The sequence below is a fragment of the Epargyreus clarus genome, unplaced genomic scaffold, assembly GCF_041222505.1.
Source record: "Epargyreus clarus isolate Ecla_fem2 unplaced genomic scaffold, WU_Ecla_fem_2.2 ptg000017l, whole genome shotgun sequence".
Taxonomy (NCBI): domain Eukaryota; kingdom Metazoa; phylum Arthropoda; class Insecta; order Lepidoptera; family Hesperiidae; genus Epargyreus; species Epargyreus clarus.
Window position 1 is genome coordinate 13774731 of NW_027332225.1, and position 144179 is coordinate 13918909.

The 144179-nt window shown below is 35.7% G+C and overlaps 7 protein-coding genes across 19 annotated transcripts in view; 3 read left to right on the forward strand and 4 right to left on the reverse strand.

The window, feature by feature from the left end:
• The first annotated feature begins 14253 nt into the window (after positions 1-14253).
• Positions 14254-24665, forward strand: CPG20 (cuticular protein glycine-rich 20). Its single transcript, XM_073082049.1, has 2 exons — positions 14254-14372; positions 23806-24665. Exons 1-2 carry the CDS (start codon positions 14355-14357, stop codon positions 24283-24285), a joined length of 498 nt encoding a protein of 165 aa, XP_072938150.1. The 5' UTR covers positions 14254-14354; the 3' UTR covers positions 24286-24665.
• A 3976-nt stretch (positions 24666-28641) lies between these two features.
• Chsy (Chondroitin sulfate synthase) lies at positions 28642-107450 on the reverse strand. Its single transcript, XM_073082332.1, has 6 exons — positions 106322-107450; positions 40298-40438; positions 35976-36156; positions 35044-35201; positions 34180-34381; positions 28642-33413 (listed from the first exon to the last, which is right to left on the reverse strand). The coding sequence occupies exons 1-6, from the start codon at positions 107084-107086 to the stop codon at positions 32257-32259; spliced, it is 2604 nt and encodes an 867-aa protein (XP_072938433.1). The 5' UTR covers positions 107087-107450; the 3' UTR covers positions 28642-32256.
• Positions 107121-109450, reverse strand: LOC140749264 (chondroitin sulfate synthase 1-like). Its single transcript, XM_073082307.1, has 3 exons — positions 108698-109450; positions 107400-107561; positions 107121-107210 (listed from the first exon to the last, which is right to left on the reverse strand). The coding sequence occupies exons 1-3, from the start codon at positions 109448-109450 to the stop codon at positions 107121-107123; spliced, it is 1005 nt and encodes a 334-aa protein (XP_072938408.1).
• A 7299-nt stretch (positions 109451-116749) lies between these two features.
• Positions 116750-123636, reverse strand: LOC140749056 (uncharacterized). The gene is made up of 2 exons (XM_073082075.1): positions 121873-123636; positions 116750-119719 (listed from the first exon to the last, which is right to left on the reverse strand). Exons 1-2 carry the CDS (start codon positions 123370-123372, stop codon positions 119594-119596), a joined length of 1626 nt encoding a protein of 541 aa, XP_072938176.1. The 5' UTR covers positions 123373-123636; the 3' UTR covers positions 116750-119593.
• A 287-nt stretch (positions 123637-123923) lies between these two features.
• On the forward strand, positions 123924-137793 carry LOC140749057 (poly(A) RNA polymerase gld-2 homolog A). Its single transcript, XM_073082076.1, has 10 exons — positions 123924-124275; positions 124352-124666; positions 126992-127144; positions 127673-127791; positions 128074-128251; positions 128666-128797; positions 129140-129268; positions 129707-129830; positions 132109-132200; positions 132900-137793. The coding sequence occupies exons 2-10, from the start codon at positions 124366-124368 to the stop codon at positions 133040-133042; spliced, it is 1371 nt and encodes a 456-aa protein (XP_072938177.1). The 5' UTR covers positions 123924-124275; positions 124352-124365; the 3' UTR covers positions 133043-137793.
• Positions 137794-138682: 889 nt separating this feature from the next.
• LOC140749141 (immediate early response 3-interacting protein 1) lies at positions 138683-139747 on the forward strand. The gene is made up of 3 exons (XM_073082181.1): positions 138683-138896; positions 139296-139397; positions 139576-139747. Exons 1-3 carry the CDS (start codon positions 138809-138811, stop codon positions 139629-139631), a joined length of 246 nt encoding a protein of 81 aa, XP_072938282.1. The 5' UTR covers positions 138683-138808; the 3' UTR covers positions 139632-139747.
• A 2968-nt stretch (positions 139748-142715) lies between these two features.
• Positions 142716-144179, reverse strand: part of Zn72D (Zinc-finger protein 72D) — a 20849-nt gene continuing 19385 nt past the window's right edge. For all 13 annotated transcript variants that reach the window (XM_073082169.1, XM_073082177.1, XM_073082174.1 and 10 more), the window contains exon 20: positions 142716-144104. In XM_073082169.1, coding sequence (XP_072938270.1) covers positions 144034-144104 — 71 coding nt within the window. In that variant the 3' untranslated portion in view covers positions 142716-144033. The remainder of the gene's footprint in view (positions 144105-144179) is intronic.

The window sequence follows — 144179 nt, forward strand, 5'->3', positions numbered from 1 at the left end:
GTGGAGCCTGATGGGGCAACATGTTCAAAGGACTACAGTTGCGTTCCGTTGGAGATCCCGGAGTCCTCTTTGCAGTGCTGAGGACGGCCACCGGGGGCGTTTTAGTGCGGTAAAAATCCCACATAACTCCATGTCACCCCCACGACACTGGGTACCTTTGGAAGGTTTCCCCCACACTAGCAATAAAAAGGTGCCATGGTCATAAAGGTGTAACAAAAACCACATTCAGAACGGAAATCTAAGTCAGTCTCATTTACCGGCTTGTCTCGCCAGTAATTGAACCTGATACCCTTTGTGTGTCAGACCGGTACATGACCGTTCCGCCTGTTGAGAATTTAACCAACACTAAACTTTCTTCAAGCTAATAATTTGATTATGTGAAAGGTTTGCTCATTTTTATCATAAACACACTTGCTTCATTCCACGAAAAAAAAATGTAAAATAATTATATTCTTTATTAATTTTATAAAGTAACATAATCTTTACAATATAAAAATTATAAAGTGACTTCAAGATTTATTGATTGTAGGTAGAACTCGAATGAATCGAATAGAATGCGAATGTGTATATAATATACATAATTGATTGTCATTAAATTTTATATACACGTTGTCAGGAGTTCAGAAAAGGACATAGAATACCTTTTATCCCGAAAAAAAAAATAATGAATGTGAGCGAAGCGGCAAGTAAAAGCTAGTAAATAATAATTATAATTTAACATGATAACATCCTATCTTACTTTTGTATCTATCCAAACACAAAAAATAGTGAAATGTAATAAAAATATACCACATATACAATGAATGCATTTTGACAAATAAATTTGAATTTCAATAATTTTCTCCTACTGAATATTCATTATGAGTAAATTAATAGAATAATTTAAACATTCATAAAAATAAAATTATGATATAATCTTGCATAATCAGTTATTGAATAACAAATGAAACTATTTATGCTACGTTCGATTTAAAATTTTGCAAATTTAAGCACCCGTACGATGAGTTCCTACTTATTCCTCAGAGGGGAAAAAGTATTTATTGCCGACCCCATGTCGACATCTCACCCTATCTGAGGTTGTTCAGTGTTTGTAGGTGGTAGAACCCTTTGTGATTCGACTCCGGCAGCACCACCGCCACACCTATTTCTGCCTTATAACAGTAGTGTTGAGCGCTGCTGTGTTCTGGTTTGAAGGGCGTTCCAACTTAGTCCTCAGGGGTAGCGGCGCATATGTGGTCGACCTCAGGAAGGAATATCTAATCCTATCTGGGTTAATTACAGATGGCCATGGGCGGCAGTAGCCACTTACCACCAGGTGGACTGCATGCTCGTCTGCTACTCCTATATTATTAAAAAAAAGTTGTATAACTAAAACCGCGACCCCCTGCACTCTATGGCGGTTTAGTCTTCAATCTACACCGACTAAGTGTGCATCTCACACTTTGAAAAACACTGTTTTTGACTCCTATCAAGCCCTTAACAACAGACATAGATGAGTTTGCATAGCATTTGAGCAGCTCTACAGACGTAAAAATGTTTATTTAAAATCCTTACAATGTCCATTTCATCACCGACCTTGAGCTCGTGTTTATGATCGGCGTGATCAAGGCTTGTAGCTTAGAAGTATGCGAGTACTGTCCGTAGCTGTTGCAACTGGAGAACTTCTGAATTCCTAATGATTGCGCTTAGGTACTGGCTCTACCACGAAAATAGCTAATGTTACGTGGTTTGGGTTAAAAGAAATTAAATTTAAAGTGTTTTTTGTACACGCTTGGTACAATATAACGGAACAGGATACAGACGGACGGATAAAGGTTCTATTCCTAAAAAGAGACAAACCCGGTCGACCCCCCCCCCCCCCTCTATGTCGGCTTAGTGTCCCTTAGGGGGTCGCGTCACACTTTGAAAAACACTGCTTTAGACTTTTATTAAGCACTTAACAACAGAGATAGATGGTGACCGCAGATCGATCACCATACCGGGTCCCAGGTTCTACCACGAAAATAACTAATAACATAGAAAATAAAGAAATTAAATTAAAAGTGTTTTTGTACAGATCGGAGGGGGGCTTAATTTCTTTAATATAGAGCATGCTGTCCACGTGATTATAAGTAGACGCTTTTACCCATACTACCTGAGCTAAACTCAGATACATTGCTGCCCCTGAGAATAGGTAAATTGGATAAGTATACCCCACACCCTTCAAACTGGAACACAGCAGCACTTAATACTGCTGTCATCAGGTAGGAATAAGTGTGGCGACCTTAGGTGTTGAACCTGGAGTTATATTTGAACTCGATCACTGACGCGTTACTGAGAATTTGTTGGACGGCCTCATACCCTCACAGTAGGTAGATCTAGAGCATCACAATCATCAAAGCAGTGACATAAATACCTTTTTTTTTTGGTAACGAGGGGGAAACCTTCAAAAGGTACCTGACGACGTGGGAGCGACGCCGGGTTATATGGGATTCTTACCGCACTAAAACACCCCCGGTGGCCGTCCTCAACGCTTGTTGGAGAACTCCAGGATCTCCGACGGAACGCAACCGGAGTCCTCCAAGCGCTATGCCTGCTCCTTCCGCACCATCTAGTGTTCACGGCGGTATGCGAACTCACATACTACCATCCTTCAAGGGATCGCTTAGTGGATGGCTCGAGCTCCCACTCTTGCCGCCGGCAACCCCGGAAGCCCCCTTTTAGTCGCCTCTTACGACAGGCAGGTGTTACCGTAGCCCTACAGCCCCGGAACTACAGGGACAGTGACATAAATGCCTATACATTTTTATAACGTAGGTAACAATTTTATTAACACCAAAAACCTGTTTCTCTATATCACGTTTTTCTATTATCATCCCACGATATCAGAAATGCATTAGGAATTCATTATGGATTGCAAAAACATGTGATAGCGCGTGTGTGGAATGCATATTTTTGAAAATGACCACTGACCGTGATCGCTCGTAACCCAAGGTTATATTTGTATTTCCACACTACATTGAAACAATTTGAATTCACAACGCGAGGTTAAAAAAATAACAGTTAAGTTTGAATAAATATTCGAAAAACGTTTGAACTGTATGTGTTGTAAGATTGAAATCTTTGGTCAGGCGGATGTTGAATCACGCCTGCTATCTGAAAATCAACCCAAAACAGATTTTCGAAGCTCGAAAACAGTATAACAGTAGCCAATTTAACATTTGACGAATTGAATATTCGTTGACTGTTTTTAAAACATATTTTTTAACAAAAAATACAATCGACTTCTATGTCACTACAAAGTAAAAAAAAAATAAGAATTGTTATTTTAGTACATAGTTCTGAAGTCTGCGCTCATATTCGATAGACTGATTACATCGTGCTCCAGCGAATAAATATATTGAGCGCCGACTTCTAATAAATAATTTAAATAAATGTTCCACAATGTAAAACCATTAAGGGCTCTACCACCTTCAAAGGTGAATGACATGTATGATGTATGACTGTTAATAAGGGTCGAATTGAATGCAGGCTGGCTACTTATTCATTTCACTGACTACATCATCACCAACCTATTATTGTCCCACTGTTGGGCACGGCTCTCCTCTCAGAATGAGAAGGTTTAGACGATAGTCCACCGCGCTGGCCAAGTGCGTATTCGTATACCTTTTAAAACTTTTTTTATTAAGATTTCTCCGGTATGCAGATTTCCTCAAGATGTTTTTCATTCACCATATAAGCAAATTTAATTAATTTGTAATATGCACATAACTTTAAAAATTAGAGGTGGCCTGAGATTTGAACCTCGGACCCCTCTATCAAGAGCCGAGTTACTTAACCTGCTATCACTGCTTTTTGTGGTAAAAATGCTTTATCCACCGCCACCACCACATCTCAGATGAACTACAGACAAATGTACAAATAAGTTTAAAAATATGTATGATCTAACCCACAGGTCTAACCTTCAATTATACGCAAACACTTCAAAATAAAACAAATACTTGACAGTTGACCTCACCTCATCTGTTTCACGTGAGCTTAGACCAAAACAATAATAGACACACTCTCGGGAATAGAACACTGAAACTTATAAATTCTACTAATTTACACAGTACCTAAATAGATACACGAATTTAGTAAAATGGGCATATAAAAAATGCCGATTAGGTTCAGTATAAGCGATAGCCGTGATCAATTGTTACATTATTGTACCATATTTACTGCTTGAAAATATGTTATTTGCGGCATTAATTAGTGCAAATATAATCCAACATAATATGGTTATAGGTCTATTAGCAACATTTACGTCTTATCAAGGCCACTCTAAGTTCAATGTTCCTTATAAAAATAATAATGTCATTTCATTTGTGACTTTTGTAACATTATTTGATGCAATTAAAATAATCCAACATAGCATAACAACATTGTCAACGTACCGCACATTTCTTTCAACGACATTCTAAGTCCCTCACGCAATAGCAAGTTGTATGTACTTCAATATATTGTCTTGTAGCTCAGTCTTTCTTTTTAGTCTTAACTCCTGAAGAACTTCAAAAGAGTCAGTTGCATATTGAAGGAAAATATCATGTATGGCAATTGCAAAATAGTTGCCTTCGCATTTACAAAAATGCATTTGACACTTACCCAACGTATGATCTTAAGTGATGTGATAAACAATACGACAATTGCATTTTTATAAAGATACATTGCTTAAGTTTTCATTTTACAATGTTCATAAATTAAATTTGTGGCTAATTAAATATTATTGGCCATATCATATGCACAATCAAATGGCAGTTTCAATTAATTGTTTTTCAGAGAATAAGCTTCGTTAAATTTACGATCTTTATCAATTTATGTTAGTTGTATAAAGTTCGTAAACTTGACGTTTTCTTCAGTAATTGGCAATCCTAGGATTTCCTGTATCGTACGATACATTCTAGCACAAAACACCCAGACCCAGAACAGACATTTATTTATTTATTTCCATTTATGTTGTTAGTATCTATATTGTACTTAAAAACTTATGTTAGTTATCATTTAAATTCATAATTTTCATAAATAAAACACTCTGCGTCAGTCATGACCCACTGGGAACGGGTCTTCTGTCAGTCAGTCTGCTTAGGCAGTACCTCACAAGGCAAGTGCAGATAGGTACACTACAGACACCATTGAGAACTTTTCGTTTAAGAACTCGGACGGTCAGGTTTCCTCATAATGTTTTCCTTCGCAATAATTGCAAGTCCTAATTTGTTTCTAAAACATACATAACTTTGAAAAATGTGAGCTTCGTTCAGAGATTGAAGGTGGTAGAACCCTTTGTGGTTCGACTCCGGCGGCACCACCGCCACACCTATTTCTACCTAATAACTGCAGTGTTAGGTGCTGCTGTGTTCCGGTTTGAAGGGTGTGGTAAGGGAGAAAGACTTTTCCGAGGCATTCCAGCTTAGTCCTCAGGGGTAGCGGCGCATCTGTGGCCGACCTCAGGTAGGAATATCTAATCCTATCTGGGGTTTATTACAGATGTCCATGGGCGGCAGTAGCCACTTACCATCAGGTGGACTGCATGCTCGTCTGCTACTCTTATATTATAAAAAAAAAAAAAAGATTGGAACCATGGACTATCCGATCGACTTTATCCACTAGACCATCAGCTGTAATCAAACGCAAATATCTTATTTGCGTTTGATTACTGAGTGCTTACTGGCTACTAAGAGCTAAGTTGGTAATCATGTAAGTCCCTTACTACACCATACACTACCATATAACAACACTGCTACACATAAACGACATGCATAATATATCAGACATACAAAGCTGTATTAAAACATGTCGTAAAGCCTAATGCAGGTAAAAAAGCAATTGCACCGAAATAATCGAGCCCCATTCAAATTCATATTTCACAAGCGTGAAGTGTAAAATAACAGCGTGTCTTCATACTGTACAACACGCTCTAAGTTATAAGACATGGCGATAAAAAATGAAATTTGTAATGGATACTCACGATAGGCGGTACTCATCAGTTTTTGCTAACAATAAAACCGAGTAACATGGATCGTGGACACGGCGAAATTACGATGGCGGGACGATTCCCTTGACAACCTGTAGTTGTAGATTAATAAAGTAGAATAATTAACAGAGTAATTAATTAAGTTAGTTCTGATTTGAAGGTGGTACGTCCCTTTGTGGTTCGACTCCGGCGGCACCACCGCCACACCTATTTCTGCCTCATAACAACAGTGTTAAGCGCTGTTGTGTTCTGGTTTGAAGGGAGACATACTTTTCCGAGGCGTTCCAGCTTAGTCCTCAGGTGTAGCGGCGCATCTGTAGCCGACCTCAGGTATCCTATCTGGGGTTGATTACAGATGTCCATGGGCGTCAGTGGCCACTTACCATCAGGTGGACTGCTTGCTCGTCTGCTACTTCTATATTATAAAAAAATCTATCTACCCCACCCTTGAGTTCCTTTTTATGTTATATTAGAAAACATCGATAGAATGATTCAAAATACTTATGGATCCATCGCTTGTGAAATCCTAAATTGTTAAATGTTCTAGAACCATCACCATAAAGTGTGGATCCAGAGTAAGAATTACGACATTTTTATTGACATGTCGCTAGTTATCTATAGGCGAGCGAGAAACATATTCAAAAACAGCTGCTATGGAGTAAACTAACCTTACACACCGTATGGTCTTATGTAAAAGTTGAAATCCTTACAAGGACGACCCAGAAGGACCTAGGAATGTAACGACGAGCTCTCCATTAATTTATTTAAATGAGAACAAGATTCTTAGCTATAATTAAAATAAAATTGTTCACGGACACTCGTGACATGGACCACCGTACATCGCGTAGACAAATTATGAAATGTCAGAAATAATGTAAGCTCTCGAATTTTTTCTGCTTCGGCCTTAAAAAGCTAATGAGTCGAAGAGCGATTTGAATGAAGAAGACGAGCGTACACTCATCTGGGAGTAGGGTGTCCATGATTGCGAAAACTTACAGAACTACAGGGCCTTTAACTATAGCAATGGATTCAATGACTCGATCTTTCCTCCTAGAAGATCGACATTTTTTGCTGATGGATACGCATTTCAATGCTTGTTGGTACAGTTGACCTTTTTTTAGCTAACTTTGCCCTTTCTGAGCTGAAAAAATCGAAGATCGATTTTTGGTGAATGGATTCATTGGGCCTCGATTTTTTTGTGAATGGATTTATTCGAGTGTATAAACACTCCGATTCGAATCGATTCTAGAATCGACCTTTTTCGGAAAGAATCGCCGTCCCTAAGTTTGCTACCCTTAATTTTATAAATAAAACGTGCATTGCGGAAGCGCATTAAAATACAAAGCTTTTCAAATACCTTAATACTACGAACTTAAGAAATAAAAGGCATATACGTTTCCTTAATAGCAGAACTGTCTATGTTCCAGGCAGATGAATGCCTGGGGCTTTGGACCCGCCAAGTAAGAGGCCGACGACCATTATGCTATCACTGCTAATAAGATATGTATTGCATAAATTAATTAGTGTTATACAACGAGTGTCAAGTACCTAAATTATAGCTTTCTTATATAGAAACAAGGACTAAATAAAGGTGTGAAAATTAACAACTTTTTAATTTTATGAGACCCTTAAAATGGTGTCATTTTAATATAATTAATAGAAAAAATCAAGTATACGTAAATTAAAATATAATAAACTTAATAATCTTGTTGATCACGAGTGCAAACGCACTCAACGCATACTAAGCGCATCAAAACTGATGTGTTTAGTATATCAGTAACTCTACTCTAGAAACCAGATGACTGGAGGCCAAACACTACACCCAATTAAAAATTACTTTATGAAATGACACTGTGCCGGATGACTTACATAAGGCGATCATCTAAGTCTTCTAGAGTAACACATCTGTGGTCGGCATCAGGTAGAACTCCTTTTCTATATGAAGTTACTATTTAGTTTTGAAGGTAGAACCCTTTGTGGTTCGACGCGGGCGGCACCACCGCCACACCTATTTCTACCTAATAATAGCAGTACTAGGCGCTGCTGTGTTCCGTTATGAACGGTGTGGTAAGGGAGACATACTTTTCCGAGGCGTTCCAGCTTAGTCCTCAAGGGCAGCGGCGCATCTGTGGCCGACCTCAGGTGGGAATATCTAATCCTATCTGGGGTTGACTACAGATGTCCATGGGCGGCAGTAGCCACTTACCATCAGGTGGACTGCATGCTCGTCTACTACTCCTATATATTATAAAAAAAATACCATGAGATTGACTACAATTGGATCGTTGAAAGAATTCAAAGCCTTGAAAAACGTCCCAAGCGAAAAGACCACATGGTCAACATAGTCCTAAACGACGAATGGTTTGAGGTCGCACTATTGTGTTCTTTATGTAATTTTCTATTACTCTAACTTAACCTTAGACTTCCTGTAAAGTTTATACCTAAGCATATGTTAGACGTAATTCTGTACATAACACTAATCATGCGTATTGTATGGTGCTAAAGAAAGTTATAATGAATTTAAGTACGTAATATAAAACATAAATAATATAATCAAAGGTCTTGAACTTGATCCCGGAACTCCGGAGTGAAAGGTCTTAATTTACTATATTTATAAATTAATAATTACTAGCTGACCCGGCAAACGTTGTGTTGCCATATAAATAAAAAAATGTTAATGGTGAACAACCCTTATCACTTAGGAATATGAAAAATAGATAGTAGCCGATTCTCAGATCTACTGAAAATTCATATAAAATTTGGTGAAAATCGGTAAACCCGTTTCGTAGGACGGTAACTAACATTGTGACACGAGAATTTTATATACCTATAAGATAAATAAAATAAGACTTCTGCATTTGTACCGTAAATTATAATTATTGGAGGTTAATGACAATTATTTTAAAGAGCTCAAATCCGAATGCAGCCTACCTTCTAAATGGTCACCGCACTTATGAATCTATGTGACTAATTTTAGACATGAAGCCTAAATAGGAACGTGTAAATGTAGAGACACTTTTGAGATTACCGCACCCGTCGAGCTAATGCAGCAGTCTTCATATTGCTATAATGAGACAGAAATAGAAGTGGTGGTTTGTGCCACGCAGTCAAACTAATTTTAACTTTTTACAGTTGTCATTTGTACGTGAAATGTGAAATGTATGTATGTAAATGTATGTATAGGAGTTGCAGTCGACCATGCAGTCCACCTTATGGTAAGTGGCTACTGCCGCCCATAGACATCTGTAATCAACCCCAGATAGGATTAGATATTCCTACCTGAAATTGGCCACAGATGCGCCGCTACCCCTGTGGACTAAGCTGGAACGCTTCGAAAAAGTCTGTCTCCCTTACCACACCCTTCAAACCGGAACACTGTTATTAGTAGAAATAGGTGTGGCAGTGGTGCCGCCGGAGTCGAACCAAGTAAGTGGTCAGTGATGCCCATGGACAACTATAACCAACTTTACATGAACCACGGATCATACCTAGACCGATCACATATGCGTCGCCAAACCTAAAGACTCCCAAAGTCCAGTCTCCGAAAGTCCCTCAAATGTAAGTCAATCCATACTCACACCGAAGCGATAGATACGTGTGGAGGTGGTACATCCCCAGTCGAACACTAATACTAACACATTAATTCTGACAAAATTTAAGCACTAATTATGGGTGCAATTTAGAAAACTTTCTTTCTTTCTCAACTCTAACGTCTAAGACATTTCACAAAAGCGTGCATGTAAGATTTCAGTGCACCGTATGCAAAATATTACAATCACCGGCCAAAATTGCACTTTATGTAGAAACAACACGAATATTGCAAATTATACTCCCGAGTTTTATTTTACGGCAAAATTATTCAAATTGTTTGCAAATTTAATTAATTGTATACTCAGTTTTACAAGCATTTTATTGTTTTCGTATTCGTCTTTGATGGCACAGAATTATATATTTATGTCTACATAGTACGTATCAGACACGGCCAATGACATAACAATGTCGTATTGTTTTATACTGTGTATGAAAGTATAATTAGGGTTCCGTAGCCAAAGTGTCAAAACTGAAAAATATTACTAAGCCACCGCTATCTGTCCGTCTGTCACAGGGCTCTGTCTCTGGAGCCGTAATAGAGAGATACCTACTTCTTTAATAATGGGCGCTACGTTAACAAATACTGAAAATAAACAAATCTTGCAAAAAATAATATAAAAGGGGTTTTCCACGTTTTTTCCTTTATCTATTGAACCGTAATAGGTAGACCGTTGAATATTCCACAATGCATTTAGTTATATGTCTTCTATAGAGACAAATACTAAAAACAAAAAATAAATGAAAATTTGATGGCACGGAACCCTTCGTGTCGTTCGACTCGCACTTGGCTAATTTTTATATCTTCTGTAACATGACTGCGCGGTTACGGGCCGTGCCTGTTAAATATTGTAAAAAATATGATTTTGTCTGACACGACACGTTCAGTGTCTGTAGAAAGGGGACCTTAAACTTGCCTCCGCTAAATCTGTGTCTGTTAATAAATAAATCTGCTAATAGAATATCTCTAATAACAGCCGGCTGCATTAGCAATTGTTAAAATTTAATTATTATATCATTTCGGTTCCTTTTTTTATTTAAAACTATACATATAATAACCATAAATGACATTTCAATACAAAAATGGGTAAATAAAAATCAGAAAGGAAAATTAAGTGCACATTTTACATATTTTACAAATATATTACGCCATTCATTTTAAAACAAGATGTGAATTCTTTTACTTTTGACACTTTTAGAGCTTCGAAATAAATTATTATACACCCATACACTTTAAAATAATTAAGTAAAGAGGGATAAACAACTTTTATAATGAATATATTTTATAAATATTAAATATTATCTGCTGTAAACGGGGAGTAAAATAAATTACAGAAAATTCTATCAAAAACACTGTGTTTGTCACCTCGTGCAGCACCTATATCTTATTAGCAGACGTACCTTGAAGTTAAGTGCTATAATTGCTAATGCTAGGGAAAACATCTTGAGGAAACCTACCCTAAAGAGGAGGAGGAGGAGGAGGAGGGTTCTAGAGGAGGTTTAGGAGGAGTTTAAAAATAAATTACACGAATATCTCATTGACTAGTCCTACTACCATATTAATGATTTTTATAATGACATTAACTGAAACAATTATTTTTCTATTATATCTTGTCTGTTTTAAGTATGAGCCATTATTTTATAATAAAATATTTTTATTGGTACTGACATGCTATTTTGTTGTTTAATTATTAATTTAATATGATGATTTCTATTAATTTTATTATTGTATCCTTTTCTAATTCAATATTATTATTTTAATTTAATTTTAATTAGAATTATTACCTATGACATATTTGCATACCCTTTGGGTTAGGATAGGAGCACAAAACTAATGCATTCCATATATAATGTACTTCACCTTATCCTGCAATAAATAAATGAATTGAATTGAATTGAATGAGAATTAAAAGTTCTCAAAGATATATGAAATTTTCCACTCTAAACTTGTCCGTCGCGGTTGACTATGGCCTAATCTATGACATTCTGAGAGAAGGCCGTGCCCAGCAGTGGGACAGAAATGGTTTCACGACGACGACGAAAACATAGCGAGGAAACCTACATACGAGTACCTAATGTTATTTAAAAAACCTCCCAAACCTGTTTGAAGTATCAATCCGCACTTAACCAGCGCAGTGGATTATGGCATATCTTCCTATTCTGAGATGCGACCCCTGCCCAGCAGTGGGACAGTGTGTAGACGACCATATCTTCTAATTATCATTATATTTATAAACCATTGTAAAAGTGTCTTCTCTTACATTCCACTGAAGCACGTAACCCAAGTGCAAATGAGTTCAAATGACATTTACAATCGTAAGTGAAAATCTTAATTCTGCTGTTACATAACCACGTGACTACGAAGGTGTTCTATGTTAGTTACGTGTTTCATTATATTATAATTGTTATAGTTAGGTGTGGAGTTAATCTGACGACTGTATAGAGGACTATTCTTAAGATTGTCTTAAGTTACTCCTGTCTAAACTCGACTTTTAGTAACAGATTTGTAAATTGTAAAAAAGTAAATTCCTCAATTCTTTATTTATAAGATTGTATAACTATGGTAAAGCAGGGATAGCCTAGTGGTTAAGAAAACCTCTTGATTTAGAGGTTCGAGGTTTAAATCCCAGGCACCTCTGATTTATGTTATGTTGCTTGTTAGAAATTATCACTTGCTTAAACGGAGAAGGAAAACATCGTGAGAAAACCTGCATACCTGAGAAATCTTAAATAAAGTTTTTATGGAATATGATGTCTACCAATTCGCTCTTGGCCAGCGCGGTGAACTATGACCTATTTCTTCTCATTCTAAGAGGAGACCCGTATCCAGCACTGGGACAGTAATGAGTTGACGACAAAGTAGAATGTTTCGACCGGGGAAGTTCCACCTATTGGCGTGAAGTAGTTCTTGCATTTTGATAGGAAGGGTATGGACGCTGATACGCATAATACGATTGTTTTAGCCTTCAGGAGCAATAGCAATGAATCTGTGATTGGCTTCAGATCGAACACTGTTCAACATGTGTTTGTTTATAGATGGCTCTATCTAAAGTTCATTTCGTCTAAGGGTTTACATCTTAGACCTTCTCAAAAGGAACGAACCTGAGATGGACTTCAGATGTACGCTTGTGAGCTATTTCCTATTCTATAATTAATGTAACACGGAGCAAATAAGCTTGCAGTCAATCTGATGTAAAGTTCATTGACATAAACACCCGTAATAAACCTATATATAACTAAAGTGTTAACTAAAATCAATCATAAGTACTGTAATATGTCGATACATAATTAAGTCATATCCCATTATATATGCTTGTTATTTTGATCATAACACTAACATTAAATTATAGCAACAAAAACTATGATACTGATGATTCTATAAAGCAATTTTAAACTAGTAGTGCTATGGCTGCCACCTGCAGAACGTAAAGGTGGTAGAACCCTCTGTGGTTCGACTCCGGCGGCACTACCACCACACCTATTTCTGTCTAATAACAGCAGTGTTAAACGCTGCTGTGTTCTGGTTTAAAAGTTGTGGTAAGGGTAACTTTTCCGAGGTGCTCCAACTTTGTCCTCAGGAATACGCATGGCCGACCTCAGATAGGACTGTAATCTTATCTAGAGCTTTGTTACAGATAACCATGGTAATAGCTATTTACCATCAGAAGGACGTGTAATATTAAAAACCACTTTTTATTCACTAGTTTTTGCCCGCGGCTTCGCCCGCATTTTTAAAGAAAATAATATGACATACTAACAAACATAAAACTGAAAATTCGTACCTTCATTGGAATGGCAGTGGCGCCATCAGGCGAAAATTGGTCGTACCAACACTGAAACCTTCGGGGCAGCAACTTTGGACAGCAACTTTGCTAAAGATCATCACTTGATCAAATGCATAGTTTACGATTCAATTCTTACTAATATCGATTAAAATAATCGATTTTTTTGGTCCAAAAGATCGATTCTCCGATTAATCGATCTTAGATCACCATCCCTAGTGCCCGTGGGATTTCCGGGATAAAAGCTATCCTACGTCCTTTCTCGGGTTTTAGACTATATATGTACAAAATTTCATTAAAATCGGTTCAGTGGTTTAGGCGTGTAGAAGAGACTACCAGACAGACAGACAGAGTTACTTTCGGATTTAAAATATTAGTAAGGATTATCATAAGCCAATAACTTTGCCTTTGGTGCCTAAAAGATTAAAGCCTATTTTTCTCATCTCATTACAGCTTTTAGAAATTAATGAATGGATAATAATATTATTATTTGGTAGGTATATACCTAATTATAACTGAAATAGTAATTTTACACATTTTAAATTGGCTAAAAAACCTTAAAAAATATTACGTTAATTATTTTGCAATTGCATCTGATTATACTTTTTCAATTTATGAAATTTGTAATCAAATACTTAATCATACGTTGCAATGACTACATAATGATTATTTATTTTTAATCAACTTCATGATCATTAACCCGTTAGTACTCAGTGGGCATTTTATAGAAATCTCCACCTTCAATCTTCACGGTAAGTACCAAAGCGGCTTTACACCTTCAAGACCTTCGGCCAATCGATCGCCAAAAACCGAAAAATAGCATGACGCCCTCCAATTAAACAAAACTTCCTATACTTGGTGGCATCTCCCTGGCTTGCACAACCGATTCTAGCCTTTCTCTGCCCCACCGCCACCAGTTTAGCTATATAGTTCTGTGATACCGTCCGTGGAACATCACACTAGTTACGAACAGCAGTGACCCCACACTAAGCAACATGAGAGCCTTCGTAGCGGTAAGTCCAGTGCGAGTGCCGTGACAGTGCAGTGTCAGTGCCGTGACGTTCTGAAATCAAAGTGCAAAAATCGCCGGGAAGTATAAACAACAAAATTCGAAATTCAAACAGATTCCGTTTAATCAAATTCGAATTTTTGAATTTCGTTTGTTCGTTCGTGAACAATTTGAATGGAGTTTAGAGCCGCGATTCGCAGTGTTGTGATTTAAATATGGAATGCGTTTTGCACTCTTTGATTTCTGAACGGTCTGTGATAAGGTTCTGTGGTCATTTTGATCCTGGATTCTGGAATAATCAAGATGGCTGCAGAGTCTTAATAGTTTTAAATAGATTAACAATGTAATGATAACTTTTATACAATTAACGAAAATATCTTTAACGCTTAGGTAATTTGTCACTAAGGAAAATTTCAAATAATCTAAACAATATGCTTCACGATTTAAATTCTAAAATAACATAATTTATTGATTTTTAAGTACTATACAAGCTCTAAATAAAAATATCTTTCAATGATCCTTATAAATAAGCATTTTAGAAAGATAATAGAATATTAAAATAACTGCCACTTATAGTCACGAGTTTTAACATTTTTTGCAAGATAAGCTATTTTATTTGAAAAAAGAGCTCCTAATATGTTAATTTTACAATATACTTATAACTGATTTTATGTGAGTCTTGTACCAAGGACAAAAAAACACAAAGATCACAAAGGCGTTCAATTGCACAGTTAACCAAAAACTTAGCTTAGCTTAGATACTTATTTAAAAAGATACAATTCGCACGAATTAACTAACGCGAAAAAGCAATATTACATTATTTAATTAACTCTGTAGAAAATCTCTCCCCTAGATAATATCACTGCAACATTTTACGCTCTAACTCTTGTATCTTACCTATAATTTTCCACCACGCTACAACTACAAAATATAAAAAAAGAGACGAAAAGCTCTTAACGGAAAATAGTCCGAAGAGCTTATAATTTACCATAACAAGTCTGAAAGCATCACAAACCCTTTCACTTTGTCAATTAGGCTTCGTGGGTGTTTTTCCAGCAAATACAATCAAGATATCCTACTCAAACGCTAGACAATGTACCCGATAACAGATACAACCTCTCTAAATAACTAAGAGACGTGTAACACGCGAACTTTTCCCCATTTTTCTCATTAGAATATTTTCTTTTCACACAATAGGTGATAGATCAATTGCTATGATCAAACCAGTTAATTGTATGCATTTTCTCATCGTTTCCAAATTGTGGGAATTGTTTTTATTAGGTGTTATGGTAGTATTAACAAGCTTTACTGCCTTGCTTAGTTTATTATTTCCTGAGTAGTATTCGCAAATCATTTAATAGCCTTATGTTAAGTAAAAAGAGAGAAATAACAAATGAGTAACAAACATGAGTAATGAACACGGGAACAATCTTCTTGTAAAAAAGCTCTATACATATAATAGCTACATTTCAAGAATTTTAAGTATAGGTTTACTGAACAGTGAAGTAAAGCATGCAAAAAAGAAAGACAAAGGGTAATAAGATTAATTTTACTCATAGTATTTGATTTGAAGATGGAATATAAGGTTGTAAAACATTACCATAGTGTTATAAGAGGGCCAAATTTGAAAAAGACATCAAAAAGAAGTCGACAGCTGATATTATCTTTACGAGATGGTACCCATTTACCATCAGAAGATCCGTCTATCACTTCCTTAAATTTAACTCTTTTAAAATTAAGAATTATCTCTCTAAGTAGAGAACAATTAAAATATCATTACCTTAACATTTCTAACTAGAATGGGGTCTAAAATTCTCAAAATAGCTATAAACCGTTTACGCGATAATTACTCACACCGTGACATCCATTGTAACACACATAAACATTCTCGCGTGAGAACAGCATTTCCAAACAATACTCAGAATTTATACAGAGTTGTCGATAAATCGCATGGCAATTACATCGATTGCGCAACACTGGAGTCTTCCCTTCGCTGGCCTTATGAAACTTTAATGGAGTACGTGCAATGGTCAGAGGTCGGCTACCGAGCTCAGCGAGTATTCACACGGTACTTAGCTGTGAACGGATAGCCTACGGTCAATAAGATGTTGGTCCTAAAATTCAATTCTATTTCACTTCAGTAGCTTGAAATCCATAATAGCAACTATTCTTGATTTAGAAACGCATCTATGTTTGGACTCAAAAAGGAATCGTGATCTATTAAAATTTGTATCAGTAGTCTTAATATTAGATAGTCAACAGATTTATTTTCCGCTTTCATTACCTAAAATCCTTAATGTGTCAGAACAATCATTACAATATACCCCAACCATTCAAATTGATCCACTGACAGTTGAGATAATCTCACAGAATGCTATGATTTTGTACCTTATAACTTTAGTATCACAAATATTTAATGTAATCCTATAATATACTGTACAACGCTCACCAGACTATCCTTACGATTTCCGGGTTCAACCAGGTCAATCAAATACCTTAATTAGTCATTAAATATTTGCTCTCTAGGCATTATACCTTATATTTGAGAGAGCACACTTCTTTGAGTGTAAAAAACGCCAAAATGATCTAAAATATCTAGATTTGTTCATACAACTAACTTTTACTTAAATAAGTTTGTCACATTTGCAAACTTTAAATAGAGACTCACGTATCCGCCATCAAAAATCTGCACGGAACTAAATTTCTAGCTATTTACATATTCTTACGATCGCGAGACGAGCATAAATATTTAGAAGGCATCATAGAACAATCCACTTGAATTGAGTATAACTGTGTGAGAAGTTTTGTACAAGTGAATTGGTGACCTTAATCATAAGTGGTAGAAATTTAGTTGTGGTCAGAACTGAAATATTACTTTGGTTCTTTGAAGCACGGGTGACTAGGCTATTTCTACAAACTTGCTTTCTTCTTGTGTACAACTTAACTGAATGCTTAAGAGTTCTGTAAAAAGTGTGTGAAGATTATAAATCTGCATTTGGTTAGCACTTTGGGCAGTGAAGTATTTTTTTCTTATGCTGAGAGAAGGACCCGTGATCAACAATGAGATACTAATGAACCCTAGATAGATAAGGAAGACACAAAAAACAGAACATATTTTTCGGGCTCATTTTCTGACACATGTCCAACCAACCAACTTTAAATAAAACTTACAAAACCCCTGTTTTCTAAGAGTGTGGGCAAAACTTTCCTATTTATATAACCATTTTATGTACAAAGTCACTTGACCCGAGAAAACGTGATCTTCTCCATGTGATGACAATCCTATTTCCTGTGGTCATTATAGATAGCAATATATAGCTGTATAAGCTTTAGCCCCGGCGTTATCTGCACGCACATTTATTTTCTAATTATATAGCTTTTTGCTTATTAATAATAAAAATAACTTTAATGAATTTACGAAAATAAGCGGCAAGTTATTTATTGTCTGTATCGATGTGTAATTAAGTAGGAAAGTGCGTTAAACGTTGCATAAAAACAATAATTTTATTTTAAAGGATCCATTTTATTTTTTATTTCTTGAATGTAAGAACAGTCAAATTGACTCTGTAGATTTATCATTAACCCGAAACAGAAAAAAATAATTGTATATATTCGTATCGTGCTAATAAGCACACAAGTTCAAAACTTGGCAGTAAATTTAAAATCACAGACGAACAAATAATTAAACTTAAGCTGTATAAACATACAAACACACCTGCGTTCAATTTTATGTATGTATGTGCAAAGATTAACAGACCATTATAGTAAATCGATTTGCACTCCACGTCGTACGCCGTTTTATGGGCGATGTTAACAACTTATTAGGTTTCTATTTTAATTCATCACTCATGGAAAACATCTTGTAAAGACGAAGTGTAAAGATGAACTTTCGCATGGTTCGTTTATTTTACGATTTTTATAACATAAATGTTGTTAAAACAATTTTAAGTACATATTCGGTGTTTCTATAGCTTATTTTCAGTATTAAGTAAATCCAAAATTTTAAACTCCCATGGTTACAGAGAAAGTAATGGTCAGCTAGAATAAGGGATCCTATTACTAAAATCAATTTGAGCATTTGCCTTCCCAAGAATTATTGTGTAGGTAGAAAATATACGAAGCTAAAGTCTTCCCACTTTGATTCTTAAACGACAGTCCAGATATATTTTATCTGGACTGTCGTTTAAGAAGTCAATTAATTCCTATGTAACATTTATTGTACTTATCGGTTGCTTATATATAAGTTCTAGTCTAGTAGTTCAGAAAAGTCAATAGCAGAAATTTGTGAGACGGATGGACAGTGGACACACTCGAGTAACCCTACGAAGGTTTCGTTTATTGTATTAACGTAAGGGACCGTAAAAGTTAGTTATAGACCGAGCCTATCCAAGCTTTTCGTAACATTCTACTTATGTATATGGAGTATCTTTTTAGTATTTTCTTCGTGTCATGTGTCGTATTTTTATAATTTCGTAACTTTAAACGGTCGTAAAAAAGTACGTAATCGGATCACGTACACGTCAGTACGATTTACGATTAGCCTTAAACGACATTGGGTTCAGCCATCACCCAGTTTCAATAGAAAACAGGCACAATCGAGCAATTTACAAACAAGGAGTTAAATGACGCCTTCTATTCTCTCAGCCTCATGCTCCTAGCAGGACCTACAAGTCTAAAAATCAGATTGAAATTCCTCTAAATCTTTAAGAGTAGTAGAGTACGCATATGAGAAATTAATAAATAAATAAAAGAAATGAATACCCTATTTAAAGATAGAAAAAGCATCGTTAGAAATAACCTCATATTTGACAGTTGGTTTAAAAAACATCTACATTTTACTTTTCACTCTCCTCATTGCGTACAAATTCTTTATTTATTTTGCAATAACACTTGTAGTTAATTCCGAAAGTTGTAGCGGCCATCTTCAAAGCAATCAAATCAATATTCTCCCTAGATTCCATGGCGTAATCTAAGCTGGTATCACCTAAATCGATTCTAAACACGCTTGCAATTGACTTGCCAATCTATGACGTGTCAGTTTAAAATTCAAAAAACGAACCGTCAAAGTGACGTTTGGTGTTGACATCTGCTATCGTTACTTTTCTTATTTTAATTGATTTGAATTACTGGAAATCTGGGAAAAGCGATAAAAGACACAGTAATATTTGTGGAATGATGATAAAAAGGTAATGTTTTATCAAAAATTTTCAATGTCAAAATAATAATTAAAGTTCTATTAATATCCATTATTAATAATAGTAAAGCGTATCTATCAAAAAGCATCGTTTACAACCAACGACTTGCTGATTCCTTGTATGTTGTTCTCGTCTCATTATAGTTCCATTGTTTGTTAATAATCACCGTTAGAAGTTACAACAGACTGTCTGATGAACGCCTAACATTAAATATTTTGACAGAACTAATCTTGAAAATTAAAGCGATTCCTATCTGTCGCAATAGAAAGATTTGTACTAGATACGGTTCGGCGAGTGGAGATATTCATTCAAGCAAGAAAAAGAAAAGATGCATTTATCTTTTAAAAAGAATTTTGAGAACGATAACATAGTTCAAATTTATAGAAAAACACAAATTGCCCAATAAAAATGCGGAGACACTAAAGATTTTAATATAAAGTACCTGTTTTATCGTCTGTGACATGTTTATAGCGTGTTAACATAATTATTGACATTATTAATGAAACTAATCCGTTACCCATGCATACTTGAAAAGGTTAAAAATCGGCTCGTTAACTTTTACTTTTACATTTTACTTGTTTTGTAATAAATGTGACAAATGAATGATAATTTAACAAAAGGAAAAATGTAATAAATTTATATATGTATTTCGATATAAATCCTAGATCACTGTAGAACCCCAGATAAGATACAACTTAGGGTAAAGTTTAAAAAAGTATGTGTTAGTGAAATAGATTCTTCAAGAACCTACAAAAATAAACATTGCAGTGAATCTCGCCATCTATTGAACATAAATAATATCACTTTGTTAAACACAGATTTAAGACGAGGAAAACCTCATTTATATCACAAAACGTGACTTGATCATCAATCAATTTATTGTAATATTATCTAAAATATGCATAATTAAATTAATGGTTTCTAAAAGTATGAAACACGAATCTGACAAAAACGTAGAGATTATGATATAAAAGAGAAAGTAAGTGTCAGAGGTCAAGTAAAGGGTCTAGGAGTTGCGTGGAACAAATCTCGTGTCTCCGGTAAGTTCAAGTAGTAAGTACCATCAAAGTATTACACCAAAGGCAATTTAGTTATTTGTAGGACTACGAAAAATTTAACATCAATCAATTCCACACATAATTAGACAAGACACAGAAAATAAAAGTGGATGAAGTGTAAATATAAGTGAATAGAGATACAAATTCTACGATGACAAAAAAAATAAATTTAACAAAATCTTAAAAATAATTTGGTTATTAATGTGATGTGAGTCAAGATTGGACCACAGAGATAGACAACAATTTAAATGATATTACTATTTAGGTATCGGGAAATCATAAAGAAACACTTCAACTTATTAATATACTCACTCATACTCATATATAACTGTTATCCGTTAACCGTTATAGAATAAGAATTTGTTGGACTCCAGTTGAAGTTGCAGTCAAATTAAATAAAATTTCCAATAAAACTGCTGTAAAAACACATTTAAACTCTAACCTTTAGCTATAAACAACATATTTAATCAAATGAAGGAAAACAATTTCAGTTCCAAAAGCCCGGCGTAATATTGTTACGTCACAAGATGGCGCTTCCGTCTCTAGCGGAAGTCACGTAGCCTGAGCTTTTCAACTTTGATCTATCGTGACTCTACAGTTATTTATCGGTCACATAAATGTCTCTATCGTTTTCCTTGAGAACGCAGTAATGACAAATACTTTTTAATCTTTGTACGAGGTAGAGTGGCTATCAAATGAAAGTGCCAAAAGAGTTCCGGGTTCGATTATCTAGTCAAGCAGATGTCTGATTGATGAATAGCGAAGTCATTACTAAGTATTTATGTACTTATTTTTATGCATATTCATGACATCCATTGTAAATTGTACTATTATTAGTACTGTTCGGCCTGATTTTTAATGAATAAAAAATACAAGATTTTTTGCTAACGAATCTAGATATATTTTATTTTATTTAAAAACATTTACGGTACTTTATTAAAGACAATATACCTACATAGGCGACGTTTTTAATTGCCAAATTATTTATTTTTTAGTTTTTTTTTCTAACCTGCAAAAAGAAGTAGGTTTTGTTCTAAATAATAACTTTCGAAAATATACTTTGCTAATTTTAATAGAAAACATTATGCATCGAGATATATTCTATCATTTAGGTATTAATATGAATAACTCTAATACATAATATCTTATAAATATACAATAGAACCGCTCTTCGTCATAATCTTTAATTCAGAAGCCTAATATTACCATCATTTTCACGAGAAAACTACAAATGAATTCAAATTGAATAGTAAGGAAAGTTGTATAAATTCCATCACAATAGATACATATTCAATTTGTCCACCTACGCATTCTACTCAAAGTTAGAAAATAATAAGAATAACGTAATAAAATAATGAATTACATAATTTAAGAAAAAGTAATAATTAGAATTTGCATGTTATAAATTTCACTCTTTATAAATGGGCATTGAAATTCAAATTTAACGATTGGTACTTAAGCATCATTATAATGACGGCCTCTGAAGTAAGTGACACATTATTGATCATTAAACGACGCGTATCTTTTGTATATTAATGATTATTACACAGATTCTTAGTTCATACAAACTTTTGACTTTCTCGACAGCTATTAAAGTATTACATTAAGAAATATTACGAATATTAATAAGGATTACCATTAATTTTCGATATTAGGAATTTACAAAGTAACGTCGCAAAATAGCTAAATATTATTAATTTATGCAAAATAATATATTGCGTTTCACATAATTACGCAATATATAATATTTATAGACAGTTTTTGACAGAAAAAGGAAGAAATGTCATCTACATTTATTGCACAGAACTATAAAATCAACTGGCATCACACACGTTTGTAAACAAAAAAGAAAGTGAGATCACAGATAACAAAGCAAGATGGCTGTCAGTTGAGAACGCATGACCTCGTAATACGTGACTGAGCAAAATATCACCACAAATTTATTTAGAAAGAAATAATTTGAATGTCTCCGCAGTTTTACGATTCACTTTGCATATTATGAAGTCAATAATAATATAAAATTATGTAATTATATAATCACAATAAAAGTTATGTCATCTTACGTTCACGTGATTGACATTCATGAGTTTTTAATACATTTCTTTAATGCGAATTTTAGGTAGCTGATACCAATTTATTGGTAAAGAGCTGTGCAAATTATATCGTAAACTTATTCTGAATTATTTCTGGAAATACAACTAGTAGCACACTATTTATGGAAAAGGCAGATAAAATTAGAACTAAATCAGTCCTACTCGTATATATTTATATTAACATTTACCTATTTGTTCAAAATAAAAACGTCAGACTAATTGCCATATACCTGGGCAAACATTTGATCAAAGTAAAAACAAATCAACATAAGGTGCAAGAACATAGCTCTACCGTGACATCAAACATTGTGTAACAAACATTGGACAAACACATGCAGTAGTGCTTGTATAATGTAATTTACATACATTTACGTTGAGATGCAAACAGCTTTGTAAATACTGCATGTAGTAGAAAGTAGGAACAATGACTCTCATTATTAGAGATGTTACGAATTTATATTATAGGTACTTATTGGAAAAAAATATTATTTACTATAATATGCATATTAAATTACATATTGGTAATTTCTGAAGATAATTTCGAAGCTAACAATAATACTTAATAACATTAGTGTCGTTTCCCAATTAACTTGGTAGATAGATGTCCAAATTGAATTTATAGGCCCATAAATGTCCCAATTTGGCATATCTCAAGCGAAATCGTAAATTACTTGGTGTCAAATGCCAAATATTTGCATTGTAATTCCGGTTCATGTTTTCGCATTTTGTTTTTAATCAAAAAGTCTAACGCTCTTTATAAATTAACAGGGACATGAGAATTTTAGCGCTCACGTAACGGACTGAAAATTTGGATGAATCATTATTTTACAATGCATTACGTGAGTTCCTTACGTGGGAACATTGTTTAGTGATTTGTTTCTAAGGAAAATTTGAATATATTTATAGGGATTAAATCAATAAATTCCATAGACATAAACTTTTAATGTGACCTTTGTCAGATCCACCGTTCACATGACAAAGCCTATGCAAAGAATGAGCTTTCTGCTTAAACACATTACTAAAAACGTTTACTTTTAAGAAAATGTGGACCCACTAAACATAAACTTATTGTTTGATTTTTTTGTCTACAGTGCATAGCCCTTGCCTTGGCGGCGTGTGTCTCAGCCGAGCCTCCGTCCGGCTACAACTACAACCGGCCATCCGGTGGAGGATTCCATGGAGGCATCAGCGGCGGCCTGAGCGGCGGCGGCGCCTACCACGCCGTTTCCTCCGGCTACCAGACCTCCGAGGGACAGCACGTCGACGGCCAGCTCCTCGAGCAAATCCGCCAAATCCTCCTTAAAGAAGAGGCCTCCTCTGGATCAGGATTCGGCGGCGGACACGGTGGTGCTCCTTCCTCCTCCTACGGCGTCCCCTCCTCCTCCTACGGAGTCCCGTCCTCCAGCTACGGAGTTCCCCACGCTCGTGTCGTAGGCATCAACCTCGAAGGCGTACGTCAGGCCATCCAGGTCGCGCAGTACGAGCAGACCTCCTCGATCGGTGGTGGATACCCGTCCGGTCCTTCCACGTCCTACGGCACCCCCTCCGGTAGCTACGGCGCCCCCTACTAAGCCGACCCGAACGTTACCGCGTTCTATTCGAGCGAGCTCGTAACACCCCGACCGCTCGAATGTTTATCCCAATAGGTCGGCAGCCACGTACAATGTAGGTGGCGCCGGCCCGGCCGCTGCCACCCGGCCAACGCCTGCGACTGTGCACGCACACGGGTTACCCAGCGGTCAGCCAGTCGCTCCCGCGTCCTGCCGCCCATCAACCCTGACCGCTCAGGGTTGAGGGGCGACACTGCACGCGGTGTCCACGAAGTGGCTTACCGCTGGGCTCGACTCTTGTTTTGTATAAAGTTTATTGTTAAGTATAGCATAATTTATCTATTAAGTTTTTTCTGTTTTTCTTTTTTACAAAAAAATAATAAATACATTTTGACACCGTATTACCTGTTTTTTACTTCTTATGTAATCTCTATAATTATTTTTTAAATAATATTTAAGAGAACTAAGCATAACTAAGAATAATAACACTTAAAATCTTACATAATAAGTATTTAGGAAATCTTAAATATGCAGTAATTAGTGAATGCTGACCTGTGGCGTAAAATGACTTTCACACTAAAATTGCTATTTTATGGCTAAAGCCTTGTGCACACTATCCGTCTATATTTTCTATTTATTAGTGTCATATAATTGCACTATTTTGCAAATAATAATAAAATGACTACGCATAGGGTTTACTACCAGTTTCTTCAGCTGTTTTGATCTGAAAAATGTCATTTAAATTTTAACTAAATCCAAGAATTTTTCCGTTCTTTCTGTCATGCCCGTTTTTTTTTCTCGTACCATTTTGTTTCTTTCTTTTTATTATTCCTGCAAGGACCGTAGACGGATAATCAGTATGTTGCTTAAATGGAACGTTGGTTTGCTAACTGGTCAAACTCTCATGTCACGTATTTGCACTTTAGTATGATGGCGAAACGAATATTGTTTTATAGATTTCTCATGATGACTACGAATCCAATCACTAGATTACGCAATGTATCAATATTGCCTAACAACATCAATTGGTTATAAACAAATCACGAACATCGCGAAATCCTTATAAAAAGAGTTATAGATAAAGTGAATAGATATTATATATTAGGTAATATATAATATAGATATTATATTAGGTACCACTAAGGACTCAATCGAACCCTTGATGACAAAATTATAGTTATTGATGATTAAATTACATTGAATATTACAAATTTATCATGTAGCTACAATGCCCTTATAAAACTAAAGAAGAGTACATAGGTGGCGACACAGAAACCGAACCTTTTCTGTCTGATGCTAGGTAACCAAAGTCGTAAATGTCATAGGTTATTAGGACGCTTTTCCTGTCGCCTGTAAAGAGCCTTATGAGGTGTGAGGTGTCACGAGCAATGTAACTACTGCTGTACCAGACAAACATACAAAGGATGACTGGTAAATTTTAACCGTTTTGAAATACTTTATTAAGATGTACTTTACAGAAAATGTTTATAACCTCTGGCAGTTGGTCAAAAGGTCATTATACAAAATTCTTCCTGCTCGGCGACCGGGCTATACAATCCCTCAGGCGAATATATAAATAATCAATATAAGTTTCTGTCTATGGCTCTACTTTGTATATTTCGCATCCGGGATAGAAGATCCTTATGTGGGTTCAAAGGCACCTACCGTAATTGTAATCATTTATAATAAAAAAGAATATCATATAGTAACATGAATAATTGCATTTAAAGCGTCTGCTAAGCGTGAAATTTCAAGTTTTTAATTTATTTTCTATACTTACACACATACATACATTTGTATTATGTATGTGTAAATAAATAAGTACCATATAATGTGCAATGTATATGTAACTCGTTTCCTGGCCGGAATTGACTGTAGTAACCGTATGTAGAAAACAGATTTTCTCAACCTCGATTGCAAATGTAGTTTTTAGATGTGAAATACCTATTATTCTCATGATTATTTTATGGCCACGAAAAAGGCGACAGCCATCATATACTTATAATTTTTGTTAGATACCTTACACGTTTGTAACCTTATAAGGTTGTACCTTACAAGCTGTGCTGGTCTGTTTTCCCTAAATGTGATATAATAATTGTAACACTAATATTATCACCAGTTCATTACCGGCTTTGATAGAGGGCTTTTCTTGTATCTTGTAATAAAAACTTCAAAAACATTATATTGAGTTATTAATCATTGTCACAGTTTTTTTATTATTATTAAACATAGCGATTAGGCAAAGTATGTGCAAACTTTTGAAAATTGCGCAGTAGGTATAAAGTTAACTAAAGAAGCGTAACACGATTTTGAGCTAACCTCTGAAAATTGGTTAAAGAAAACAAAAGTTAATTGCCCGCCCAATTGAAGAAAAAACGTTATCCAGTCACCCACAAATAAATTCTGCTGACTCTCTATGGCTGAACTGACCTGACCGCACTGATTCTAAGTCGAGGCGACTCGCATCCCACTGACTGGCCAAGTGCGTATTGGTAGACTTCGCATACTTTGAAAAATCAGAGGTCCTCGGAACCTTCGATCAAGAGGCGGAGTTTCTTAGCCACTAGGCTGTCACTTAACTAAACAAAAAATTCGCTGCCCGCTATCAAGCCCGGTGTCATGGCCCCACGCGACCCGGTGGTCGGCACCATCACGTTACGAAATCCACGCAATCCCACTAATCGTTATATCTATCGTTACATAAAATTACGCCATACAATGCTTTGTAACGGACGGTGCTCCCGAGGATTCAGAGCGCCCATGTATCGCAACCCGCGGAATAATGGTCGCGTTGTCCGTGTGAAAGTTCGTTAATTGCCGCATTAATGTAAGTACAGCGGCTCTCAACTTTTGATGTTATGGTATATGTCAAAATTTTGGGTAAAATTATTTGGTGGTTATTATTGTATTTTTGACACTTTTTTAATTGATTTTAATTCGTCTTTTATGGTATGGTATGGTATGGTATGGTTGTATGGTGTGGTGTTTGTTATGTTATATTTACATTGTTAAGTAATATCGAACTTATAAAGCAGTTTCCAATTTTGTACAGAAATCAGATAACACAGTGACTAAACTGATATCTATGGACCTCTTGTGTAAAGCTTGTACATTATATTGATGACTAGTTGGCTAAAGCAATTTACACAACACTAATGAAGAATACGCCTAAACCTTAATTATGAATCACACTGTCAATTGGCGTACAACCTCAAAATCCTTTTCATAATATTTAAGTCTAGGTATATTTTGAGTATGTTGGAGTATGTTTTGAGTAGTATTCATAATCATTGATATATTTACAGACAGACAGACCAGCCGCACTTTATTTTATAATATATTGTTAAGTCGTACACTTCCTCATACTCATCAGATTGAGAAACACTGGCCTAGAGTGAAGTGTCATCTGCCGCAAGTGCCACCTAGAATTAAAAGTGAAACTCTTTTGTTTCTCAATTACTGTGGATGGTGTTATAATGACAATTGTAGTGTTGTAAATATGTTACTTTCTGTTACTTATTTATAAACCTTTTGACATCCACTTGTAAATAATTGACGCGACTCCGATCAACCATGCAATTTTTGACTCTTTGGGGGATCAATTTATTGTGGGAAACATTTAGAGTGGCGGGTCGAGATAAATGACACGTGTTTGATGTAAGAACACGTTTTTAGGCAAGAAACAATGTAAAATTGAAAAAAAGTCAGGTTAAATTAAGGAAAACGTGTTTCTATTAAAACAATATTTCAAATGCTAAAGTATGGCTAAATCTTACATAAAATACATTCGAAGGTGGTAGAACCCTTTGTGGTTCGACTCCGGCGGCACCACCGCCACACCTGTTTCTTTCTACCTAATAACAGCAGTGTTAGGCGCTGCTGTGTTCCGGTTTGAAGGGTGTGGTAAGGGAGACAGACTTTTCCGAGGCGTTCCAGCTTAGTCCTAAGGGATAGCGGTGCATTTGTGACCGATCTCAGGTAGGAATATCTAATCCTATCTGGGGTTGATTACAGATGTCCATGGGCGGCAGTAGCCACTTACCATCAGGTGGACTGTATGCTCGTCTGCTACTCCTATATTATATATATAATATATATATATATATATATATAATATATATATATATATTACGATTATATGGTACTGTAACCTGACATGAAGTATCATGACGTCTCACCAATCCAAGGGGCTAAATTTCCAAAATTATCAGCTGCAGTCCTTTCAATCTCCCACTGCTGGGCACAGGTTTCTTTCTACAGCTGAAGTTAGCTTCCAGCATACTCCACCACGATAAATTAGTGGAAAAAATTACATGAGAGTATGTTTTATATCAAAACAAGTGAATTTTCGTGGATAGTGTAAAAAGAAAGAAAACATTTATGAGAAAAATATATTTAATTCCTATTTCACTCATCACGATTAAATCACAATACGAAACATCATTTAATAAAAAACAATAATATCAACACAAAAATAGTTCGCATCATTCAATTACCTACTTAGCACTACGTTATTGGCACTTCCTGAGCACAATGTAACATTTACAGAATTTACAATTACACAAATACTTATTATAATACGTATTATGACCAAACTAGAGCTGCTTAGAATGGTAAATCGCAATTGACAATATATTTTATGTATAATATTATTTTGATTGTGTCATTGATGCTTTTTCACAATCACAATTTAAAAGTGTCATCAAAAACTGACGCAAACACTTGACATGAATCTAACGCTATGTGAATGAACATTATGAATTGATATTATTTTGTTGTTGTATAGTGAATATTTATTTCAGAAAACCATGCATAATTGTAACATCTTTTATAAAAGTTTGAGTTTGTCAAAATAATTTTATAATTTATGCCTATTTTTTTATTTCTAGGCTTATCTTATAGATTTATCTGGCGAAAAATGTATAGTTATCAATTTTTGACATTAATTTAACCAAACAAATGAAGTTGGTTGGCATTTATGTTGCAAGTGTCGATTAAAATTTTATTACTAAAGTAACACGAAGGACAATTGTTTTATTTCAGAACTAATGAAGATTCTTGCACCATATGATAAATTAATTACACTGTCACTCACAATTTATCACCCTCAAGCCGCTCTACAAGCAATTCTTTCATTGATATGCTCAATCATATATCTTTTATACAAACTTAATGACAAAAGGAAAGGAATGACAAAAGATATTCAGACGGATTAAGAAGGATGATTATATACTTATTGTTGATAACTATTGAATGCTAAACAATTAATTACGTAATAAAAAATAAATTTATTATATTTACAATTTTAAAGTGATATTTAGTTTAAGACAAAACGTTACGATATTATGGATTTGAAAACGATAAGTTTTCTATTTGCTATATAACTATAAATTTTGTCATTCTAACACATTACAACCGTCATACAAAATACCAAGTCTATTATAAAAACATTCAACGTGTAAAAAATAAATGGTAACGTCATAAAATTGTAAATTTAGTAGGTATATTTAATTCTAAACTTTAATTTTAAAAATAGGGAAGACAATATTTTGAATAGAAGAAAATGAAACAATAAAAAAAAACAAATTATAATTTCTTATTTACAACCATTTGAAATACCTTTTTTAAAATTGATTTAATGTTTTCCAAATAAAATCTTTGGTGTCTTAAATGTGTAATTTTGTATAAATTATTTTTATTTTTCATGTAAAATGTTTTAAAAACTTAATCAGGCCGTTGTATTAATAAAATGGCAGTACAAAAGCATATTACATTACTTTATTTTAAAAATCCCTTCGAAATTGTCTAAAAAAATTATTTAAAATATTATATAGTTTAAAAAGGACGCTTTATGGAACTTTTAGAACGTACTAAATTATATAAACTGTAAAAAATACAAGAAAGCGAGACAGACGGACACAAGGATATGCAAAAATTAAAACTCCTCATCTGAGTTACTTTGTCTAACTTTTTAAAGAGGGCTGTTATAAAACATTCATTTATTTACAGACAGTTTATATATACAAAGCCGGTTTAAACATGTATCGATGTTTTGCAGTAAAAATGAGAAAGGTTAAGGATTTTTTAGAGTATTTTAATACAGAAATCTCCATAATTCGGCCCTATGATATATATGAGTTCTTCCAATTGTTAAACAATCAGGTAAAATCATTGTTACGCTATCGAGTATTATTTCGAGCACCGAATTACGTTTATAAAGCATTACATCTCCATGAAGTTGGTTTTGCCGTTTTCTAACAAATTTTGAAAAAAAAATGGTGGTTATTACTTGATAAACACAGTATCAGGTCTGTATTAAAGTATAGTCCGCGTAAAACTGCTAGTCCGCTCTGAATATAGAAATGAATCGCGTCGCCATAGCGAATTGTATAACTACACCTGCTCGCAACAACTTCAGCGCGGACTAGCAGTTTGGCGCGGACTATACTTAAAATAAACATAATCTAAATTTGAGCTGAAAATAAAAGTTTTGCTGAAGCTTTTATAAATAACGTATATAAAACAGTAGGCCTAGTTTAAATGTCTCGCTGAACTAGCTAATACTTACAACTATTAAAAAACATTTAGGATGATTTTTAATAATTGAAAATATTACATGTTGTTAAAGGCGATTCAAATATCAACTTTTCTACGGTTATTTGCCGTTATTTGAGTATCACTGGCAAATTTTGTGGCATTCTTCGAAGTAGTCAGTTTTCTTAAAATGGAAGTGACAAATATTCAATTTTTTCTTCTGTTGTTATTAATAGACAATCTCACGCAATGGGTGGGACTTTCATGTATATTTACTTCATTTCCTGAATTTATAAAAATAAAAAAATCTTATTAATAAGAAAAGTCAGCAATAATTACGATAAAAATACGAGTATAGACTGAACGAAACTACTTCGACATCCAAAATTTACTGTAAATAATATTATTATTTACTGTAAATGATATAAATAAATTAAGTAAAGTAAAAACTGCTATAACTTAACAAATGATGCTTTTATCCAAACTTAATTAAACAGGAATTTAAATAAAAAGGACATGCAATGATAGTATGGGAACATAACTGTACACTAGGAACACTTTTCATAAAAGCTAAGTAATTATAAATGCATCCAAAATTATGGACATTCAAATGAACTAATTAAAATTGGTCAACGCGATGTAAATTAATAATACAAAATAAATTAAAATTATGCACTCGAATAGGAAATTTAATTAATCAAATGCATTACTTCGCCTTAACTAATGTAAATCAATTTACAAAATAAAATTACAATTTTACATCGACCTAGTTTATGGAGAGCCGTTCTAATCACATAGAAGTTATTTACATTTACAAGCTCATTTCACTCATGTAAAGTTTCTAAAATTCCACAAATTGAAATTGTCATCAAAATTTAATCAATAAGGAATTGTAACTTCAAAATTGCACTATAAGAAACATTAACTAATTTGGAACGTACTCCCGTGATACCATACCTTTTCATACCCTGAGATTATTAGGTAGCTCAGGTTTATCTATATCTACAGACATTGACCGTGTCAGACACGTAATGTGGCAGTATAGTTTTCTACAGAATAGGTCTGTCAGCATCTGGGCAGCTGTGTTACGATATAAATAAATAAGTGTCTGATATTTTGAATGTCTGTAGTTGTAAAAGAACCTTTAATCAGTAAGCTGCTAATTCATTTAGTTTATTTGTGTCACCACAAACATTCAATCAAAATAATACAATATCTTTAGATGTGTGCGTGTTTGTAATGTCTTCTGTTTGTATTAATATCAGCGCTAATTTAATGCAAATTTTGTAGCCACACTTCCTTATTTACATCAATTGATTCTACTTATATAGTAAATATAATAGGCTCAATCATTACATTACGGGAAAGTCTCTGTCTTGGCACTAGACCCTTCGAACAGAATTTATTGTCATTAAATCTCGTCCATTTCAAATTTGAGAACCTACACTTAACCCTGTACTAGCTAGCACCCTTCTCCTCTTGCGGCCACAGCACTTCCGGATGGTTCAACATATAATACGTCATGTGTTTGTCACTACCGTACGTCGACGCCTTCGTCCCCAAACACATAAGGAACTGACTCTTCTCTAAATTCTTATCACAGTCTACCGAATGGAACTTATGCACCAAACTGTTATCGGCGATCCTGTACACTGTTAGATTTGATTTGATCAAAGTCTCGAACAGCTGCACATCCTCCATACCCCATCCCTTTATGGTTAAATCGAACCCACCAACTCTTAGGAAATCACACTTAAAAATACTAAGTATACCGAAACCATATTGCCTAAAGTAACCGAAATCGTCGTTTATCTCTTTGCTATATTTTAAATTCGCTAATTCGACGTCCGTTTTCGGAGCACCACTCGCGTCTTCTACGTATTTACCTACATCTGTATTAGTCATGAGAGTTTCAAATGTAAATTTATTATAATCATCACCGTTAACTACATCTGGATTATATTCACTGAACACTATTGGAAAGTAAACTTGATAGTACTTCACTGTGTTTATCCTAACTCTCCTTAGACTTATGTGATTGAACATCATATCTACATCAATGAAGAACACTAGATCATCGTCTGAACACAATTTGAGTCCTTCGGTCAACGCTGCACCTCTTGAGAATGTTGTGGAGCCCATTTGTATCATTCTTATATCTTTCCCATACAAATCCTTGTAATAATTAATTAGGTGCTCGGAATTTCTGTAATCTAAGGGATTTTTACTATCTAAATAAAGTACGACTATAAGTGTCACAGCCTCATCGCTTTTTAGGACTATATCTTCGTAATTTTTCATAAACCGCCCGAAGATTTCTTGCCTGCCGGCCAAAGGGAGTATGAAATGTATTCTCCTATCGTAAATTGGGTATTCATACTCATTGTCATACCATTTTAGTACCTTCGGAAGATTATTTTGTATTTTCATTAATCCAGTTTCGAATGCTTCTCTAACGTTAAGTTTTTCAAGGAAACTGCTCTGTTGCTGATTAGACTCGTCGAAGTCTTCATATTCGCTTGGATCGATTTTGCCATCGTTTTCTAACTGTCCTAATATTTCAGGATCTTCGGATGGTGGTGCCTCCCCCATGGGTAATTCTCTTAAATCAGTACCTGAAATAGTAATAAATCAATTAAAGTTATTTTTTCTACGTTGGTATGTTAACATCGATGAACAAAAACTAAGAAATTGCCACCAAACTTAATCATATATCAAAATAATCATAATCCATTATTTTCCTGGCATGGCACTAGAAAATTTATGAAAAATTTAGTTTTTATAATTTCACAAAATACAAAGTGAATACAATAGATGATAACAAAATGCAGAAGAACTATCATCAACCTACCAGTAAAAAAACCCCGTCACTATAAACACAATAAACGTAGAATAATTACAGACGAACTGCCATCATTTGAACGTGGTAGATTCCAATGTGGTTGAACTCCGGCGGTACCACCTCCACGCCTATTTATGCCTCATAAGAGCAGTGTTAAGCGCTGCTGTGTTCGAGTTTGAAGGGTGTGGTAAGGGACACATACTTTTCCGAGGCGTTCTAGCTTAGTCCTCGAGGGTAGTGGCACATCTGTGGCCGATTTCAGGAAGGATATCTTATCCTATCTTGGGTTGATTACAGATGTACATGGGCGTCAGTAGCCACTTACCATCAGGACTGCATGCTTATAATATAAAAAATTAACCTACCAGTGACATGCTGATGTCCGACCACAGGTAAGAATATAATCCTATCCGGGGTTGATTACAAATGTCCATGGGCGGCAGTAGCCACTTACCATCAGGACTGCATGCCCGTCTACAACTCCATATCATAAAAAAAAACAATAAACGAAGACTAACAAAAGAGCTCCATCAACTTACCAGTAAAAGACTGTTGCAGATACGCATGTCGTCTCACCGCTGCCGTCATCTTCCTTCCCCTATACCGCCTGTACTTCAGCAGCAGATCCAGCACGTGGTCCACACCGTGCAGCGGCTGTAACCGTGTGTACCCGTAGAGTAGCTCGTTGAAGTCGATCACGCGCCCGCGCTGGCGAGACGGCGCGTTGATTATCTCCATCACCTGGAAATTGTTGACAGCTTCTTATAAATAGGGTAAAATTGGTGGTTTCTTTAATGATGCTTCTACTAAATATTAAAGAGTAAATATTAAAGAGGCTGCAAATTTGCCACTATGGCAAATTTGCAGCCTCTTTAATATTTAGTTAATGAAGCAGTGTAGCGATACTAAGTTAAGTTGGTGGCAAATTCACTCTTTCGAGACGATCCAACGCAATCATTAGAAGTAGCAACGCATCTGTGATCGATTGCCCGAAGAACTTTGATCTATATAAAATTTGCTACAGATTGCCACGGACAGCAATAACCAGTTAACAAATGTTGAAGTGAATGCTCATTTATTACTTCTATTATGTTAAAATACATAGTATCTACATAGTACTGATATATGGATGACAAGGTCGCTTTCTTTCTCAAGGATTGTCAATCCTTCTCAAAGTTTAATCCTTGGAATCCTAATCTAAATACTTATTTAATAGCACACAAAGTAATGCACAAGTTATGCTGGCTGCCGGCTAGCTGTTTAAAAACATTAAAAAAGTAAAAGTCACCATCTCTCATAAGACGTCATCCAACTACTTTAGCTTCAGGGGCAACTTTCAGTGAGCTAGTGAGTAGTTTTTATATTTAGACACTACACACAAAATCTTAAGAAAAAAAGCTCACCTCTCGTATGACGTCATCCAGCGCCTCCTTCAACGGGCCCTCTATTCGCCTCTTCGGGTTGGAATGGCTCATGGAGTAGATGGATTTGCTGATGAAATCGAACGGGACTATGTCTTCCAATGTGTCCGCCTTATACCGATTCATGTCTATTGGTGCTCCTGGAAGTCAAGAGAATTAAAAAATAAATATTAATTATTATTAAAAGTAATATTTTTTTAATAATCAAGTTGTGTTTTGGCTAATCTACACGTCATTGAGTTTTTGTCTGGCCAAAGATTGTATCTTAAACTCTTTACTTGGTACATCGTTATAACTCATTTTAATTTATTTATATACGCAGATAATGAAATAAGCAAACTATTCGTTTATTGTGTAACAATCGTACAAAGCAGTGTCGCAGCGATTACGCCTAAGACACACAGGATACGTGTCCTAATCTGCAAAACTTGTTCAGAAATTGGTTCAACTGGTTACTCTGTGCAATACAATCATCGGTTACATTTACTCACAATTCAACGCCCGCTGCTTAATTTTAATTGGACTGAATGCTTATGAATTGCAAGGCCTTTTTTGAAGCTCTACCACTACCATATACTATAGGATAAAAGTACCCTTCGACCGCGAAGGCACCACCACTACATGCATTTCTGCTTTATAACATTGGTGTTATGCGCTGTTATGTTGATGTTTATAGGATGTGGTTAGGCATATGTATTTACCACGTGATGTTTTACTTAGTACTTAAGGTCAACGACTCTGTGGCCCACTTCGGGTAAATCTCCAATCCTACTGACCTATATATCGGCTGAGACCCTCAAGTCTTACTAAAATTGTTACTTCACACAAAAAAGTAAAGTGGTTCGAATTATTTCTTCCTAACTATTCGTCTAGGAAGAAAACAAAATCACAATATTTCAATATAATATTCTCACCCAATATCTTGTTGTTCCCTAAGTACCCCGGCTCCCCCATCTTCACAGGGAACAGAGGGACGTTTCCAGGCAACACGTAATCTGCAACTTGATCCTGTGCCACGCCCAGCTCGCGAAGGGAGGCCGCTATATCCCTGTGCAGGTCAAGGGACTGCTCCCTTAACTCTTGGATATGTAGATTCTGGAAGAAGAAAAGATTTCTAGGTAACATCACTATTGTTATTGGTTTTAATGATCTCCCAATATTATAAATTTATATGAAAGTCTTTCAGTAATATTGTCATGAATAGTTATTACCCTTAGGCTGTGTACACACGTTAAACGGTCGTTAATTAGTAGAAGACACTATCAATCATGATATATTACTAAATTGCGACAGTGTATTACAGTACACTCCTCACAAAACTTTAGTACCTGATAACGCTCGTAGTCTAATTAAATCGAATGAAGTGGCTCTAGGTACGCAGAAATGCATATATATGATGTGTGTAAATATTGTGAACCCATAAGTCTAAGTAATTTTAGCAAGCCTTTTGCTGCATTTAATTAACACGTTAGACTATGTGGCCAATTCATTTAACCACAGTAAAATGCATATCTACATACATTTCCACATAAGACATCGCAGCGGTTATTTAACCGCCCGTTATCCACCGACATGTGTTCCTAGCTTTATATTGTCTATGGGTCTTGGTAATAAAACGTTCCTATTTTACTACGCTTTTTATTTTTCCGTATCGTAAGTGACACACATTTTTAGCGTATGGAGATAAGATAAAGTTAAGCACATTTGGCCTATAAATAACTGTTCAATTGACCTAAATGAAGGTTAAAATAATAAAATTAGTCTACTGATGTTGATGTATTGCTCCTCCAGACTAAGATGGAACGCCTTAATTTAGTATCTCTTTAGTATTAGGATTATAGTATCATTATCATATGCTACAAAAGCGAGCATAGCGTCGTCAGCCCACTGTCAACATTCCTCGCGAAGTCTTCCTTCACTATTATGAGTAAGTGACAATTAATTTCTAATACGCACATTCTTTTAAATAATCAGAAGTGTACGTCATAATGCAATAAAGTTGCAGCTAAGTGGGATATTTTTTATTTAAAACTCTATACCAGATAAGTGACATTAAAAGCCTAACATTTTAAGGAAAATCATATGTTTGTACAACAAAAAATATGTTCTTAGTGTCAGAAAATAGTAATATTTACTTTGAAGTTCCAAGTATTCATTGAATATGTTCAGTCATCGTTATACCTACTTACTTAAGAAAATAAAGTAAACAACATTATTCTGCTATGGTCATTTGCTTTATAGCTGCATAAGGAAAAAATCTAATAATGCAGTACTATTCCCTGTGCAGTGCCAAAACTTTAAACTTGCTGTTTTATATTGAAGGGATTGCACCACGTAACTTTAACGTTAACCTAACCAACCGTCACATCTACGATTAAATAATTAATGGGCTGCACTATTTTTGTTACGGTTAACACGACGTCTCAACTAACACTTAACGTTAACCGATCGATTACGGTCGGTTAGAAATTATTGTCTTAGACCACCGTATTTGTCGACTAAAGATTGTGGTGATAGTGAGACAAAGTAATTTAAATGACAAATAACTTGGTCCAACACTTCTGTACAATAATTCTTTGTTAGATTACCTCGCTATTGGCAAAGTTATAGTTACCTTTAACGTTAACCTTAAACAAGCCCTCGGTGCAACCCACCCTTAGTAGCTCTAAAGTTAAGTTTAGGTCCCCGAGACATACTACTTTTAGCATCAGTGATCAATAATGCTAGGAAAATAGACGTATGTAGTTATCATACCCTACTCTCCACCGACGTTTGAGCTCCAATCACTACTAAATTTGGACGTTCGATGCAGCAACTACATGCGAAAATGCGTTACAGCATTAATGCAGTCTGCATAATCGCGAGTTCGATACCGCGTCAAAACGCAGCCATCAAAACGTGATGCAGTAGTGCAGTATCGATGCAATCGCCAAACGCGATTCGCCTATATTAAAAGCAGCGTGTCTGCTAGAGCTGTAATGCTTTTCAAGGTTGCTTTCGATAAACAATTTACGTCATTAAAACATTAGCGAGAACGAAACGATTTAAACAGTACTTTACGCTAAATAGAAGAGTTATAGTTATGTTATTCCCGAGATATTCTAGCCAACGTTCTAAGTATAGCGAAAAGTCACAACAATGTCTATTATGCAATTTGCTGTTTCAGAGTTTGGCAAAAGGAGATCTACCGCCGGGCTAGGTGATCATGCCCGGGGAGCGACCGTTCTCCGACAGTCTCAGTTCGGAGCTTGTACATGTACAAAATGTTTAGAAAGCTTCGATAGTGTGATTCAGAAAACTCGTGGCGCCATCTCTCGTCGAGTAGCGGAAAGTTGCGAAAGGATATTAACCAGAATTATTTATTGTACACTATTAATTTCTAAAAACCATTTATTTGGATAAAAAGCTTTATATCAAAATCAAGGACAGATGAATATCTGTATGTACATTTAAAAATGTGGAGGCACTTTTTTTAAATGTACATACAAAGGCCTCATACAAGGAAAGTAAATTTTATTAAAAAAAACACAATAACAACTAATAGATACGTAGGAGTTTTAACAATGAATGGAATGAGTCAAGGATTACGGTCACATTCGCTGACCCGACAGCGACAAAACGTTCAATGCACCGGCTTATCTGATGCACTTCAATATTTTAAACCCACACAAGGATATCTTTGTTGTGGATGCTACACATAGACACACACAAACATGAAAAAATGAAAATATTTTGTATCAATGAAAATACAACAAATACTTTTAACCCACACAAGGATATCTTTGTTGTGGATGCTACACATAGACACACAAACATGTTGGTCCAAAACAGAAATCCAAAATCATTTTTTATGTTTATCACGCCAGGCGTCGAACCCGGAAAGTTCCGTCAATTATTCATTTATAACCGGTGTATACCTTTGTCTGTGGTAAATATATTCACCTTGTCGTAGATCGGACCCTTAAAGACTGTTATACAAAGTACAAATTACAGGACCAAATTTAAATTCGTTTCTTAACCTAATTACGTGTCTATTTCGCCAGGGATCGAATCCGGACCCTCAGCAGGTCAGAACGACATGCCTGATTCGTCAGACATCACTGATCGATACGGACCTATTTTCACGTACATATCTTCTACTTCTAGCTTCAACTTTCAAAGGTTCTGTAAGGCTTCTGTACCAACTTCAGCTTGATAGAGAACAATTAACAAATAATTTCTAAAGTTCCGTCAATTACATTTACATCAATGAAGCGACCTACGGCTTGTAAGCTTTTGTACGTTTGTACGCAATGTTGAATGCGGTCACCAGTTGGATGGATGACCACTGGTTATAATGAAGCGTATTTATCATTTATATGATTTAGCTGGCACGTAAGGGTGTGCCCTTGGAATGCGTTTCATAGCAGCTGTAAAGCCTTATTGGATGCCTTACAGTCGATTTGAACACGACTGGTACCCCCTACCTTCCTTCACCAAACTGTGTAGCTAAGCCCTTTTGTGGGCAGCGAGCCATGCCCAGCAGTGGGACTTAAAGACTTACGTGCAGCTTGCGTCTGACAACTTTGACAAAACAAATTTGACAATAATTGTCTAATGTATAAAAAGGTGTTGACGATTAAGTAAGATTTTAATCCTAAAACAGGCATATCGAATAACCTCAAAGTCAATGAAACAATTCAAATGAGTATTGTCATAAGATAAACAACAACACACAATTACAGTATATCCTAAGGGCAGAGATCAGATCAAACTAATTACATAGGTCACTTGTGACGGATCATCTTATCTCCGTATAAATAATGGATGCAAATGGACCAGTCTAGAAATGTTATATGAATATTGGCGGGGTATCTTAGTGGTTACCGCTTTTACACTTAAAAAGCACTACCGCAGTACCTATTTTAAAAAAGTGCTGCTATTTTATGTATCATATGCGGCCTTCAGGGCCAAATCCGAAACTATAAGGATTAGCGAAAATGCTGAAAGGAATTACGAGGCCGATTTTGATAAAAACTGAATGGCGGAAACTTAGCCTCCAATGTAATATGTACATCTATGAAAGACCTCTTAGCACATCTAATTGTTGAGTGTTATTATAGGATATGGAATTAAGTTACGTGTCCAGAGGTGACGAAAATTCTTAGTTAGGTAGTTAATAAGATATTTAAATCTTAAAAATGATCGGAGAGCCCAAAAAATAACTGAGAATATGCTTCAAAAAACATCACATTACCTTGAAATAGCTATGGAGCCGGTACATCTGGCGATGGTCTTTAACCGGATGCAGTGTGATGGCGCGGTGCACCTCCCGCTTCTTCAGGCGGCCGGTGTACGCCGCCGCGCCGCTGCCGTTGTGGTGTAGGATCGTTTGCATCTGGAAGATAATGATTTGTTAACAATAAAATAATAATTATATTGAACAATATATAGCAGGCAAGAGCATGATTCTTAAATTGAAGTCTCCAGACAATGTTGTTCGCCTTAAATGCGTTAAAAAAATATTTTCATTTATATGAAGAAAATACAACTGAATGAATTGACTTGCATTTACTTCAAACAATTTTTAAGCTTGAAGGTTTCAGTTTCACCATTAAAATACACAATTGTTATTTTTTTATGTTTAGAAATTAAAAAAATAAGAGACAAATATAATTAACGAAATGTTTACTACAAATACTACAGTATTTTATTACTACTATTCCCAGATTATTACAGATTTATTTTGTTTGTTGCTATAGAAGATGATCGATAAGATTTTTAAATTAACAATCGTATTGCAGATAAATATCATAAAACTGAACGACCGATGACGGATTGAACTGTTTATTATTTTGATTAGATCTAATTTTACACAGAAGCCGTCGATAACAACATGTATTGATTTAATTTAATTAACGGAAAAGTTATCGGTAATGAACTATTTTGAACTGGACATTTTAATCTATAAATTTAATTAGTAACTCATATCGCGTCCTATACGATTGTACCGATTAACACAGATTAAAAATACTAAAGAGCGGTGCCATTAATGGAAAAAGGTTTGATAAGTGACGTAATATATCTTTATTGTTTTAATATTTCCGTGTTAATGCGCTTCAATACCATAAGTCATAATATGTAATATATGGGGACACGTCAGCCCGCGGGCAGCGGACTGATCGCGACAAATTTGAGGGAACGGCAAAATTTCATATAGGTATTTATAAGGTAATGTACTTATTTTTTACTTATTTTCTATGATCTATATTCTTATTTTCGATGATCAAATTATTTTAAAGAGAATCTCAAGTTCGTAAAGATTTCTGCCTCGAAGACAAGGACCTATCCTTGTTGTGGGTGCGCGTGGATATTGGGGGGCAGACCCGCGTCTACGCGTGCCTTTATAGGTCCTACAGCGGAGATGTTGAGACAACTCGACTATTCGAGCACGTCCAGTGGGGGACTGACAAAATGCTGCAGCAGTGCCCTTCGGCGGAGTTGGTCATTCTGGGTGACTTCAATGCCCACCATATTGAATGGCTAGGCTCCCGAATCACGGACTTCGCCGGAAGAACTGCGTATGACTTCTCCTTAGCATATGGGCTCTCCCAGGTCGTACCCGGTCATACTAGGGTACCTGATATTGAGACCCATACTGCGTCTTTGCTGGATCTTCTGTTAACCAACTATCCTGATGACTACCAAGTGATGGTCAAGGCTCCTCTTGGATCTTCTGACCATTGCTTGGTAAGTTCTTCTGTGCCCTTGTCGCGTCCCACGGGGGCTCGACCACCGGGGAAGCGACAAGTTTGGCACTACAGGTCAGCAGATTGGGACGGGCTCCGGGAATTCCTGGCCTCGTACCCGTGGAGGCAGCTATGCTTCGTCTCGGGTGATCCTAGCACGTGCGCTGACTCTGTGGCCGACGTCATACGGCAGGGTATGGAATGCTTCATTCCAAACTCTGTCGTGTCCGTCGGTGGGCGGAGTCAGCCCTGGTTTGATGGGCCTTGCGCTAAGGCTTCACGTCATAAGCAAGAGGCCTACCAAGCCTGGGCATCAGCACACGCGTGCAAGGATCCGAAGACCCCCGAGTTACGAACCGCACTTAACGCTGCCTCCCGTTCAGTAAAGAAGTATATGGCCAAGGCGAAGTCTAGGCACATTGGCAGAATTGGCGAGCGACTACTTGGTTACCCCTCCGGGAGTCGAGCCTTCTGGTCGCTGGCCAAAGCTGTCGTGGGTAATTTCTGTCACTCCTCACTACCGCCCCTGCGGAAATCAGACGATTCTCTGGCCCACACGGCAAAGGGGAAAGCCGATCTTCTGGGCAACCTCTTTGCCTCAAACTCGACTCTTGATGACAAGGGGGCCACACCGCCTACCATCCCGCGGTGTGAGGGTTCTATGCCTGATATACGCTTTACGCAGAAAGCTGTCAGGCGAGCTCTATTGTCCCTTGATGTCAAGAAGTCGAGTGGGCCGGACGAAATCCCCGCAGTGGTGCTGAGGACGTGTGCTCCCGAGTTGACTCCCATCTTAACGCGTTTATTCTCGCTTTCCTATACCACAGGTGAAGTACCGTCTTCGTGGAAGGTAGCCCTCGTTCACCCGATTCCTAAAAAGGGTGACCGCAGTGACCCGGCTAATTACAGGCCTATTGCGATAACCTCCTTGCTCTCAAAGGTAATGGAGCGTGTGGTTAATACCCAGCTTCTGAGGTACCTCGAGGATCGCCAGCTGATCAGCGATCACCAATATGGTTTCCGCAAGGGCCGTTCAGCTGGTGATCTTCTGGTGTACCTCACACACCGATGGGCGCAAGCCGTTGAGAGTAATGGTGAGGCGTTGGCGGTTAGCCTGGATATCGCAAAGGCCTTTGACCGGGTCTGGCATAGGGCCCTTCTCGCGAAGCTTCCATCTTACGGTCTTCCCGAGAGGTTGTGCACATGGACAGCCAGTTTTCTGTCTGAGCGGCAAATCAAAGTCGTAGTTGACGGGTGCTGCTCAGACACGAAGCCTGTTAATGCTGGCGTGCCCCAGGGCTCTGTCCTCTCTCCCACGCTATTCATTCTGCATATCAATGACATGTTGCAAAAATCTAGCAGCATTCATTGCTATGCGGATGATAGTACGGGAGATGCTGTGTACACAGGCCGTGCAAACACCTCTCGGACTCTCGTGGAGGAAAGCAGAATCCGACTTGTGTCTGAAATCGAGAACTCTCTGGAGCAGGTCTCGACATGGGGTCGACTTAACCTTGTTGAGTTCAACCCCACGAAGACGCAAGTCTGCGCGTTCACCGCTAAAAAAACCCCATTCGTCATAGCGCCACGGTTCCAGGGAATTCCACTCACCATTGATAAAAGTATAGGGATCCTAGGAGTTGACATATCGTGTGATGTGCAATACCGGGGTCATTTGGACGTTAAGGCGAAGTTGGCATCAAGGAAGCTGGGCGTTCTGAACAGAGCGAAGCGGTACTTCACTGCGGGGCAACTCCTTCTGCTTTATAAGACGCAAGTGAGACCCCACATGGAGTACTGCTCGCATCTCTGGGCAGGAGCACCCCAATACCAACTTAACCCACTTGACTCCGTACAGAAACGCGCAGTACGAATCGTCAACGATCCGAGGATTTCCGATCGGCTAGAACCTTTAAGTTTACGGAGGGACATAGGTTCCCTCTGCGTGTTCTACCGGCTTTACAATGGTGAGTGTTCCCAGGAACTATTTGACCTGGTGCCTACATCACCGTTCCTCCATCGCACCACTCGCCGAAGGATGAAGTTCCATCCACACCAACTGGACTCGTGGCGGTCCTCCACGGTTCGATTTGCGCGGACGTTCTTGCCACGGACGTGCAAAATGTGGAATGAACTTCCTTCTGAGGTATTCCCGGAGCGCTATGACATGGGGCTCTTCAAAAAAGGTGCAAAAAGAGCTCTCCTTCAAAGCCGGCGATGCATTGGCGACTCCTCTGGTGTTGCAAATGTCCATAGGCGACGTTGACTACTTTCCATCAGGTAGCACGTCTGCTTTATCGTCAGGTTCAAATATAAAAAAAAAAAAAAAAAAAAAAAAAAAAAATATTGACAATCGATGTATAGTTAAGTGGTGTAGAACAATATAAATATCATCTCAAATTTTGTGCCACAAACATCCCAACCTACTAACCAATACGAGGCGTCAATATATTTCTATTAATAAATAACCTTCTACTCCCAACGAGTAACTATACGCGATAAAAAATCTAATATGATGGATTAATTTTCTACATACACACAACTCTTAAAACTACTAAATTTGTCAAATCAAATCATTTATTTGCGAGAATATAGTATTTTTTACTAAGATCTTAAATTTAGAGCGAGCTTTCTAATGTTCTATAAAACAAAAAAATGTAAAAGTCAAATAGAAAAGTCTTCTACGAATTCTCAAAATTACGTAATTTAGGATTTCTGTAAGCATGAAGTAATTGTCAAAAGTCGATCATTGGTAAACAAAGAATGATAGGTTTAACAACGGCGGGCTATTTAACCACCAAACAAGTTAATCGTTCTGTAACTCGTAATTCCACTCAATCTACTGGTTGAGTTATAAGATTTCGCAACTTCCAGGAAGTAACAACGTAAGATTTGTGACTTGTCGTGTTAGTAATTCACTGTGAGCTAAATATCTACCAGACAACTTACAGACGAAATATGTTAGGTGCCCCTCAGACTAAATTCCCTTTAAACGAGATAATATAATCACGTAACTCGATGAGTCGAGGTCACCGTTAATTCGCCTATCATCATTCAATTAAAGTCTGTTCGAATCACCAGAAAAGATCGTGATTATCATCCTCATTTAACTTTAACATTTCTATCGAAAAGTCGGGCAAGGATATCCTCTCAAAATTATAAGGGATTAAGCCGTAGTCCACCACCTTAGTCAAATACAGATTAATAGACTTTGCATATTTAAGCGTGTACCTTAATAAAAATTTCAACCGTCTTCCTCGTAGGGTTTATCAGTTAGATCAAAAAATGCCGAAAAATACCATTTTGTTGTATGGAGTAACTTTATTTTATTTTAGTATTTGTTGTTATAGCGGCCACCATTATACATCCCCTGTAAAAATTTCATGTGTCTATCTATTATACTTCCGGAGATATAGCCCTGTGACAGGCGGACAGACGCACAGACAGCGAAGTCTTAGTAATAGGGTTCCGTTTTTACCCTTTGGGTACGGAACCTTAAAAACGAGTAATAATTTCTAATACATAGTGTCACTAGAAAGGTTAAAAGCCTAACGCAAAGTGGCCCCTTTCTAGTGACAATATGATATCTCTTCGACAAATTATCAGCTAATATTCTAATTTAAAATCGCCAGCTTCAATCTTCCACTTTTTTAATAAAATTAATTTAATTGATTGCTACTCAAGATTGTATTTAAATTCATTGATAGTACCAAATCTATAACCTAAAATTGCATACCTTACCCGGTGAAATATGTTTGAACTTCATAAATTGTACAACATTCTGTGTAAAACCATATTTATGCAATAAAGAATTATGATTATGATTATGATTAAAAAATAATAATTGGTGATTTGTTTAAGTAAATAATATTTTATCGGCGGCCGTGAAACAAGTCCTAAGGTTACTCCCACGGGCGTCAGTGTTTCACACCATGTCTGAAAAATAGCTGTTTACAAATCTGTTCCGTAGTGCTCAGTGGGCAGTCAATAGGCTGGCCTATTTCCTGCAGGTGGAACGCACACTGTCTACTTTCATATTTTCAAAAGATGATACTTACTTGTTATTTAGGTTACTTTTATGTGCTTACTGCTGCTGCATTAATTATAGTTACTGTTTTTAGGTTAAAGTATGTCCAAAAAATGCTACTGTTTTATTTATAATCTAATTAAACTGTACTTTATTTTTTAATCTTATACTTAATTTATTGGCAAGTTACTCAATATGCTCAGCTTAAAAAAATATATAGTTTGGAATCTTTTTTTTTTTATAATATGAGAGAAGCAGACGAGCATGCAGTCCACCTGATGGTAAGTGGCTACTGCCGCCCATGGACATCTGTAATCAACCCCAGATAGGATTAGATATTCCTACCTGAGGTCGGCCACAGATGCGCCGCTACCCCTGAGGACTAAGCTGGAACGCCTCGGAAAAGTCTATCTCCCTTACCACACCCTTCAAACCGGAACACAGCAGCGCCTAACACTGCTGTTATTAGGTAGAAATAGGTGTGGCGGTGGTGCCGCCGGAGTCGAACCACAAAGGGTTCTACCACCTTCAAAATCTGATAATTATAATCTGATGATTATAATGTTAAAATACGAGTTACGGCACTGTTCCTGCTAAAACTTCTCAAATTGATGTCAACAAAATATATTTTTAGTATGTAAATTATATCTACAGATACTAGAACTCTACCTATTGTCGTACTAAATTAATTTGAACTAACGCACTGGTAATGATGTCGTTAAAAGTCTTTCAAATTCTTTCGCCTTATGCCGTCGTCTATTCGATATGCCGAACTTACGCCTACTCTTAATCAATTACAAAAATAGTTAATCTAAGGTTATCACACAAATCTTAACCAAGAAAATTATTTAAATCAAATTTATTTCCAATTGTCCCAAAAATGAAACACTCAACAATGTGCGACCCCGTTTACAATGCGTCTACGCACGCACATAATGTACTCGGGCGTTATTTATTACGGGTACATTTATTTTAGCCACATTAAAGAAGCCCGACTATCGTTTATCGGGCATGTTCATCGATTGATTGCCGTTCACTGACAGACAAACATAATTAGCAGGAAATACGTAGATTTAACCTTGTGATTATCTTTATATTTAGATTGCTAATGTATTGCATTGTTGTGTACTTTCTAGTACATTTACGTAGATTTTATTCGTAGATAAACATTAAAATACGTGAGTTTCGTGAGCCCATTTATTATTTGTTCTGTGTCAATCGATATTCGGCGTTTATTTTAAGACGAACCTGTGTTTCATAATTTCGGATGTAACACCTTTTCTATATTTTAACCTAAAAGTGTGCAAACATTAACTATTAAAACTTACACGATTTAGATATAATGAATAAACAAAAGTTTGGAAAGGAAGAAGATGGTAGAACTCTTCACGGTTCGACTCCAAAGATACTAATTACTAAGGTACTAAGTGCACTTCTATTTCTGCCTTACAACATCATTATTATGCGCAGCTGTGTTCTAGATTGAAGGATGTGGTGAGGGCGAAAAACTTAAACAAAATGTTCGAACTTAGTCCTTCGATAGATGTAATAAAGAAATCCACAGTAGACACATTTCATTCATTAATTGGCTGCCTAGTTAGGGATCAAATCTAGACATTTCAATAATAACCTATGGCTCAAACTGCAACAATATATCTAGCACGAAAATTGCGAAATTTAGCAAAACAATCCCCACGGAGAGCGAATCCACCTCGGTGACCCAAAGACGGGTAAATGTCGAGACTGGTTTTTGCAACACGCCTCTGCACATTGTGTGCAAATATATCTGCAAGCTTCAGCTGATTGGTATAGACTGTTTACTTTCAGAGACATCGAAATGCACTACTATGCACTATTTTGCTACTTTCTCTCCTACTATACTCATACCATATTATACGGAGGGTTATATTTTTCGATCGTTTATCATATGTCTCAGACATTGGCACGTCCTGCAGCTCAAACGGCCTGACGGATTTTAAGATAAAATATGATTGAAGTTGTCCAAATAACGGCAGCGACTATATGAATATTAATTATACTGTATTTAAACAGTATAATAATTATCATTGGATGATTTAATAAATACAAGAAAATAATTGAACTCTCTGTGTACGACTCATCTGTGGTAAATAGAATTTTGGCACCCGAAAACTTTCTGTAAAATAAAATAACTGTAATATACGAATGTATGTGATCATAGCTTACAAAAACAAATACATCGGTTGTTATATTAAGATTTGAGAGGTAAGGTCAAAAGCACTTCCTACCCGAGTCCTACCCGAAGTCGGCCACGGAAGCGTTGCTACCGCTGAAGAGCAAGTTGGAAACACCCTACAAACCATCGGCCCTAAATACTGCTGTTATTAGGTATGGCGTGGCGTTGGCGCCTCCTATGTCGAAGTATGCGAACCACTAAAGGCCTCACCAAGATTATTCATAATCGCGAATCGTTATATTGAGTTGAGGCCTAATTTCAGATATCTGTAAATGACAGAAAAGATTCTAAATTTACCGAGATTATACTAATCTATGGATATTATCAATAAAAAACTAGTACCTATTTCCTAGAAGAGAGAAAATATTCCTTGTCAAAACCTTAACTCAAGAAGTCTGATTACACCCAGCTATAAGAGATCCATCTATAATGGTCACCCTGCAGATATCTGCAGTAAAGACACAGGTAGTCGCCCACCTAGACCGGTTAGATGACCTAAGTAATGTGAAATCGACTTGCGAAAGTTTACTTCTTAGATCGACCTACTATACGTTTTCATCAAGTATTGTGTACATACGGTGTAAGTACAAATATGTGGTGTATATCCATTTGTTAGTTTTGTTAAGCATTGCCCACTACTGTACCCTTAGTATGAGGTTTTACTTTTTTACAAAAACTACTGTTTTTGTATTTGTTTACGTATTTGCCCATACATTTCCAGTCCAGTACCCAAGTATTTCCCATACGCTAGAGGCGCTGATTGAAACCACCGCCCAGTTGTAGGGTTCCGCGCAATTTTTTTTTAATTTGTTTTTTATGCATTTTCAAAAGCGCAAAAACCAGCATTATACGACAAAACTTATAATAGACTCATTATGTCAGGTTGAGATACTTGCCAAGTATGTAAATAACTTACTCGCAACTTGCCACAATGCTCTTTGCAGGATGTCGACTTTTCAGTGAGAATCGAAGTATTACGCGCCTATAATCGTGCGCAATATTTACTCAGATACTTATCATTTTTCGGCAAGTTACTCAGCCGATTAATTATCATTCGCGAATCTCTAAATGAAGCATTAAGAAATCGGTACAATAGCGACTAGTAAAATACTATTTCTGCAACATGGATATGCTAAATCGCAAACGAATAAATCTCTCAATTCTCCTACAAATTGTATTCTTCAAATATCTTTCCAAAGATATAGCTAGATCGACGTCATTAATACGTACACGTTAATTCAAGTATTTGATTAGATATTTGTCAAGGATATCTGGCTTGATAGTGTCCATAAAAGATAAATGTTTAATATAAATTATGATAGGAATTAAATATGGTTTATGTTTTCCTCATAATGCCGCCCATATAACGGATGCTACTGGTATTATTTTTTATTCTATTGTGCGCATATAATTGATCACTTGATAAATACTAACAGAAGTGTGTGGTAAGGGAGACATATTTACCCGAGGCCTTCCAATGTAGCCCTCAGGGGTAACACGCATTTGTGACCGACCTCAAGTAGGACTGTAACTTTATCTGGGGTTAATAACTGATGCTTAGCCACTTACCATCATATGGACTGCGTGCTTGTTTGCTTCTTCTGTATTATAAAAGTGATAGTCGATTGGTTCAAAATTCAGCCTCTCACGCTGGTGGTCGAAATTTAGACAGGCACTTCTGATTTCGAAATTATTTTAATACTTTGCTTTAAAAATAGTTCAAAGTTGTGTGAAGTCTATCATTCCGTCGCCTTTGCAGCATGATGGGCATAGCTAAACGTTTACCGATGATAATCAATGTGAAATACTAATATAAAATGAACATATTTTGCAAGTACGTATCATTTTCATCAATATGTTTAAATTGGGGGAAAATAAACAAACGTTATTTACACTTATGTCAAAATAAAACGCCATACATACATGAGATCTTGCGTACATTCTGTAACATTAGGTAGATATTCTATATTGTTCCGGGACTAGAATAGGGCTACGGTATACCCTGCCTGTCGTAAGAGGCGACTAAAAGGGGGCTTCCTGGGTTGCGGGCGGCAAGAGTGGGAGCTCAAACCGTCCAGTACGCTATCCCGAGAAGGATGGCGGTATGTGTGGTCGCATACCGTCGTAATCACCAGATGTTGTGGGAGGAGCGAACGCTCCCCCAGGGCAGAGCCCGATCCGGGCATCGCGCTTGGAGGACTCCGGTTGTATTCTGTTGGAGATCCCGGAGTTCTCCAACAAGCGCTGAGGACGGCCACCGGGGGGGTTTTAGTGCATTAAAAATCCTACATAACTCGGCGTCGCTCCCACGTCGTCGGGTACCATTTGAAAAAAAAAAGTATTCTATAATAGTTATCGTTTATGGGTACCGAAATCATATCACTGTAATGTTCAGAGAAACGCGATTAAGCGTTCGAGGAAATTGTTTATCACTTAATAATTATGAGGATATACAGTTTTCAGCGTAAATATAATAATGACACAATATCTCTTAGAAAATGATAACTACATCGTCACTTTTCACTAAAATACAGGTCTTAATACTTTGGCTGAATGACAGTTATTTCTTCTACAATTCTTTGCTATGAAGATACTAGACAGAACCGGATTAACCCTGTATGGGCCTATAGGCAATACAATTTTCGGGCCCCTTTTCTTTACCTACTCGGACTGACTAAATCATGTGATGTATTGTTTTGCCTTCTACTTACATTCCTGAATACAAATCCCGATATAGGCACGGATGACGTCCTAAGGGCGGGTTCGGACATACTCAGGCTCTATGCGTGCTCAACGCGCTCATGGGTTGGCTCGTGTTAGTACAGACTACAGAGTAACCCGCGCACCTCACGCGTAGAATACGCGTACGTTTGATTCCGCCCTAAGTCTAAGTGTTTTCTATGTATACTTGAAAAATACATTCAGCGGCGCCTACTCGCTGCGTTCGGAATTTTTTATCGTAAGTCTTCTTAAGTAGAAAATCGTAAGTCTTCAAACACGGAGCACCCCCATTATTCTATATTTCGAAAGCTTCGGAATTATTACTTTACAAATTATTATCACGCTATGGAAGCTTACAAAACGCACCTAACAAATCGGGGAGTTCCCCAACGTGAATGAAGTCCAGCTGCATTCCGAAGGATTATATTAGTTCTAATATTAGATACTAGAAGACTAGATGATTCTGTATGTATAAAGTGTTACATGCGTTGAAAAAAAAGAACAGTATTGTTGATTATCATTTTCGATCCATAAAACTTTTTTTGCGGACTGCAGTGGGCCCATGTCGATCCTGGGCCCCTAGGCAATTGCCTACTCTGCCTTAAGGTTAATCCGGCTCTGATACTAGAACCCTTTGTGATTCGACTCCAGAGGCGCCACTAGTGTTAAGCGCTGCTAAGTTCTAGCTTGAAGGCTGTGGTAAGTGTACATATTTATTCGAGGCAACGCAACGCATCTATGTCTGACTTAAGGTAGAAATCTAGTCTTATCCGGAGTTCACTATAGAACATGGGCGGCTGGAACGACTCATCATAATGCAAGCTTGTTTGCTCGTATAAATTAATATTTGTAACAAAACAGAATAATTGAATAACGCTGTGTAGAAATAATTGATATGTAAACCGATCGCGTTATCAGTGTTATCACTGGGTTACCAATTGGTTGAGGGCGTTCATTAACTAGACACATTTTCCTTCAAATCAAATCAAATCAAATCAAATTTATTGTGGAACATGGGTACATGGTGCATGGTACAAACATATTTTGAGTCCTACATATTCCCGCCACAGGTGGGCATACAATAATTGTGCAATAAGATATAAGTAGCAAATCATTAAAAAATATTAATTACAACAATAGAAATAGAACTGTTATATCTATAGAAATCCAAGTTCAAGCGTCACATAAGGAGATTCGACCACGACACTACATAGCACTATACTGCGTAATAATACAATTTGTAACATTTCAGATGTGATCCATGACATCCATCCATGAGCTGTGGCAACTTCCCGCTACTCGTCAAGAGATGGCGCCACGAGTATTCTGAATCACGCTATCGAAGTTTTCTCAACATCTTGCATGTATATAAACTTCGAACTGGGGGGTTACTACCATCTCTTAAAATAATATTATTTTAATCTAAATTTTAAGATTGGATAAGCGAAAAATTTATAAGGTTTTAAGTTTGTTCGACTGTGTATGACGGAATATTTTACTATTTTAAGGAGGAAATAAAACTTTCTTGAACTATGATGGTTTTTAAAAGGTGAACTGTCGGAGCGCGGCCGCTCCCTGGGCATGATCATTTAGCCCGGCGGGAGATCTCCCTTTGCCAAAATATAATCTGATTTGTTTAACATCAAATTTTAGTTTTTTTTATATTACAAGCAAGTTCTCGTTAGTCATTGAGGCAATATATTAAAGTAATGCTAAAATCCAATCTCGGATTATATTACAGAATGAGGAAGCGCCCCAAGATATGATAGAAATGGTTATAGTTATAAGAATCGATAGATATCTATGGATTATAGTAACCGATTACCATGTGGACAATACCATGCGCCGGGAACAAGTAGAGCACTTGAAGGTGTACTCTACCTATTGTTTGAATATCATTTAATGATAATGATTTTGAACGATAGCACTATCAGTAATTAGGTACGTATGTCTCTCAGAATGAGATTACGCTAATTAATTACAGATGGAATGTATTTTGGATTTTCACCTCGAAATTCAGGGTTTAAAGCACAGTTACGCATTTCTGAAGGACAAGCTTTGAAGGAGAGCTCTTTTTACACCTTTTTTTTAAGGGCCCCATGTCATAGCACTCCGGGTATACCTCGAAAGGAAGTTCATTCCACATCTTGGACGTCCGTGGCAAGAACGTCCGTGCAAACCGAACCGAGAAGGACCGCCACGAGTCCAGTTGGTGTGGATGGAACTTCATCCTTCGGCGAGTGGTGCGATGGAGGAATGGTGACGTAAGCATCAGGTCAAATAGTTCCTCGGAACACTCACCGGTAGAAGACGAAAAGGGAACCTACGTCCCTCCGTAAGCTTAAAGGTTCTAGCCGATCGGAGATCCTCGGATCATTAACGATTCGTACTGCGCATTTCTGCACGGAGTCAAGTGGGTTAAGTTAGTATTGGGGCTCCCCTGCCCAGAGATGCGAGCAGTACTCCATATGGGGTCTCACTTGCGCCTTATAAAGCAGAAGGAGTTGCCCCGCAGTGAAGTACCGCTTCGCTCTGTTCAAGACGCCCAGCTTTCTTGACGCCAACTTCGCTTTAACGTCCAAATGACCCCGCTACTGCACATCACACGATATATCAACTCCTAGGATCCTATACTTTTATCAATGGTGAGTGGAATTCCTTGGAACCGTGGCACTATGACGACTGGGGTTTTTTTAACGGTGAACGCGCAGACTTGTGTCTTCGTGGGGTTGATACTCAACAAGGTTAAGTCGACCCCATGTCGAGACATGCTCCAGAGAGTACTCAATTTCAAAAACTAGTCGGATTCTACATTCCTCCATGAGAGTCCGAGAGGTGTTTACACAGCCTGTGTATACAACATTTACCGTACTATCTAGACAGACAGACAAACAGGTAGACAGATCAAATTTAAATATTCTAAAAATAAAAATAAATGAAAATTTGGTGGTTCCGACCCTCCTCATGCGAGTTCGGCTTGGCCAATTTTATACCTACCAATGATCAAAATTCAATATCTAATACATTCGATAGATTATTTTATATTAAGTACAATTGGAGGACGTTGTGTCCTCTGAAACAAAAATACATTCTTCAATTATTGACGTCTAGCGGCGCAATCAAAGCGAATAAAACATGTCTACTAAAAGCATATCAATGTATTAGGAATCATATTACGCTTACTGATGATTGTTTAAAGATAGGTAATTGTACGATTGGTTTTTCCATACGATTCTTATAATAATAGAACAAGCAAATTATTGTAAATTGCACAACAAATTACTTTTCAAATGAATATTTTTAAAGAAATTGATTTTAGCAATACTTTTCTTTGGTGATAATTTTTTTCTAGTTTGACTATGGTCCTACATAATATCATCACACTTATTTTTACCTTATAGCAGAAATAGGCGGTTAGATATAGGGCAGGTGTGTTTTAGAAAGTCTGCCTTACATTCTACAGGAATAGGAAAGCAAGCTATTCAGCTGAAGATGAGGTGACCTCGCTTTTAATTCAAGGGAACCTACTTACTTCTAGGTAGGTACTTCCCAAATTGACATTTGTGCAAAATGTGTATTTCTTACTGATTTATTATGTTCCGAGGGATTCATTTAAAATTATTTTCCCTTTGCTATACAACAAGGTATTGCTGACTATAAAAAGATTATGCTTGATATTCTACGAAGAATATTTGCAAAACAAATTTAAGTGAAATAGCTAGGTTCAATATTATTTATTTTAGGACTCAAATCTTAACACACTATAATAATATTCTTAAAACATAACAAGACGTTCTAAATATCCCATTTAAAAACTTGTATCCCTCTAAGGATACGAAATCACCCACAAAACGGGGGATTAGTACAAACTAATTTCTAGACCACTGTCCGGCGTATTTAATCCGAGCGATCTATATCAATCATAAGACCAAGTGAGGAAGCACCCACTTGCCCCCCTCGCAGGACACACGAAATGGCAGCACGCGAGGATACGTCAATCTTGCACGAAGCACGAAACAACGCTTCCTATTACGACCTCGACTTAGGCCCTAATAAGACGTTGATTTGAACTTCCGTGTGGAATGTCCGAATTTAGGTAAGCTGTGTTGTAATTTGTAACGGTCGCCTATTAAATCTAACATTTTTGAAGGAAATCCGCAGTTTGTTCGTCATTTTTTAAATTATATCGGCACCAGTAAAATACATGTCTTAATTCAAAGCGTGATTGCAATTTAAAAGTAATAATTGATGTATTGTAAGTGATAGCTATTAGTAATACTCAAATATCAGTAATACCGTATTACTGATATTGGAGTAATCATAAAAATATAGAAATAAAATATTAATTTCTTTTAGTGAATCATGAATGACAAATGATATCAAATTACCCAGAAAGTTTGTCACATTATTTACTGAATACTATTAGATTGTAATAATTTATTAGTCTCGCATAAGTGACTGATCTTTTTTTCTCTTCAAAATGATGATAGGTAAAAATCAAGCTTTATCAAGTTTACATACATATTTTTTAACATGACTGAAATCAATGTAAGACAACCGCGTAAATCAAACTACAAGTAATGTCGGGCATATTACATGAATTTAATGATAATTAGGTAGGTACACAATAATATTATGTATTGAGGAAAAGGGTCTTACGCAAAATTTGTTTTAAAATGACAAGAAATGGTTTTATCATTATTTTACATACAACTTGTTGTGTACATGACGTGTGTGATATATCATATAATGCGCCAGCAAGCACATGCACATCTATAGATTTTTCTTCGAATATGTATCTGGTTAGTCACATTTTATGTCACGTGTCACATATTTATTGTAGGTATACAATTGTAAAAATGACCCGAGGTGACCCGTACCCAGCAATGGAACAGTAAGTGAACTACGAGTACAGAATTAAAATTTGTGACAAATCTCGCAATATTGCTCGCTGGCCCAAAAAATCTAAGTTTTTTCAACGGCGTTTATAAATACTTCTTATATCATTTTTTATTAACTTGCGTCAAATTATAAAATACTTCCATTCAATCTTTATTATACTCTATACATAAAATAACAAAGAAGTCTTGTAAAAATTAGTTACTTATTCTTAAACAAGAGCGTGAAATCTGATCCTTAATAGTGGTTAACCAATGTCTTTAAACTCTTAGAAAATATTTTAGTTTCCATTATATGGAACCCGCATTGACGCCACCACATGTGTCCTTTTCATAATATTCTTTACAATTAGTTAAGAATTTCAATAAGTTTATACAAATTTATCTTTTTACATAAAAATTATAATAAGTTTACTATTTTAACTATATTATAAAGTAACAAGATTAAAGAATAAGAATAGATTAAAAACAAAATCATTATCAAAAATACACTATCGAATTTACAGTTAAATTAATAGTATTTCCTGTTAAAGTTGCTAATTTAAAATATACCTATTGCTGCATATTTAGGTACATTATAATTATTACGAGGAAAGTACAGTTTCCGTTGTATTTTAATTGGAAGATTTTTATTCAGCAACAAGTCAACAAGTTCTGAAGGTGGAGAACTTTTGTGGTTCGATTCTGCAGCATAACTGGAGCGCTAAGCACTGCTGTGTTCTGATTTGAAGGTTAAGGGAGACATACTTTTCCGAGGCGTTCCAACAACTGCTCAGGGGTAGCGGCGCATCTATGGCCGTCCACAGGTAGGAATACCTAATCCTATCTGGGGTTGATTACAGATGTCCATGGGCGGCAGTAGACACTTACCATCAGGGTGACTGCATGCTCGTCCGGTACTCTAAACTGATATTCTAAAAAATCCGTGTCCAATAGTAGAACACATACTCACTAAAACAATATGCTGATATATTCCACCGCACTTCCTCAGCGTAACGACAATTGTCTAATAATAACAACTGGGTCTGACCAAAGCCATATACGCACATATTTATGTAGACATAGACTTTATTCAGGCCAGTATAAAAATAGGTAGGTATATCTATAACTTTCTAGTTACGTCAAGAAGCTTATTATAGACTTTGTAAAACAATCAGTCATGTATTCTTTGCTCTAAATAATATGAAAATAATACTTTTTGACGTCAGATAAAATTATTTATGAAAATCGGGGATCAAAATATCATTGATGTGATAGAATATAAACTTCAAGGTCCAGGGTTTAAATCCAGAGACAGAGGCTACATGAAAATTATAAGTATAAGACCATCAAACAAACTAAGATATTTTTTAAACTAGACGGCGCTTGTTATAATATCAAAAAGCAAAATTATACGATCCATCCCACGCATACGCAAATACGCATACGCACCAGAAAAGCCGCCAATACATCGCCGACTTTGATGGAGATCTTTAGTGTACCTTTTTTGAAGATTCCCATATAATAGCGCTCTGGGATTACCTCTTCATCTTAATTCAGTTATAAACGACAATAATTTTCACCAATTAGAAAATGTGATTTAAGAAATTCTACATCCTTATAAGAAGACACAAACAAAATACAAATTGATAAGGAGGTATTTTCTCTAATCATTGCGGATGCCAGCGGTACTGTACTAATCACACAGAAGCATCTAAAGACAGATTAGTAATTAAAGCCAATGGATAAATAGATACTAATCAAACAATACTGTTTCAAAGTTGATTAAAATGCGGCCTTTTTGATGATTATGTATAGCATTAGCGGAAATATACAACAGGTTTTAGATAAAAGAAAAAATCCAATAATTAGATATAACTTGGTTCAATGAAGATTGTAATCCAAGATGGCATCATATCTACTTTAAACAATAATTTTGGCCTTCTAAAAAATAATTAACCGTGTTTTTACCTAAGTACACACTATAAATATTTTATTTGATTAAAAGCTTTTATCTCCTTCTCGATTTCCTTAGGGAAGAATTTCCAATAATCTTTTATTTGATATATTTTTTTTATTTTCTACCAATATGATTAGCCACTAAGTTATACAAGTAATTTTAATTTATGTATAGGTGAACTAAATCAAACCATATAGCAATATAAGGCAGCTTGCAAATGCGTACATGCACAATAATTGAAAAATACTATGTATATTCAGACTAGCCACGACAACGACAAACAAACGGCTGCAAAAAAATTGACGGAGTATTGAAACATTTTCCAATACGAGTATGACCTAGTTCGTGTATGATATAGGGCTGATATCACATTTTTATCAACAACACGATGTGTGAAGCAGTAATCCTATGGACTGACTAAAACTAATCCGTCAAGTTTTAATACAAACTGAAATACAATAATTGTAAATAAATCGGGTTATAATCCCCCTTAAACCTCCTGGTAAATAATTTCCCTGTAATTTGTCAGTTTAGATTTGAACATAGCGTCAATAAGGAGAACCGAGCATTGCAAAACAAAACATATAATTGGCAATATATACAATTTTCCATTACATTACCAAGCAAATGCTCGTCAGTCTGTAAGGCAGAACTGATACGTATTGCTCAAAATCGAATCTTGGATTGCACTTTGAAAGTATGTACCTACTTAACCAACTTATATTTAAAATTATTTCTCAACTTATAGTGATACTAAAGTCGGTTCTACTTTTAACTGACTTCTTTTTATATTTTTTACACCTAATGTAAATAAAATTTTCTTCATTCGTATGACGATTTCTTTTACGTGCTTTTGTAATCTGTGAATAGGTTCATTGATATCATGTTCTTCTACCAGAAGGTCGGCAAACACCTAATGATACATTGTCTAAAGAAGCTCCAATAATAATATGCAGAATTATAGCTGTACAAAACTGCGAATTAAATAAACATTTGAGTTTTTGTCCTATAATATACCTTATTACAAAGATTGACAAGACCTAGTATCAAACGATATAAATGTTGTTTTGCAACCAATAATAATGCCAAACAATTTCAAATAACCTTAAAGATAAAGTAACAAAATAATTTACAAGAATCCCAACCTTATTCCGTATATATTCTTTCAACTGGATATAATAAGCACTTATCGTATGACCAATGGACAGACAGACAAAAAGTTGTACCTAATGATTTGGTTGTGGTCATTTTTTAGGTAAGCCGGCGCCCAAAAAAGTTACGCTAATCAACCAGTGTTAAAGAAGAGAGTGACTCGCTATCCAGTAGGACTACCATGAGTTTACAAAAGTATTACTCGCTAGCGACTGCGTAAAATAAATGTATGAAAAATTGTAGAGCGCCTCTGGTGGTTACTCGTAGAACTAAAATCCGCAGTGACGTAACTCGATACGTAAAAAAACCTATCGAAATCAAATCGCTAGCGAATGTCATTATGATCTATTGCCATACAAATTCGGTCCCATGAGTCATTAATTTGACAGACGTTGTCAAGAAATACCGTAACGATAGTATAGTCTGATTCATAATTAGGTGTCCAAAATGTAAACAAAGAAATGTCATTGTCAAAATTCGATGACAGGTATTGCAAACCTTAGCAAATTAACAAGAAACGAAAACTTTCACAAATTTCAACATAAAACAAAAACTTAATAACTGCAAACAATTAAAAAAAACGCGCTATGAAAACTAGAAAAAAATCGACTTCGATCACGATCACGAAAATGAATAATATCAACTACGACACTTAAAAATGGCGGCACAAAAAATGTTTTGGATGCCGATTGTGTGACCATTATCACAATTTAATTTTCTCTCATAAATCTTGTTTTTTATTATTATTACTGTATGAAATGAAATTGAGTTAATATAAATATTGGAAAATGTGAATTGATTTTAATTTATTTAGATTATTATTTTATTATCGACGTAATAATTAAATATTGTCAAAAATAAGAAACTACCATTTGACACATATTTTCTTGATAGGTCAACACCTTTTATGAATCGGACTATAGTTATGTTATTCACTAGCAAAATGACAATAGTTTTCTTTTTACCATTTCTATAGTGGCGTTTCTATGCCAACTCATGGTAATGCTACAGAGCTTCACCCATGCACAGATAATTGTTCGCACAAACCATAGAGTACCAAAGTATAGAATAGCTATAAAACCAAAGAACTCGGCAGAAAGAATAATTATTTAAAATTTATCCTATGTCACTCCAAAAATGTAGACGAATCCAACAGATCTCCTATTTTATGTTAAAATGCGTTTGTATTTATTATGTCAGATTCCGTTCAAATAAAATTTCATATTTTTATACTATTCCCAACATCATGATATAGGTATGCACTGTATGTATGTGTGTATTGTCTTAAATGGTAGATAATATTGTATTGTCATATTTATATCGTCATATTAGGTAAATATTACATAGTACCAGTATTCAACACGTTTATCTTAAGCGACGAAATATTGGAAGCATTTGTCATAAATATCCGCACATTGACTGTAGGTACAATCTCCACGGATTAAAATTATCAACAAGCATTCGATAACCAAAGTTACTAAAATATAAAGGATAAAATAACACGCACAAGTATGCACGTTTCAAATGTCCAGTGTTATGTCCTTTATTTTATGACATATGACAAACTTACTCGTAGCTGCGCTTACTGCGGGCACGATACACCAAGGGATTCTTGTGCGGATGGAATTATACCTTGGAGATATAAACGTAGAATTGAAATTTCAATGATGATCATCGTCAGTAAAAACACAAAGATATGCTATATCTTAATTTCAATGTTATTTTCAGTTAAGTTATATTTTTATTTGTCGCATAAATAATCTCTTACCGTGCTGGTAGTGAGCGCAGACAGTTAATCATATGGTGACCCGCAAACATCTTTATTTATCCACCAAATAGCTCCCACTGTGCAAATAGCCTCATAAAACGGTCAGTGCAGTTTGTAGGAGCAATTTTTAGGGTTCCGTACACCATGGTTAAAAACGGAACCCTATTACTAAGCCCAGTGGCGGACTAAGCTTGTTGGAGGCCCGGGGTAGAAATGTTAAATGAGAGTCCCAGTTTAAAAAGTTTGAGTTTGATTGTACAAAATTGCTGATTCATATACATTTCACAGATAAGTTCTGACGACCTCTTTTTTAGTGTATGGGGGCCCCCGGACAGGGGTCCCGGGCGGGATAAAATAAAATAAATGGGATTCGTCATACAAGAAACCGCTATTTTTCGGCGTATTTCACTTTATCTATTGGACCGAATAGACCGTTCAAATTTTACAACGCATTATTTTCATGACTGCTGTAATAACATATACTTAATATAAAAAAATAATGATTGGTGGTACGGAACCCTGTATGAGTTCGACTTGCTCTTGACCATTTTTTTAATAAGTCCAGCCATTGGCCTCGGGGTAATGACCGGTACCAATCAGTTGGCGAATTTAGTCACGTTACACCATCTTCATACTCGTAAAAATTTATGAATTTTAGACCATTGAAATTATTAGATAGATCGGGTACAATAAAAAAGCCATTAAATAGAAATTGAAAGTATTATACATATTATTGTGAGTGTCAATGTCCTAGGCTATGATGGACGACAGACGGAATCAAGGCCGTTAATTATATGTAGGTATTAAAAATAGACTTCATATTAGAGATGAATCATCTCAAGGTGGGAGAATCCTTTGGTTCGACTCCCGCGGCACCACCGCCACCTCTATTTCTGCCTAATAACAACAGTGTTAAGCGTTGTTACGTTCTAGTTAAAGTTTATGGTAAAAGAAACATACTTCATTGAAGGCTTCCAATTTAGTCTTCTTAGGGTTAGTAGCAGATGACAGACCGATCTCCGGTAGGACTCTTGTCTAAGCTAGGGTTGATTAAAGATAATCATGGTCGGCACTAGCCCCTTACCATGGTGGATTGCATCGTGTAATATTTATCTATTATATAAAAATAGGTCACTGCCGCCTATGGACATCTGTAACCAATTCCATTGAACAAAGATTCTTTATAAAGCTAATCACAGATGTACTGCCACCACTGAAGACTAAGGCCGCCTCTAATGTAAAGTCAGAAGTATCGATACGCTAGAACTGCTTCACGGAAGAAAAAGGTGTGGTGGTAGTATAGCGCCAAAGTGATAATCCTGAAATTGAAATCTCTGAAATTGTTGCGAGCAGGTGTAGTCATACAATTTGCTATGGCGACGCGATTCATTTCTATATTCAGAGCGAACTAGTAATTTTACGCGGACTATACCTCCTCGATCGAATCATACTAACTTTTCCCTTTCAAATACTGGTACGAGTAGCTATAGCAATATACACCTACACATAAACTTTACTCCCATAGTAATGAAGGGTGAAAAAACAGATGATTAGGATCAAATTTCAAACGATATTTTTTCGATTTCGCAGAAGGACCAACGGATGAAGCTTTGAAAGTATAACCCGTCTCATTAGGACCAAATGTTTGCTCACATTGACCTTTACAAAAAAAGACGACTTCCGAACGTCATCAGACCTTATTTTTAGGGTTCCGTACCCAAAAGGTAACAACAGAACCCTATTACTAAGCTTCCGCTGTCTATCCGTGTGTTAAAAGAGTCTCATCTACTGAAAAAAAGATAGACACTTGAACTCTTTCAGAATATGTATTATCGCTGGTATAACAAGAAACGCTAAAAATAAAAAATACAAAATACACGGGACCACAAGCCGATATTTATCTGTTAATGAAACCATTATTCGTAGACACTTAATTTTCACACTGCTTATACTCGTATTAAGTATGTATAGTTGATATGATAACAATTAACGTGGTCCGGAACCCTTTGTGCCTGAGTTCGACTCGCACTTGGCCATATTATTTTATTTGTTGAAAAAATCTGAGAAATTAGATACCCACAGGAAATTACTTAATTCCGTTTTATGGTAAGCGTATTTTAATTTCAGATAAACAAGTAGTCTTCGTTGCAAGGTCTACGTTAAAGTTTTATTGTCCCTGTAGTTCCGGGACTAGAATAGGGCTACGGTGTCCCCTGCCTGTATTAGGAGGCTACTAAAAGGGGGCTCCCGGGGTTGCGGGCGGGAAGGGTGGTAGCTCGAACCGTCCAGCAAGCGATCCTGGGAAGGACGGCGGTATGTGTGGTCACATACCGTCGTAACACCAGACGATGTGGAGAGCGCATTGGCTCACCTGGGCGGAGCCGGATGGGGCAATACGTTCAGAGGACTCTGGTTGCGTTCAGTTGGAGATCCCGGAGTCCTCTTCGCAGCGCTGAGGATGGCCACCGGGGGATTTTAGTGCGGTAAAAATCCCACATAACCCCGTGTCGCTTCCACGACACTGGGTACCTCTTGAAGGTTTCTCCCTCGTCAACAAAAAAGGTTAAAGTTTTATAGGAAGTGTGGTAAGGGAGATATACTATTCCGAGGCGTTCCAGCTTAGTCCTCAGGGGTAGCGGCGCATCTGTGGCCGACTTCAGTTAGGAATATAATCCTATCTGGGGTTGATAACAGATATTCATGGGCAGCAGTAGCCAGGCGGCAGTAGCAGTTTGCTAATCCTATATTATAAAAAAAAAACAACTGTTTGAGTCCTGCCTATTTTAGTATGTGTGCGTGTTTATATAAAGCAGACACACACATACGCACATATGATATTCTCAGGCTATGGTGGTGTCTTCAGCAACAAAACAGAAAAAAAACGCGACGCGACATAAATTAGTGGAAAAATCGGTTTTCTATCCCGAATAACCAGGTCACCAAAACGTACAAAGTATCGTACAAAAAAATATATATATGTTCCCTAAAAAGCAAATCGACGATGTTTAAGAAGTCTGCTAGAACCCCTACCATTCGGCGTACTTATACGTTACTTCGATTATAAAAAAGAAGAATGAGACGAAAGGTTGTATCTTACCAACAACAATCTTCATCCAGTTATTCCGTAACAAGCAAATACCGACTAAAATACATATAGGTACCTACTGTATTCAATTAAATTCAAAATCAAAATAGAAGGAAGATTATACATCCATAAACTTGTATGGCTGAACATATTTACTATTTAAATTGTTTTTTATGGCAGCACGCAATAAAGGAGAAACTCCTGGAATCTGAGCCATTAAAATGAAGGTACGGGATGTTGAGCATAAACAGCGTATGTCGAAGTAATCAAATCTTAATAATACAATAACGAGGAACCCAACTACTACTTGACAGCTTATTTCAATGTTTACACAAGAAGCCTGATTTACTATGGAGTAAAAATTAGACTTTCAAAATTGCTAGAACGATTTACTAGTAATTATCACGGTAGTTCAAAATAATGGTGTATTTTATCACCAATGACCATGTACTACATACGTGTGAAAAAAACAAATTATTAAGATTTAAGATATTTTTTTTATACGAATACGACTAACGCCCGTTATTAAAAATCGATCTATCAATTTTCTAACAAATATCAAAATTTCACAATGTTTTTATGTACTTAAGTGTAACATACATACGTAGTGTACGTAATATATAGGTACATACTTAAGTGTGATGTGTTAATTAAGAAACATACATATATACAACATTTACTCGCATCATTAGGTGCATAGCATATGCTTATTCTTAAAACGAATGATTGCGTAGTTGAATACTCTACACTTAAGATATAATGGTGCTGGTACTTCGCGAACAATAGGATATAAAATTCTAATATAACATCTCGTGAAATAAACTACATGTTTAATCAAGGGACAATAACTTCTAGTATCTTCAACATAATACACAAAATTGTTTAGATATAACCAATTAGTTTGGTTTAGATTGACGAAATCCGTGACTAATGTTCAGTGGGCTTAGAGGTATGTACGCAATCGTGTTTATGTAAGTTAACTTTTGTGTTTTTATGCTAATGTGCTGCAAGTGTAGATGCTTTAATGCTTTAAAAATATGGTGCCAAAACCACATGTTTTTCTTCTTTAGATGAAACAATTACTGCATCCGTAGGTATCCGTTACATTCCAGTTTATAGTTGTTAGAAGCTTCTTTTAGAAATATTAAACGAGAAGTATAATATTAAGTGATTAATGTTTTTTCTGTAGATTCTAATGGATTTAATGGGCTAAGAGGCTTAGCTTAGGAAGACCTTTATTGTTTTTGCCGATCTATTTCTACGACAAATCAAAAAGCCCCTTCGTAAGGAAATTTCTGATTCCGCCACTCCCTGTAGCCATCTCTTACGTACTCGTACTTAAAATAAATAGGAGTCCACATTTATTTCATAATACAGTTTATTTCTCAGCTGCACCAACACAGTGTGGATTTCTTCAAATAAACCTAATTTAATTGTCTCTAACAGAAAATATTAAATATTTAAAAAATAAAATCGCAATGAAAAGTGATAACAAATTATTATTTACACAGCCTAAGCGAGAGGTCGCTACTGGGTCCTAGGAGATAAAAGGCAAACAATGTTCACGGTGTTTAAGTTAAACATTCGCTTAGTAAATTAGTTAGGATCAAGTAGTTAAACACGAGGTAATGTTACAGTGCCGCGCTCTAACGAGCTGAGACTAAGTGGGAACGGCCGGGCGGTTCCCACGATGTAATCATGGTTATTGGTCCACTTTGTAATATAAATTTTGCTCGCGAACATTTCGAATACAATTTCCAATTACTAAATTATAATGTTTAAATAATCTCTTATTCTAGCTTTGACTGAAAATATTCTCACTTTGGATATGAAGAAGGATTGCAGAAGTATTATTATGTTAAAAACTAACAATAATTTTCATTTAGCTCAAGTGAATTGGTATTTCGAAAACATTAGAACTTGACGTACGGAATTCCAATTATTATTTTAATTATGATTCAATTTTTTTCATACCATGCATCATGAATGTATCGGAAAGCCAGCAATAATGTAGATTTTAGATTTTATTATAGATGAACAAAAACAATGACCTATATTTGCAACACCAATCGCTTACACACCACAAGAGAATTATTTTTGCACCTTTGTTAAAGAGCGTTATATGTATGATCTGTCATATGATATCATTTGACTTCGGCTTTTGTTCTAAAAACGATCTTCAGAATGGCATCAATTGAATCGGATTGAATTTGGCGATAAAAAAAAAATTAACAGAATAGTACGCCTGTCATTGAACTTTTCCGAGAAAGTTCGAATTAAGATTAATTGTTTAGGGTGGGGTATGTTTGTTTTTGTTTTGCCGTCGTTTGTCCTATTAAGGCCAATCGGTGGCAAGTGTCCAGATGCACTTCAGCTGAATTGGCTGAACCGTGCCACTTTCATATTGGTGTCAATGAAGGACGTTTGTTTATATTGCACTGATTGGCCTGTTTCTGAATATTTATTGTCGGTATTCCGAAGCAAAGGTTAAGTCTAGCAGGGTTGGCATTATTACAAAAAAATAGAAAAAAATGTTATATTAATCAAAAGAGGGCAATTCATCTCATTGAATTTTTTGAGTGGTCACAAAGCTGTCATATTAGTTTCAAGTTTAATACACTGCTAGACGAAAACAAATTGTATTAACGAGTATTCTTTTGTAATATAATTGCTAAACCATCTTTTTTTTTATAATATAGCAGTAGCAGACGAGCATGGTAAGTGGTTACTGCCGCCCATGGACATCTGTAATTAACCCCAGATAGAATTAGATATTCCGACCCCAACCCTAGATACAATTAGATATTCCGCATCTGTGGCCGGATGCGACTGCGGATGCGGAATGCGAAGATGCGCCGCTACCACTGAGGACTAAGCTGGAACACCTCGGAAAAGTATGTATAATATATACTTACTTACCTTACCGATGCTTACTTTACCGAGGCGTACTTTATATATATTATACATAATATTGTATTGTTAAAAAATATTACCTTTTCCTTTTATCTGCATATTAATAATTTATGTTTCTGTGCTAAAATAACTAAGGTTTTTTTCGTTTATTAATTTCGTCTATTAGCACCGACGCTCTTATTGCATTCATTTCAATTATGTCCCATACGCTCTAACTTCATACTGTTTCATAGAAAGCACCACTCTCCCTTGTTAGCACACAAATTACCGTAGACGTCGTGTGCCCTAGAAACCCTAAAAGGCTTCGCTGCAAACATAGAAGCAATTGAATTTTGAACGTAATAGACTATGCTGACCTGTATTTTAATTAGTACACAATTATTGTTATGTCAAGAATTTACGATATTTGTGGTGCTGAGTTTAGGCTAATGACAAACGTAGCGGTTTTAAATCGCACTCACCGCGGTACCGCAACATACATTGAATTTGCAAATCTACAAACATTTGCAAATTCAAAATTCAGATTGTGGGCGCCCCTGTAACTGCAGCGACTACGTAACTGCACAATATTGCAGTCTATTAAGTATTTTAAACAAAACAGATATCCCGAAACCATGCGTAGGTGCTTTTAGAAACTGCTCTGTAAGTTCTTAGCCTAATTAATATAATTTGCAATTCAAGGATTTGTGAATTTATTACTTTTATTGACTTTCATAGCTTAGAATAGTCAGCATTGCAAACTAATTGGCCGACTAGTCAACAATTAAAAACCAACTAGTGGACTAGTCGGCAAACAAATCGACCAATCTCTTTCAAGCGAAATCAATACAGCCCTACGGTATAGTCAATGGCAGTATTAATGAACTGGAACGCTTTGACGATAACCAAAAGCAGTGCAGGTAAACAGTCAACAGCGGTTTAACGGGTAGAACACACGGCTGCGCGTGATAGCCGACAGAATAAACACGACCTAGTTTAATCTAGACTGTTACGTGAGACCTAGGCATTTCATCGATTTAGTCCCTTCATTAATGTAATTTAATTTTCCGCTTGTAATTTCATAATAACTGATGTGTAAGCATGATAAACTTAAATTCTTTTCAATATAAATATTGTTTTTATTGCCTGAAAAATTAAGGGAGACATACTTTACTGACAGATTCCAGCTTAGTCCTAAGGGGTAGCGGCGCATCTGTGGCCGACCTCAAGTGGGAATCCATAATAGTGGCTTACTCTTTAAAGACGATATTTTTTACAACACTCATAGCCACGGGAATTTAAACAATTAATTAACTGCAGACATTCTTTATTATAGGTACCTACCTATATTGTAAACTTGAAAATATTAAATACAATTTCTTTAATATATTTCTACTATCACTACAAAATCTTACAATACAGGCAATTCTAATAAGGCTTTAAATATGTTCTTATATATGTAAGTAAAAAATTAATATTACACGTGCCATGTGTATATTAATTTATTACCTACATAAAATTATATCAATGTTGAGACATAATCTGTACCTATGCCTACAAATAAAAGGTTTCAACAACAACAACTCTCCAATTAGGCCAACAATGTGCCAATACATCCGTTCCACAACAAATTTCTGCTACAGCAATTCATTAATAACAGTTGCCTATTAATCGAACGTTATAACTACGCACTTGGAACTCACATCGTGCGGCAGATAGGCAGATGGTTCCGGGATCGGTCCCCGGCCAGATACACATCTCATCGTGTTTTTATGCACGCAATTCTCTTGATGAGAAGTAACCACTGCCGCTCATCGATAATAAATTTCAGACGCTTCAAAAAACATATTTCAAAAGTAGGTAATTCTTCAAAAAACTTCGTACAATATTTTTTAATTTTAATTTTTTGTATGCTTGTGAGGACTAATTTGGAACCCGTCGTAAATCTCTCCCTCGTAGCACTTGAGTAAAGAACTATTTTTTACTCATGTGCTCGTAGCACCCTTCAAAATGTGCATATCCTTCACATTACAACTGAGCAATGTTGAACACAATAATAATGTTGTAAGGCAGAAATAAAGATAAAATTGTTTACCGATTTTAAAAATTATAAGTTGTTACTATTATTAGTAACAATATACTACAGACGCTATTAATATTTACGCTATTTAAAAGGTGGTAGAACTCTTTTTAGGTTCGACTCCGGCGGCACCACCACGCCACACCTATTTCTACCTCATAACAGCAGTGTTAGGCGCTGCTGTGTTCCGGTTTGAAGGGTGTGCTAAGGGAAACAAACTTTTCCGAGGCGTTCCAGCTTAGTCCTCAGGGGTAGCAGCGCATCTGTGGCCGAGCTCAGGTAGAAATATCTAATCCTATCTGGGGTCGATTACAGATGTCCATGGGCGGCAGTAGCCACTTACCATCAGGTGGACTGCATGCTCGTCTGCTACTCCTATATTATAAACAAAAAAAAATAGTAACAATATACTACAGACGCTATTAAAATTAATTTAAATTATTTCCACGTTCGTAATCGGAAGCCATCTAAATACGTACTTGCGTATATTTTAATACATACGTATAGGGAAACGTAAATTGCTGCGCAGTACTTAATTAAAAGTATATTTTTAATTACAACTACAACTTATCATAGACAAGATTAGCTTGCGACTCTGCTCTCGTATTCATATTTTTTTCGGTCATCTAACCGTTTTTATCGGTCACAGCTTGTGAAAAAATAAAACTATTTCTTTAACCAATTTATAACTTTTATATGTCTGTGAGTGTAGAAAGCGTTTTTTTATTCCCGCGCAAATTACAACTCAAACGTCAAGAGCGTTATTTTTATTTTTTATGCTTACTCATACAATTGTACCAGCCAGTGACTATATAAAAGAGAATTTATTATTATAAAATAATACATGTGGGCGCGCCGGTAGGTAGATCTACAATGGTATTTCGATTCAACTAATTTAACCAATATTTATAAAAATTATAGTTAAAATAATTAAACGAATAAGCGTTAATGCCACCACAGTAACAATAACACCCAAGCAAAATACCAAACAGTTCAGAGCACCACCGTGCCGTGCCCACTATTGGACAACTTCTGATCTGTTGACAGTTGCGCGCCCCTTTTTTATACCATGATACGGGTAGCCAATTGTTAATACGGAGCGGTAGTTCGAAATTAATATCATGTGATTTTAAAAACGGAATATTTATATATATGAAATGAAGCATTCTCCCACACGGCCATTCTGACGAGCAGCCGTTACGGCTCGCGAACAAAAGTTTAAAAAAATCAAATTCAATAATATTAAAGAAGTGGATAAACTACTTTAGATTCGCGGATAATATAGTCTCAATTTTAACCACAGAAACCAAATCTCATGGTACACAAAACACGTAACTTTAATTGGTTAACCCCATAACCGGTGTCTAATAGTGTAAATAAATGGTCGTGTCACATGAAAAGAACTGCCAAATCACATGGCTGATGTCAAGTCACATGACATCATAAATTCGCTAAGTCACATAGCTTACGTACATAATTGATTATTATCTGAAAAGAATTGCCAAATCACATGGCTGATGTCAAGTCACATGACATCATAAATTCGCTAAGTCACATAGCTTACGTACATAATTGATTATTATCTGAAAAGAATTGCCAAATCACATGGCTGATGTCAAGTCACATGACATCATAAATTCGCTAAGTCACATAGCGTACGTACATAATTGATTATTTCCTGAAAAGAATTGCCAAATCACATGGCTAATGTCAAGTCACATGACATCATAAATTCGCTAAGTCACATAGCTTACGTACGTAATTGATTATTATCTGAAAAGAATTGCCAAATCACATGGCTGATGTCAAGTCACATGACATCATAAATTCGCTAAGTCACATAGCGTACGTACATAATTGATTATTTCCTGAAAAGAATTGCCAAATCACATGGCTAATGTCAAGTCACATGTCATCATAAATTCGCTAAATCACATAGCTTACGCACGTAATTGATTATTATCTGAAAAGAATTGCCAAATCACATGGCTGATGTCAAGTCACATGACATCATAAATTCGCTAAGTCACATAGCGTACGTACATAATTGATTATTTCCTGAAAAGAATTGCCAAATCACATGGCTAATGTCAAGTGTTGTTACAAAACCCCCAATAAGCAGCTTTCATTTTAGTTACAGATTCTGGGAACAAGCGCTAGGTAAATATTATTAGATAGCATCCTACTAAAAATGACAAGCGCTGGTTGAGAGTACACCTTTCAATGAGCACAATACATATCTCACTATCACGGTGTTCCAGGTGAAACTAGAAATAAAACTTACGAAATTTACGGCCATGGAATTGCGATGGCAAAAAGTATGCTACCTGATTTATCAAACCTTTTACTTCAATAATAATCTTCATTGTGACTAGTTTTATTTTAAGACGGAGTTTATTTAAGAATGTTAAATGCATTACAACGAATAGGTACATACAAAAGGGTAGATATCAGAACTTGTATTCACAATCGTAAAATATTTTTTTGCAGCGCAATAATTTAAAACAATATGATCATTGTTCATCTACTTATTGAGCATCGCCTATTAAAGCGTTGCTATAAGTAACGAAACTGTGAAAAGCATAGTTGAAATTACTCGAATATTTTAAAAAGCCAAAACATTTCTAAAAAAATGTCGGTACCTACACGTATGATTGTTAATTTCTTCGCGCATAACCAAACATTTTCATATTAGTGATTCTTATAATCTTTAACAACTTTCAAAAAGCAAAAAATAGCAAGTTTAACAATCGAAAATATAAAAACCATTGGTTTGATCATACCGGAGCGCCAATCGTTCGCCAATGAATCTCGGCGCAAATGAGTCTTAATTACGTAGACAGTTAACATGGATGATGCTAACCACCTTCCACCTCCTCAATTTTCATACCCAAGCTTGCGGTACCCAAGCTTGCGGTTGCTTTCACACGCTTGCTAAAATAATGCATATAAAATTATTACAATATTTAGACAAACCGTACACGTTACTCACGCAACCGGTTTCATCATGTGTTTCACACACAGCTCCTCCAATGTCGAAAGCCTTGTCCATATCGCCTCCATTGCGCGTCCCAAACTGTCGTCAGGAGTACAGCCACGATAAATTCTTCAGTAGAACACTTCCTATACACGCGGTTGATTTATCTTCTGTTACCGTTACTTTAAAACTATTACGTAATAAAAGGGCGTATCCTATCCCACTTCTGATGTGGGCGCGCCGGTAGGTAGATCTACAATGGTATTTCGATTCAACTAATTTAACCAATATTTATAAAAATTATAGTTAAAATAATTAAACGAACATACACCATGAAAATAACACAAAATAATTAATATAATACTAATAATAAAATAATTTGAACAGTTTTCTAACACTTGTAATAAACAAAGTTTGCATTGTTTCCATTTTAATGATTTTTATTTTCCAGTATAATCAAAATGATCTCTATGCATTTTTTCAAGCGTAAACCCTTATGCAAATTTTTGTAAAGATCAGCAGCTCGGCCGTGAAAGATAAACAAATGTGAAGAAAAAAACAAAAAATTACATTTTAAACCACGACCGAACGCACGGACAGATTGAAAATCGTATCGACGAAAGAACAAAATAACAGACAAACATGAAGACGCAAAAAAATAATAAAAAAATACAGCCGACTTCTATGTCACTACAAAGTAAAAAATAATTGAAATAAATGTTGGTTTAGTGCCTACATAGTTCAGAAATCTTTATTCAACAAAAAAATCATCAACATGGATTCATAAATGACGAAGTTATCCGCGAACAAACATAAGAGACATATATACGGTCGAATTGAGAAACATTCTTAAATTAGGTTAAAAACAATTGAATCAACAAGCGGACGAAAGAATGGATTTATTATTATAACTCGTCTGTAAGAAGTTGATCACCATTCATTTCGCAGCGCATTCGTCCTACTTGACAAGTTCTATCAAAAAAACGGACGATTAAATGAAGGAACGAACAAACGAAACAAACCATCGAACAGATTCACATTATTTTGTAATGTAATGTATATTTTTTTATTTGACCCACACTCGTGTCAGCCCACATTATATCTGGAGTTTTGACCCGCCAACGGTAACCCGACTCCATTTGTTTATGTAACTCATTGAAATGCAATACCTACAACTTTATTTAATTTATATTGTATCTATGATTAAAACTTAATGTTTTCAGTCGACCGAAAGCAAGTTGAGTCTTTGTAGGGTTCCGTAACCAAAGGATAAAAACGGAAACCTATTATTAAATGTTACTGTCTGCCCGTCCCTCTATCACATGTTCGGCTCTATCTTTTGAATACTTGAATTTTTACTAACAATAAAAAAGCCTTGAAAATTAGTGGGAATCATCCGTAAGGGCTGTACGAAAATACTGTTTATTAGCGTTTTTCGTTTCGCTTCTTATGTCATGAGTGACATTCGGATTTCGTCAAAAGTATGTTTATCACTTTGAAACGCAAAGCGGTACGGACAGCCAAATCATCAGGTACATAAATAATAGAAAAGTTTTAAAATATTTTAAGTTAACTATAATTGTATTTACAGAACACCACTCATAGTTCTATGATCTAACATTTACATTATAAACAATAGGTATAGAATGGAATGGTGCATACTGTGCTATTTAACAAGTCCAGTCATGCTTAGTGTTCATATTGAAACACGAAGCCCTAAAATACTTGTATTTCCTGCAACTATTTACAATAGAGTATAGAGACCTTGACGTGACTAGGGTTACTACTTTTTGAAGAAAATCTTATTATTACTTTTGATGTGAAACATCTATAGCCGCACGTAAAACCGATTTCTGGCGTGGCGACGCATGCCGCGGCGACGCGTCGCCACGCTATACGATGGTATATATATATACAGTCTATATGCAGTAGTGTGTACGGTGTGGCGACGCGTCGCCATGCGCAATCGACTGTGCGAATAGTCATCGTTATCTGGAAAAAAATCGTAATATATTATTTTATCATTATGACATATTTCTTTTTTTTTAAGTTTTGGGAATCAAGGAAAAAATGTATCTAAACTATTTTTTTTAATTATAGTTTATTTTCTTTAGGTACATGAAATTGTTTGTTATTAATATTCGCTTTGGTCCAACGCTCATTAAAGTTCTAATGTTTGATTAACTTTGTAAATAAATTAGCAATGAAGTCATAATCATTCTATCTTTCGCTCTATATATTTTATAATATATAGTACCTACAATTAAATAAACTATGGTTTCATACTATATTCAAAGTACCAATGGCAACCCTATGAATCTTGTATAAATACAGCCGATATTCCTAACAATATATTAGTTTCTAGTACCTACATCTTTCACAATATTATCGCAAACTAAATTAACGTCTCCATTACGTCAGTATACTGTTTTGTATACATAATATTCAGAGGACAACCTAAATTCCCAGTCAATGCGCTTATTGGTCTACTTGACAAACAAACGGTAATATCGAAGTAGGTAAAACACGTCTAAATATATAGTTCTAGTTGTTTCGCCATAGCTTTTGGTCTGACGATCACAGGTACTTGAAGATTGCGCTGGATGTTATTTAAGGATGCAAGCAGCAGTAAACTGCTTCTTCCTCGGGACTCCGGAATGAAGCATCCGGAAAATCACTGAAGAGAGATCCTACGGTATCCCCTGCCTGTCGTAAGAGGCGACTAAATGGGGCTTCCGGGGTTGCGGGTGGCAAAAGTGGGAGTTCGAACCGCCCAGACAGCGACTCCGGGAAGGACGGCGGTATGTGTGGTCACATACTGTTGTGCACACCAGACGGTGTGGCGAGCGTCACGCTCACCTGGGCGGAGCCCGATTGGGCAACGCGCTAAGAGGACTCCGGTTGCGTTCCTCTGGAGATCCCGGAATCCTCTACGCAGCGCCGAGGACGGCCACCGTGCCGCTCCCACGGCACAGGGTACCTTTTGAAGGTTTCCCCCTCGTAACCAAAAAAAAAGGTACCGGGTTAAACGAACCTATACCATCCGTCCCTTTCATAATTAAAATGCCGCCATAGTCACCAGAATATATCACTGCATTGTTAAGCGCCCTTCGGTCCTGATTTAAAGCGTTAATTAGGGTTAATAAGGGAGAGTGACGTACCCGCACGAGGCTTTCCAACTTAGCCCACACAACAGCAATGCTTCAGCGACCCATTGGAGATAAGACTCCCGTCCTATTTCAAGATGAATACGGATACATATAAGGTAAAGTAACCTTTAGGTGCAAATCATTTGGCTACTTTCATTTCATAAAAAAGTAATAGGTATATAAGTTTACTAACAATACCTTTCGCCGCTAAAAATGCAGACGTAACTAACTCTAGCAGAAGCGTAGAGCCTTCAAATTAAATTCACAAGCTAGATGTTCTAAATCGCAAGTGTAAAGCATTTTAATAAATAAAATAACACGTTTTAACAATTTTAGCACACAAATGTTAGCTCATTACAACATAATAACTAAACTTCCAACTAAAACAAATAACAAAAGAAAATTATGTTTTGAATAATCTCAAATTTGCACTTTGTTTATTGCGCGGCTGAGTTGGAATTTGTTCGTTTTCACAATCTAATTGTTGATATTTGAGTTGGGATAATGGTTGGTATGCAATTCCAATGACGTAGACTTGAAATGGTGTCTAAGTTCACGCTTTTTCCTGGCTAATGACCTTGAAAATGAATATCTTTTTTGTTAAAAGTAAACGTTGTCATATTTAGGTAAATGCATTCTTATCTTATTTACATGCATACTTATCTATTCTTTACATTAATTGTTAACGCACTGTGTATATATCTTGAAGGTTAAAAGATGATTAGGAAATACACGAGACGATGAAAAAATCTCCGGTAACTAAGCAATTTTGAGAGTATTAATTTTAATATAGGTACTTATCTTGAAATTAATTTGATTTTAAAATACTTTTCTTTAAAAAGTAATAAAATAACATAACTCGAGCAAAAAAGACGAAAACATCAAAGTTACAGACTTTAAAAGGCTATAATTAATTCCATAATCAAGATTCTAGACAGGTGAAATCGCAAACAGGTTGTTTGCAGCTGAAATAAGAATGAAACGTGTTCAAAGACGATATCATTTAAATATTTTAATTATAGAACTACTATATCTGTAACTATATTGTAAAAAAGGTATCGCTCAAAATACTGTAATTCTCAAACTCATAACAGGATTTGAAATCATTAAGAAAAACTTCTAAGTTCTAGCACGTTCTAGTTTCCTCGCCTATTCCTCCCTTTTCCGTAATTACCATTTAATTCTTATCGAATATATCTATAGGACTTCTAAAACTCTAGTCACGCCTATTCATATAGATTACGAATGGTATATTGGTATTCATACGATACGATCTCTTCCGTCTTGTGTCAAGACTGACCACAACTACGCAATGAGCGTAATGAAAAATCTTGTTGAACGTACAGGCCCACATTCTATCTGACTATAGCTGAACTGACGGCTGTAATGGGACTTTCACTGGAATTTTGAGACCTGTCAGAAGTAATATGATGTTGGTGAACCCTTTGTAATTCGAATCCGGAGGCAACAAAGTCACACCTGTTTCTACCTAATAACAGCAGTGTTAAGCGACAGCAGCGCTTAAACCTGCTGTTAGCTGTTCTAGTTTGAAGAGTATGGTAAAGGATAACATATGTACCCGAGACGTTCCAACTCAGTCCTTAAGGTATCAACGCCTCTCTGGCCAACCCCAGGTATACTCTGATTAAATCTCTTTCTCTAACTCTCTAACTCTAATTAAATCTAGGGTTGATTACAGATCCGGCAGCAGCGCTCGACTGTCGACGCGATCCTCCGAGTCCGCACGCTCTCAGAGCAGGCCATCTCCCAGGGTAGAGTAGTCTTGACGGTTAGCCTTGACATAGTCAACGCTTTTAACTCTCTACCCTGGAGTGCGATTATGGACGGGCTGTCTGCCCATCAGGTGCCTTCCTATTTGCGGAATGTCCTGAAGGCGTATCTGTCGGACAGACGCGTCAGCTTCCCAGGCCGCTATGGAAGCGTTCGCGGGAGGACCGTCGTGCGAGGGGTACCGCAAGGTTCGGTACTGGGGCCATTGCTGTGGAATATCGCTTACGACGCGGTGTTGAGAACGGTGCTCCCGGATGGAGTGAGCATCGTCTGCTATGCCGACGACACCCTCGTCCTCACCGAAGGGGAGTGTTTCAGTAGAACGGCTCGGCTAGCAGAGCTCGGGGTGGCACGTGTCGTAGAGAACATCCACAGGTTGGGCCTCCAGATAGCGTCCCATAAAACCGAGGCGATGTGGTTCCACGGCCGCAGGCCGAGTATCGTGCCAGCTGAGACCTCAGTGCGTGTCGGTGATACGGACGTCCGGATAGGCAGGTACATGAAATACCTCGGCCTAACACTGGACGGCCGCTGGCGCTTCAACGAGCACTTTGACCGTCTTGTCCCCCGGATTCATAAGGTAGCGGGTGCAATGCACAGACTGCTGCCAAATCTCGGGGGACCAAGGGAAGAAGTCCGCCGCCTCTACGCGGGTGTGATACGCTCGATCGCCCTCTACGGGGCGCCGGTATGGTCGGACAGGTTGTCTGGCTGCCGGCGTCTTGCGCGGAAACTTAACTCCGCGCAACGTACGATCGCGATCAGAGTCGCCCGGGGGTATCGTACCATATCGTACGAGGCGGCGACAGTCCTGGGGCGGTTTCCGCCCCTAGACATTCTGGCGGATATGGATGCTCGGGTCTTTAATAAGATCCGCGTCCTCCGTCAGAGGACTGAACCCTTCACTGAAGAAACGGTCAAAGTGCTTCGGAGGAGAGCCAGGTGGCGCGCTCTGAGGTGCTGGCGAGACCGGCTATTGGAACCGCGTAACATACGCCAACGGGTGGTCGATGCTATCGTACCGAACTTTCGGGCTTGGCTCATTGCCAAAGGTCGTGTCACCTTCAAGTTGACCCAGATACTCACCGGACATGGCTGTTTCGGTGAGTATCTGAACAGGATACAGAGGGAGGAGACGGCCCAGTGCCATCATTGCGGGCACCACGAGGATTCCGCACAGCACACGCTGCAGTACTGCCCAGCGTGGGAGTCTCAGCGGCGAATCCTCGTGTCAAAAGTGGGACCGGACCTGTCTCCAGCGGCCATTGTTGGGGCGATGGTTCAGCGCAGCGAAGCCTGGGAAGGCATGATCACCTTCTGCGACATAGTCATGTCCGCGAAGGAAGACGCCGAGCGAGCTAGGGAGCGCGCTGAACCCGCTCGGAGGAGGAGTCGCCGCGGGCGTAGATAACGCCGACCGGCGCGGTGTCCCTGTAGTTCCGGGACCAGAATAGGGCTACGGTATCCCCTGCCTGAGATCCCGGAGTCCTCTACGCAGCGCCGAGGACGGCCACCGGGGGGGTTTTAGTGCGGTAAGAATCCCACATAACTCCGTGCCGCTCCCACGGCATAGGGTACCTTTTGAAGGTTTCCCCCTCGTAAACAAAAAAAAAAAAAAAAAAAAAAAGGGTTGATTACAGATGCCCATAAACGGCAGTAGCTACTTACCATCAAAGCGACTGTATAAAAAAGTAACAAGATCTAATTTAAAACTCAAATATATTTAAGTTTTCCTGCGTAAATCAAAAAATTGCATAAGGATTTACGCAAACAGAGTCGCTCAGCGTCGAACTATATAAGTTACTTTGTGTTGAATAAAGCATTTATTATTTGTATTGTTTGAAGTAACAATTATCTAACTGTTTGAATTCCCTAGACAACTACAATAATTTTATTCATATTCAATCGTAGCGTATCTATTGTATTCATAGAACATTAGTGCACACTACACACCCATTAAAGTTGCGGGAGCAGGTGTCTTTTCTGTCAACACTATTTTATCTTCCAATCATGAAATCTCATATAATAAGACACTGATCGATTTTTCGAATATTATTTTATCATATAGTAGAAGTCACAACCGGATATACCGTCCACTTGTAGAAATGATGACATGATTATATTAACTATATATGTTACTTTTAGCCATCACCGCATCGGTATAAATATTATTACCGGTGCGGTGATGGCTAAAAGTAACCAACTCCAAAACCTCAGGTATAGTCCCCGCGAAACTGCTAATCCGCTCTGAATATAGAAATTAGTCGTGTCGCCATAGCAATTTGTATGACTACATGTCCGTTCTGAAGTTGTTGCGCTTCTCGCAATACAACTAGCAATTTGGCGCGGACTATCCGATTCTAATCTGAAGTTGATTAACATCCATCGATGGCAGTAGCCACTTGACGTCGGGTGGCTCGTTTGCTTAATACTTTTATATTATAAACAGACGGACAGACAGCGGAGGCTAAGTAATAAATAATAGGGTTCCGTTTTTATCCTTTGAGTACGGAACCCTAAAAAATGAGTCTGTAACTCTTTCTTCAAATCACTTGACAAAAAAAACACTATCCATTGGTAAGTCGGTTAAAAACACCATTACTAAACAGCAAAAAAATCAATAAACACTTAACTCCCGGTTGAAAATATGATAATTGTCAGTGCTAATAAAAATTAATAACTCATTAGCACCGTGGTTATTTGCCAATCCATTTGCCTCTAAAGCGTAAGGCGCACTTTAATGGTGTTAACTGTGAAATACGCAGTTAGCGGTTTCGATGTCAATACTACTTATCCCTGAAAAAGTTGGACCGCATTTTTAGAGAATAGCGAACGTCTAATCCGTCTAATTTTAAGTGATGACTGATGCTCATAAATTTGTATAGAACAAGACTGGTGCCTAAATTCGACCACATATACATTACTACGCCTTAGTGGTAAGATATAACCACCTCTTAATTTGGTCTGTCTTATTACACCATTCAAATCAGAAAAATAAGAACGATCAAAGAACAACGGTAACTGCTGATTTTAAACAGAAATTGATAGTGAAGATAATAAAACTAAAATCATGACGATATACTGTCTGCCTTCTAAAAGTGTCATTATGATTCGTTCCTATTCTGCTCCTTATTACCAGCCTCGAAACAAAAGATACTCTTTCCCAGTACAAGACCCTTATTATTTAATATAATAGCGTTCATAACTTTATTAAAATTCGTGTTTTTAACACGCTTTTATTAGCGGGAGTTGTTTTATTTATTAACTTTTATTGAGCTATCCTACGTTATATGGGTAATCAAATTATTTTACAAGCTTCAAATGTGCAGCTATAACCTAACTGCCACTCGATCGGTGATGCTGACATATGGAATAGGTAAGTTCGATGACTTCTATGACTTCGGCAGTGCAAATACAATAATTGGTATATTATTGAGCTAATATGATGATAGGCCCGCATACTGGACATAGCAACGCCTCAACTAGACAATATCCACTCCCGTTGTGTTAGGCATGTTGATCTAGATTAGTTAAACCTATCTTTCGTCCTAGCATATAATTCAAGAAAACAAGATTAATTCAAGATTAAGTCTTGCCGTGCAGCAAGGAAACGCCGCCAGCGTTTTGCGATGGCTTATTTTATTTATAATTTTCTTGTATATATTTTGTAAATAAGTCCATTTTTAGTTTATATTTAACATTTAATGTATGTTAGTAATTAAAAATGTATCAATAAAGAAAACATATTTTTATCAATACAAGGAGCATATTTCTAATCAAGTAACATAGTGACATTAATATATTATATAACTAATGTATTATATACTAGACCTTTCGTATAAAACATTTTTCAAATAACGACAATTACTTCCAAATTGGATCAGTAGTTTTCGAGAAAAACGCAGACACACAAACTTACATACATGCACACATATACATGCGTATATGTGTTGCATTTGTGTACATAGTGGACAAATGCAAAACCTTTTTTAGAGTTGGTTAAAACCAGAAATGAACATTCAAACATTTTCCTTAGAAATGAGAAAACAATAAAAGTTTACAGCGAAATGACGCATTTGATCATGAACTAATTCCACGAGTTCAATGACCCGCGATGTAGGTGAGGTCTCCTGACGAACGCACCATTTACTCGGCCCTCGGCTAATTATGCGATTATTTCCCTATTTCCAATTGTATTAAAGATCAGTTTTGTTTGCTTATAAAGGCTTGACTGGCGTGGCGTGTCTCCGTAATGTTGTTAAACCGTTTCATAAAGTTGTTAAAGTAAATGGATAGTAATGATTTTAGTTTGCTAACTCCGAAGAACATTCGCATACATATATTACATATTTTTCGCGAGCTCCCCCCTTACGATTATCGATTTTAACCATGGACCATCCATGACCCTAAATATTCAAGTGACAAGGCTCTAATTTAATGTAGAACAATCAAAAACATAAATATTGCAAGTTACCGTATTTTATTTATTTTCATTACTGCTTTCCTCCTACACAATCATGAATGTGCGTCATCAACGGTGCATGAAGTTCGCCAATATTCAATTGTCCAATGTCCAAGAATATGAACATTCTAGAGACCTGTGTACCTACTTAACGGTGGAAAGTATGAGGTATAATCATAGATGTAATACCTAAATATCATTGGGTATAATGTAATGAGCGTCGCCAGGATTACTTATTCGCTGATAAATACACATTTCAGGGATTTCTTCTTTCTTTCCAACCAAGAGCGTGGTCTTGCACCCTGCCGATACCCATGTATAAGTGTCTTAAATGTAACAAAAATAATAAACTCCGTCAAGTGGTAAGTATAATAATTACCGTTATTCTTTAAGTTTCATAAATATTAAGTAAAAGTTTAATTAAAACACATATTAATTGGCGCTCCTTTTTGGTCATTATCATTATTATGAATGTGCTATTAATTTAATTAAATTGCAGCGACCTCGCAGACTCTGTGGCATATACCAAAATGATACATTTGGTAAATTTTGAAATAGGACATGTGCGTCAACGTTTGTGCTTATTTGCCAGACGGTTATCTCGTTCATCAGTAAGAATAGTCACCTTGAACATAACCTACTGTGATTTATCAAAGTTTTTTGCGAACATACAGTAATGGTACATACATGGTAACATTTAGTTCAAAGTTAAATGAGTAATATCGTTCGTTGTTCATGAAAATTCTTCGAAAGAAATATCCTTCTTATCAAAAATCGGAAATTGCCGATAATTCGGATGATGTTACGAATTCCTGCATATAGAGATTTTAGAGAAGATATTCACAATATATAAAAATTATTAATATTACAATATAAGGCAGGAACAGGTGTGGCAGACATATTTCCGTAGTCGACTAGTTTTCCCACCTATTGTGTGACGTAATATGGTTTTCATCGTCATATCGGTCAAGAGCATTGTACAATATCTATTTAGTATTCACGAATTTGCTAGTTCCGTCCGAATTCGGGTACTTCCTAATCCGGATTACTAACAATAGTTTGGAACAGCCTTCATAGAAAAGATTAGTAATTTGATACGAAACTAAACCTTACTCTGTATGGCTTTAAGCTGTCTGAAAAAACAGTAGTTGTTACACTTTGATAAGTAAAATAGAAAGATACTTCACCGCATTCAAATTGAATGACACCAAAAAAGAAAATTTTATCACTCATTGTTGGAATTCTTGACAAATAAAAAACATTTATAGAGAAACTTTACTTATAAGTAACTAATACTACGTAATTGTCGTAATAAATAAATAAATAAGTATTTCAAACATTTTAGCAATATTGCAGAACTGAGACGTGGCAATACTTTACTTACGTAAATCATGAAATCGCCTATTCTCAAAACTGGTTACACTTTTTTGTTAGGAGTAATCAATCTTTGTATTTTATTAATCTAAGTTGTTACACTGAATAGTTGTATTTATTGACGAATCTTCATTCACGGATGTAAAGTAGATATTCAAGTGAATAAAATGTAAAACGTTTTAAACAGTCTATATGACGTAACGTAAGCAACCTTTACCACGTGAATTTTGTTTACATAATCTGTGCGTTCAAAAGCGCGTACTTCACAGATTAAAAATAATAAACGTGCAAAAACAGGCGTACGAGTCAAGGCAAACAACTTAGACAAATAAACCGGCGCAGATAATCTCACATACTCTACCGGTTCGGATATCTTTGAGTTCAGTTCATGTGACTTTCGGTATGATCTTTGTTTTTGTAAATTCTTGTAGAATCAATTAGTGGAGTTTCTTAAACAGCAATGAAATTAATGTCGAGCAGTCACTGTCGCCTATAGACATGAATCGTCTCTACATCGGCTCTACATAGGATAGTACTATCTTAGCTCGATCTTACATAGAAGCGTCGTTGTCAAAGGAACAAGTTGGAATGCCTATTTCTATCTCTTTTACTTTATTAAAACATTTTTGTAACTTTTCATAATGAGCAAAAAGAGGTGTGACGGTGGTACCTCCTCGAACCACGAAAAATCCTGTCACTTTTGCGCGTGAGCATTTCCTCGCCCCTCTTTGGCTCTTATACCCTTCTTGTATTTAAACCCCAAAACTCTTTTTTATGAACTTTTGTCTAAATCACTAAACTGTTCTAAATTTTGCACATACAGCCAAACAGGTTTTTGAGCTTAATAATATGAAATTAAAATATAAAACTAATACGTATCTATTGCATTATGCCAAATCCTTCGAAATGAATCGCATTTAATTTGGACTCATACTTTTTTAAAGGTAAAGTTTTTAATATTGTTAGGTACAATCTTTGAATATGTTTAAGTAACCTTGGCTTGAACAAAAAATGTCTTGAAATAAGTTAGTTTTAAACGAATAATAGAATAGCAATTTGCGAATAAGCTACTAATATTTTTAAGACAAGATTTTGTAGTTTCATTATTTAAAATATCTACTAGCACCTACTAAAATCGAATAGGTAATCCTTTTGGAAGTCTGTTAAAATATGATTGAATTGTTTATACGATTTAGGTTATAATTATCTTTGTCTTTGCACATAATGTCAAATGAAATAAAATGAAAATGTCACTCTTGATTCTTATAATTACAGAGTCGAATAAAACATGTTAAGTAATATTTCCAATGGTAACTCTGGTCATTGGCCGCTACTGAACTAAGAAGCCTGAATAAAATATAATATAAAATGTATAAAATAACAAATTGAAACACCGATGTGAAGTAACAGATAACGCTGTAATGCAGCATATATAATTAACTCTAACTCGACGAGTTTACAGACTTGATGTTTGCGAAAATCCTTTAACTTTGCTCTCACTCTCTCTTATGTGTTCACGTATCCCTGTCTCTGTCATTTATCGGAGTAGCGCAGAACCAAGGCATTCAGATTTCGGGGCGATTACCTTATCTCAGGTCCCATTTTGTGACGTGACAAAGAATAATTGATACGTTTAACCCACTTTAATACCTATCCTCATAGATGGTTTCATGAAAATTTGTTAATAGGAAAAAAGGGGTCAAAGTACTTACTGCAAGCTGTTATTTTATTTTATAATAAGATCAGGTTATTTCTGTAGACGGATGTGAGATCGCGTCGTGTTCAACTCATTAATTATTTCTAAACGTAGGTACCTATACATTTTATTTCATTCAGAATTTCTAAATCAAGCACGCTTGAATTATTGCCGTAGTGCTTTAAATAAATAATCTTTATTTTCTCCCATTTTACTTCAAAAGTATATTTAGATAATATTTTCCTTTAGACTTTAGAATCTACAATCTAGCATTCAATCTGCCTGCATTCAACCTTTACCTAAAACAGCTAACCTTTCCTGCGGCTAACAAATCAGGTTTAGTTATCAGATATGGCAAGAAATAGTTGCTAAGCATCTAATCTTTAAAGAAACTTGAGATTCCGACATCTTTCATCACTACTTTATCAGTAATCATACGATTAGATTGATGTATTACCAGAATCTGATAAAGAATAAAAAACTACATATACTTTGATCAGCCGAGAACAGCGCTTTTTGTGTTTTTATAATTTCACAATCAGTGATTAGATTTCTTCAATTATAAATTAAGCTAAAGTCCTTTGATATAAGATTATAGCTTAGGTACAAAACGAACCGCTTGCGATAATTAAGTAACTTTTAATGTTTTTCTTTTTATTCTAATTCTAATCATTTCATGTACAGAAAATGATTAAACAGCTAGATTAATTTTCTATATAATAAAGTTAATGTAAAACTTCTAGGAATCAATTTTATAATATTTGTAATCAGTAATCATAGATTCCAATCTATTGTGTTAAAATCAACTTCATAATTAAATTGCGTCCAATATTATTCGCTGTATAGATTACCTTAACTTTAATGACTTAAAAACGCCGGTAAATCTCTAGTAATTTGAGCACGCAAACTCACTTTTGGTCATTACTTCGCGAGACATACGAGTATTGCTCGTAAAATAAAAAGGGCCGACGGACAGATGCTAATAAGATCCAGTTTGTTATGAGTATGGTCCTTGGACCAGTGTGACGGGTCTGTCATTACCGCATAATCTATGCGCGGGCGACCTCTCCGAAGGGTTACCATTTAATATATTGAAAACGGGAGTGGAGTTGGTTTTTTTATGAAGTTAAGTAGCAAACGAGATCCACCTTTTGATCGACTGTTCATAGACATCGGTCTACGCAAAATTTAGATTGGAGTCCTACCCATAATGTAAACGTCGTTTACTATAAGTAAGAAAATGTATTGTGTTTTATGATTTTATCTTTTTTACTCTTGATTGTATATACTGTTAATTAGAAATAATTTAAGTTATTAAAATTATAATCCTAAATAATATAATTAGGTAAATAAAGTATTGTGTTTTTTTACAGGCATTATATTTGTCCTATTTATTGTTCCAAGTTCACTTATTTTAGAATAAAAATATATAAGGTCTCCAAAAACAAAGTCCTCTGTCATTAAATAGAAGAACTGTTGAAAGTACCTAGCTATTTATAAAATAAGTCGACAGAAACATAAAACGATAGTTTTTGTATAGTCGTAGGTACTTGCAAGCTTGTGAAAATGTCAAAATACCTACAGTTATTTTTAAATTGGCACTCATAAGAATACCAATTCATAACAATATTTATACATGTGAAACATATCTACATCTCACCCTCCTAAATATTACCCCAAGTTTGAAGCTCTTTGTCAGGCTATAAACGTATTTATAGTGGCACCAGCTGGCAACCCTGACAAACTCCCGCGAAATCGGAGTCTGACTTAAAACCGGTCCTTCGCGGCACGGGCTACATTTGCTCAAAAAGACATTGAACCTAATGTAACGGACAATATTCATTACTTGCAAACGATCCCGTTGCTTCCGCCCCGGGTGACAAGAAATTGACTCGCAAAATTGGTTATTTGGAAATTTAAATTGGTTAACTGTGAGATACGGAGGTGTGCAAAAGGCTAATACGTTTTCAGCGAACAAATAGACCAAAAGTAAAAAATGCTAGTCGTTCTTTTGAAAATAGGATCTTTCTTTTCATTGAAGCAATCGCATGATTCTACGTGATGTCACTGTTACCCGGAACACAACCAATCCCTAACAGGAAAGACATCCAATCTAGACATCACTCAGAAATGTGCTTTTGTAGCTCAAGACAAAATAAAAACGCCGCACATGATTATTTATTTAATCAACACAATGATAACACTGCTCTTAAATACTAAATTAAAAAATAAACTCTAAACACTGACGGACTGATTTACTGGCAAAAAACTAAATACTGACCATTGACTATAAACATGCCCAAGCCAATGCTTTAACCAGGAAAAAAATTGACGACTAAAGCCCAAGTTGAACCCTTTGAAGTCTTTGAAACAATTAAAAGAGATAACAGTAATGAGCATGGTGGCGGAAAGTCAGGAAGTTAGTTAGTCAGTTAAGTAAGATAAAGAAAGGTTTTATTTAATTTATGGGTTAGTCAATGACCCAGCCATGGAATGCGGCCTTCACGCTGATTGCCTCGGACAAGCTCGTCACATATTCTAATTATATTCGTAGAAGTCATTCTACTAGTATATTAGATTTATTTAATTGATTTAATAATGAAAGGCGCGTGTCATGCGTTATAAGTCTAGGTGTATAGTTACATCGTCAACGATTCTAGACTTATCAATATTCAATTTTTATAAGAATTTTACCACACCTGAGTAGATTTATTTGAATGATTGAGTTATACCGGAAATTCCTGACTGAAGTAGGTATGTATGCGATGTATTAGCAATTTATGTTCATTACTTCGTCTTAATATTCTACACTTTGCCTCTGCATTTAAATCTTACGAAAAGTGTTATTAAAACTCAATGCTATTTTAGTACCGTCTATGTAAAAGGAATATAATTCGCAAACTCTACGAATAATGTTTTTCCCTCCCGACTTTGCTTTCAAATGATATCCAATGACGTGTCTAAGCCTGCGAATGGTCACACGTGTCATTTACGAGAAATAGCAGTATTTATGTTATTTACACAGAAATCTAGGCCACCTGTTTGAAACTAGACGCCTGTCGCCGCCGAAGGGATTGAAGGCATCGTAATGAAAATTATTATGAAGTAGGTACCCAAGTGTTTAAAAGAAATGATTAATTTGTTGTTTTGATCGTATCATAATCTCGAAAGGTCGAAAGCTTTACAATAAAACATAAAGTTGAAATGTCTCCGTTTTTATATTTTATTATATGCCAGGTATTCACGATTAACGTTTTTTTATATTTTGATTAAATTAGCGGATTTATGTATTAGCGAACACAGGTTGAGTCAGGGTTATAAAACAAATTAAATTTTACCCGTTATTAAATAAAAATGACATTTTTCATTGTTTAACATGAATTTACAATCTGCAATATAATTAAAATTAACGTTTTTACAAAATTCTTTTGCACTTTTATTTCTATAGCAATTTAAAAAAAACCTATAAATTAACTTATTATTATAATATTTATAGCAATAACCAGTTAAAAAGAAACACTAATAATAATTCTATCTTTGGTAGGTACAAAAGATTTCAACATCAGACAACGTAATAAAATATATAAATTTATTTCCACTACCACAAACAATAATTCATAGAATAAAGGTATATCAATATTTTACGACGTCGTTACTTACAATTTATTCTTTAATAGTTCAATTTATTCATAGTTGAGTTTCGGATGCGGTATAGGTACCTAAAGACAAACTGCCACCATTGACAAACCAGAGAGACCAAGATGATCTTAGTCGTACGACAACATGGCTAACAGTTGTGTGGCAAAGTTTGTGAAAAATAATGGCAAAAAAGATAAACATTTATTGTTATAATTAGTTCAATTAGCGACGGTAAAATATTACTTTCCCGCGCTTATTCTTATTTTACGTACATGTGTCGAATCGAATCATAAACCAAAAATTATAACGTACTTTTTATTTTGCTACTTATTATAGGTACTAATTAAATTTATTAATAAACGAAGGGACTCCTAATTGAAGAAAGAACCGGAAAGCCACCAAAATTATTCGAATCATTAAAGATTAGAATCATAAATGGGGTCGAGATCGTGCTATCACAGTTTGACAAAAAAATAGGAAATGTTGATGGCCTTGGGGCAGCAATTACCGGCTGTATTTCTTATAATCAACATATTTTTGCATATAAAACGTGTATTCATTTACTTATTGACTCAAAACTCAATGATAAAAAGTAAATCCTTAGTAACTCTACACAAACTACTAATTGTACTATATAAAAAACGTATTTATATAATTTCCTTATTTATATAACACGCTAGAATTGAACCTATTTATATCGACACTCAAATAAATATAATAGCGATCGTAGGTATTACATATTTTATTATAATTTATTAATTTCATATTCTACTATTACAAAGAGCTAAAATTCAATTAACTATTTTTATGCTGTCCATACATTGTCAAACACGAATCATTTTAGAATCTTATCTTTATTGATGCGACTTATACACACCCTATTCGCTACTAACATCGGGCTGTTAAAAGCAATAAGTAACATTAAACATAATTGTAAAGTCTTTACACACTGTCGTTAAAGTCGCTAGACGGTGACGAAATATTTCCTTGACATTTATAGCCCAAAGTGTCATGGTTTTGCTAACTAACAAACACGTTACGTATTATTGAACCTTCTTAAATCATGCATGGCCGGTAATTAGCAAGTTACTGTTGTACGTAATTATAATTACTATACTGCCGTCAGAGGCACAAAAATCTTACACAAATCTTAGTCAAAGTTACGTAGTACTCGTAACTATTGCACGACTCATGATGCGAAGCATCAGAGAGTGCTTTACGATCGAAAAATTTTTTTCGCTTCATTTTGGCGGCTATTTTTATTATTATAGCCTTGATAGTTCACGGAATCAAGATATCTTGCATACTATTGTCGAGATAATTTAATGGAGATTAATTCCATAATTTTTAAAAATTGATTTACTGCAATAGAATTGGAAAAAAGCACCAAAATAGGTCAAAAAAAATTCCTGTCCGTCATGTGTGAAACCTGAAAACACTGTAACTTGTGAAAAAATCCATCATTTGAGTTAATTTTTTTTTTTTTTAAATTCTAATCGACTATTGTAGGTCACTGAATGCGAATGATTAATTAATTCAGTGTCGTTTAATTGCAATTAATAAAAAACGAAAACTACAAGACTGTAAGTGTATATATCTATAGATATTATGTACATTTATTCCACCAGGGGCGCTTGTGCAGTACCTTCTTCCTACTACAGCTTTTTTTTCGGCAATTAATTTTAAACGACTTAAGATTTTTTTTTTATATATTTCATAATTAAATGAGCATTATGAGTCGTGCACTTTTGGATTTTCCAAACTTTTTTATTTATTAATATGTAGTCAAAGTAAGTTTTGAGAAAATATAGGAAAATCCCAGGAGTTTCCTATATTTTCTTTTTTGCAGTTTAACTGATCATATTATGTTTATCTTGTTTAAGGCATTTAATGTCGGTTCAATTTTCGAGATAAAAGCAGTTTTATATACGAGTAATTTTATCGCTACTTATCTTCATATTTATGATATACCTCTAAGCGGTTTGGAGTAATATTGAAGTAGATTTTTGTTGTTCTAATTAAAATACTTACTACTTTACTTGAAATATTACCTTTTTACTACTTTACTTGAGATATTAGATTTTGTAATGCTAAAATAAAATGGTCTTAAACTTTTCAGTTTAAGAATACCTAAGTGAAAAAAATATTACATTAAAAATACGCTTTAAATGAGAATAAACTAAAGTTGTTGTACACTACAATTTTAGGGATAATTAATAACTTTATTAATAATAGTTTTCTTAAAAAAGTACAATAAATTGATTTTTGCCCGATAGCTACACTCATCAGCGTTGGTACATGCACGTCTTTTTTGAAAACAATGCCATTTCTGCTTACTGAAGCATGTATCATACGTATAATTCTCAGACTAGATGCCAAAGTTTCCTTCGCCGTAAAATAAATCATAATAATTCATTTCTAAACCTTTTAATATTAGACAATTATTTGTCTTCAAACATACACGGAAAATAAACTACGCTATTCCAAAATATACTTACAATAAAAAGTTGTGGTATTTTTATGATACAAAATACGTTTTTACATGCCTAATCAATATTTACATCGTAATAAACAAGAAACCAGTTATTACTTGAAAGCTTCTGGCTAACCCACGAGTCACGGTCGAACACAATCATCTAAACTGAATTATGTAACGCTTACTTGTCAGCAGACATTAAATTATTTTATGTTTACACCACAGTATGGGTTCTAAACTTTTAAAATACTTATGATTGCTGCATTACTAACCCTTATAGTCTGTAAACGCCTATCAAACTCAATGATATACTACATATATGATGAAACGACAATAACTTGAAGGTGGTAGAACCCTTTGTGGTTCGACTCCGGCGGCACCACCGTCACACCTATTTCTACCTAATAACTGCAGTGTTAGGTGCTGCTGTGTTCCGGTTTGAAGGGTGTGGTAAGGGAGAAAGACTCTTCCGAGGCATTCCAGCTTAGTCCTCAGGGGTAGCGGCGCATCTGTGGCCGACCTCAGGTAAGAATATCTAATCCTATCTGGGGTTTATTACAGATGTCCATGGGCGGCAGTAGCCACTTACCATCAGGTGGACTGCATGCTCGTCTGCTACTCTTATATTATAAAAAAAAAAAAAAATTACATTATCTATTTCACTCCCTACTTTACTCTGTGGTTTCTCCTTTCCGCGAAGTCATCACTCAATACCTACATTCTTTACCATGAGCCTAAATGCTAGTTTATATTAAATTAGATCTTTTAATTGTTTAATTTATCAAACGTTTTAGAAAATATACATACACAGTTTGAGAAGTATTTTATTAAAAGAAGTATTAGGAATACCGAAAAGTAATCAAAACTTTGTTGTGGCTAAAGCAGTTATTTATTAAAGATTTTGTTCTGTTTTGTAGATATTTTTTATCAGACGGTTTCTAAAGCTTTATCTCAAGTCGTCAACTAGACAAAGATAAAACGGATAGGCGCTTAGAAACTACCTGTCAAACCATTGTTCTCAGGGAAACAGTCAAGGAAGGGACGAAATGGCCAGCGAAAGTACTGAAGTTACCCAATGGTAAATTTCCCCACACATTAACCGCGGATCGCGGTGCGTGGCATTACCGTCGAATTACTTAACGCTTTCGTTGCCCAAGCGCTCGAGAGATTTCACGACAAGTCGTGTGTACCGTTTGTATGCTCCTGGTATTATCGAAGTATCGGCTCACTGCTGTATACACCGCACGCGCGCGTCCGTCCTGTCTGGCAGCTCCGAGCAGAATGAATAAATGTGTGAGGGAGAGGGGGTATGCCCCGCTCCCTCTCTATGGTACAGTGTGCGGCGTATAAGCATGAGACGACAGACCATTCACATACACTACATCTCTTCCTTATTTTAATGAAAATTATTAATTTTAAATTTAAATAATCTTTCATTGTGTAAACAATTCTACTGTAAGGTCAACGATCAATTACTTCATCGTGTCTTCCTAATTTCAAATATCATCTGTTCTTTCCAACCTACGATTATTAACTTCCAAGTCAACAAATTGATCTATTACTAAACTCACAGCATTAACTAATATTAATAACTTCATAAATCGTCGAAATCATCCAATGATCGATTTAACACCAAGAACCGATTTTAACAAACGCCTAATAAATATTTTTTAGCTTCGCTTCCTTCACTTCCTACTTTCCTAAATTTTATTTTAAATGTCGTCAATATCATCAAGCTTCCATTAATTATTTTTACATTACTTGTTTATACCGTTCACCTTTCTTCCTGTACTGGCTTCAGCTCGCCCTTTCTTTTAGCTTCCTTCACTTATTCCAAGATTACTACTTTATTACCTTCACCTTCATTCCTTTACTAGTTTTATTTAGTTTCATTTTTATTTATATTAAGTGTATTCTTCTTTTGTTTCTACCTTGATTTCATTTACTTTCCTTTACTCGTCTTCCTCTTTATCATTTCTTCCCACTTTTCTTCATCTACAGCCTTCCACTCTCCCTTCCCCTTTTTCAAGTGTATAATATTTCGTCTCAATCATTCTCCTATTTCGCTTTCTACTTCCACAACCCCACGTATTCACGATTTTGCCTCGGATTCAGTAGGTTCAAAATTTGTACTCAGTTTATTCTTCCTACTCATTCCTACGAATTCCTTATTGTAAACTTTTTGATCCTGTGATATTCTTTTAGTATCTGCATATTTTCTTCCTTTTTCTTTCTGTTTCCTATCTTTATCTCGAATATTCATGTCATCAATTCTGTCCTATACGTCCTCGATCATATGTAAATATTCCTCTTAAAAACAATTCTGCTGGTGTTTTACCTGTACCTGTATGAGGAGTGTTATTGTACATTGTTAAATAGTCAATCAGAGCTCCCTTCCAATGTATTTTCTTTTCAGCTTGACAGATTCGAAGTCTTTAAGTATACTTCGTTCACTCCATACCTTCGTTTTGTTGAGACCAGTATGGAATATAATGATGAAATCTTATGTTATTTTCGTGACAAAATGACTTAAAGACTTAGCTAAGCAAATGCTTCTCGTTATCTGTCATTAATGAAACAGGATAACCTAATCTACTAAAAATGTCTGTTAATACTTTTATCATCTCCTTAATGGATACTTCTCAACAAACTTTTAATTCCTGATATATCGAATAACAATCAATAACTACCCAAAAGATAGTCGTTAGTTGGTAAGGGATCCAACAGATCGATTGCAATGTCCACCCTCGGTAATTCTCGATGTGACGGTAATTCTCTTCTTTTTAAGGGTTGGGGTGGGTTAGATGCTGTTATAAGTATACATCCTTTACACGATTTTACAATGCTTTCTGCATCTCGATCATATTTGGGCCACCAAACCTTCGTCCTGAGTCGCGCCTTCATGGCCACGATACCGGAATGACCCTCATGTGCCGCTGATAATATTCCATTTAGCAATGCTTTGGGTAATTAACAATTTTAGTACCTCTTAAAAGGATTCCCTCATGAAAGCAAAGTTCATTTTCAATCAGCTTTTGATGAACTTGCGTTCGTTAATCCCTTCCTTGACTTTTTGTATATCCAGGTCTTTGTTTGAGTAACACTCTATATCCGTCAATGATACCGCTGTTGGCCTCGAATACTCAATTATGTTTTGATTTTGAACATAGTCCACTTTTGCAATACTAGCTCTGGAATAAGTATACATAATCTAGATAGAGGTTCTGCAATATTGTTCTTTCCAGGGCGGTAAATAACTTTACATTGGTAAAACTGTAATCGAAGCATCCATCTTTCCCCTCGCACACGGCTACGACTTGAGGCTAAATATTACCTCTAATGGCTTATGATCCGTTATTAAATCGAATTGTTTCCCAAGAACATTTACGAAAGTGCTCTACTGCCTCTACAAGAGCTAACGACTCTTTGTCAGTCTGGCAGTAGCGGCGTTCACAATTTGTGAGAGTTTTGTTACCAAGCTATCACTCGTGGTCCCGAATTATTTTCTTGCAGTAAAACAGCACCCAACGCTACAGGGCTTGCATCGGCAAATACTATCGTTCTGTCATTTACGCAATTAGATATTTCACCAAGATCAACTTTTAAAGAATTAAAAGCTGCTTGCTGACTCTTCCCGCACACTCTCATATATCTGCGTTTCTAAGTTAAGTGCGTCGCAGCTAAGTTAAAGATCTATTTCCCCACGTATTTAATCAATCTCATAAAGCTTTGCAACTCAGAATTTCGAATGGTGCTCAAATATTTCTCTGAAGGTCTTATATCTATATTAGAAGCTTGTGGCTTATGTAATCTGCCTCAATCGTATTAAAGATACATTTTCTTCCTATAGTGCGATATTATTTTCTTTCAACACTTCTAGAACCTTTTTACGTCGAGCATCATGTTCTGTTCGGTCCTTCCTGAATACCAGGATATCGTCGATAAAATTTATCACTCCATCACAAATATTAAACTTACTGAAAACTACTGCATTTCTAATCCTGGGTAACAATTACAGGTAGAAGGTGGTTTTCGCATATAGCTGAATTGGCCCGCCACATGTCTATGCCAAGCCGAATATCTCCATTCTCTTTTAAGATGGGGACTATTGTTGAGATCCAATCCGAAGGTCCGTCTACCTTCTCAATAACATATTTTTGTAGGACTTTGTTTACTTTAGCATTGACACTCTCATCTTAAGGTATTGGTATACGTCTGTAAGGCTATGCAAGAAGTTTACTTTTATCATCCATCGGAATCCGGAATCCAGTATTAAAATATTTTTCTACTTCGGGAAGACTTCAGTTTCCATTTAATATACTTGTACTGCATTTTTTTTAAAAGCTCCAAGACCTATAGCCGTTGCCTTTCCCAATAAGTTACGAGTTCAATTCTCAACCACATAGAAAACTGCATTTTATGTCCTCCCTGCGAGTTATATTGTAAATGTTAAAACACCTAACAATGTTAAGGGCGGATCATTTTCATAAGCGTAGAATGTTTTACTATAGTTCTGTATTTGTTCCGTAATCTTTATCTTCTTATTTATATCAATTAAATTATATTCGCAACCAGAGTCCGTCACCATATTAATCTCCTCCTCATCTATTTGACATCTTACAGTACATCTTACTTATACTTCTGCAATGTATCTTCTTGTAGTTTCTTCTTCATAGGGTTCGTCCTACATTTTCATCAGATGCTAAGTGATTCCAACTGCCGCGTCTAAAGCATCTTTTTTCCATCTCGAAATTCTAGTTTTCCATTCCTTTTTCTTCTATTTTGTTTATGTCTTGATTATGTTTTTTATTTTAAGTAAAATCTTCTTATTGTCTACTTACTACTTCCAATGCATTTAGCTGCTTGTTATGGTAATCGCATAATACATTTTTCAGATTTCTCATTTTCTTCTTATTTCATTTGCTAATTATATGCCTTTCCAATCTTTTACTTTGTTTTGGTACAAAGTATTCATCTTATTTCTTGATTCCCGTTTTAAATACATCTGCCTCCGCTTCTGAATGGTTTGTTGTGTCCAGATCGAGAATGTTATAAAATAACTCTTGAAGTTCTGAACCACCCCAATGTAAAAGATTCGCTCGCTACGATGGTGTATAAACATTGGCGGCTTCTAAATAAATATCTAAGCTACTTTTCCACCGTTCTCATCTCACGCATAGTGATGCCACATCTCCTTCACATTCAAAGTTCTCAAGAGTGAGGTTTGCCATGTTTACCTAATACAAGGTGCGTCTACTCAAGTAATGGGCATCATCCGTTCTATGACTTGCTTTCAACATTAACCATCAGAAATATATTTATCACGAAAAGGTCGTTAACCATTCCTTGACTTACTTCCATCATCAATCATCAGAAATATATTTATCAAGAAATGGTCGTCAACCATTCCTTGACTTACTTCCATCATCAATAATCAGAAATACACTTGATCACGAAAAGATCATCATCCGTTCCATAATATTCTTCCACCGTCCATTTTTATATTTATTAACTTTTGTATGCCTAATATATATTACATAGATTCATATATATGTCGGCTGATGGCCACACATCTTCTTTGCTTGATTCAGATAATAAGATCGTACATAGGACGATGTAAGAGATCAGCGATTCAAATGACAATCATCACTAAATATTCAACATTACACTTTTATTATACAAGCACAAATTTGGATCACTCAATGACCTGCGCCGACATATACAATATATTACTACTTATTCGTTTATCTGCTTAGTATAATACGTCACTCCAAAATACTCCTAACATTTACTTCGTGTTTGCATTCTATTTGCATACGTTACTATTATATAATAAATTTAATGGTATAAGCAAACATTTAAATTTTTTAATAATTGTAGTTAATATCGTATATTCCAACATGTTACTCAATTTCATTTACATCGCTATCACATGTTAATGTTAAGAATATTATGTCTCTTGTTATACATTCAATTAAATTATAGGCAATAAAACTTCGAAAATTGAACAACACTAATCATTATTTATGTATATAAGTGGTCAGCGGTACAACTAAAGTGTCAGTATAAGAATTATTAATATTTTAATCTCATAATTTCATAGTCGAAGTACAAAGGAAAGATAAACTTAAATGGATCTTTAACTATTTTCATAAGGTATACCTTTGCTTAAGTCGAAAACAAATGTTATATTCGTATTCGTTCTTAAACGAATCAAAGATTTAAGTTTTAGAATAAGATGAAACGTCCATTATGTAATTCAATACATACATAATACGAAATACAAGGTGAGTACACACTGACATAAATAGTTAATCTTTTAAGGACTATGGCTATGAATATTATATTATCGATGAAAAGTATCTGACGTGATAACAATTACAACATTTCCTTACACTACCCACATTAACATAACATGCATACTCGACACTGGCTTAAATTATGTAAAGTGTTGTTTATTTCATATGTTCTTTCCTACAAATTATGCATTATATTCACTTATGTATTTGTCTATCTATTCTTTCCTTTTCTTTTTTTTTTATGTATTGTTGATTATTATTATTTTTTTTTTATAAATTGTAAACAGTACTCACAGACTCGTCGCCAAATGTACCGTTTGTATGCTCCTGGTATTATCGAAGTATCGGCTCACTGCTGTATACACCGCACGCGCGCGTCCGTCCTGTCTGGCAGCTCCGAGCAGAATGAATAAATGTGTGAGGGAGAGGGGGTATGCCCCGCTCCCTCTCTATGGTACAGTGTGCGGCGTATAAGCATGAGACGACAGACCATTCACATACACTACATCGTGGATGTAGGCACGAAGACGACTGCTACCTGCAGCCCGAATTGCACAAAATATTATACAGGTTGTTTTAATGCATTTCATATGATACGGTCAATACTGCACTAAGCTAGTAATTATGACAAAATAATGTAATTGCTTGAAAATAATTAACTGAAAGAGACGTAATGTAGTCCATGTCACTTACCATTTACACAAATCCAACAATACTTCATAATTCGTTAAAATCTATTTAGCCGTTTGGGCTGTTACACATGCCAACAATTAATGAGACATACATGGATATGCTCATAAATCATTGCCCGCTTGAGATGGGTAAAATAAGTAAAAAAAAATATAAATGACGTCGACGATTTCGGTTCGCCAGTACACAAAGAGTTGCAGATAGCGACCTGTTGAATACAGAAGGCACAAGACCTACACCAGTGAGTCCAATTACAATAAAAGATGCCTATATTCAGTTTAAGACCTCCAAATGCTCATATGTAGTGGTAGATAGGGCTCGCATAGATATTTTGGACAAATAGTACTTTATTATGAAAAACATACTCCTTCTATCTACAAGAGGAGAGATGACAGTAAAATTTAATATTAGGCACATCACACGATAAGAATACGATTGAATCATTGAACGTCATTGAATTCATAAATAGGATAAGCAATGTGAAATCTCACAGTTACATTTAAGATATTTTTCTGCCAGTAAAGTTATAATACAATAAATTATATTTTTATTATATTACTACGCTATGCAAACCGCTTTTTTATATATTAATGTTTTCATAACTTAGTTCACATGACCTTAAGATAAATTTTGATAAATAAATCAACTACTTTGTAAAATCAATTTTAAAACATAGCATTACTTGTAGGAGTAGGTTTTTAACGTAATCTAAGGAATGTTATTGTTATTTATAGACTGATAATAATATTGTAATATTTAATATGAATTCAAGAAATAGTAATAAACAACAGTAGGTAATTAAAATCTGCAATCAAAATAGAACTAATGTCATGTAAACAAATTACGGTCAGTTTTTCCTGACACTAAAAATAAATGTTTTTTTCTGATCTGAACAAAAAAATTGTTAATAATTTGTGTGTCCATAATATAAGTAACATGAACGGAAACCCAATATCAATTGCCTACTCTTCATTTGTATTTATGTATTAGCTAACCATACAATATCTTTAGACTTGAGAACAATCATCATTTCACCAAATTGATTTTACGACCAACAATTGGTTGATCATTCGGGAATAAATAAAATATAATTTAAGTACAATTTAGGAATGTTAAAACAGATTTCTCCGGAAATCAACACACATTACACAACAAGACATATCGCATAATCTGAAACTATAGTGTTTTATCTTTTATCTATGGGGCGGGCGTAACGAACGGCGCTAAGTACGCCATCACTACAACAATGATATTATACAACTTCTAATGTCATGTACGTCAATGTGACAGATTAGCAAAGTGGTCCACATTATAACAATGAATAGGCGCTTTCTTTGAGCTTTATTGAGCTTCGAACCGCCCCCTCCATTGTTGCATTGTGCAATGAACATAAGCGAAAACAGCCAAGTCTATGCTATTTTTATGCTAATTATTTTCATGGTACGACGAGTTTATTATTTTGTTAACAATACTGTAAGATATATAAACGAAATAACAGAGCAATTTAACAGTACCTATAAATTTAAACGCAACGATTTATTTACAAATGAATGTATTGGAAAGATATCGAAAAGTTATTAAAACTTTGTAGCAATCTATCATGCAGACCGTCTGGTAAGTAACCACTGCAGCCCGTGGACACCTGTCACTAAATGCAAGTTTGCAAGTAGTACGTACATTCAGGGCATTCCTCACTTAAAAATCAATGCCGGACAAAAACTTCAATAACCTCAACCATTTGTGTGAATCGAGGTTTTTCGAGGGCCTCCTATTTTCGAGTACCTGCCTATGTGTGCTACGCGCTGGAGTATTCAGAGAGCGCTTGAATACGGTTTCAATAATTCGGGTTTCCCCGAACACAAAAAGAGACCGGGATTTAAAAGATTTTTTGAACACTTTGCAATACGATGAATCTGTTGAATTGTGTTAAAGCCATACAGATACGGATCGCTATCAAATGATTCATTATTCATTAGCTTGTCCGAAATAGCATTTCAATGCATGTACCTAGAAAATTTCCAAACCTTCGGAAGATACCATGGATTTCGTGAAAGACCCAGTAGCAGTGTCCGAGATGAACACGACAAAAGCAAAAAAAATGCCTATATGTCACGTGGAGTCAATGGTGCCACAGTATTCGAATTGAAAATATTATTAAATATTAAATATTAAAAAATTGCAACCACGAAAAATGTCGACGACAACTTGATTTTGGTGGAGCCTCTTTTGTAGTAGGTAAGTATGATTGTTTATTTTTATTGTTTGACGCATTTGCATAATTAATTGCGGTCCTGTCAGTTGAGACGCCATTTTTATCGTAAGACTTCCATATGGAGCATCACTAGATGTTCTAGTTTTCGTTCTATTTATACTTACGTCTATTTTCAATGGACATGAGTCTATGATAAGACTGTCTTATATGTATTGTTTACTAAACGGACTTTAACAAAGGTTCTCAATTCATACGTAACTTTTTGCTTCCGTATAATATTTTTTATTATACGTTTTATCTTAATGTGTATTGCCCTATGGCCTCTGACGCCACTTAACAATAATACACTTAATAATAAACTTCGTATTTATATTTCTTTTTGTATACAGAAAAAACAAAATTGACGTCTGTTTGTTTTTACACGCTTTTTATTAGCTTCACCTGTATGTTTGTATGTTTGTTTGTATGTTTGTAACCGACTTCTTTGGGCGCGATTTTGACCCACTTTAAACGGCCAGATTTCGTTCAAACTTTGTAGATTTATTTCACAATTACTACTACTATACTACTATTTACTGTTCCTTAATTGATTCCTAGATTCATTTAGATTTTCTACTTTTTAGTTAATTTTATCATAAAAGCGTGTTTTTTAGTTTTTTGAACTATATTTTATTTTAAATGAAAATGTCTTTGAAAAGCGGCGTTGTGCACTTTTTGTGATGGGTATAAAATTTGAAACTCGCGTCAGCATCACGTGTCCTTATCGAAAATTCGTAAGACGGCAAAGCAAACTGCAAAAGTAAAGATGTCATCCGGTGTCCGCATAGAAAAAATATGTCAATGGGTGTTAGTTATTTTTTTTTATTTATTGTATTTTATTATTCAGGTTTCGCAAGTTTTCACTTCTGCCGACACTCCTGGAGTGCAACTCGTTGATTTTTTTAATAATTATTTCTTAGGCCAAAATTATTTTATTCGTGATACTAAAAAACATTTACGGGTCGTATGAGTGTAATTTTTAACTATTTTTGTCATACATTATTTTGCAATATCCGCTAAATGGATATTAAAGCGAAGAAACCCTCTAAGCGCAAATCTGGTTTGTAGACATTTCTGTTAGTCAGAAGCAGAAAACATGTATAAAAAATTGATAGGTAGAATTGAAATTGCGAATTTTCAATACAAATGTTAGCGACTGAATTTCTCATCATTCATATTCATTCATCTTAAATAATAATTAATAATTGGCCTAATATTAAATTTCTTATATTTTAACTAGTATGAATCACTCAATGAATGAACTCAATGAATGTTTAGTGATTTTATATTCAGGGAATCAGTTCACTTCAACGGAGGAAGCACCACCGCCTCACCTTTTCTACCGTAAAGCAATTTTTGTGTTTAGGTAGAAGGATGTAGATACTGGCTGAAATAAATTTAAGGCAAACATCTGTATCATCGGAAGTGGCATCGTATCTGTGATTGGCTTCAGATAGAACCCCATTTCTATAGAATTTGCTTGCAAATGTTCATGACCGGTAATGACCGTTAGTACCAGGTGTACTGCATGCTCGTTTGCTTCTTTATTTTTATAAAAAAATGTTATATTATATTTTATAAAATGCGCTAAAGAATAATCCTAATCAAAACGGATATCAAACTTTGATTTTTAAAAAATCATGGCACTTGAAAGTTAGCCACAAAAAGGATGTCGACACACGACCGTACATGAAAATTGTACAGATAAATAGATAACCTTAGAACAAAAAAAAATGTGAGCCGTCACGGGACGCCTGGCAGATGTGAAACATCGACATTATTTTGTAAAAGTAATATGCAGAAAAGAACATATTGTGATAGGAACTAAATATGTCATAATGATAAAATAAAATATTACGATTTTTTTCCAGATAATGATGACTATTTATTGAATAAACATTTATTTTCATTAAATACAAAAATTTACGAATTTATTTCAAATCGTGACTACTTAATTCGTTTAATCAGTGACTTCGGTAATAGTTTGTGCATGGCGACGTGTCGCCACACCGTTCACACTACTGCATATAGACTGTATATATATACCATCGTATAGCGTGGCCACGGCATGCGTCGCCACGCCAGAAATCGGTTTTACGTGCGGCTATAGATGTTTCACATCAAAAATATGTTATTAAAATATACAGAAAAAAATAAATTGGCTCCAATATATTAGTAAACTCAAGAATCTTAGCTAGTTATTTCAATATATTACTAAAATCGTAAATTATAAGTATCAATAATGAATGTTTCACAATAAATGCCACTATGATTAGAAAAATTAATTAATTTTTTAATGTTCATATTTATAACAAATAAGAAAAAACTTTCGTGCGCTGCACGCCATCAGCTGATTTTACAATACAATTCTGTCAGTCTTAATAAATTTATTCTCTGAGAAGAATGACATTAAAATTAATTAATAATTTAAAAACATTGTATGCAATGATTTTTATGTGAATTTTAATCTACCAAGATAGTAGATTTTACATTTGCTGGCGCTCAAAACACACCAAATATACGAGTGCTTAATGCACAGATAAATGCATACTTTAATTATAAAAAAATAATTAACTTACTGATGACTTGATGGTGTGTCATAGTGTGATTTTGCTTTCTTTGCAGAAGGCTGATCACTTTCACTCTCTAAATTATCACGGTCAGACATTTTATTATCAGAAAAATAAACGGGCAATACTTAAAACATACAAAATACGTCAAGTGGTGTAAAACGAGTTAAAACGACTCCAGTCGCTCTCGCGCGGCGTAGTAATACACACGAATGTCACTGAACACGTTAAACGTCATTATTTTGAATTTTAAGCCTCAAAATGCCTTCTTGTGCAATGCATAAATGCAAAAATTATGCTCGAAAAAGAAACAAGATTCATGGAATCACCTATCACACGTAAATGAAGAGAAATTATTAAATTTTGTTTATTTTTCGTGTTCGATCCGCCATGATTACATGAGTAACCAGAAAGAGACAAAGTATGTTTTTGTCAATGAAAGTGATAAAGACGCAAAATGCATGACCATGCATTTTGCGTCTTTATCACTTTCATTGACAAAAACTTTCATTGATTGAATTGAACTGTCATAGATCAATGACAAAATTTTCATTGATCTATGACCATAGATCAACAGAACAGAAGTGACATTTTATTGAAGCTCACGATGTTCATACGTGTATGTTATAGTTTAAGATCCCACTGCTTAATTTTTATATTAGTGTGTTTTAGTCAAAATATAACTTTTTATAGTTTATTTTAATAAAATAAAATCGATATATGGGAAATTCTGTATCCTAATCTCTAAATTTTCTTCGATATCTGTGGTAAATAATAAAAAATATTACCATAAAATTTATATAGGATAGTATACGGTATTTTAAAATTTCTTTAATTGAATAAATTAACCTAAACATAATTTAATAAACAATCTTTGTATAGCCAGAAATTAATCCTCAAAAAGACCACGGTAAGATTATATAAAATTCGCATGTCACGATGTTAGTTACTGTACTCCTGCGAAACGCTCTTACTGATTTTCATCAAAATTTATATGCATATTCAGTAAGTCTGAGAATTGGCTACTATCTATCTATTTTTCATATCTCTTAAGTGATAAGGGTTGTTCATCCTTAACATTTTTTTTATTTATATGGCAACACAATGTTTGCTGGGTCAGCTAGTACATTTATAAAATGTACACAACTTTGCAATTAATGGTCGTGTGTAAAATAAAACTGAAAATAATAAACATAAATTAGTAAAGATACTTCGCCGCCTTGAAATTGAATGAAGCCACAAACGGCTTATTAGTAAGTTTTTTTTGAATTCTTGACAAATAAAAACATTTTTAGAGAAAATTTACAAATAAATAACTAATACTGCGTAATTTACATAATAGATAAATAATTATTTCAAATATTTTAGGGACATTTTAGCACGGAGACGTGGCAAAACTTTTTTACGCAACTATTTCAATTCTCAAAACTGGATACATTTTCTTGTTAGGAGTGAGTAATCTTTACTAATATACGATAATAAATATAAACAATTTTTAAATCGTATATTTTAAACCAGTCGATACATCTGTATAGATACATTCTTTCATCAAATTATATATTTATATAATAATAATTTATTTAGTTAAACTGTACTATAACATTTCTACGTAAACGATGCACTAAAACTATTATCGACAGTTCTGGACATTTTTTACCTTCTGTTCCATTATTTCATTGTCTTTGACAAGCATGAGTATCAATGAGAAATATACGTCCATACGTCCCGTTTTTAACGGGACAGTCCCTTTTTTCGATGCTTCGTGCCGTTGTCTCCGAAATGAACCGTTGCCATTGTCAATTAAGTAACAGTAAATATTATAATTGTGAAAAAAACATGGGGTGCTCCATTTATCAGTTTTCATAAAGCGCCCCACATTTTTTGCACAATTATACTATTTACTTTTCCTTAAATGATTCCTAGATTGAAAATTATTTTCTACTTTTTAGTTAATTTTATCATAAAAGCGTGTTTTTTATTATTTCTAACTATATTTTTTCAAGTAAAAAGTATTTGACATAAAAAAATCGATGTCCCGTTTTGACTGAAGTAATCATTGGTCACTATATTCCATGGTCAATATTTACGTTTGCGTACACTTGAAACGCAAGGTCAAACACTAGTTGTCTTTTTTTATCACATTGTTCTAATAGCTCTGTCCCTTATAGAACATTTGTCTATGTAGTTAAAGGTAATCGTCGCCACGCCAGAAATCTTTTTTACGTGCGGCTATAGATGTTTCACATCAAAAAAACCATAAAGCCTCGGGTTACTGCACAAATTGCGCTTTTGTACCTACTGTGAGTGCCTTTCAGTGTTACGGTTGATTTCATTAATTTTGCGAATGTGAATATGTGACGCATCACGCACGATTACGAGTGCGCAAGTAAATTGGAATTACCTACTTAATTACATACGACAGCATTTTAATTATTTTTAAAATGTAATTTTGCACAACAACATAGACTTACTCCAGTTTCTACTTTGTAAAGAATACTAATGAATAGTATGATTTGGATCTGCAATTTTGCATATTTTTTGTTAAATACGCATAATCGATACCTGAGTACACTTTAGTATTAGATTCATATAAATGGTTTAGTCTATATTTTTCGTTCTGACCTGACGAGTATTTCAAGAAAGATAACACTTGTCCAAATTTATCATGTTTACCCATCACTACTACTGCACACGTATCATTGCGATTATCAGTCTACATAAATGGCAAATTTTACCTAATTCAGCGATACTAAAAAGTTCTGAGTAGAGTACAAATGGATATCATAGTATCCAAATTCCAAAATCTGAAATACATCTTAAGGCCTTATTAGACCACCCAATTTTGAGGGACCCTAACCCTAACTAAGAGTGGTGTAATAAGACTTAGGGAGTTAGTGTCCCTATTTAGGGCGATCGGATCATCCCGATCTGCCTAGCTCCCTAACTAGGGTACACGCCCACCCTGGATGCAGGGCCCTTCATATCGGGTTGTGTAATAAGCGTTTTACTGCCGAGATGCTGACTCTTCAATTGATTCAAAAACAGTTTTCTTGTCAATCGATCTTTTTTTGCTTGATAACATAAATCTGTTCAAATTTTTTGAATAGCAATGATTATTTTTTTAATTTCACTCGCCACACGAGAACTAGTAATCTACACGCACGGCTGTGCGTCCACCAAATTCAAGGGAATACAGCAATAAATATTACAATACTAGTAGTAATAAATAATAATGAAGACAGGGATAGTCTTAGTATGAATGTCTAAGCGGATTGCCGCCCAGATGTTCACCGGCATTTACGATTTTTCAAATTACAAGAAATCCATGTCACATACTTTAATAGTAAAGAATAAAACGTAATAAATGCTTGTCAGTTCTTTATAAATATTTCCAGATATGTAAAGTCTACAAATCTGCAATTAGTCAGCGTGACGTACAATGGCATAAATGATTCAGATACTGTGCGGAAATACGAGGCAGGCATGGGCTGTTGATGATGACGATAATATTTAAATTAAATCTTCCCAAATATTTCATGCATAATAAATTTAGAAGCTCCAAAAAGGATCCTTTGACTACTGATCAGAATTTCTTCAATCAAATCAATTTATAAAATGCAAGTCACAACTTGGACCCGTACACTTTTTTGAATGGAAGGTAAGGTACGTAATTATTATCGGAATCCGAAACTAATTACGAAGAAAAGAGAAATAATGTTAGTAGCAGATAAAATGACTATAGGTCCGTAGATGCAATAAATTAATGTTATTCGTGGCAAGTAAATGAATTTTCTGACAATACAGAATGATTGCAATAAGTAATAACAAAACATTAAAATCATCTGATGAAAATAATATGGACGAGAAAGATGATTAAAAGTGAACAACCGCTTTACTAAAAGAATTAGATGATTTCATTATATTATACTCGTAAGTAAATTTCCAGACCGAATATCAAAACTGAGGTTAACCAAATGCAAAGTTTTAACATAAAACTACTTACTACTTTAATATAAAAACTTCGACAAACCTAATAAAACATAATATTTCAACCTTGGAAGCAGCGAGCCTTGTTAACGCTTAGTATCATAAAAATAAATTATAGGCCAAACTAGATTTCTCCTTTGCCGCCAGACATTTTTAGTGCAAATTACACACCCACATAAATTATTTTATCCGCAACCTATCATTATGAATGAGTTTAAAAAATATAACACTAAAACTAGATAGGCAAAACTTCCCAGAAATGTTTACTATCATACGATCGCATGCGCATTAACTGATATTTAACGCTTTTGCGAACGCAATTAGATCTAGCTGTGTATCGGTAAAGATTACAAAATCCGTGTAAAATGTGTCAGTAAAAGTGAGTGCAACTCACGTCATAACTCCACGTGCACGACACGCCAGCGAACTTGGCGACGCAGCGGCCCAGCTCCACGTCCTCGTGCGTCGTGTACAGGTGCTTCAGGCAGTACTTCACGTGAGGCGCCACCCGCCGCAGCGTCTCCCGGGAGATCAGCACTCCAGGGCCACCCATGCAAAAATTCTCGTTGTAGTCCAATGCCAAGGCGTCCCTTTCCGCGTTCGTTCCTCTCCCCGCTTGCCCGATAAACTGAGGCTTTCGACTGTCCACTGAGCGCAGGAATTCCCCCAACTTATCACCTCTGACATACACGTCGTCGTCCGCTCTCATAAACCACTCGAACCTTTCACCGTAATTCTCGTACATATACAAAAGCATGAGGAACGATTTCTTCTGCGGCGGGTAACTATCATCGACAGTCCGCAACGGGATCAGTGGCAATCCAGGGGCCCGCGATACTTCCGAGCTGAAAAACGCTAGTCTTCCCGGCAAGTCCTGAGCCCACGTATCGAACACGGCCCTAGCCCTGGTATCCAAGTACTGTTCAGCCGTCATCACCCCGACGAACACTAAAGTCCTATTCGAATTCTGCACAGTCTCATCTGTCCTTATTCCTATCACTGCTAACGGATCGGGAGCCACATAATGTTTCGCGGACTCGGGACAAGCTTCGATGCTAGTCCTCGACGATGACCTCAAGCAGAGCTTGAGGAAGACACCGAGCGTGACACCGGCGACGACGCCGGCCACCAGATGCATCCATTTATTCCTACGCGGCATCTTGACGGAACTGCCTCAATAAATGCGCCCACTGTTAGCCGGCGTCCACATGTGCGCATTCCAGGAATTGCCTTTTTATCCCTTTTTTGTCGGGGGTAGACATCGGCGAGCGAGTGTCCGCCTCCTGGATCACATGGCTGTCCAAATTGTCGCGTCACGCGAAATCGAACGCCACTATCGCGGTGTCACGAGCTAAATATCGGATTTGCAGATGTTATCGGAGCGAGCGCGGCGAGGCGCAGCGCGTGTCGAAACGCGAGCCGTTCATTTTACACTATCGCCGGATCGTTGGAATCGCGCAAAACACGTAAACCTCGCACGCCGCCCGCCGTGCAACTGGTCCGTCCGTCTCACTCAAACTCAAAACAAAACTCAAGCAGCGGTAACTCGGTCTGTCCGCGCACAGTGCAGACCGCTCGGAACTCTCTCGCTCGCTCTCGCGGACACACCTATTCACGTTCCTGTCTGGGCTGTACTAATGGGCCAGAATCGTATGAACTTGTCCCATTCATTGGGCCGGTCAACAACAAAAGATAGACAATAAGGTGGCCGAACGATACAAATGTTGTCTACTGAGTCGCGAAAAAATCGCCATTCATCCGCAAGATCATCTGCGCGTCCACATCATAGCCGAAACCCTCATTGGAAGCAGCAGACCAAATATAGCAGCTGGCGTACACTCTCTTTTGCATAATGAGACTACAGTATCACACATTATCATTGCACATTATTGCAAAAGGCACTCCTCCTCTTTCAGTTTCTCTATAAACCAAATTTTGTCAAGTATTTATTATCTTTCCGCATTAAAAATAATAGCGACAACTCAGTAATACAATACGCCAGTCTTTCAAATTGAAATTACAAATTCCGTAATAAACGCTAATGTAATCGTTGGTGGAGTCCCGTTAGCATTAAAAACGCCGAAAACTCGGAATCCATAATTTAAGCATAATTAATGCTTAAATTATGGAACCTTTTAGATTGTATTATTGAAAGAGTAAATTAGAATATTTGTTTATCGTTAAGTATAATTTTAAAGCTAATAGCAAAAAAATATATTTTTTAAAAAGCTTTTCAATGAGTTGGAGGTTGATGGACCATTATTGGCTTCACATTATCAGAAAATACACGTTATCAGAAATGTCATTACATTAGAAATATCATACCCCCCATCACAGGTGATACAAATCAGGATTTGCATTTGTAAATAATTATGTATTTTAATGCTTAAATGCACAATAATATAGGTATGTACTAAAGGTTGCAATTGGAGAAAATGACGACTTAGGTACCGATTAACCGTCGTAGAGTCAACTTACCCTGATGATGCTCCGTTTTGGAGCGCAACACGTGTTGGTGGTGGTATGAATGGTGATTGGTGGTGTATATTTTGCATCTGAAGGCATCCTTTGAGGGAGGAGGGTGTTACATACTGCATGGTTTAAAATATATACCATCATACATATTTGTAGCGGATTGTTGCGAATTAGTTTTAATCTTAACTTAAATCTGACTAATATTTAACGCTTGTGAACGCAATTAAATCTGGCTGAGTATCAGTAACGATTACAAAAACTATCCGTGTAAAATTTGTCAGTAAGTGCAACTCACGTCATAACTCCACGTGCACGACACACCAGTGAACTTTGTGACGCAGCGGCCCAGCTCCACGTCCTCCTGCATTGTGTATACGTGCTTCAGGCAGTACATCAGGTGCGGCGCCACTCGCCGTAGCATCTCCCGGGAGATCAGCACTCCAGGGCCGCCCATGCAAAAGTTTTCGTTGTAGCCTAACGCCAGGGCGTCCCTGTCTGCCTTCGTTCCTTTTCCCATTTGCCCGATAAACCGGGGCTTTCGACTGTCCACTGAGCGCAGGAACTCCCCCAACTTATCACCTCTGACATACACGTCGTCGTCCGCTCTCATAAACCACTCGAACCTTTCACCGTAATTCTCGTACATATACAAAAGCATAAGGAACACCTTCCTTTGCGGAGGGTAAATGTCGTCGACTGTCGGCAACGGGATCAGTGGCAATCCAGGAGCCCGTGATACTTCCGAGCTGAAAAACGCTAGTCTTCCCGGCAAGTCCTGAGCCCACGTATTGAACACGGCTTTAGCCCTGGTATCCAAGTACTGTTCAGCCGTCATCACCCCGACGAACACTAAAGTCCTATTAGAATTGTGCACAGTCTCATATGGCTTTATTCCTATTACTGCTAAAGGATCGGGAGCCACGTAATGTTGCGCTGACTCGGGACAAGCTTCGATGCTAGCCCTCAATGATGTCCTCAAGTAGATACCGAGCATAACGCCGGCGACGACGCCGGCCATCAGATGCTTCCATTTATTCCTACGCGGCATCTTGACGGAACTGCCTCAATAAAACGCCTACTATTAGCCGGACGTGGACACACCTGTTCACATTCCTGACTGGGCTGTACTAATGTGCCAGAATCCAATGAATTTGTCCCATTCATTAGGCCATTCAACAATTAAAGATAGACAATACGGCTGCCAAACGGTACAAGTGTTGTCTAGCGAGTCGCGAAAACAGTCCTCGCGAAGTCATCCGCAACAATGTCCGCGCGTCCACGTCATAGTCGAAAACAACATTGGAAGCAACAGATAAAGTCTTGCAGCTTCAGGTCACTCTTTTTGGAATAACGACACTACACTATCACACATCAGTTATTGAAAACGGCACGCCTCCTCTTTCACTTAGGTACACTATAAATCAAATTTTGTCAAGTATTTATTATCTTCCCACTATAAAGATAATAACGACACCTATGATATCGACCCCTTCCCGCCACTTATCGAAAACGACAATGTTAATGATTTGCATCAAAGTGCACTAATAAGGAAGTTATATCAAAAGCTAACTTTATCGTTAGCTCATTAGTTTCCTACATTTTAGAGTAATCAACAATATTAATTTTATTGTTATTAACTATTAAATATTTCAGCGTAAACGACCAAACTTGGTATCGCAACCGACATGAAACAGCGATTAACAAAGTTTGTAGCTTACAACGAAAAAAGTAAAACCGTGACGCAACCTTGTTATTCCAGCAAAGTTTTAACTAATTCAGTAGCTTTCTGTACTGTCTATTTTAAATAAAAGGGAATTTAAATTTATTTATTTTACTTACGATTTTTATTGTGTTTATTTTACACACCTCAATTTCATTAAAGTCTACTTTGTTTAGTCGTCAAATTTGTAATTTTGCAGCAGTCTTGAGAATATACAGTCGTAAAAGACATAGTGGCAAAAAATTAACAACAGCAAGTTACAAGAAATTACTGTTGTTAGTGGGTAGGCAAAAAGCTCCAGGAAATGCAAGAAATTCGAATTAAAATTACGTTTACGTGAAGAAACTTTTTTACAAATTTATTGCTTGTTGTCGACGGGAAGAAATCACTATTTTTAAACCAAATTTAAAGTCTGCGGTCGCTTAAGTGGCCAATATCTATACCCCTTATCCTATCATATTAAGTATACGTACCTAATAAGACAACTTTTGTCGTCGTCTACTGGTAGTCGGCAATGCTATGAGAAAAAAGTATTATTTTTAGCAAATTGCTGTTACAAAAATAAGTTGAGCGAGAGAACAAAACTTTACTGTTATACTACGCGGAATTATTAGGTACCTAGTTAAAACAACAAACGCCTTGTAACTAAAGCAAAGTTTATTAGATTCCTCTGTAATACTTGCTATTAGAGCTTCATGGCCATATAGCTTTCACATTTTTTGAAAAATGCTCAAACTACTTCTGTTAAATACAAATAGGTATATTTTGAAAATTATTTTATATTATGCAGCGATGTATTTTGATATTAAGTATCGCTGCCGCCTATCAATAACTGCGATCCCTTAATACAATGGGTGTCCTACCTGAGACCGAACATAAATTTGGTTTTAAAATTTATGTCATTTACTTAACTATAGGTATATGGAAATGTACAACACCCGGAATAGATGACAATCACACTTACTTAGATATAATCAAGTTTTATCAACACCGAGAAGATAAATGGTTTGTATTATTTATCGCACGATCTTATTTAACTAATTTAGGTATTAAAATTTCTACTTAACGAAAAAATAAAAATATTCCAATTCAATACATTTAAAATGAATTTCATTAAAATATTTTCTTTTATACTTATGTAAGTCTGTCAATTCTTGTCTAGAAAAAGTTAAAATTAATGATGATGCTGAATTAATTAAATAAGTTTTTCACAAAAAAATAGACGCTTTGGAAGAAGTAATATACTATAATATATTAATGGATTATTTTTGTGTTTTTTTCAAAAGCATAACATGAAAAACTACTGCTCGGTACAGTTATTTCACATTACACAATATGAAACTAGGGTCAAAAGACTTTTGATTCACTAGACGTAATTTAATTGAGAAAGAAATATGACTTCACAATGTCGATTTTTATATTTTTTTTAATTCAGTAGTGTCGTCAACCCATTTATAATCTAATTCTAATCGACTCAACTTCATAAATATCTTTAGACTTGTCTAAAGTCTTACTTATAGTAATCAAACTTAATACATTAATTTATATGTTTACACAATGATGAAGATGTGCTTTTGCATAACGAGAACTATGGACACAATTTTAGATCCTCTTTTTGAAGCATTCATTGTTACCATTTCATAGTCATCCTGAAGTAGGCCATACCTACTTAGGTATGGCCTACTTCAGGATGACTTCAGATAAGACTCCCTTCCTATATTAAGTTGGTTAGTCTACGGGCAGCAGTGTCTTCTTAACAACTTTAAAGGTGATTCGACTCCGGCCCCACCACCGCACACCTATTTCTGCCTTATACAATAGCGTTAAGCGCTGCTGTGTTCTGATTTGTATGGTGTGGTAAGGCAGACATACCTTTCCAAGGGATTCCAGCTTAGTCCTCAGGGGTTGCGGCGCATCTGTGGCCGACCTCAGGTCGTATCTGATCCTATTTGTGGTTGATTACAGATGTCCATGGGCGGCAGTAGCCACTTACCATCAGGTGGACTATATGGTCGTCTGCTACTCCAATATTATGGAAAAAAAGGGTCGTAGGCATTTGAAATAATTATACGACATTCTCCATTTCAAGAACTAAACTTGTGTCAATTCCCTTCAGTGTTGAACTTGTCTCATTAGCAAACATCTAACACTGATCGCCATAAATAACTGGGACCGTTTATTGCGACGTCATAGGGTGCACGTTGCAAGTAAAAATTAAAAGAAATTAGAGCCACATGTTAGCGTCTCAACATTTGCTTGACAGATGGGATTGAGGGTTAAGTGAGATAAACACATTTTTATGGGAAAGGCGGCGGTGTTTGAGATATTTCGGTACCGAACTAATGGTTATTGATTAGAGCACAACTAATAGCCAACGGGTAGAAATATTCATAATGACATCGTTTTTTTTAACCTGTGTAGGGACGTTTATGTAGGTACCTACCTTTTTTTTCTTTTTGTTGACGAGGGGGAAACCTTCAAAAGGTACCCGACGCCGCGTTATGTGGGACTTTTACCGCACTAACCGTGGCGTTTGGTGGAGAACTACGGGATCTCCAACGGCCTCTTATCGGGCTCTGCCATTGGGGGGAGCAATTTACGCTCCTCTCGCACCCCCTGGTGATTACAACGATATGCGACCACACATACCGCTGTCCTTCCCGGGGTCGCTTGCTGGATGGTTTGAGCTCCCACTCTTGCCGCCCGCAACCCTGGAAGCCGCTTTTAGTCGCCTCTTACGACAGGCAAGGGATACCGTATACCAAACCTATACCAGAATGGGTCATTCTGGTCCCGGGACTACAGGGATAAGGGACGTTTATGTACCTAGTAAACGGATGTTAGGTAAGACACTCTAGTAAGAGATTTCATAAGAAAATAAGTGGGATTAACAAAAGTTGATTGAAAGATTTTTGTTATAAGACAGATAGGTATTGGTGTTGCTGTGTCGCCTCTGAAATTACCCCGCGAAATGTTTATATGTAGATCCCATTATGATTTGATAATGAAATAAATAAAGACCATTAATTAACAGCTCACAAATATCTTTCAAGTATAACGTTATGACTTTGCTAAGTTAAGTTTACATAATTATTCGATTCCCAAAAATTGATATATTTAAGTATGGACAGGGAAAATTCTAAAAATATTGGTTTCGGATCGTAAAGAAATAGTGTCTTTCTCAACAAAATCAATCCTTATGTTAATCCAATTTTAATAAAACTGCTTAATATCCCTAAGTTTTGAGCACAGGTACTCATAAATTGTACACACTGTCCCAGTAAATGCATTATTGGTACATTCCTTTACGTGATAATGACGCAAGAGAATATAAAACAAATAATAATATAACCTGGTGTACCGGTGTATTGTATTACATACAAGAGGTGGTGGAAGCAGAATGGTTCGCCCGGGGAGGTACAACAGTCACTCCTAATTGTAGCGTAAAGGGTGCGGATGGCCCGATGACTGACGAATGAGGCAACCATCTAGTCTTCAGAAGTGATAATGCATTCGTGATCGACTTCAGGTAAAAATAAAAATGCTTGTTCTATATTGAGCTAGGTATCCGCGACAGAGATCAGGTGAACTACCTACTTGCTCGTTTACTACTGTAGGGATATTGTAAAAATGGGAGAAATCAAATTTCAAGACGTATAAAATAATTTTAATGGACGAATAAAATAAACGATACAATCAATCAATTGCACAGCATCTTATTTACAATAGTATTAACAGTTTTAAAACATCTACGTGCTATCGAACACCTACCGCTAAGGCAAAATGCAGTATTAATATGTGCAAGATGAATTGTTAAATTAAATAAATTATAATATTTTCACAGCAGACAATAGCGCACTCTATATAAATATAATTTCGCTCGTGGTATTAAGCTCTTTATACACAACCCATATATCCCCGTGCCTTAAATAAAGATGTAATATAATATTTGAAACTTTTCTAGGTCAGTTCACGAGTGATAAATACAGGATATACCGCGTTTAATTTTAACCCTTTATTTCTATTATTACTTAAGGGCGTCCGCTAAAACTAGAGCGAGTGCACGCACGCGTGCGATACATTTTAATACGCGTGGCGGGTCGTAGCCACGCGGTGCGTTTGCACGCGGCGGCCGTCCGCTGATATATTATGTTAACTATTTATAATATTATTATTTCTCCAAATTACATAGATTAGTAAAAATTACTTACTCCTAACAAGAAATTGTAACCAGTTTTGACAATTGAAATTTTCACTGTCATCTACTTTCGTGTTTGAAGATTGATATTTAAAAAATGTAGTTGTTAGATCATTTACAAATGAAACGATATTTCTCCGCACTTTTTCTTCGATTTCGTGTTTTTGCAACACTAAACTGTACATGTCGGCATTGTTCGCGTAAATTATACCATGACAGCCATTAAATGGCTGACACATTTGTCAGCCGTTTAAGCCATTTAATGGCTTCCTTCAAACTCGGCGGTGAAATATCTATACTTATCTATGCTTACAGCCCTACAGCGCGGACGCTCGCTCCGTGCACACGCGACCGTTTTAGCGGACACCCTCACTATAATTTTATATTGTCACTGTAGCTTATGTACATTGTTGCCAAAATGTTTATTACATGTCTGATACGATAATTAGACAACCGGTGATAGGATGGACCGTGTGTAGGCGCTTCAATAAATTTTCATGAATCATTTTTACAATATCAATCAAGTTACATTTGACAACCAGCAAATACATAAATAAAATGAGCTTAGCGTAAACGAATATTTTAGAAGTGCTTACACTAACCTCTGGAAGGGGGTAACTAAGAATCGTACAACGCAAAAGAACATCTTAATGTTATTATATAAGCTGTATCTAAAGATAATATAAGGTGTATAGCGAGCCTTACCAGAATCGAGTTTGAGACCCTAAGTCCGATAAAGGCATAGTTAACACTATGCCACGACATACAAAACCAAAAATACTCGTACATGAGTAATTACGTATAATAAGGATTTAACTAACAAAGCAATAGATGTTTCATAAATCATTACTAGCATCATATATTAACCCTTCACTATGAAATAATGCTTCCCAAGGGTTTACATAATATGAGCTGTATGAGCGACAGTAAATTGTAATTTAAAGTATAGGATGTATTAAATTATTCTCCTAATGATTGTTTGAATTCCTATTTTATCCAAATTATACAAGCTAAGAAGATTTTATACCAAATCAGATTAAAAAGAAATCAAAGTAAAACTTTTTACTACACAAAATCATCATATTGTGACATCAACTTGTATCAGAATTAAGACATACTTTTAATGTGTATGTCGTGTATTTTTCTATTCTTACATTTCATTATTTTAACCGTCTAGCGGGTAGCATATGATTTAACTTATAAGGCCTTTTTCCTATCACGCGGTATAATACCGCGTGCAGTTCTGGTATGCATACGCGGGGCCCGCCTTCTATCGTTTCAAATATACTTTTCTTTACGCTGAGGCCGCAGGAAGTTAATTCACGCATGCGGGTGATACACACACGCGGTCATTATCCGCGTGACAAGAATTAGGCTCATAAAATTATTTATTAAAGTTGTGTATATTATCTGGTTCAATCAAAATAAATCTAAAATATTTTTTTGGTTTACTCTCGCTCTGTTTATATTACTTGTGCGCGAGAAACATTAAAAATACGCCGTTTCGAATAACACTTTTTGTGAATAAGTTATTTTACTATTTATAATTAGTGGTATCAAGTATGATGGCTAATCTGCCATTGATTCAAAATGAACATAATCACACTACGTAAAGATAGACATATACCAAAAAAGAAACAATTCAGTTAAGTATATTAAAATCCATTATGATCTATGCATCTCAATAAAATACTTTTTTACAGCTAAATAATATAGAATTTGAAAATTAATAACTAACGTACCTATAACCTATTTATTTACTCTGCTTGAATTTCAATTCATAATCACCGCATTATAATTAATTATTACCAACTTAAATTTCACTCATTGACTTATTAACAAATGGATGTCGCATCTGTAGTTCCGGTTTGAAGGGTGTGGTGTGGTTGAAGGGTGTATCACTCAGGGGTAGCGGCGCATCTGTGGCCGATCTCAGGTGGGAATATCCAATGCTATCGGCCTCAGGTCCTGGTGGTTACAGATGTCCATGGGCGGCAGTAGCCACTTACCATCAGGTGGACTGTATGCTTGTCTGCTATTCCTATATTATAAAAAAAAAGTACTAAAGGTCTTCTCTACCACGCAGATTTGTTTCTTCTTGTTTATCTGGTCTGCATACCTGCTACACGCATCCAAGATTCAAAGGCGGGTACTTTTCGTATCATGTAAGCTGCAAGCATGCGGGACGCGGAAACCCTGCAGCGGGTTATATCACGAATGCGGATGAGACACGCTTGCGGACATAAACCGCGCACCATTAAAAATGCCTTATATTCCATAAATATGTCTACAGAAAACTACTAACTAAAGATCCTACTATGTTATATTTTAAATCTATTGCGACGAACTCAATTAAGAGCTGTATAGTCGACAACTTACTATGCCACTGTTTGGCATTAAATTTCTTCTCACTTTTGCATAATAATGTCTTTCATCTGTTCTTAATGTAAATGACAATTTTGTTTTGTAGAACTTTTGTATAGGAATTTTAGAGCGTAGGGCGATGACCATTAGTTAATAAGTCAGTGACTATACACATTCCCGAACTTTTAGTACCTTCATTAATAAATATCACTATAATTTTTGTAGCACTAACGAGTCGCACGGCAGTGTATCAGCCAAGTTCGTAAAATCGAGCACTCACCTATTTAGGTCCACGCATCATTTCAAACATTTTCCATTAACTTACTAGCAACTCTACTAGGAATTAAGAGTATTTACTTAAGAGACACTATTAAAATTTTATATGTAGGTACTCAGTGGCAAAATATTAATAAACATCAGCATGAAAATCTAAAATTTTCTTACATTACCTAAAATACATACTTTCAATCATATACATTAAGAAGATTTATATCGTTTAAATGTTATAGTAATTTTAACGTAATTTTATCTTCTAACAACACAATATATACGTAAAAATATTATAAAATGTTAAAACAACATTATAATACATAAAATTTTCGCACATTTTACTTAAAATATTACAATAATTAGATCATAATCTGCGTTCTTCTAGGTTCTAGCATGTAAGAAATGTGTAGTTGTATATTGGTGTGGTTACTCGCAACATAATCTTCGATCTTACAAGTAACATAAAACTTGCAATGCGTCCCTGACAGTTTCTATATTAGCATACATAAATATTTACACATTGAAATTGAGTTCCAATATCTATTTTTATCGCTGACCACTTAGTATCAGATCAACAGGATTTTGAAAAGTAAACTGAATGAGATTTATCGCACATCATATCTAACAGACCTAACAGAGCTTAAGTAAACGGGTACCACAACGTCCACTGCTTAATCTCTTTACAATAATTTGATGTAATCTGTTTTGAAACATACATACATTTTATATTAAATGGTAACATTATTTTAAAAGTAGCTATGTTTATTACCAGTAACAACAAAAGCCTGTGTAATATATTATCTGTTTATGCATTACAATTTCATTTAAAGGTATACTTAATTCAATCTTATTTCTTATGAATTGCAGTATTATATTAGTATGTTAGACTTAACTTGTCTTTACCTATTTTTTAAGCTAAACGAAAATATTGAATAAAAATAAATATTTGCATAAACCTTCTTGTAATTAAAAATGCAAACCTTATGCGACAACACCCATGTACATAAATGGCAAAAATTACACATCCATATTTTTAAATTTCGACCTAAATGTTTGTACCTAAAAATAGGATCAAAGTGCTTAAATTTAATTGTCTGAACCACTCAATGTATTTGTGAGAACATAAGGGGTTCAATCCATTATTCATTACACAAGAGCTGATTAATATCCTTCAGCTATAATTATAATTTACATAAAAATCTATTTATACGTATTGTTACACCTTTCATCAACTTGCATAAGTGACACAAGGTAGTTATAATATAAATATTATTATTTATAAACTCTTGGCATAAGTAATATTATCATACGTTTTCGTAATTTAAATAACCTATTAAGTTTTATGTAATAATAATAAGATCTCTGTACTATAGTAAAATATATAAGCTAGTAAATTTACATCTGCGAGCGAACCAATTGGAAGATTCTAACAATATAGTAAAAATATTAATCATCACCTATATATTAAATATTTTACATACAAGGATTGTGAATTAACAAATCGCAAGCAATTCGTCAAATTAAGCAACATACTGAACACTCAGCCCACTTGTTGATGGGCAACAGTTCTTAAGACCTTCATACAATATGCCAATTTAACGACAGACGTATTGAACATTAATCCCTACCTTCAGTAGTTCGTGCTGGAGAACGTCTGATTCAGTAGGGTCTACGATTTTACTTTGGCTGAACCTATTGAAAATATATTATTGCAAATGCCTACAACGTCAAACTGATCCGGAATAATCATAATGACATCCAATGATCATAACTAAAGCGTTTCGCCTTGTAACTATTTTCCCGATTAATTATGAAAAAGAATTTATGTTAATATCTTAATACCAAATTTTTAATTATTCATCATCTACATATATATATCTAAATATCGATTGAGTGGTGACTTGATGCCATAAATATCAGGACTTACTTTAAACAATTTGTATAGTAAGACTTATTTTAACACTATCGAACAATACAATTATGACATTACAAATACTTTGTGATGTGACGACATTAAAAGTATAAATAAGGAGCTGGTCAAGTTTAACTTTTATTTGATACATATTCGTAGTTGACCCTGTGATGATCCAAATACAAATTTGTTGTAAAATAAGGCCTCATATTCCAAATGCATGTTGATAAATATAGAACAACACCTATCATTTTCTACTCACACCGAAGCTTTTTACAAAAGTTCCCGACTTTTCTATATCACATTCAATAATTCCAACAAGCTGACCCCCTTCCGTACAATGTCACTCTAATTCTTCAGTGCAAAAATAACGTCCCTATATTCATAATGTAATCAATAACTCTACAAGCGCAAGCAGAACCAACAGCAAACCTATGCGAAGCTGTGTTCTTACATTTCAAGTAATCTATACTATTATCAGTCGTAAATACATATTATATAGACAATTTATCATCAGAACCGGTCATATTTCTAATACGATTGGTCTACGAATTTTGCCTCTTGCACAAAGCTAGTCGTCTTCGTCATTCTATAATACACGTAGATATCGCACGAGGCAGTACACATCATGCGTACGGACCTACAAGCTCCACCAAGAGCGTTAATTAAAAATTGACAATTCATACAAAACTTGGTCTTTGCTCTGTCGTGCACACTATTCGCCCTATTACGATACTAATTCGTCCAACGCCTTGTCCCTATTGAATTGGTGTTTTTCCAGCGCCGCCGCCACCTTTCCCTCAGGAAAACCAAGGTCCATCAGCTCACCCAAGATGAGGAGGCCTTCTATTATCTGAAAAAGTCAATAAAGGCAAAATTCAAGTATGAATGTATTACATAGTATGCATGTTTTAAACAGCTGCCTTTCTTTAATGTGTGTCGATGCGATAAAAAGTAAGTTTATATTTTTTTGATATTGCTGGTCTGTCAGTTTATCAGGATTCTAAAAATCCAATAGTCATGCGGGTCGCATGGCTTCGTAGTTTGTTAAGTTAATACAAAGATATAATTCTCAGTCTAGTGTCTAGTTCATTTCAACCTCTGAATCGAGGGTACGATGTATCTCTGTCACGCAACTCTGGTTTTTCAAATCAAATCAAATCAAATAATTTATTTGCTAGAATATAGTATTACAAGGATCTAGAATCTATAATGAGTACCTACATTATGTTTTACCACATAGGGCGTGCAAAATTTATCTATCTTTTTCAATGATTTATTACATCGTTAATTAAGTTACATGTCAAAGTCAAATATAAATCTTACAGGAATCGTCAATATTACATAATTTAGGAAATGTCATTAAATTAAACATTATTAATAATTCCAGTTCAACTACATTATAGACATCAATTAATTATACGATTAGTGTTATTATTTTGTTGTTGCGTCAAAATAATCATTTAGGCTATAAACATTATTATCTAGAAGCCAGTCTTTTACTTTCTTCTTAAATCTAAGTATTGGCAAACTGTTTCACAATCTGAGACCTCTCCAAAAGATCCATTAAACGGCCTCAGGAAAATTGGTAGGGGGCAGGAATGTAAATTTTACTAACTTTGATTTGGCCCGTGTGGACTATGTCCTTAATTCTTAATATTTTTTTGAGGAGCTCAACCCGTGCTCAGAAGTGGGGCAATAACGAATTAATGATGATGAATAACAATAAAAACTATGACGTTGATAAAAATGGCTCGCCGGTAATAAATCACTTTATCCAATTAGTGTTTGAACTACGTAAGGTCGTTGACGCTGTTTAATCGTTCCACTTAGAAATACTTTAACTAGATTTGTGTCGCACATATAATTCTGAAACCATAAGACATTTGCATTTGATGGAACTAATATAGCTAAAATTGAAGAAATGTAACAAATCAATTTACTTACACGACTGGAACAAAATTTTGATAACATACATACATGTAATTTAAACATAAAAGAGCTGAACGATAAAAAACATATATTAAAACGCTAATATACATCCATTGTATGAACGAAAGCCTACATCAGCCTGGAAACAAGTTTATAATTTTGAAATGGCTTAACAGTTTCCTTCAAACACAGCTAGGAACTAGGTTACCGCAATGCAATTGACTTCCAAATAAACAGACCGCATTCAAATAGGTTTTCCCGTTACAGCGCTACCGCAGACTGGGCCCCTGTTGTCGACCACTGCAAGACCACCGCAACAAGAGACGGAGAGTTTTCATACAAATTAAAGTACTAAGATTATTTACAGAATTATTTTATATATGTAAGGGGCAAATTAAACGATCGAGAGGCCGTGTCCGAATCGCAAAGTCCGAACAACGCTCGCTACTTATGACCGCATTTTGTCGCCTTTTCACCGCCACCGTTGTTGACTTTTCACCGCCAGCATCTCGCAATCTTGCTAAAAATAATTCATATGAATAATAAACGTTGTATATTTTTTAATCTCCTGATATTTAACCACTAGGTGTGATCGACGGCTGCGTTTTGCTAAACGTTGCTACAAACTACAAAACGTAGTCGGGCAATTGCTCGATTGAACCGTTTGAGATTGTATTCAGTGACGACAACTTTTGGCCCAATGTACAGTGCTGAGCGGTACGGCGCCACATACACAAAATAGACGGCAAGTTATTACACGCAATTTTAGCAGACTTCAGAAAAGGAGTAGATTCTACAGTTGGCTTTATGCATTTATTTGTGTCGGAATTGCTACTACAGGCATGTGTTATTTTCCTTAAATTTGAATTTATTCATGATTCGCCAGATCGGAATTGTCACTGGCCATGGTAACAACATTAATATATAACAAAATATATTATAATGCCATTGTCAAACGAATACACAATAACTTCATTTTGCTCAAGGCTCCTTGGAAGAGTTATAATCCAAAAATTAGCTTATTGCAAATTGTTATAACAAGATTAACATACAATGAATAAAAAAGAAACTTACCTTCTTATCATTATCACCTACTAAGCTACAGATTCTTGCGACCCTGTCAATTGGGAACCCCATACAGTGTATGTTCTGGCACAGGCGTTGCAAATTAGGCGGCAAACTATCCAATGGGTTTGGTAAGCGCTCAACTTTCTTGGAATACCGTCTCTCTGCTTTCTTAGCACTATTGGAAGACGGTCTTGGATTGATGACTCCCGGGCTCACTGACCGCTCGGTAGCTCTTAGTTTAGCTGATGCCAGTTCCTCATTCAATTCCTGTACGATGTCCGGAACACTACGAGATCTGGATTTAACGATTCCCTGAGAACTCCCTTGAGAATTTTGGTTCTGATCGTCAACATTTTTACTCTCAGTCGGTGTGTTATAGTCGTGGCCTACGTATTGCATTGGGACATGTGGATAATGGAAATAGTATGGCTGAGGAATGTATGAAGATCCATTTGGTACTTGTGGTACTTCACCTGATGTTGTTGGTAGCTGATTATAGTATGGGTCATTTACGGCATATGGTTGAGCAGGAACTAAGTAGTGGTAATTGGGCATGTATACATTCTCCATGGGTATGGGGTTATCACAGACAGGTTCAGGGATGTAGTAGCCATTTGAGACAGGATAATGTGGGGGAGTAGTATAGATAATACCGGGACCTTGTATCGGTTGTTCGAGGTACGCGTTAGGGAGGTATGTAACACCTTCTATTTGTGCCTGAGTAGCACAGTTAGTGTAACCAGGGTATGATTGATCAGTATATGCATGTTGAGGTTGGCAGCTAACTGCCGACTCTCTCTGACTTTGCAACACCTGTGCTAATAGTTCCATATCATTTATTGTCTTCAATTCAACATTATCGAATGGGCTTGACGTGTCATTTTCAAAATCCTTAAATGTTAGCATTTCTACATTTTGATTGTATTGTGGTATTTTAGCTATTTTAGAATTCATCTTGAGCTCTTGTAATGGATCAGGATCATCCAATAGGTTGTTTTGTGGGTAATGTGACTGGACCTGTATAGGTTGCAGGATATTTTGTTGAGACTCTGTTGTTGTAGCATAACTGACTTCGGGAATGGTACATTCAGTCTCCGGGCTGTTGTTTTGTGTTGATGTGTCAACTTTATCAGCTTTATCGTCAGGCGAGATGGCGCTGATCTCGTCGGTGCTGGGGTACGAGACTTCGGAGACGCTCAACTGTTTTAATTTCTCCTCCGCCTCAGCGGCGGCGATCGCGTCGAGTTTCTTTTGCTTCGCCTCTTCAAGGAGCTGCAAGCGGTGGCGCCTTTCGCTTTTCTTTATTTCTTTCGCGCTCCGGAGCTCTTTTAATTTCGAAAGTACGTTCCGCTCGAAAGTAGTGCAATATTTAGCAGATTCGATGACTCTCTTCGCTCGCGCCGGGGACTCCGTTACGCTGTACGGCAACTCGATGCGCGGCGGCCGTTTATATTTCTCTGATATTTTTACAGGAACATCGTCCATGTAATCCCCAAAATGTGACATATCAACGTACCTCCGCTGGGGAGATAGCGATAGTAATCAAACAATGAGACGACAAAGTTTGTTCCTCGTATACTTTTTGCACTTTTAAGGTTACATCGTCCTCCTCCAACGTCATCACTTGTGGCGCTACGCTCAAGCTGAGAGAACTGGGACTACACACTTATTACTAGTTTCCATAACTACTAAAAACAATTTTTTATCATGCACGAAATAATTTTTGTGATAAAATTCTATTATTTTCTGATTTGACAAAATCATTTGACGTCAAACGTCAAAATTAACTTTTTATATGAGCAAGGCCAAAACAATCACATGACTTTGACTCGGAAACTCGTACACTGTCAAATCCTTACTCTTGTTTGTAAATAAATCATATTCAACCAAATAGTAACATTTTGTTATCCTTACAATATTTATAGACATACAAAGTATAAAAACTATATTTAATTTAATCTTACTTTATTATTTTGTTACTGGCTCAAAATGGAACGGTGGTAAGTTTGAAATAAAAAAAATGCAACAATCACGTGTACACTACACTAATTGTCGTCAGATGTCGCTAGTATTAGTCGTAAAAGTCATGGTGGATTTTATTCATTCTTTTGAAGAAATAATACGTATTCGTGGGTAGATTTATAATTATCAGCGTCGAAATATTAATAGCCCGTTCTGTTCGTACGGTGGGAGCCCAGCGACAAGCACGCCTGACTGACTACGGTATCATTATCATTACTACACGCTATCGACGACGTTTGACGGTTCGTCTCGGATTTCGGTGGTACAGTAAATTGGGAGAAAATAGTAAAATTTCGACGTCACACCGTACTAATTAAACATTACGTCTAGCATGACGCAATAACCGATCGTACACGCCGCACGTCATCAAATTTAACGGTCGGACAGGTTGGTGCGCCGGATATTCCTGATACCTGAAGGATTTACTGTGGAGCGTCTCGTGATCGGAGCTTTCTGTCTGCAGATATCGAGGCAGTTATGAATGAAGGTGCGCCTATAATGTACCACGGGAGCAGTGGGTTGGGTGGGCCGGGGCCGGTGTACATGGTGCAGGGACAAATCGAGAGGCAGCCGCCGCGGCACTACCCGCTGGAGATGCTGCAGATGATGGGAGGGGTGAGCTCGCGCGGGGGCGGTTCCCCGGGCCAGGGCACGCCGCGGCGGTGGCAGCCCCGGAACCGCCAGCCCTCCAAGGCTGATAACAGTGCATTTGGATACGATTCAGATGACTCCAGCCTGTCTAGCAATGCTTCTGGATCCAACAAATCTATAGAAAAAGGTTTGTGAGCATTAGTTTGTATTACTCTTCATTTTAATTTTAGTGTATTGAATAGTGATCAAAATCATAGAGTTATTGTTTTCCTACATACCCTCCTTATTTTTCATTATAATTTTAATCACATACCACATTCAGTCTTCCATTTTATCCAGCAAATATGATTGATTTATTGTGGATGTATTAATATTAACATGTTAGCATAATCGGCTACGTAATTGTTATGCATCAAATATCCATGGTGAGCATTACAATTAGGAATATTGGGCAATATGCTTACATTACTGTCTCACATTTCAAGTATCTATAATATTTAAATCTCCAGTGAATTTGAACTCATGTAAAAAGGTTATACCAATTTTTTTATATGCATCATAGTCGAAAACAAGTGTGCTAGTGTCCACCAGATGGTAAGTGGCAACTACAGCTCATGGTCTATCCCAGATGAGATCACAGTCCTACGCAAGGTTGGCCATACATACACACATACATTACTACCAATGAGGATTTGGTTTGGAATTCCTTGTATGGATGTATCTGCCTTACCATTTAAACCCCAAACACAGCAGTGCATTAAGTTGATCAAAACCTGTTGCGGTTCATCTCTGCGGGCACTACCACCACACCACAATAGCAGTGTTAAGTGCTGCAGCATTCAAATAGAATATATCAGGGAGAGATATTTACATTTGTTGTTCTAACTTACTCCTGTGGGCTATCTGGGAAAAAAATCAGATATCCATTGACAGAATTTTGTCATTTACCATTAATTAGATAGACTAAAAAATATGAGCCATTTGTACAGAAAATTGCACCTAGCAACAAACGTGACCAAATTCATATCATGACCTGCATAATAATAAATTTCTTGATCCACAATTAAAAATAACATACTTGAGATAGTATAACTGTGATTTTATTTAGTTTGTATGCACAGTGTATGTCAGATAAACTTGTAAATATGATATATCTAAATGTTTTGACCTTGTCAACTATTTGAGATAAGTTGCTATGTAATGTGTGATATTTGTTCATAGATTAGTAAAGATTACTCACTCCTAACTAGAAAATGTACCCAGTTTTGAGAAGTGAAATAGTTGCGTAAAAAAGTTTTGCCACGTCTCCGTGCTAAAATATACCTAAAATATTTGAAATAATTATTTATTTATTATGTAAATTCATGTAAATTACGCAGTATTAGTTATTTATTCGTAAATTTTCTCTAAAAATGTTTTTATTTGTCAAGAATTCAAAAAAAGAACTTACGATAATAAGCCATTTGTGGCTTCATTCAATGTCAAGGCGGCGAAATATCTTTACTAATCTATGTATTTGTTATAACTGCACAGTATGATTTATTTAAATTTCTTATTATTCACTTTGTTGTTAAATAAAGATAACTAGTTAAGTCTTTGATAGCAACTAACAAGTTTTAATGAATATTTTTGAAAATTATTACAAAACCATTATAAAGGATTCATGTCTATTTAATCTTGTCAGTAAGTTTGGTTTGATTTGCACCTGGCTACTAGTCTGACTAGGAGTTCAATTCATCCTGGCAACTGCTTTGTGAGAATGATATCTCTTAAAACTATATATCAATACCTCAATTCGCAAACCAGCCAACTCCACTTTTTGTCAAAATGTTTTTTTTTATTTATTTTGATAATAAATGGCGTTGAACGAATAATTATAGTAGTTTTATCTTTAACTATTCCTATACTATAAATTGAAAATGATTAACTGATAATTAATTGCAATCAGTTTACATGACCATATAGATTTAATTGTAGATAGAAGTTTGCATTCATTATTTAACATTATATTGGTTTTCAATTTCCAATTTCCATACTTTTGATTTTTCTAAGTGCATGCATATTGAAATTTAATTATCACTTACTATATAAGCCATGATGGAACATATTGTTAGTGAGGGATCTCAGGTAGCCAGGACCAATCAGGTAGGACTCTTATCTGGGGTTGATTACAAATGTCCATGGTTGGCAATAGCCACTTTATCATTAGGTGGTGGTTTTATAGGTGGTGGAACCACTTGTGGCTCGACACCGGCGGCCCCAGCGCCACACATATTTCTGCCTAATAACAGCAGTATTAGTCGTTGCCGTGTACCGTTTTGAAGGGTGTGGTAAGGGAGATATACTTTTCCGAAGCGTTTCAGCTAAGCTCCCAGGGGTAGCGGCGAATCTGTGGCCGGCCTCAGGTCCTGGTGGTTACAGATGTCCATGGGCGGCAGTAGCCACTTACTATCACGTGGACTGCATGCTCGTCTGCTACTCCTATATTATAACAAAAAACCGTCGTGTATAGGTCAGTACGAGAAGGGCGAGCGCGAGGAGGGTGCGTGCCGCGAGTGGCGCGGGCGGCGGCGGGAGCCGCGCGCGCGCCGCGCCGCGCCCGAGCGGCACCTGCACGCCGCGTACCCCTTCCAGGTCAAGTTCACGCCCGACGACCTGTTGAACGGTCAGTATCCAGCTCATTCCCACTTATGAGTTAGTTGTGTTATGAGTTATTTGTGTTATGAGTTAGTTGTGTTATTAGTGCGCGTTGGTGATGGTCTTAATTTTGTGTTTCTGAAAATGGGCGATAACACCGTATTATAAACGATAGGGGCCTACCAGGTAGGCAGTGAACTCTCCATAGAATCAGGTGTGTTGAAGTAGTTTAGGGGCGACGGTTGATTTGTGTTATGACTAAATATACCAAATGTTGAGAACTTCTTTTATTCAGGCAGAAATATACAGACTTTCTTCTCGTTGACTTATTTCAGATACAGTAAGGGACCCCCGAATCTATTGATTTTTGAAAGTGCATGATATATGAATACAAGTTTGAGAACCTCTGTTTTAATTAAATTAAATACTATAAATATATTTTTGTATTTATAACTGTTTGTGGTTGTTCCTGGAAATCAGTGAATAATTAATGGTTTTAAACTACAATTGGCTCAAAAAATGTTTATTCATAATTCAATGAGGTATTTTATTGCAGGTTCAGAATGGGATACACTGTCACAAGAGATTTGGGATAAATTTATCAAATCGCAACAGACTGAAGACACATTTAGAAAGAAGATGAATCTCTGGAAATACCTCTTTGTTACTATCAGGGTAAAATATTATAATTTTACAATGTTATATTCAATAAAAGCATCAACTGCAATTCATCTTACTTTGACCTAATATGGTCATTGCAACTCATGAACATTTATAATGAACTCATTTAGGAGTCTCATCTGAATTATGTGGAAGGATTAAATGCAAAGCTAACAATAATCTTTGTAATCAATCTCAAGTAAATTGAATGAACTTTAATAAATTAAATACAAATTAAATTTAAACAAATATTTTACAAAGTCATACACAAGTTAATTTTGAATAATATGTCCCCAGGCGCTATTCCCCCGGTACAGCTTGTACGTGGTTGGGTCAACGATGTCGGGCTTCGGGCTGGACTCGTCCGATATGGACCTGTGCTTGCACGTGCGCTCGCTGGCCGGCGTGGAGCCCCGCGCACACGCGCTGCTACACCTTAACTACATCCTGGGGTATATCCGGGGATTCGATCCTGGTGAGTTGGATTAACATACTTAAAGTCAACGATGTTGGGCTTTCACACATCCACATCTTCCATGTATAGATTGTCTGTCATAATTGATTGACTTTGAAAATCTTATGAAGATCTCTCAATTTACTTTCGAAAGAAACTATTGTTTTGAACTCAAAACAATAATAGCTTCCTTTAAAAAGTTATTTTAGCGAATATTTTGAGTGTGCCTGGCATAACTTAAGATTCGAACATCTTAATAAGATATAAACTGTTTCTAAGTATTTGTTAACGTAAATTACATAATAATATACACAACTACTTTTATATCCCATTAATGTCTAGAGATCCTGTACAAAAATATTCTTCATCGAAAATTATTGTTAAAACATTGTCAAGCATTAAAATTTTAAAATGTACTCTCTTTGTGACCACTAGATGCGGAGCTGATTCAAGCGAAGGTGCCGATATTAAAATTCCGTGACGCGCGCAACGGTCTGCAGGTGGACCTGAACTGCAACAACTTGGTGGGCATCCGCAACACGAACTTGCTGCATTGCTTCTCTCGCAGTAAGTACTGAATGATTTTTTTATTCATTGAACTATAGGACATGTTTAGTAATTTTAGTAATGTTACAAAAATTGATTTTTTAGGTTAGTTATCTAATTGTCTAGAAAGACAGAAATCTATTTAGTTTTCAGAGTAAATATCGATTTTAGAGAGGTGATTGCAAGTGTATGGCTTGCTGCTCGCCTTATTTATTATGTCTTTTTTCTTGTAGATAGTTTTTAAATTTAAATGCACTATTAAATTCATTCATCGAAACCGCCATATAAAGTTATGTTAGATTACTGCGGATCTAATATATTTTAAAATATTATAATATTTGAATATTATTATTTGTTTCTCAGCGGACTGGCGCGTACGGCCGCTAGTGGCGGCGGCCAAGCTGTGGGCGCGCGCGCACCGCATCAACGACGCGCGCCGCCGCACGCTCTCCTCCTACGCGCTCACGCTCATGGTCATACACTTCCTGCAGTGTGAGTACACCGACACTGCTGCACTGCGACAGTAGCTGGTGTCAGCGGCCTGGCGCTGGTGGCGGGGCCGAGCTGCGGGCGCGCGCACCGCATCAACGACACGCGCCCATTAGTCAATAATTACTTCAATGAGAAACACTACTTGCATAGTCTTAAGTTTTTGGGATATAGATTTTAATATTGGATGAAGTGTATATAGGAAAATCTTCACGAATTAAACATATGCACGTTAAGACTGACTTCGCAAGAATTGGGCCCATTTGCTTATAAAACGTCGCCGGTACACTTAATATAAAATTAGTAGTTAAAATATGACTTTAAAGTCGTATTTGCATTATGATACCCATGACACAGGAAGTTTAATGTAGGACTACGACTTTGCAATTTTACAAAAAGTTTTATTACATTATAATTAATTATTCCATATGTGGTTTGTAGGTGGTACGAGTCCGGCGGTGCTGCCGCGCGCGAGCGAGGCGGCGGGCGGGCGGCCGCGCGCGCACAACCGCGCCACGCTCGGCGAGCTCTTCCTCAACATGCTCAAGTACTACGCCGAGTTCCCGTGAGTACACGCCGCACACTGTGTAGTGTGTAGAGGCTTTATATGTATGACGTACGCAATACTTTACAGAACAGTTTTACAAATAATGTGTAAAAGTGTCGCCTATATGCATTAAATACTCTGATGTGATTGTTTATGTAAACTTTGATTTATAAAAGAATGTCGCATATTTTATAGCTTTGTTCCAAATATTTCAGTCTGCTATATGTTTTTGTTTTTTTCTTATAATATGGAGTAGCAGACGAGCATGCAGTCCACCTGATGGTAAGTGGTTACTGCCGCCCATGAATATCTGTAATGGACTTTACATAGGATTCGGTATTCGTACTGAAGGTCGGCCACAGATGCGCCGCTACCCCTGAGGACTAAGCTGGACCGCCTCGGAAAAATATGTCTCCCTTACCACACCCTTCAAACCAGAACACAGCAGCGCTTAACACTGCTGTTATAAGGCAGAAATAGGTGTGGCGATGGTGCCGCCGGAGTCGAACTACAAAGGGTTCTACCACCTTTAAAAGTAGAACATGTGTGTCTTTTGTGTTGTCGTAAATTTGTGTTTCTTATAAAATGCCGTGATGATTGTGATAAAAGAATATTTTTCAACTAGAACATAATTTTATAACCAGAGTATTTTAAAGGAGATGTTTCAAAATGTATGGGCTCCCGGCCACCTTTAGTACACTATACTAAAAACTAAGAAAACATGCAAAGAACAATTCGTAGGCGTTCATTTTCTTCAAATCATGTCCGTTTTATTGTTTAAAAACAATAATTTACATTTAAACTTGCAACACAACAGTGGAAAATCATCATGGCGGTAGTGATTACCGTAATAATGTCATCTGTCATTCTATTTTAACTTACTATATACATTATATACTTTTAAATATATTTTTACGCAAATGGGCCTAGATCTATAAATATTTTATTGTATGTATTGAGAAACAATACCTATATTTGATAAACATTAATTATATTTACTTTCATAACTCTTGACTTAAAACAAATATACTAAAATATGTACTTCAATAACAATTTATTTTAGTTAAAACATTTAAGTGTGTAAATAAAACAACTTTCAGTACACATCTAGATAATATTTTATTTATTCTTCACTTAGATACGTTATTTATTCATTTTCAATATCTTCTCTTATAAATATTTTTATCCGATCATGTAGCAGGTTCTGTAATATCCTATGACGAGCTCAGCCCAAACATCCAACAATGGTCATAATGTGAGCGCAGCTACCTACTAGTACGGTTTATTGCCCAGCGATGCAGTTGCAAAAATAACTGATTATTTTGTCATCCCAAGAATGTCCTTGTCTTGCTATTGTAATTATCTAAAAAAAAGAGAAATGTAAAAAGATTAGCTTCTCTAGTTTAAAATTATTAACGATTATTTCACGATTAATACAACTAACTGATGTATATTTTACCTGATGATATTGAATCCTTGTCAACACAATCCACAGCGATCGCACGAAAATCACAAGAGTCCATAAAACATAAGCTGGGTAAACAAGTAAGTTAGAATCAGTCCAAAATCGTAAGCAGTACAGAGCAGAAACATATTCAGGATTGAAATGGAATCTTCTCATCAGTACATATTTATTCAACGTTTACATTGGATTCCACTATTATATAATATGTATATATCCACTTTTACACATATCAAATTGACAACTTCTTCTTTTTTTAATTTGACATGTCACTTACATCTATAAAACCTGATACTATTCAACAGGAGATTTTGTTATAATTATTATAAATAATTAATTAAATTCAGAAACAATGACGGGATACCCAAAACAAAAGCCAGGTTGTAAAGTACTAAGGTAACAATAACTTTACGAGAAAAACAGCGAAATACAGAATTACCGACACCCAAAGAGTATAGTAACCTATGTGTGGGGTACACACAGGTTCCCTGACCGACATCGACACTTTTGAAAACTTGACATTGACGGTATTCCGTCATATTTAATATTTCAATGAGGAATGCTTATTTTAAATATTTTTAAACAGGAATACTTTAGGTTATCAAAATATACGTGTATTTTTCTTAAATTATGCAAATTATTCGTGTTTTTTAGATATAGTGTACATGAGATGGCCGAAAATGAAACATCTCCTTTTATAATAATAATTATTCTACGATAAATATAATATTTTATTAAAGAAAACTTATTGATATTAAATATGAAAATAAAAAATAAAAAAATATTAAAATTAGTTAGCAGTACGATAAAACAATATAAATATGTTTCCTGCAGGTACGAGCAGATGGGCGTGTCGGTGCGCGAGGCGCGGCGCGTGCCGCTGGCGGCCGCGCGCGCGCCCTGCTGCACGCTGCTCTGCGTAGAGGGTGCGCACACACACTGCCACTCACACCACCACCACTGTCCCTCACACTGGCACCACCACTGCCACTAACACTACCACAACTGTCACTAACACCACCACCACTGTCACTACCACCACCACCAATGTCACTCACACCACCACCACTGTCATTAACACCACCACTGCCAGTACCACTACCTTCACGACCACACGTGACCACAACAACCATCTATGCAGTTTCTATTACCACTACTGCCATTACCGCCATCTACGCAGCTATCATAACCACCACTGACTATTATACCACTTTCATCAGCTTTACTCCTACAAACACTACAATCTGCATAGTTATTTATATGTTTTATGATATAATAAACTTTAAAATATTGTTGCTACAAACATTCCTCACATTATATGCAAGGATATTTCGCAGCCCAAAAATCTCGAATTCACATTTGCAACAAGCTCAAAGCAAGGTGATATTAAAATTAACGGAAACAAATACATACTTCGAAAATATCACATTTTAACCGATTCCGTGCGGATGTGGCACAACTGTGGGTGATTTGGCACAATTGTGGTGCCATCCGCACGGAATCTATTAATTCTTACTACTTTACTCTAATTTCTTAGAATGATTAAAAACTGTTTTGGTTCCATTTGTCATTGGATATTTCTACTTCAGAACAATATTAACACAATATTTTACTCATCATTGCAGAGCCTTTCGACCTTTCAAATACAGCTCGGTCGGTATACGATCCGGAGACATTCGAAAAAATAGTGAGCACGTTCAGGGAGAGCTACAAGCGGCTGGCGGCCGGCATGCGCCTCGCCGACGCCTGGCCCGCGCCCGAGCGATGATGTGACGTCACGCGCCCGCGCGCCGGCGTGACGTCACGCGCCCCGCTGATGTGACGTCACGCGCCCGCGCTGCGCACTGTGTGTGTTTAGTGAACTGTGTGTGTGTGCGACGGCGAGCCGCTGCACCGCTACACGAACAGAACTTCCAGATGGTACGTCTCCACTAAATTTATTGTAGCTACTGAATTATGGATTTTTAATGCGATGCCAAATCGCAGGTGGTTAAAAACTAATCTCACCGGCTACGTCCCGGATTGATTGCAACCGACGACGCTACGTGTCAACTAGTTAGGGTACAGTCATAGTTAGAGCCGTTAAAAATATATTGTAAACCTCACGGGCTGTGATACGCGACTGATTCCCCTGTAAATATAACCTAGATGTAGTATAGTCGATCCGATGTACTTATGTCCGAGGAGTTGGGGTATTGTAATAACTCTTGTCCGGTCGGCGAACTAGTCCACGCCGACCGAACGTTATAATGGTGAAGTACTCCATAGTACAAAACGATGCTGCCGTATTCTATCTAAATTACACATACTATTCTACACCTAAGTTTATTGAATAGGAAACTTAATTGGCTAGATGTCTAGCCACATAGAGTCAAAATACCTAGTCGTAACAGTTACATGAACTGAATTATGGTTGCATTTAGTTCCTATTTTGTTAGCTATATTGCTTATTATCCAGTGACAATTGATTAGCTTGGATATAATATACCCCACTCACAAATGTTTAGGTCTAAATAAATCAAGCTACTTCAAAAATATATGTGTAAAGTTGCTTCAACTATGATACTATATATTGGGTCTTATTTATCGAGGATTCTTGCTTGTCAATTGTCACTGCATAATTCCAATGATAAATATATATCTCCACTAAGTCAATCACTACGCATGTTAAATATAGATAGCCATATGATTATATTTATTTATTAAACACGAACAAATGCCACTATGAAAATTATATGTTTAAATCCCATAGTGCCATCTTGTCTGTAATTATATTTATAATAGAAATAAGCAGCAGATGCATTTGCGTTTTGGTAAATGTCATTTAGATGATAAAATTACTGTCAAATCTTTGAGTTGCCTAAATTTTAAAGACAAATAATATAATTTGCTGCTGAAAACTTGAATTATTATTGGTATATTACGAGAGTTTTTTTCTGTAACTCTTACACAACAACAGAAATTTAAAGGATGCATGACATTTGACATTTATTTGTTGGATACATGAAAACGTCCTTGTATTATTCACATGACTATTTACTGTCTGCAAGCTCTAGTCACATTGAATGGAAAATGGGTCTAATAAAATGTCATATGTTTTAAGCCCTACCTAACATGGAGCCTGAAATATTTTACATACCAGCTTATTTTTCGTTCAATGTGTCTACAGCTTAATGTTGATCGCGAATCAACAAGACTAACTTATTTTAATGACTCGCTTCACAACAACAAAAGTTTGAACAGTTGCTTTTGAGATCACAAATTAATTTTTCAAGTATTAGAATTATGTACTGCCCAGTGACAGGAAAGTGAAGAATAATTCTAATACAAAAGTGGTGCTGCGTAGAGATGCGTCGCACGCTGTCTTTTTTAATATTTATATTTACATTATAAGTTATTTAATGGTGTACATATTAAGAATGGGCGAAAGAAATAAAAAAAAATATTGGAGAGTTTTAGGATGATATGTTTTATGTACATAGTATTTTTGTGATGTGTAAAGAGTAAATGACAAAAAAATGTATGATATAATGTTATGCGATTGAAGATTTACATGCTTGATTGTATGGGTTGCGGAAATACGTAATAACGCGTTGTGTGGGCCTTAACGTAAGGATAAGGTAATGCTAGGTTACATAGCATATGGACTGCACTTTTTTAATATGTACTGGTAAATTCGTCTTCACATAACGAGGCAGTTTTGTATGTTGTTTTTAAACAAAGTTCTTTTAAATAATTATTGTTTTATCAATCATGATTTATTTTTAAACAGAGAAATAGTTTTAATACAAACTCCATAGTCCTATAGGTATTTAAATTGGCTCTTTCAATGAATTTGGTTGATCTTGATTTATATTGAAATTCAAATTTGTGGCAGAGTGGTATAGATGGAATTAATTGTTAACAAAGCCATCTTAGAAGTATACCAAAATAAACGTCTGTGCCATTTCTTTTAAAAGTTTAAATAAACCCCTAAAATCTGGGTAGTGTGTCAACTGATAGTATAATTTACCAGTGCATATTAACAAAGTATGCAGGGCTAAAGTGCCTTCATATTATAAGTTACATAATTTCCACACGCCTGACATAAATATATATAACATAAGCTTGGCAATCGTTTGTGACTATGCCGGATGTTGACAATACATGAATAATATCGCCACAACGAAACTAGGTGCTATCGTTAAGTGCTTACAGAGTTCCTGCTATAACCATAGTATACACTTAATGTTTGATGTTATTGAAATTAAAATATTTATTAATGTAATAACAAATACATCTCTAAAGATGTTAATAATAATAGTAAGAAATGAGCAATATTAGTCCATTAAATTTAAACGCTGGCATCTAATACACTTCCAAATGTTTCTTCCAATGTGTGTGTCCATTAAACAATACTTGTATAAATAATGCTATCAAATTTTAAGTAGCTAATGCTAGAATTATGCTAAATTCATGATTTTTGATGCATTTTAAAATTTTAAATTACTTTATTTCAGATCTTTGAAACAAAATATTCGAATGATTATTTTATAACGTTTAATAATTATTTCTTCGCTATTATAATTACAGCCAGTAAAATAATAATGGGACACATAAAATAGATAGGAATAAAATAAATGATTGTTATAATATTTATAAATGGTGCTAAATTTTAGTTGCTTATTGAAGTTGTTATGAATAAAGATTGCCATGCCATTTGTTATTAATTTATTATATTTATACTCTTAGTTGTAAATTTATATATCATCCTGAGGTTTACTGAGGCATATCTCTAATGTTTGTATAATTGTTGTTGACTTAATAATGTCGGAAATACTTACTGTTCGAACATATAATTATTGTTATTAGAATAATAATTGTTATCATATATGTTGTCAAATTTACACACTATTAAGTCTTATAAATTATACATAGCTGTCTTTTGTTACATCATTGTAACATACTGAAAACTGTAGCAAATAATTTCCAACCAAATATGTTATTACACGGCTGTTTTAAACAATTATAATATGTGTCCTCATACTTCTAAATTGGAAACCAAAATATTTTAGTACTCTTTTATTATTGTTACTTTTTGTTATTCATGCGACAGCAGTTCACCTGTTAAGTTTTTATTATTTTTAAAAGCACATTAGCCCACGAACGCACTTTTACCCTTGCATTTCAACTATGATCGCCTAGCAGTTCTGTAAATGTTAATACGTATATATATATATATATATATATATATATAAAAGTTTTATATCAATTTTATATAAGAGGCACTTTGCCACTTTAAATAAAAGTACAATGAATGATTTTTAAATGTGTAATCTATAAGAAAACTGTATAAGAATAAAAAGTGTCTCAAGAACTGTTTAATTTACAAAAATTACGAAAAAATAAGATACTTGAAGCCGATAAAAAATATATAAATAAAAATACAAAAAAAAATATAAAATTAAAAAAATACAAAAAAAAATATATACAAAAACAAAAAATATTAGAAAAAAGCATTTCTATGTTGACTGTCATCAAGGTCCACTTTACGCATGTTTGTATCTATTTACTTATAGTTTTGGCATTCCATCTGCCTTATGAAAATTGTAATTCATAATAATGTTTCCTCAGTTATTGTGATACGAATTTTTTGCAAAGTTAATCCTCATCACGGAATATCCAAACAGAAAAGGAACATGTTATAAATATATTTATATTTTAGAGATTCCACCACACCTTGTGTGTTTGGTTGTGCCATGATGTTCTCACCGTATACCAATTACATCAAAACTTAAGAGGTAATGTTTATACTGCAAATGTAGTACGCTAAAACAATATATTTCAACAATATTGGTTCAGTAAATCCAGTTTACTGATTGTGTAAGTCTCGGGTGCTATGATTGTTTTCATTGCAGATACTAAGCCATGATAGTATAACATAAATGGAACAAAACAAACACAGAAACTTCATAATTTATCTAATATTATGTTCTAGTTGTAAATTTTGTTTTTTTAGCTATTAATAAATCTAGATAGTCTCAATTTATTTGTGTTTTAAGACACAAGTTTCTGCAATGAAAACAGTCACAATAACTCGTGTGAATCACTGCCACTGGTACTGATTTTATTTGCAAAATTTATAGTCAAAATTGGGCAGTTTTGTAATTATTTAAATTTTTTGTTATAGGTCTATGATACTATAAATTTAGATAAATCCCTTAAAGATAAGGTTCAAAAAAATAAAATGCAGGTGAAAATTGTTGTTGTTCTATTTAAGAGAGTAAGATCATGGAAATTATGCTAAAATATTAAATGAATTATATTATGTACTAAAAACTTGTATAATATACATTTCATTGTAATATATCCTTCATTATCATTAAAAAAATCTAAAGACATTATAAAACACATCACTCATTTTTGATAACTTTTGCTTTGCATTTTATTTTTATTGAACTTTAATATTTTCAAAATTGTACAAATAAATTGTAAAGATTATTCTGTAATACTCAAATATAAACATACAAACTGCCAAAATGGGTTTTTATTTTATTATTAGAATTTAAATACAACTGAATCAAATGCAAAGAAAATAATTTTACATTCAGACTAATGTTACGATGGAGTGTAGGTAAGTAGTATCGTCTCAGTGAATCCAATCCAAGTGATACGCTGTTTGTCCACTGCACCGTCACCGAGCCGATACCGACAATTAATCACGGCGCCAAAGTAACGTACACATACATTTACTATGGGATGACTGTGCTCGGGTGACGGACGTTCGGTGGACAAGCTGCTATAGTAAATGTATGTACGCTACTTCGGCGCCGTCATTAATCTTTGGCGAACCCTATGGGCTCGAACACCAAACTGCGATGCGACGCGATGCGAATTCGCAACGCAGAAAATTGCGATGCGAATTGCTGCGATGCGATATCGTGCGGCGTAGCGTCTCTCAGGGTGACCAACAACAACAACCACTGTGCGATGCGAATCAATTCGCAAGTTCTTGCGATGCGTCGAGGGAGCTCGCAGATTTTTGCGATGCGACGTCGCATCGCAGTTTTGTGTACGAACCCTAAAAGCGTCAAGAATATATGCGTAAATAATATCTATTTACATTTTTTTACTAGTATATGTAAATAATTGAGGCTCTGGATTCTAGCATATTTAAATTATAGTAACAAAATTTTCTGTGTATAGCAGGGTCGCCAGTGTTGCCAATGGCAATATTTACCACAATTTATCTTCTTATTACGAATGTCTAATAATAATATTATTTTCTCGTCACAGTATGTTCTAGTTTTAAAGTCTTTTTTTATGATCTTCATGTAAAAACTTTTTTTTATTATACATTTGTCTACGTAGTGGTTATATTCTCTTTGATTTGTCTCAAGTTCTCAACACTCAGCTGTCAACTGTCAATGCTATTGTTGGATTTGTTGATGTCATTCGTTTCATTTTGCTGTCAAAGAATCGACGAAAATTTTAAAATACAATCTAAGTGAGATGTTTAGATGATTAATAAGTAATTTAAATAATTTAGTTCAAGATGCTTACTTTGTGGAATTTGTTTGAAGCGACACTACTTTGCCTTAATGCTGTTTGTGTGTTGCACGAAGAGAGGTTTATGCAGAAAAGTAAGTTATATACGTTAACGTATAACCTATTGCGATTGAATTCTGGCCCAATCTGTTCTCTTGTTGACCCTTGGCCGTGTCTCTATTTGAAAACTTTTAGAATCTCTATGATTCCACTGTGGTCTTATCATCACTACAGCTGGTCTACACCTTATAACAGCAATTTTCAAGTGTTACTGAATCCTGGTTCTAACCTAGGCTCCGTGGGTCGTCAAATCTGTGGTCGATCTGAGGTACAGGACTACTGTGTACAGAAGTCTACTTACAATACCAGTGTTATCTACCACATATGGTTGCTATTTCAATTCCATTACAAAAAGATGATATATTTGGGTCTATGGTTATACAAATTACAAACAATCGCTTATATTAATTCATTAAATCTATTAATCTTTTCAGTGGGCTGGGGAGCCAATTCACAGAACCAAGGATATGAGGATCAATCCTCAATTAAATTCCAAATATTAAACTTGGTCAGATCAATACGGACAGTAACTAGGAGTAAGTGGTGTGAAAGTTGACTTTTATTAATTAAATTATTTTATATGTTGTTAATATGTCAAATGCAATGTAATTTAAATTTTCTTTCAACAGAAATAAGTAGTCCAAATTAAGAAGATCTTTAACAGATGATAGTGCCCATAACTATATATATTAATCATATTTTTTTGTATTGCAGTTCCATTAATACTACTGAACATTCTTACAATAATCTTTAAGCTGCTACTGGGGTAACAGAGGTTTGAAGATTAAATGGAGTCTATATATTAATTTTATTCTTTTACATAATATATTACTATGTAAGTATTCCTATAAGATTTAATTTGCATAAATAACATTTTTACACTTAACCAGGGTTTTTTCATTCTCAAACCATCAATGTAATTCGATGTGAAATGTAAAAAAATTGTGGTGGGAAATCTAAGGTGGGACAAATGAGATTTCATATACAGGGTGTCCCGTAAGTACCACGACAAACTTAAGGAGAACATAGGTGAGGGTCTAACCTCTCTGGGAAAAAAAAAATACCTTAGTAAAAGTGTCACCATTTTTGCACTATCAATTGTTTTAGATTTTTTGAGAAATTCAGCCCTCTTCATCTTCTTTCGTTAACTGCGTGTACAAATTTGGTGATGCAGTGTTTATTTTTTCTGTTAAATACTATCAGATAGTTGGTCTATCATATTGAAATGTAAATTGGTTAAAAGATGTAAAGGAACCATGAAAAAAATAAGGATATTTTTAGATTTTAATTTTTTTACTATTTTTGCCTCAACTTTGACTCGTCGCGGTGAAAAAAAAATGTACTGGACTATAAGTGTACGTTGCGCCAAAAAATATGTCCAGTTAATAGAGATTTCAAAAAGGTACCACACTTACTATTTAAAGTTGAACAAAAGAAGTTAAGACCATTTTTACATGAAAGGGACTGAACCCAACTAAAACGTAATGATCGAGTTTTTATTTAAATTACGGTTTCTACCGACTCACAACGTGTCAGGCAGTACTAAATCACATTATTACCTAGTTACACACTTAAAAATATCATTCTTCATTTGTAAAAAAACAATTTAGTAACTAACTAGCAAACAAAGTATTACAATTTATTAAGTCAATTTTACCTACTTTGAAATGTCGTTTCGAAGTGATACTTCGCACATGTATGTATTTTGAATGACAATACCATAATTTGACATCTTGGAACAAATCTGATGATGGAGCCAGCAGGTGCATGGTTCATTTCTTAGTAAATCCCTCGAATTTGGGCTAAATTGGTAAGAAATCTACCATCCATATCCTGGCTCCATCATCAGATCTGTTCCAAGATGTCAAATTATGGTATTGTCATTCAAATTACATACATGTACGAAGTTTTACTTCGAAACGACAGTTCAAAGTAGGTAAAAATTGACTTAATAAATTGTAATACTTTGTTTGCTAGTTAGTTACTAAATTGTTTTTTTACAAATAAAGAATGATATTTTTAAGTGTGTAACTAGGTAATAATGTGATTTAGTACTGCCTGACACGTTGTGAGTCGGTAAAAACCGTAATTTAAATAAAAACTCGATCATTACGTTTTAGTTGGTTTCAGTCCCTTTCATGCAAAAACGGCCTTAACTTTTTTTTTCAACTTTAAATAGTAAGTGTGGTACCTTTTTAAAATCTCTATTAACTGAACATATTTTTTGGCGCAACGTACACTTATAGTCCAGTACATTTATTTTCACCGCGACGAGTCAAAGTTGAGGCAAAAATAGTACAAAAATTAAAATCTAAAAATATCCCTATTTTTTTCATGGTTCCTTTACGTCTTTTAACCAATTTACATTTCAATGTGATAGACCAACTATCTGATAGTATTTAACAGAAAAAATAAACACTGCATCACCAAATTTGTATACGCAGTTAACGAAAGAAGATGAAGAGGGCTGAATTTCTCAAAAAATCTAAAACAATTGATAGTGCAAAAATGGTGACACTTTTACTAAGGTAATTTTTTTTTCCCAGAGAGGTCAGACCCTCACCTATGTTCTCCCCAAGTTTGTCGTGGTACTTACGGGACACCCTGTATATGCAATCCTCTTATTGTATAGATTACTTAATATTTTGTCAACAGAATGTTTATTTAATATTTTTCTAAATCATCTAAAGATTTAATAAAAAGGAGAAAAGAAAATAAATTCTAATATAATTTAAAAATTTAATCATGTTTAGAAGCATTGCTCGTGCTATTGTATTTTTTTTTTTCGTTTTATCATTCACTAAGAAACAGTCTTGATTATTTTATTGTTGTTATGATAAAAAGGGGATAAATAATTAATTATAGGCAATTCTAAGTTTTGATTATTTGAAAGTTAATTTCCGAATGTTTTGTAGCCGCCACAGCTCTAGCTTAAAATACTAATGAGATTAGTTTAGGTATGTGTCAAAATAGGCCTAATAAATTGTGATGACTATAAGTAGAAAATTTCACAAACTATTTATACATTATTAGGATGTTACATTATTGTGATTAATATTAGCTATCTTAATATCTTAACTTATTATCTTAACTTAAATCAATATGTAAACTAATAACTTATTATCTGGGGAAATTTAAGTTGTTCAGGCAGCTGACCAAAAATTAGTGTTTCCAAAAACTGCCACATGCCCAGGAGGAGTATGTCAGACTATATTGATTTTGATTAAAAAAAACAAGTTTTGGGCAGTAATAATATATTAAAAATGTTGAATGCCCTTTCAATTTGCATTATATTATGGGAGTCTATACTAGAACTGGCGAGTGTGCATGTGGTGGATGTCCGCTTAGGACGGCCCGGGACCCGTCGCTTGCGGCATTTAAGTGGCGGCGTTCAACTGATTTTGCAAACCAATGAGCGGGCGTCCGACGAGTGAGAACTCGCCAACCTCCGCGCATGAAAAACCCGTCGCAATTCCCATACTATTTTTACCACGCTTTTATTAGCTTGACCTGTATGTATGTATGTAACGGAATCTTTGAACTCGATTTTTACCCACTTTGAACGGCCCAATCAATATAAAATTTTAAACACTTATCAAGAACCGATGACAATATAAGATTTTAATAATCTTATCCCATTCTCCTCATCAGGACCGTCAGGAATCAGGATTAACGATTTTCCTTGTGCGATTTTAGTGTGGTTTTAGTTTTTAAACTTTAATTATTCAATACAGACACGCAAGCGTGCACGTTTGCTATAGTATGATTTTATGTAAGTACTATAAGTTTTCTTTGTAGGTATTTCTCTTACGGAAATATATCAGGATATTTATAGAACAAATAAAAGACCAGAATTTCACATTTCACTTTATTGACATTAATATTTAAAAGTACACGTCTCGTACAATAAAAAACGAAAAAATCTCCTTAAAGGTGAAAAATAATACGCACATCACGTAAAACAGTACTGATTCAATTTTTTTAACTATCTATAAAGGTTTGTTAATCATAAACCTTCTTAATTAAATAATAATATATTAACATCACACCCATTCTAAATTACGTTTGGAGTTAAATTGTGGAAGCTCCGCTGCGTTGTGGGTCAGCACTCGGAACCCTAATCACGAAATCCAAGAATTAAGACACTTTGACTTAACAATTTGGTATTTTTAATTGTAAACTAAAAACCAGAAATTTAACTAGGACCCACAACGTCAGTTACAAATAAATACTAACAGACCGTCTAATACTCCTACCTACACTAGGTAGAAACTATACACTTAAAACCAAACAGGTTATAATCAATTAAAGAAAAACGCTTTTGCAAGCAAGTCACGGGTACTCCGCGCAAAGGAACTAACTGTATTAGTCAAATACTGGGGACCCTATCAATAAAATATCTTAATCTAGGACCAACTAATTTTCTTTTCATCTCTCCTGGTGACCACTTAAGCAGTTTTAGCGAAAGGTCGAATTTGTTCATAGCAATATGAGCGTGTGAGGAAGAACACTTTTCTTTATTATATTATTTCCTTCTAAATAAAGCGTTATATGATATTTATAAAGCGCATACTATTATTTGTTTTGGTAGCTTGAGGACGGTAAATTTTTACTCGGATTCGCAACAATCATGTTTCACGTACTATGAACAAACTGCCGACCTCGTCCGCACACCGGAACATTGTCTCTATCCCTGTCAATCTTCAAAATAGATCACTAATTATATACTAATTATTAATTACATATAGAATAACCTAGAACTACCCAATTCGAAAACGCTACGATTATCTCTTGGACTAATTAACGAGTTGCTATTGGACAGATCGATTGACGCCACAAAAATAATATTAGTGTGACAATATTGTAAAAATAAAGTGTATCGTGTACAATGCTTACACAAAATATATATTATTCAAGTCAGAAAGTAAATCTTACACTTAAATTAGAATCTGGTTTATCTTGTTATCGTTGGCGAGGTAATAGTGACGCGCCGTTTAGTTGGGGCGCTAAAGAGCGTCGCCTGCGCCGTTTTCTCCTCGTTTTAGTGTTAGTAGTTCGAACGCATCTAATGTGACGATTGAATCTCAAATATTTTGGGACTTCCTTTGGAATAGCGCCTCCTGTGCGAGCGAGCCGGCCGCGGTGAGGCGGCGCGGCATTTCAGTTACTTAGTTACTTCTTCGCTCCGCCCGCATTCTCTGATGCGTCCGTCTTCTCCTCTGTTTTAACTACCTTTCCTTCACCTGCAAAGGGCATACATTTCACTTGCAAATTGCATTATCATACATTTAATTATGTGCGAAAGTAATAAATGGATC

Excerpts from the sequence above, each read along its gene's own strand:
- Chsy (XM_073082332.1), bottom strand. The coding sequence starts at position 107,086 with ATGCCGCGTAGGAATAAATGGATGCATCTGGTGGCCGGCGTCGTCGCC. Across the intron at positions 36,157-40,297 it reads GGCTCCATAGCTATTTCAAG|AATCTACATATCCAAGAGTT; the intron begins GTAATGTGATGT and ends TTCTTCTTCCAG. Across the intron at positions 33,414-34,179 it reads TCTGCAACAGTCTTTTACTG|GTACTGATTTAAGAGAATTA; the intron begins GTAAGTTGATGG and ends TTACTATTTCAG.
- LOC140749264 (XM_073082307.1), bottom strand. The coding sequence starts at position 109,450 with ATGCCGCGTAGGAATAAATGGAAGCATCTGATGGCCGGCGTCGTCGCC. Across the intron at positions 107,562-108,697 it reads CGTGCACGTGGAGTTATGAC|TACAGCCCAGACAGGAACGT; the intron begins GTGAGTTGCACT and ends CTGGCCCATTAG. Across the intron at positions 107,211-107,399 it reads CACGGCGGGCGGCGTGCGAG|GAGGCGGACACTCGCTCGCC; the intron begins GTTTACGTGTTT and ends CATGTGATCCAG.
- LOC140749056 (XM_073082075.1), bottom strand. The coding sequence starts at position 123,372 with ATGTCACATTTTGGGGATTACATGGACGATGTTCCTGTAAAAATATCA. Across the intron at positions 119,720-121,872 it reads TAGGTGATAATGATAAGAAG|ATAATAGAAGGCCTCCTCAT; the intron begins GTAAGTTTCTTT and ends TGACTTTTTCAG.
- LOC140749057 (XM_073082076.1), top strand. The coding sequence starts at position 124,366 with ATGAATGAAGGTGCGCCTATAATGTACCACGGGAGCAGTGGGTTGGGT. Across the intron at positions 128,252-128,665 it reads TATCCGGGGATTCGATCCTG|ATGCGGAGCTGATTCAAGCG; the intron begins GTGAGTTGGATT and ends TGTGACCACTAG. Across the intron at positions 129,269-129,706 it reads GGTCATACACTTCCTGCAGT|GTGGTACGAGTCCGGCGGTG; the intron begins GTGAGTACACCG and ends TGTGGTTTGTAG.
- LOC140749141 (XM_073082181.1), top strand. The coding sequence starts at position 138,809 with ATGCTTACTTTGTGGAATTTGTTTGAAGCGACACTACTTTGCCTTAAT. Across the intron at positions 138,897-139,295 it reads AGAGAGGTTTATGCAGAAAA|TGGGCTGGGGAGCCAATTCA; the intron begins GTAAGTTATATA and ends TAATCTTTTCAG. Across the intron at positions 139,398-139,575 it reads AATACGGACAGTAACTAGGA|TTCCATTAATACTACTGAAC; the intron begins GTAAGTGGTGTG and ends TTTGTATTGCAG.